The following is a 121,896-nucleotide window of genomic DNA, read 5'->3' on the forward strand; positions in this document are numbered from 1 at the left end:
TAGGCAATCCCACCTAAAACAAATGTACCCCTCTCTTTATTTTGGTGCCTGGACTTCGCATCACCCATCCCTTTCCATCCACAAAGCACAGCTTCCCAACTCTGATTGCACAGAGGAATCACCTGGGGAGTTTTTTAAGTGCCAGTGGCTGGGACACCTCCCTCACCCAAACACACATACACACACACATTCTGATTTGATTAGCCTGGGATAAGGCCCTGGCACTGGGATTTTTAAAAGCTCCCTAGGTGATTCTGATGTGTACTCAAATTGGAGTCACCGCAGTAAATTATAAGGTGTTTGCGACGAAAGGCTTTCCCAGGGAGAAAACCAATATAATGGCACAGTAGGGTCCTGGAGTCAGCCAAACCTGGGTTCAAATCCCTGCTCCTCCCCTCGACTAGTTAAGTGACAAATTGCTTAACTTCTTGCAGTCTCAATTTCTTCATCTGCAAATTGGGAATAAATCCAACCTCACAGGGTTGTTTTGGGGATTCATAAAATGTCAACAAATAAGCTACGAATATACATTTAATAAGTAAGTTATTAGTGCCATTTTGTGGCCTTTTGGGCACCTATCTAGTGACTTGCCACTGGAGGTACTTAATAAATAATTGTTGATTTGAATTGGAATGCTAGAGAAAGACTCTTTCATGAGAGAGAAGGACATAAGAAGAGGTCATCAAAGGATCGCAGGTAAAGGCCAATCCCAATTCAGTCCAGACTTGTCTGTGCGTCACTTGGTAGGAACACATCCTTCATCAACAGGGCAGCATTCAGTTCCATGGACCTCCACCCTCATGGCATCCTCTCCACGTTCAGGGTCCTGGGTAGGTAAACTGACAGTCGACCAGCATTTGATAATTCAGTCAGAGGCACAATCTGAGGGATTTTTACAAACAAGGGATGTTGAAACAAGAAAATATATAAATATTCGACTAAATGCAGGGCTCGAAGTTCCTTTCCTTGGGAATAAACCCCAACTTTAAAAGCTGGGTGGACAGAAAGGCACCATTCCCATAGGCTTTTCCATCCTGCATGCCTGGGCCAGGAGACCACCAGCCAGGACTTGCCAGGCTCCTGTGGTAAGCTGTACTAACAAGAATTCGCAGAGAAATAACACCAGGTCCCATTCCTCAAATCAGCATCAAATTTTTATTTCTTGACTAAATAGAAGCTCTGTGGCAGAGAAGCAAAATGACTTTTAAAAAGAAGCAAACGGCCGGGCGCGGTGGCTCAAGCCTGTAATCCCAGCACTTTGGGAGGCCGAGACGGGCGGATCACGAGGTCAGGAGATCGAGACCATCCTGGCGAACACTGTGAAACCCCGTCTCTACTAAAAAATACAAAAAACTAGCCGGGCGAGGTGGCGGGCGTCTGTAGTCCCAGCTACTCGGGAGGCTGAGGCAGGAGAATGGCGTGAACCCGGGAGGCGGAGCTTGCAGTGAGCTGAGATCCGGCCACTCACTGCACTCCAGCCCCAGCGACAGAGCAAGACTCCGTCTCAAAAAAAAAAAAAAAAAAAAGCAAAACTAGAATGGAAATCATTTGCTGCCCTCTTGTGGATGCCTTGGTATCCCATCTTGCTGCTTGCCAAGGGAAGTCTGGGTTATCTCCTTAGCCTTGGAAGAAATTGTGAAGGAGGAGAAGCAACAAAAGGCATAACTTGTCATAGTGCTTATAGTTTTCTTGTGGTACAAATCTGAATTTGGGCTCTTGGCTTAACCCTAGGCCATCCAGGGGTGGTGGGAGGTAGGAGAAAGCTAGTAAGATGAGGTATTCCAAGACCGATCCTCAGGGTTACATCTCCTCTAGAGAAGAGGAGGTCAGGGGCTCAGGCCAATTACGAAATCTTGGACTAGATCAACCATGAAACCAAACCAGACTTCAGGGAGCAGGAGGTGAGGCCAATTCACAGTAAAGGTGGCCTGAGCTGGGAGCAGGTGCTGCGCCCCAAATTGCAGCTCAAGTCCTGTCCACAGTGGGCCAAATTAGACTTTAGTCCATCAGGAGCTAAGTGAACTGCTTTCATTTTTAGGAACGTTGAAAGATGTTCTCCCTAGCTTGGAATAGATCCAAAATGTGTGTTGAAGTCACAGTCCCTCTAGAGATCACCCTGTGCTAATGACAGATTTAAGATTTCCCTGTGAGCTGCCACACCATTTGCAACTTAACTAGTGACAGAAAAATGAACCTAAATGGATTTTTAAAATTATTACATTCTTAATATATACATGAAATTTCAGCAATCTTACAGAAATGTAACCACATATTCTAATAATCTAAGAAAATAGGGGAGCCTTAATAAAACAATATTTTATTTACCATTATCTTTGTATTGATATATCATAATCCAAAGTCTACTAATACTATTGCTGGAGTAGTGCTTTTAAAGTAGCATTCAGCATTCACAATAGAAAAGCCTGTTTTATGAGCATCCTCTATCCTAAGATAGTAGTTTTCATTCCAAAGTTGGTCCATGTAGAAATCAAGCAATGAATTTATTTTTTCCTTACTTGATTGACTTAGCATTGCATAGATACAGCTTCATATTAATGATTCCTCAAATGAAGACTCATTAAACACATACCTGACTGCATCACTCACCTACCTGGAAACTCCCATGGCCCCCATATTCCAGAGTGACACTGTCTGATATTGTAGCCACTAGCCATGTTTGTCTAAGTTTATATTTTAATGCACTAAAATTAAAGTTTCCTCATTGCACCAGTCACTAGGCCCTTTATTGTTCAGTAGCTACATGTGGCTACTGTATTAGTGCAACTGTTGAACATTTCCAAGACTACAGAAATTGTTCTTAAAATAGGATACTGATGAAAATCCTCAGCAAAACAAACAAAGCCCTTTACAGCCTGGTCCCAAATGCCTTACTCTCATCTCTAGCCTCTTCCTCCAAATATCCCCACTACATCACTCCCTAACCCATCACTGCCACTGATCTCCCTGGGATATCTCCCCTCTACTTCCTACCCCACTACCTGGGATCTGCTTACTCATCCTGTAAGACCCAGGTTGCTTAAATATCACCTCCTCCCTGCAGCATTCCATAACTCACTTTCTCTCACCAAACAACTGTAAGGTTAATTGGTCTCTTGTGAGTAATTTCACAACTGTTTATTTTTTAATAAAATATATATTACTTGTTAATGGGTCTTAACAATATATTTTACTAATATATTTTGTTATATAATATTTTATCTTTTATTGATATTTAGAAATTTGGGGAACTATTACTTTTAAAAATAAATGTGAGCTTTGATTTCACCCATGTTTTAAATAGAGCTCTCAGAAAACACCTCCTGTATCTTCAGGGTCATAGTGAACTGGGAGAAAGAAAATTGAACTGGGAAGTGGGAAGCCTGGGGTCAAATCCTGGCTCTGACCTAACTAGCTGTGTAATCTGAGACAAGTCACTAAACCTCTCAGTTTTCTTATTTATCATGTGAAGATTTGGGTCTGGCAATTTGAGTTCTTCTAGGACTTATGTCTAAGCAGGGAGCCAATGGAAGAACAATGGACAACACAGGTGAAATTGGAGAATCAGAACACCCCTCTCTTTGTAATGAAGCTTCAGGAAACTAAACCTAAATGTCTGCTTATTCTCCCCCAACTCATACCAAACTAGATTAACTCCAAGAGTTGTTGCCTCAGTCAAGCCACCAGAGCCAACAGATTCTTAGAGGCAAATCAAGATTCACCACTCAGTAGCAATCTACCTAGGGCTTCACTCTCAGACTTGCTGTCTTTACGATTAACTTGCAAATACTAGAATTATTGGGGGCATTTAAAGGTACTAAAAAACTTGAATGCTACGCAAGTCAAATATCCTTAGCCTTCCGCATCTATTGATCTGAATGTTTCCTGACATGTTGAGGGCTCAGCTCAAATGTCATCTTTCCCTGGCTGTGCACCAGCCCCAGTTAGTCTTCTTCACACTACCTTGTTTTGTATTCTTTGTAACACTGATCATTATCTGAAATTATCTTTCCTGTTTGTTTTCTTGTCTATCATGCCATAGACACACTACAAAAAGCTCCAGCAGGGCAGAAATATGCCTATCTTATTCACCAAGTTTTCCCTAGCACCTAGAATGATGACTGGTACATAGTAAATACATAAAAAATATTTGATGAAGGAATGAACAAATGAGGTCAGCAACATGATGGCAGAACCACTCCTACAGTATAACCAACTTTTGCGGTGTAATTAAACCTCTCGCTATTCCCTTGGTTGCTCTTCAGCACTGGGTAGCTATTGAAGAAAATCTTACTGCCCTGACCTTGCTCTTGTCTGTACTAATAAGACTATATTCTCATATATTCCAGTAAACACACTTTGTTCCTTTGGCATTCTCTTTATACTATGCCATGTCTTTATTAGGAATCATTGAGGGTGAGTAGCTTATAATATACATCCTTCACTGGGAAGTCCAGAATGCAGAAGCTGGGTCCCAGGGGGTCTGTGTATGCATAACAAAACCTTGAACTTCTGACTACATGAGCCACAGCAAAGTGGGACTGCCAAAAGTGGGGAGCTCCAGGGACCTCCAAGGCAGCTCCAGAGACCTCAATGATACCCAAGTTGGATCAATCAGATTCTTTCACCAAGAATTTTGAAAAGTAGAATGGAAAGACCTAGGAGCTGGGAGTCACTCAACTCTAGAAAATGTCACAAACACTTAGCACCAAATTGCCCATTTCAAGGTTTGATTATCCCATTCTTCTTTAGCTTTGTGAGATGACAGAGTTCTCCCAATTGACTACTATGGTTTATAATCAAATGAATCTTAATTGACGCAAGACAGGGCATACTCCATTCCACCCTGCAGTACATGACTCTGTCACTGAACATTTTATCTGGAAGATATCAGTAACAGCATGGATACTTAATTATAGCAAACATAAATTTACACATTGATCAAATGTGGCTGTTCACCAGTAGGACGATGTCAATACACTGTAAAGTACAGGAACCCGAGTGAAACCAGCAGCCTAGAAAGAGCCCAGGTTGCTGGAGGAAATGGCACAAAACCAAAATGACCAAATTTTATAGGAATAACTATTAAGACCCAAATTAATGCTATAATCATCTACATAATCAAATAAGAAGAGCTGGAAAGAGGCCAGGCGCAGTGGCTCATGCCGGTAATCCCAGCACTTTGGGAGCCCGAGGCGGATCAATCACCTGAGGTCAGGAGTTTGAGACCAGCCTGGCCAACATGGTGAAACCCCATTTCTACTAAAAATACAAAAATTAGCCAGGCATGGTAGCGGGCACCTGTAATCCCAGCTACCTCAGGAAGCTAAGGCAGGAGAATCACTTGAACCCAGGAGGCAGAGTGAGCTGAGATAGTGCCGTTGCACTCCAGCCTAGGCAACAAGAGTGAAACGCTGTCTCAAAAAAAAAAAAAAAGAAGAAGAAGAGCTGGAAAGATCTGGTTTCTTTGCAGTTCAAATGCATGAGACCTGAAGATTTTAGCTGGGCCCAATCCCAGGATAAGCCAACACTATACAAGCACAACATGATGAGCATTATTAAAATGACAGAACTCCCAGAATATGATAGGTAATGATTCTACAGTCTGTATAGATTAAATATTATTTGAAGTATTATGCCCGATTTGTTGTCATCCTACAAAGATGACACTGGCTAGGGATCATCCAGCGAGGGCTCTAAAGTGAAGAGAAATGTGTAAACCATGTGACACAAGGAACCATTAACAGAACTTGGAGGTGTTTGGCCTAGAGAAGGAAAGGCTTCGAAGTCTAATTACTTCTTCACATACTGAAAGAACAAGCACATAAAAGAACGTGTTCACTGTAACTCTGGAGGACAGAAGCAGGATCCTGGAAGAAAATTACAGGGAAGCAGAATTGTTTTTAATAATTTCAACTTTTATTTTAGATTCATGGGGGAGTGTGCACGTTTGTTACCCGGGTATATTGCATGATGCTGAGGTTTGGGTTACAATTAATCCCGTCACCCAGGTACCAAGCATAGTACCCAATCGTTTTTCAGTCCTTGCTCACTCCCTTTTTCCTTCACTCTAGTAGTCCCCAGTGTCTATTGTTACCATCTTCATGTCCATGAGTATCCACTACTTAGCTCCCACTTAAAAGTGTTAACACACAGTATTTGGTTTTCTGCTCCTGTATTAATTCTCTTAGGATTATGGCCTCCAGCTGCATCCATGTTGCTACAAAAGATATTATTTTTTTCCTTTTTATGGGTGTGTAGTATTCCATAGTGTGTATGCACCACATTTTCTTTATCCACTCCACCACTGATGGGCACCTAGTTTGATTCCATGTCTTTGCTATTGTGAATAGTGCTGCAATGAACATACACATGCATATGTCTTTTTGGTAGAACAATTTATTTCTTTTGCATATATACCCAGTAATGAATGGTATTGCTGGGGGAAATGGTACTTCTGTCTTAAGTTCATTGAGAAATTGCCGAACTGCTTTCCATAGTGACTGAACTAATCTACATTCCCATCAACAGTGTATAAGTATGTCTTTTTCTCCATAGGGTGGCAGAACATAACTTAAAGAACAGCTTGCTTTCACAGTTCTCCAATAATGTAAATAATGTAACAATGCACCTAACCAAGAAGTGGGTTGCCCTCCCTGGAAGTATCCTCCAACAGTCTAACGATTCAAGGATGCTTGGAAAGTGTTTCCGTGTTAGATAACATACAGTCTCTTTCAATACTAAGACATACCGCTTTTTTGCTCATGGGCTAGGTGACTTGAACAAGTAAGTTAATTTCTTTTGGGCTTTTCAGCCTCACCTATGAGAGAAGGCTAATTACACGATTTGAGGTCTCTCGCATTGCAGAAATCTGTAACTTACAACAGAGAGGGAACAGAACATCTGAGGTGGAGAAAGGGTAGACTCAGAGAGCAAGAAAGAGGAGGGAATGGGGAAGGGAATCTGCAATTTGACAAAAAAAAAAGGAGAGGCTGATCAAAGACCAGGGTAAATAGCAGTTTTCAAGAGGGAAGAAAAAGCATAAACAGAGTCATGTAGCAAGAGAGAAAAAAAAGGAATCAAAAAGAAGAAACAGAAAGGTCAAAAGGGAATGGTGTTCTGCCTTTCCCCAGCCCTTGCTCGATCTATCTAATAGCTCCATCCCCACCTTCTTTTTTGTTCAGCTATTCTGATAAATTTCAACTGGCATTAGTGTAAAGCATATGGATAATACCATAGTTTTAACTCCCAATTCAATTTTATTACTAAAGGTGTCTTTTTTCCAAACAAGAATTTCTCTGAGACTCATTGCATTTTCCCTTTATATTCATCACATATTAAAGGTTTCCAGAAGCCCCTAAATTTCCCGTTTATGCTGATGTTCCCATTTGGTATGCTGAAGGTACTTCATTGCCATTCGTTATGAATGAGCTGCAACAGTATTGCAACAGTGCTCAGCAAACAGCTCCTGACTTTCAGATGTCATTACATACAAGTTAAACTAAATGGATGAATTTTTAGCAGGAATAATGTAGTTCATGTTGACATTATTCACAGCTTTCCCAAGAAGACAGGTATTAATCAGAAAACACTCACGTAGGTCTCAGTATATAAATATTTGGGCGTCTGGCTAAACAGTGCCCTAACCTTTAAAAGGCATATAGACCTTATGCTTTAAATAGGATCATCAGTATAAAGGGCAATTTAGGACAAATAAAAGGAAGAACTTCCTTGCACAGGAGTATGGATGTATATGGAACCTATCATCTCAGGAGTTTGTACAGCATAAAAATAAAAATAAGCCCAAGAAGGATTTAGGTAGGTCAGTAATTACAAAGTTCTGTGAATTCTTCCTTCAAAATCACTCATCTATTTGCCTTTCCCTTCTATTTTCACTATCCTCACTTTGAACACTGTATATTTATTGAATCCTCCAAGAAAATTTTTTAAATGCAAGAAAACTGTATTTTCTGAAAATGTATAATCTCAAAAGTAGATGTGATATAAAACAAGAGATGAATAGAAAATGACATAGGCACATGCTAGTTGCTAAGGGAACAGATAAACAATAATTGCTTCAAACCTTAAGAAGAAGGGACTATTTCTCAGGGCAGGAAGACTTCCTGAAGAAGGATAAACTTGATATGCCACACTGCATGGGATGAGCACAGATAAGTAGACAGGATGGAAACCCCGCAAGCCAAGACACGAAGGCAACCAAGAGTATAACCCAATTTGAGTAAATCAGTTGTCTGGATGGATAACGGAGTTCATTCAGGTGAGGAAACTTCACATAGGAGAGCAGGAGAATGAGATCTTTAGGAACAGGATATTAGAAGTTTTTGATAAGCAAGCTAAAGAGTTGAAACTATTCTGTCATGGTGAGGAGCCACCAAAGGTGTCTGAGCAGGAGGTTCTGCCAAGGAGAAATAAGGACCCAAGTTGAAAGCAACAATGTAGAAAGAAGGGAAGAAATTTATAGGACAGTCTGCTCTTCCCTTCTAATGCACACTGCTGCTGGATTAATCCTCCTTTATCAATTTGCTAATCTTCCACTCAAAAGACCTCATTGTATACCATACAAAGTCGAAACTCCTCTTCTTAGTATCCACTATGCTTTGCCATCTTGCACAAATCTATTTATAAACTCAGTTGGCACTTACAACATGACCCTTCCACTGCATTCAACCAATCAGTTGACTATATCCAGCATACATATAGTTTATTATTAACAAGGTCACCCACTGTGCCCTGCTCTGTGCTACATATGAAAATGAAAGAATGATAAAATAGAGACTATTTTTGAAGACCCAAATCTAATGGAATCCCTCTTCCTCCGCTTTTTGCCTGAACACTATTCATCATCTAAACGCATGTCCATATCTTCTCCAGGGCCACTGATGATCACACTTACCTACACCGCCCTCACTTACTCTGAAATCATCTGTACCTATAATCTTTTCCATTTATTTTATAATTTTATTATAATTTATAATTTTATATTTATAATAATTTATAATTGCATTTTAGTAATCATTTCTGATTTTAACATATCAAAAAATTATCACTTTCTAAAAACAGATTCAACACCTAAGATTGGTTTTTGTTCACATTCCCTGCAATTTGCACATGCTGTCACCAGGAGGCAATAATGTGCCAGGGGTACAACAGCAACCAGACTTTAAAAGCATAAATTTCTATTTTTATAGGTTTTAGGTTAGCCCTAATGTTATAAACAAGCATAATTAAAACACAATTTTCTTTTTGAGATGGAGTCTCACTCTGTCACCCAGGTTGTAGTGCAGTGGCACAATCTCTGCTCACTGCAACCTCCACCTCCCAGGTTCAAGTGATCCTCCCACCTAAACCTCCCATGTAGCTGGGATTACAAGTTTGTGCCACCATACCTGGCTAATTTTTGTATTTTTAGTAGAGACAAGTTTTCACCATGTTGGCCAGGCTGGTCTCACACTCCTGACCTCAAGTGATCCGCCCACCGTGGCCTCTCAAAGTGCTGGCATAACAGGCATGAGCGACTGCACCTGGCAAAACACAAATTATTATAACTTCCCTGAATCACAACTTGGGAATAAACTTCTATGAACAATTTACCCTTCACTTTTGGCTTTAGAAGTGAAACTTTAATAACAATTTTTCTCAACAAATTCCACTTACTTTTCTTTTTTTTGTTTTTTTTGTTTTTTTTTTTTTTTTTTCTGAGACGGAGTCTTGCTCTGCCGCCCAGGCTGGAGTGCAGTGGCCGGATCTCAGCTCACTGCAAGCTCCGCCTCCCGGGTTTTACGCCATTCTCCTGCCTCAGCCTCCCGAGTAGCTGGGACTACAGGTGCCCCCCTCGACGCCGGCTAGTTTTTTGTATTTTTTTAGTAGAGACGGGGTTTCACCGTATTAGCCACGATGGTCTCGATCTCCTGACCTCATGATCCGCCCGTCTCGGCCTCCCAAAGTGCTGGGATTACAGGCTTGAGCCACCGCGCCCGGCCAAATTCCACTTACTTTTCATAAAGCCAAGTCTCCTGCTAGTCAAGCTAGGCTCCTTGACAACCCCTTGCCCATTTTCTAGGTATCTTTTCACATACACATATTTTAGTATTCTCATATTAAAGAACAATCTTTAGTCCCTTCAACTCCCTAACAAAGAATAGAACATGAGGTGAGCAATAAATATCTTTTGATTATATGATTGATTTTTATATATGTGTATTAGTTTCATTTCAGGTTATTAAAAGAACATATGGAAATATTCCTACATACTAAGGGGATATCACCAGAGTACCTCAGAATCTCACTTCAGAGACAAGATACAGAGCTAGCTTAACCAGTTATTTGGGCCAATGAAGAATTTTTACTATCTTATTTTGCAATGATGAAGAAACAGATAGGAGCTTACAAGAAAGAACTGAACAGGTGGGAATACTTGGAGCAGAGCCCTTGTGATGAGTGCCTCCCACACCAAGCCTGAAGAGAACACACACCAGAGTCCTGCTCATCAGTGGCTCTTAACAGACTCATGAATATCAAGCCTATAAAATTACTTGGTTCTCTTTCACATGTATATGTTACACTTTACAGGTTAGTAAAGTGGTACTATGCCCTCACCTTCAACTGAGAGCTCAAGACAATAGACACCAACTAATCTCACTTTCCTCAGTGGAGTCTTAGACCACATAAGCAGAAGTGGATGAGGGATGGGGGAGTCACCTCAAGCTCAGTGATTGAGGCCTGGTAGAGAATTCACCATTTGAGTGGAAAAGTATACATTTTAACATAAAGAAAGGCAGAGAATGGTACCATCTTGGAGACTGCCTAAGAGGGCTTTTAGAAGAGTGGCAGAATTCTAACCAAAGAATAACAGCAGAGTCATAAAGGTTCAGCCAGAGAAGATGCACTTGCCTGTGTCATTGCAGCTGCCAGGTCATAGATCCCCAGTACTAGCAAGTCTCTAAAGGGCCCGTGAATGTACCCACAAAAGAGCCATCTTTAAGCATCTGCAAATATCTACAACCATTTTGGTGGCAGGAGAGTTAAACATGCCCTCCCTTCCTCTACTCTAACTCTAGAAGGGTCAGAAGTTGAGGCTAACTAATGCATGGATGGGGTGGGATGGAGGTAGGAGGTAGAAGACTTGATGGAGGAAAGAAAATAAATGTACCGTGCCCTTCTTCTGATGGAAATCCAAGCAAAGCAAGGGAGTAACTTCAGTGTTGAATGCAATTCAGAGTTTTGATGATTACACTTGACTGGAGGTATTAACAATAGAACTGCAACTGTTTTAAGGGATTAAATAGATCCCCTACTTTTCATTGTGTAAGAGCGAGCAGATAAACAATGAGGCTTGCCTGAAATTTCATCTAATATCAGGAGAAAAAATGATCCCCATTGAGTGACTTTACAGGGGCAGTTATTTAAAAATATAAGTTGCGTTATAATTGTTCCTGACATGTGTCTGTTTTAAGCATATAACAGCACAGGAAAGACGGCTAAAAACAATAGCATATTACTAGGAGTTCAAATTCTTTTTTTTTTTTTTTTTTTTTGAGGCAGAGTCTCTGTCGCCCAGGCTGAAGTGCAGTGGCCGGATCTCGGCTCACTGCAAGCTCCGCCTCCTGGGTTCACGCCATTGTCCTGCCTTAGCCTCCAGAGTAGCTGGGACTACAGGCGCCGCCACCACGCCCGGCTAATTTTTTTTGTATTTTTAGTAGAGATGGGGTTTCACCGTGTTAGCCAGGATGGTCTCGATCTCCTAACCTTGTGATCCACCCGCCTCGGCCTCCCAAAGTGCTGGGATTACAGGCGTGAGTCACCACGCCAGGCTGAGTTCAAATTCTTAATAACGGGGAAGAGCTACAGCAGAAGGAGGAAAAAGTAAGAGAAGACAACTTATCTCCTACCTACTAAAACGGGAAAGGTTCCCTTGTCCCCTTGCAGGGCGTGCGAGAGTGGATGAGGGAATCTTTCCTGTTTCAACTGGGGCCTTGCCCTGGGATCCTGGAAGGTGAGTGTGAATGAATGTGAAACTGTCATGTCTGCCTCTCTTCCGAAACCCTGTCACTTCTCTCTCTTTCCTGTGGGTAACAGGCTCTGTTTCCCTTCAAAATTCTGCCCTAACTGGCAAGTCAAAACCCCCAGACTTTGTCTCTTTTCTTTCACCTGGTTTGAAATGGCTCTTATCTCTGTCTTTATAACGTTAAGAGTTTTGCCACAGGGAACGGCAATGTCACTAAGTAAAGTGAGCATTTCGCTCAGCTGCCAAAGGTGCAATCGGACCAGCCGTCCCTAGAGGTGCCATGCATGCCACCACTTTGACAGCCGCAGGCACGCATGGCCCAGGACACCTCTCCTTATCCTTTCCCACAGGTGCCTAGCCGTGCCCACAGCAGACAAAGGCCGAGCCCTACAGCTACGAGTGAGGGGAGAAAACGGCGGTGGTAGCCACGACCCTACAAGGTGCTTCTAGCCTGCCAGGCAGATGGAACCTTTTCTCTCCTGGCCAAGGAATTCAACCTGGTTCAGGGAAAAGATATAGAGATTAGGGGTGCCCACTTGCACTAAGCAAGGTTTTCTTCCCCCAGAATCTTCCCCTCTTTCCCCTTAAACTGTTTTTCTCTTTTTCCTTTTCTAACTGAAAGGGCTCCCCACCCCGCAACACCCAACTCTGTTTCTAGTAGGGAAGTTAACAGAGGAATGACACCTGCTGGCTGAAAACTTGGACAGGACACGTTTCAGACACTCCAAACAGATACAAACAGCCTCTAAAATGCCTTTTCAGTCCCAAACTCGATTCCAAGCTTCAGGCAGAGGCCCTAGAAAGAAAAACTAGGTCTGCATGGGTCCAAAGCCAGGCAACAGGACAATGTAAATGGGCACGACGAATTCCTGCCAATTGAACCCTCCACCCCAAAGAAGGAGGCCACGCTTCATGGCATAAACAGGCCTGGAGAACTCAAAGTTTGCCAACAGCAGGAAGAAATGGAGGCATAGGTGAGGGTGGTTAATTCCTATTCTCCAGAGTTTCACTGCTTCATGAGTATATTCCGCAGTGGTACCTATGGCCGGCTCAGGGATAAGGGTGGATCGTGAAGGGAGGTGACTCGCTTTCTCCCTCCATCACCTTCTGAGTTTTTGCTGAAAGAAGGAAGGGAATGAGAGACACCTCTATGCCCTGTCTTTCAGAATGGGCAACCAGTTCTCTTCACCACCCCCAGCTATACTACTCTGGAGTGTATCCTGAACCATTGGGACTGCTTTGACCTTCCGAATCTGGAGGAAAAATGCCTCATAGCCCCCTCTGCACAAAGCTTCAGCCAAATTATGATTTACAAGGATTGGCTTGACCTCAGGAAGGAACTATTCATTTCAATACCATCTGGCAATTGAAACTTTTCTGTAGACGTGAGGACAGATGGTCTGAGGCCCCATATGTGGAGGCTTTCTATAACTTGCAAGGCAATCCAGACCTTTGCCAACAGTGTAGGATTGATCCAGCCCTCCTGTTTGCCATCTCAGGGTAGGCTGCAAGGGGCAAGCCCAGGGAAGTAAAGATAGGAGTCCCAGAGGCACCCCCAGCAGAGGAGCCAGCTCTCTCCAACCTTGCCTGTCCAGGTTCACCCCTACCTCCCTATCCTGTTTCAGCCTCTCACTTACCCCTTCCTAAAAATCCTTGCCCTAAACAAGCCCCAGTCTCTCTCTTGCCCCCACCTCAACAGATGCCCAGTGAATTTGGGCCCAGTAGGGTTCAGCTTCCCTTCTCCCTACAGAACTTAGGGCAAATTAAGGGAGATCTTGGCAAGTTTTCAGATGACCCTGATAGATATATAGAGGCTTTCCAGGATTTCATTCAAATATTTGAACTCTCCTGGAGAGATGTTATGTCACTTTTGAATCAGACCCTGGCGGACAATTAGAAGCAGGCTGCTCTGCAAGCAGCAGAGAGATTGGGGGATGAGCTTTGTATCACATATAGTGTCAGGGAAGTGGACAAACATTATTCAGCTGGAAGAGAAGCAGTACCAATGAATTACCCTAAATGGAACCCCAGTGATGAGATGGAAGTCTCAGGTGTGCATAATGGAAGGCTTATGGGACCAAAGCTCTCAATTATACTAAGTTGTCCATGATCGACCAGGGATTTGATAAAAACCCCACTGCCTTCCTGGAAAAGCTAAGGGAGGACTTAGTAAAGCACACTTCTCTATCTCCTGATTCAGTCGAGGGACAGCTAATCCTAAAGGACAAATGTATTACTCAGGCAGCTCCTGACATCAGGAGGAAGTTGCAGAAACAAGCCCTGGGACCAGAAAGTACATTAGAGGCCCTCCTGAAAGTGGCCACCTCGGTCTTTCATAATAGAGACAGGGAGGCCCGGGAAAGAGAGAGAAGATATAGTTATTCCCAGGGTGCACCTGTTAACTGCTAAAGATATGGCAAGAACAGTTATCTGTCTTCTAAAACTTTATCTGTTCCCATACAAGGTTTAATTTCTTTCACCAGGGTAAACCAGCTCAGGGTACAATGTTGTTATTAGTATACTTTACTTCTTGTCTCTGTAATCTTTGGCACTAAATCCTTTCTTTATATAATACACATGTTTAACCCATGCATACTTAACCTTATAAAACTTGTTTTTTTCTCTCACTCCTAGAATCCATTAAACTCCAAATGGTCAAGCAACCAGAGCCTCAGATGGTACCTTACCTTTGCTAGGAACCCTTAGATAGACCTCTGGGAGGAATCTGACTGCTGCTTTCCTCCAAAACAATGACTGCTGTCAGGAAGATGCAGCTAAGACCTGTCACCGTCCATATTCTAAAGGCAGTTAGATGTACCTCTTCAGAGGGGGAAATGATACGGAAGTGCTGGGAAGGGAGGAGCGTTCCCTTTAAATGATACGGAAGTGGGGAAGGGAAGTGCTGGGGAGAGGAAATGTGTGGTTCCTGGCTAGGGCTCCACCCTCAGGGACCTAGGTGAGGTCAGGCACTTCTGCCTTCATGCCCAAATGTTGCGTTTCCCAATACCACACTGGCCTGCCATGTCACCATCCTGTGCCTCTAAAAACCCGAGCAGGGCAGAGACAGAGGCAGCTGGATGGGAGAGGCGCACATCAGTGGAGGAACACACAGGTGGCTGGACGTGGAGAGGAATGCACCAGCACTGGCATGCCCACAGGCCACTGACCAGCAGAACCACGTGGAGTTTGGCTGGGGCAGTTGGAGGACAGCCTGGCCGCCAGGTGGCCGACTCCACTGGAAAACCGTCTCCCTTCTGGCTCCCCCATTTGCTGAGAGCTACTTCCATTTAATAAAACTTTGCATTCATTCTCCAAGCCCACATGTGATCTGATTCTTCCGGTACACCAAAGCAAGAAACCCCAGGATGCAGAAAACTCTCTGTCCTTCTGACACAGCAGAGGGTCTAATCGAGCTAACACAAGCCGCCTATAGAAAGAGAAAGGCAAACTGAAAGAGCACCCGATAACACATGCCCATGGGGGTTTCAGCTGTAAACATTCACCCCTAGACACTGTTGTGGGGTGGGAGTCCCACAGCCCGCCCATCTGTATGCTCGGCTAGAGGTTTGAGCAGCAGGGCACTGAAGAAGCAAGCCACACCCCCATCACATGCCCTGGGAGAGGAACACGGGAACTTTCCCGTTTCACTACCTCTCTATTGTGGTGTACATAGATCAGACTAAATGTATACTTGCTAGCACTTAAGCAAAGAATGCACCCTGCACTAGCCTCACTCTGCTTCATACAGGATGCAAAAACTGACCGCTAAAAGAAATAAATTTCCAAAACCCCAAAAGAAAGTCATTCACAAAATGTTCATCTATGTAGTCTCATTAATAAGTTAAACACCCAGTAATACATGGAAACAACATAACACAAAGAAATACAGAAATGTACCTAACACTAGAGGCTTCAACAGAAAAATTTATTGGGCAGCGAAAGAGTGCAGGAGTGGTGAAAAACAGAGTGTCAACCATGGGCGAGATTTGGGATTCAAATCCATGGTATGCATCTGTCAAGGAAACAGGAGCTATTTGAATTATGGGGCTATAATTCCATCGAGGGATGCTGAGGACTGCATAAACCACTTGAGCCTTCGGAAATTACTACCCCATAATTCAGTCACCTGTGATTTGTTCTATGAATAATTTATTGGCTGTCTTTGCACAGTATGTTGTGTCAAACCTGAAACAGGATATTTCTTTGGAATTTGATTTGTCTTTTACCTGAGAATCTGTCCATTTCTGTAACAAATCTTTATTGAGCATTTACTACATGTACCGAACTGTGAGGGGAAGTGGATTGTGCAGTTACCTTCGGACCTCCAGCTACTTCAGGCTTTAGGCCCATAAAGCTATTGACACCAGAAAACAGATATTCTATAGCCAGCTAGCGAGTCCTGCCTGCAGAGTAAATACCCATCAACAACAACAAAAAAAATTAAACATATGTTCAATGAGGACACAACCACAAACGTTCTGGAGTGGGGGTTCTCAGAGTGTTCTATCCTTAAACCTCTATCTAAGCAGTTTCCCAGGACTCCACCCATAGGGAAAAGCTGCTGCACAGTGACTTTGGGAAGCTGCTGTTAAGGAAAAAAGGAGTGACTTAGTTGATACTAAGACATAAACCACATACACCCAATCAGCCCACACCACCTGCCTCCAAACAGCTAGCATGATACTGCTGAGCAAAACCCTGTCCCTCCCTTTTACAGATGCACTCCATGTCCTTTCTGACCTTTTTGCCTCCTTTATCGCTTCCATGTTAATGCTATTTACCTATATAAGATGCTGATAGTGGATAGAGAGCCCTTGACAGTGTAAGTCGTCTCAGGAGGATGCAGATGAACAGAATCTTACACTTAGAATTCAGGTCCTGTGGTCTGTGGACAACTATTTCTTAGACTTCCAGCTTTCTGAAAGTCTTTTTAACCAATAAAAGACATGTTTCTTCCTTTATATGCTAATGAGAGGGCACATCTGAAGGTGATATGATTTAGAAAACTAAGTTAAACTTCAGGCCGGGCACGGTGGCTCACACCTGTAATCCCAACACTTTGGGAGGCCGAGGTGGGTGGATCACAAGGTCAAGAGATCAAGACCATCCTGGCCAACATGGCGACACCCCGTGTCTACTAAAAATACAAAAATTAGCTGGGTATGATGGCGCATGCCTGTAATCCCAGCTACTTGGGAGGTTGAGGCAGGAGAATCATCTGAAGCAAGGAGTCAGAGATTGCAGTGAGCTGAGATCGCGCCACTTTACTCCAGACTGGTGACAGAGTGAGACTCCGTCTCGAAAAAATTAATTAATTAATTAATTAATTAAGTTAAACTTCAGTACTACAAGGGCAAGGAGAATAATAGAGAGAGGCACAGAGCCTGGAAGGTCACTTCCAAGAGGCCTCCCTGTGTTTCTGGAAGGCCTGTGGTAGAAAGACTCTCTTTACTATAGAGTCCAAATTATCTTATTATGAGCATCTATTTTGGGAGGTTTTCTTGGAGACAGAGTCTTGCTCTGTTGCTAGGCTGAAATGCAGTGGTGCGATCACAGCTCACTGCAGCCTCCATCTCCCAGACTGAAGTGATCCTCCCACCTCAGTCTCCTGAGTAGCTGGGACTATAGGCATGAGCCACCACAACCAGCTAAATTTTTGTAGACAAGAGGTCCCCGTGTGTTGCCCAGGCTGGTGTCAAACTCTTGGACTCAAGCGATTCTCCTGCCTCAGCCTCCCAAAGTGCTGGGATTATAGGCTTGAGCCACGGGGCGCAGGCAGCATCTACTTTTTTTTCAGAGTTTTGTGTGTTCATGCCTTACCTTCCATTGAAGGCAGGATCAGTGCCTGGTTTATCTTTATATCCACCACTGTATTAGTCAGAGTTCTCTAGAGAAACAGAATAAGAAAGAGAGATATTTATTCTGAAGAATTGGCTTATACAATTTTGGGGGCTGAGAAGTCCCTCGCTGTCTGCAGGTTGGAGACACAGGAGAACCAGGAACACTAATGATGTAAATCCTACCCCAAGGTCAGGAGAAGATTAGATGATATGTCCCAGCTCAAGCAGTGAGGCAGGACAAAACAGAATGAATTCCTCCTTTCTCCACTTTTCGTTCTATGCAGTGCTCAAAAGATCCAATGATGCCCAACCACATTAGGGAGGGCAATCTACTTTACTGAGTTTACCAATTCAAAAGTAAGTCTCATGTAGAAATATCCTCACAGGGGCACCAGAAACAATGTTTAATTGCAGCACCCTATGGCCCACTCAAGTTCACACACAAAATTAACCACCATAACTATAATTAGCAATAGTATATAGTTTCAAATAGCTAGAAGGAAAAAAATAATAAATGTTTGAGATGATGAATATGCTAATTACCATAAGCTGATCACTGTGTGTACATATCACAATATCACTATCTATTCTGTAAATATGTGCAATTATTATGTGTTCATCAAAACTGTTTTGAAATTTCAAAACATTTAAAAAATTTAAATAACAATAAATAAAATAAAATAAAATTAACCATTATAAAATTAAAGTGATAGTTAATAAAATTAACTGTCATTAATCCACTATATCAAAGAAATGAAAGAGAACCTTCTAGTGATCCTCTCTCCTTGGTGAAACTATAGTGAAATAAAGGTGCTCAGCAGAGAACACAGAAAAATTAACCGTAACCAACTATTTGCTATGTATGTAAAAGAAACAGACAAAGATGTCTGTCGCAGTCTGTTCAGGCTGCTGTTACAAAATACCATGGACTGGATAATTTATAATATAGTATAAATTGTTGATACTTTGGGCTTGGACTTCCCAGCCTCCAGAACTGTAACAAACAGTGTCTGGTGAAGACTCACTCTCTACTGTCAAAATGGCATCCTCACATGGCAAATGGGCACAAAAGGGATTCTGGATCTCACTAGACCTTCTTTCATAAGGACACAAGTGCCATTCATGAGCACCCTGCCCCCCCAAAGGCCCCACCTCAATACTATCACATTGGAGATTAGTTTTCAACATATGAATTTTGGAGGGACACATACAGTCAAACCATAGCAATGTACAGTTTTTTTTTAAACAGCATTCATCCCTTGGTGGTGGACTGCCATGTGAAGCAACATGACCAAAAACAATACATAGTTTGGTACCTCTGGAATTTGGTGTATGAGTATGGAAAGGGCAGTAGTGGGAACTGTGATCAGTAAGGGAGGCAGGTTCCAGGGCACGAAGATTATTGTATGCCTGAACTTTATCTTGAAATCTACAGAAGCAGCATGAACAGGTTTTTGCTTTTTGAATAGCTTCGCAGCAAGGTAGAGAATGGGAGAGGACCCAGATAGAAACAGCCACTCCTGGCTGGGTACAGTGGCTCACGCCTGTAATCCCAGCACTTTGGGAGGCCAAGGCAGGTGGATCACTTGAGGTTAGGAGTTGAAGACCAGCCTGGTTAACATGGTGAAACCCCATCTCTACTAAAAATACAAAAATTTAGCAGAGCGTGGTGGCACAGGCCTGTAATCCCAGCTATTCAGGAGGCTGAGGCATGAGAATTGCTTGAACCCAGGAGGCAGAGGTTGCAATAAGCTCATGCCACTGCACTCCAGTCTGAGTGGCAGATCAAGGTTCTGTCTCAAAAAAAAAAAAAAGAAGAAGGAGGAGGAGGAGGAGGAGAAGGAGAAGGAGAAGAAAGAAAGAAGAAAGAAGAAGAAAAAGAAGAAATAGCAGCTTCAGAAATTCAGGTTGAGCTGAGGAGGAGAGAAATTAAAACTATCTTCAAAAAAGAACAAGATCATGTCCTTTACAGCAACATGAATGGAAGACAGTCATTATCCTAAGTGAACTAACACAGAAACAGAAAAGAAAAGACCACATGTTCTCACTTATAAGTGGATGCGAAGTATTGAGTACACATGGACACAAAGAAGGGAACAACAGACACCAGGGCCTACTTGAGGGTGGAGGTTTAGAGGATGAGGATAGAAAAACAACCTATCAGCTACCATACTTACTATCTGGGTGATGATACAATCTGTACACAAAACCCCTGTGACATGCAATTTACCTATATAACAAACCTGCACATGTACCCCGATTCTGAAATAAAATTTTTTTTAAAAACTATTTTCAAAAAGCAGAATCTATAGGGTTAGCTAACTCAAAAATTTCAAGGGAAAGGTAGGAGCCTTTTAGATGACTCCAAGCATTTTGCTTAGACATTGGGTGGATTAGAAACATCAGGAAACAACAGACTACGGGAAAATGATTACAAGTTCACTTCTGAATATGTTGGGACATCAGAGGCAGTGTCCATAGATGTGTTTATATATGGGTCTGGAGATGGAGAGTAATGTTTGGGGTTAGAGATGTAGAAGTGTGCATTACCTGCTTGTAGATGGTGGAAAGCAATATGTAAGGCAAGTTTCTCAAGGCAGTGGCAGTTGAAGCCCTAAGAATCATGCCATTTAAGGGTGTCTTCTCCTTTTTCAGTAATATTCCCAGGACCCAAGAAGTCAGGGTGAGCAAATTGTGTGGAACCAATGGTTATAACAATCACAATTAAGGTGAACTGGCTGGATGTGGTGGCTCACACATGTAATAGCAGCAATTTGGGAGGCCGAGGCAGGCAGATCACCTGGGGTCTTGGGTTTGAAATTAGCCTGGCCAACATGGTGAAACCCTGTCTCTAATAAAAATACAAAAATTAGCTGGGCATGGTGGCACACGGCTGTAAATTCCACCTACTTGGGAGGCTGAGGCAGGAGAATCTCTTGAACCAGGGAGGTGAAGTCTGCAGTGAGCCAAGATAGGGCCACTGCATTCCAGCCTGGGTGACAGAGTGAGACTCCATCTCAAAAAAAATAATAATAAAAATTAAAGTGAACTGACCATATATAATTCACAAATCAGACAGGCCCTCTAACAGAGAATCAAGGAGTGTCTGAACATAGACGAAGGGCATGATGATGTGTCCGGAGTTGGTTCCTTCCAGTGGGTTCTTGGTCTTGCTGACTTCAAGAATGAAGCCGCGGACTCTCACGGTGAGTGTTACAGTTCTTAAAGGTGGTGCGGACCCAAAGAGTGAGCAGCAGCAAGATTTATGGCAAAGAGCGAAAGAACAAGCCTTCCACAGCATGGAAAGGGACCTGAGCGGGTTGCCGCTGCTGGCGCGGGTGGCCAGCTTTTATTCCCTTATTTGGCCCAGCCCACATCCTGCTGATTGGCCCGTTTTACAGAGCGCTGATTGGTCCATTTTACAGAGTGCTGATTGGTGCGTTTACAAACCTTTAGCTAGACACAGAGTGCTTATTGGTGCGTTTACAATCCTTTAGCTAGACAGAAAAATTCCCCAAGTCCCCACCCAACCCAGAAGCCCAGCCAGCTTCACCTCTCAATCCCCCCTCTAAACAGGACACCCCAACTGCTCTTGGGAATTGGCTGATGACCGCTCTAGCTACTTCCTGCTGGATAGGGGCAAAGAAGGGGCCCTGCAGTTGTAGTGTCCTCCAGAGGGGAACTCTGTAGGCCAGTGAAAGGACCAGCGGGTTGGTCCAGAGGTCCTCAATAGAAGTTGTTAGTGGAGCTCATTTTGGGTTCCATTTGTAAGACCATCTGTAGCTTGATGGCCTTAATCCTAGAGGAAACAAATTTGACAAGGAGGTTAAAAATATAGGGCCTGAAGGCAAGTAATAGCAAGATGGCTGCCACGGGACCTAGAAAGGGGAGAAGCCGTGTTGCCCAACTCCAGAGATTGGTATAAGAGTTTGAAAGGCGGAGGGCGGAGCAAGATGGCCGAATAGGAGCAGCTCCAGTCTCCAACTCCCAGCGCGAGCGACACAGAAGACCGGTGATTTCTGCGTTTTCAACTGAGGTACTGGGGTCATCTCGCTAGGGAGTGCCGGACAATCGGTGCTGGTCAGCTGCTGCAGCCTGACCAGCGTGAGCTGAAGCAGGGCGAGGCATCGCCTCACCTGGAAGCGCAAGGGGGAAAGGAATCCCTTTTCCTAGCCAGGGGAAATGAGACACACAACACCTGGAAAATCGGGTAACTCCCACCCCAATACTGCGCTTTAAGGAAACAGGCACACCAGGAGAATATATCCCACACCTGGCCGGGAGGGTCCCACGCCCACGGAGCCTCCCTCACTGCTAACACAGCCGTCTGCGGCGATCTATCCGCAAGGCAGCAGCGAGGCTGGGGGAGGGGCGCCCGCCATTGCTGAGGCTTAAGTAGGTAAACAAAGCCGCTGGGAAGCTCGAACTGGGTGGAGCTCACAGCAGCTCAAGGAAGCCTGCCTGTCTCTGTAGACTCTACCTCTGCGGACAGCGCACAGCTGCAGCCCATTAGGGGAAAGAGCGGGGGCGGTGCAGACGCGAACGACTCTGTCTGACAGCTTTGGGGAGAGCCGTGGATCTCCTAACGCGGAGGTTGAGATCCGAGAACGGACAGACTGCCTGCTCAGGTGGGTCCCTGACCCCTGAGTAGCCTAGCTGGGAGACATCCCCCACTAGGGGCAGTCTGACACCCCACACCTCACAGGGTGGCGTCACCCCTGAGAGGAAACTTCCAAAGAAAGAATCAGACAGGTACACTCGCTGTTCAGCAATATTCTATCTTCGGCAACCTCTGCTGCTGATACCCAGGCAAACAGGGTCTGGAGTGGACCTCAAGCAATCTCCAACAGACCAACAGACAGTCCTTCTGACTGTCAGACGGAAAACTATCAAACAGGAAGGACACCTATACCAAAACCCCATCCGTACGTCACCATCATCAAAGTCCAGAGACAGATAAAACCACAAAGATGGGGAAGAAGCAGGGCAGAAAAGCTGGAAATTCAAAAAATAAGAGCGCATCTCCCCCTGCAAAGGAGCGCAGCCCATCGCCAGCAACGGATCAAAGCTGGTCAGAGAATGACTTTGACGAGATGAGAGAAGAAGGCTTCACTCCATCAAACCTCTCAGAGCTAAAGGAGGAATTACGTACCCAGCGCAAAGAAACTAAAAATCTTGAAAAAAAAGTGGAAGAATTGACAGCTAGATTAATTAATGCAGAGAAGATCATAAACGAAATGACAGAGATGAAAACCATGACACGAGAAATACGTGACAAATCCACAAGCTTCAGTAACCGACTCGATCAACTGGAAGAAAGAGTATCAGCGATTGAGGATCAAATGAATGAAATGAAGCGAGAAGAGAAACCAAAAGAAAAAAGAAGAAAAAGAAATGAACAAAGCCTGCAAGAAGTATGGGATTATGTAAAAAGACCAAATCTACGTCTGATTGGGGTGCCTGAAAGTGAGGGGGAAAATGGAACCAAGTTGGAAAACACTCTTCAGGATATCATCCAGGAGAACTTCCCCAACCTAGTAGGGCAGGCCAACATTCAAATTCAGGAAATACAGAGAACGCCACAAAGATACTCCTCCAGAAGAGCAACTCCAAGACACATAATTGCCAGATTCACCAAAGTTGAAATGAAGGAAAAAATCTTGAGGGCAGCCAGAGAGAAAGGTCGGGTTACCCACAAAGGGAAGCCCATCAGAATAACAGCAGACCTCTCGGCAGAAACTCTACAAGCCAGAAGAGAGTGGGGGCCAATATTCAACGTTCTTAAAGAAAAGAATTTTCAACCCAGAATTTCATATCCAGCCAAACTAAGCTTCATCAGTGAAGGAGAAATAAAATCGTTTACAGATAAGCAAATGCTTAGAGATTTTGTCACCACCAGGCCTGCCTTACAAGAGACCCTGAAGGAAGCCCTAAACATGGAAAGGAACAACCGGTACCAGCCATTGCAAAAACATGCCAAAATGTAAAGACCGTCGAGGCTAGGAAGAAACTGCATCAACTAACGAGCAAAATAACCAGTTAATATCATAATGACAGGAACAAGTTCACACATAACAATATTAACCTTAAATGTAAATGGACTAAATGCTCCAATTAAAAGACACAGACTGGCAAACTGGATAAAGAGTCAAGACCCATCAGTCTGCTGTATTCAGGAGACCCATCTCACATGCAGAGACATACATAGGCTCAAAATAAAGGGATGGAGGAAGATCTACCAAGCAAATGGAGAACAAAAAAAAGCAGGGGTTGCAATCCTAGTCTCTGATAAAACAGACTTTAAACCATCAAAGATCAAAAGAGACAAAGAAGGCCATTACATCATGGTAAAGGGATCAATTCAACAGGAAGAGCTAACTCTCCTAAATATATATGCACCCAATACAGGAGCACCCAGATTCATAAAGCAAGTCCTTAGAGACCTACAAAGAGACTTAGACTCCCATACAATAATAATGGGAGACTTCAACACTCCACTGTCAACATTAGACAGATCAACGAGACAGAAAGTTAACAAGGATATCCAGGAATTGAACTCATCTCTGCACCAAGTGGACCTAATAGACATCTATAGAACTCTCCACCCCAAATCAACAGAATATACATTCTTCTCAGCACCACATCACACTTATTCCAAAATTGACCACATAATTGGAAGTAAAGCACTCCTCAGCAAATGTACAAGAACAGAAATTATAACAAACTGTCTCTCAGACCACAGTGCAATCAAACTAGAACTCAGGACTAAGAAACTCAATCAAAACCGCTCAACTACATGGAAACTGAACAACCTGCTCCTGAATGACTACTGGGTACATAACGAAATGAAAGCAGAAATAAAGATGTTCTTTGAAACCAATGAGAACAAAGATACAACATACCAGAATCTCTGGGACACATTTAAAGCAGTGTGTAGAGGGAAATTTATAGCACTAAATGCCCACAAGAGAAAGCAGGAGAGATCTAAAATTGACACTCTAACATCACAATTAAAAGAACTAGAGAGGCAAGAGCAAACACATTCAAAAGCTAGCAGAAGGCAAGAAATAACTAAGATCAGAGCAGAACTGAAGGAGATAGAGACACAAAAAACCCTCCAAAAAATCAATGAATCCAGGAGTTGGTTTTTTGAAAAGATCAACAAAATTGACAGACCGCTAGCTAGACTAATAAAGAAGAAAAGAGAGAGGAATCAATAGACGCAATAAAAAATGATAAAGGGGATATCACCACCGACCCCACAGAAATACAAACTACCATCAGAAAATACTATAAACACCTCTACGCAAATCAACTAGAAAATCTAGAAGAAATGGATAATTTCCTGGACACTTACACTCTCCCAAGACTAAACCAGGAAGAAGCTGAATCCCTGAATAGACCAATAGCAGGCTCTGAAATTGAGGCAACAATTAATAGCCTACCCACCAAAAAAAGTCCAGGACCAGATGGATTCACAGCTGAATTCTACCAGAGGTACAAGGTGGAGCTGGTACCATTCCTTCTGAAACTATTTCAATCAATAGAAAAAGAGGGAATCCTCCCTAACTCTTTTTATGAGGCCAACATCATCCTGATACCAAAGCCTGGCAGAGACACAACAAAAAGAGAGAATTTTAGACCAATATCCCTGATGAACATCGATGCAAAAATTCTCAATAAAATACTGGCAAACCGGATTCAGCAGCACATCAAAAAGCTTATCCACCATGATCAAGTGGGCTTCACCCCTGGGATGCAAGGCTGGTTCAACATTCGCAAATCAATAAACGTAATCCAGCGTATAAACAGAACCAAAGACAAGAACCACATGATTATCTCAATAGATGCAGAAAAGGCTTTTGACAAAATTCAACAGCCCTTCATGCTAAAAACGCTCAATAAATTCGGTATTGATGGAACGTACCTCAAAATAATAAGAGCTATTTATGACAAACCCACAGCTAATATCATACTGAATGGGCAAAAACTGGAAAAATTCCCTTTGAAAACTGGCACAAGACAGGGATGCCCTCTCTCACCACTCCTATTCAACATAGTGTTGGAAGTTCTGGCTAGGGCAATCAGGCAAGAGAAAGAAATCAAGGGTATCCAGTTAGGAAAAGAAGAAGTCAAATTGTCCCTGTTTGCAGATGACATGATTGTATATTTAGAAAACCCCATTGTCTCAGCCCAAAATCTGCTTAAGCTGATAAGCAACTTCAGCAAAGTCTCAGGATACAAAATTAATGTGCAAAAATCACAAGCATTCTTATACACCAGTAACAGACAAGCAGAGAGCCAAATCAGGAATCAACTTCCATTCACAATTGCTTCAAAGAGAATAAAATACCTAGGAATCCAGCTTACAAGGGATGTCAAGGACCTCTTCAAGGAGAACTACAAACCACTGCTCAGTGAAATCAAAGAGGACACAAACAAATGGAAGAACATACCATGCTCATGGATAGGAAGAATCAATATCGTGAAAATGGCCGTACTGCCCAAGGTGATTTATAGATTCAATGCCATCCCCATCAAGCTACCAATGACTTTCTTCACAGAATTGGAAAAAACGGCTTTAAAGTTCATATGGAACCAAAAAAGAGCCCGCATTGCCAAGACAATCCTAAGTCAAAAGGACAAAGCTGGAGGCGTCACGCTACCTGACTTCAAACTATACTACAAGGCTACAGTAACCAAAACAGCATGGTACTGGTACCACAACAGAGATATAGACCAATGGAACAGAACAGAGTCCTCAGAAATAATACCACACATCTACAGCCATCTGATCTTTGACAAACCTGAGAAAAACAAGAAATGGGGAAAGGATTCCTATTTAATAAATGGTGCTGGGAAAATTGGCTAGCCATAAGTAGAAAGCTGAAACTGGATCCTTTCCTTACCCCTTATACGAAAATTAATTCAAGATGGATTAGAGACTTAAATGTTAGACCTAATACCATAAAAACCCTAGAAGAAAATCTAGGTAGTACCATTCAGGACATAGGCATGGGCAAGGACTTCATGTCTAAAACACCAAAAGCAACGGCACCAAAAGCAAAAATTGACACATGGGATCTAATTAAACTAAAGAGCTTTTGCACAGCCAAAGAAACTACCATCAGAGTGAACAGGCAACCTACAGAATGGGAAAAAATTTTTGCAACCTACTCATCTGACAAAGGGCTAATATCCAGAATCTACCAAGAACTCAAACAAATATACAAGAAAAAAGCAAACAACCCCATCAAAAAGTGGGGAAAGGATATGAACAGACATTTCTCAAAAGAAGACATCCATACAGCCAACAGACACATGAAAAAATGCTCATCATCACTGGCCATCAGAGAAATGCAAATCAAAACCACAATGAGATACCATCTCACACCAGTTAGAATGGCAATCATTAAGAAGTCAGGAAACAACAGGTGTTGGAGAGGATGTGGAGAAATAGGAACACTTTTACACTGTTGGTGGGATTGTAAACTAGTTCAACCATTATGGAAAACAGTATGGCGATTCCTCAAGGATCTAGAACTAGATGTACCATATGACCCAGCCATCCCACTACTGGGTATATACCCAAAGGATTATAAATTACTCTACTACAAAGACACATGCACACGTTTGTTTATTGCGGCACTATTCACAATAGCAAAGACTTGGAATCAACCCAAATGTCCATCTGTGACAGACTGGATTAAGAAAATGTGGCACATATACACCATGGAATACTATGCAGCCATCAAAAAGGATGAGTTTGCGTCCTTTGTAGGGACATGGATGCAGCTGGAAACCATCATTCTTAGCAAACTATCACAAGAAGAGAAACCAAACACCGCATGTTCTCACTCATAGGTGGGAACTGAACAATGAGATCACTTGGACTCGGGAAGGGGAACATCACACACTGGGGCCTATCATGGGGAGGGGGGAGGAGGGAGGGATTGCATGGGGAGTTATACATGATATAAACGTCATACACATGTACCCTAGAACTTAAAGTATAATAAAAAAAAAAAAAAAAAAAAAAAAGAGTTTGAAAGGCATTGTCTGATTTCAGAAGCCTTTTCCTGTAAATGCCAGGTGGCATCTCATATTATCCCTGACTGGTTAGTGTAAAAACAACACTCCTGCCCTAAGAAGGTGCAGAGTCCTCCTTTCTCAGCAGTGAGGAGATCTAGGCCTCAGCAGTTTTGGAGTCACTGCTGCCAAAGAGTTTATTTGGGATTGTAGTTACTATCCTTTCTGGATAGATTTTATTTCTTGCAAATTGTCTGAGAAATCCTTTGAGAGTGTGTGGTAGTAGGATAATGCATGTTACACTGTTAACTTTTAGCAAACTTTACTTTAGTTGAAAACCTTGTGAGTTTGGGATTTTAATTTTTCTTTGCTATTAATAAAACCTTGTTCAGTCCATATTAACTTAGAAATGGTATAGATGGCTCCTTCCTGATTCTGTATGTACTTTAAGATTTGGCTGAGTGCAAACAACTCGCATGTTTGAGCAGATCAATTATTAGGCAATTTTACTAACTGCTTCTACAAGAGTTTCCTTATCACTTACTGAATACCCATTGTGTCTTTTTTTTTTTTTTTCCTTAATTGCCTGGGAGGAACCATCTATCATCCTGTCCTGAAGGGAGTTCCTCCTAGATCTGGTCAGACCTTTGTATGGTGATTAATTAAGATTTAGATCCTCTGTTAGGAAACCTGCTGGGTTAAGGATTTTTTGATAGGAACGCTATGGGTTGTCAGTGGCCTCAGTGCTTTCGGGCTATGCCCTCATTTGCACTGACAACAGGTGGTATTGGAGTGTTATAGGGTCACGGAGAAGACCTTCAATTATCAATTATAGGTTTTAAATTTACCCTGGCTTTTAAAGGAATAGGGTACACTGTTTTTTCTTTACTACTTCCATCTCTCTTTCTTTCTCTTTGACTTCTTTGTCTCTCTGTTTCTGACTCCCTCTTTGTCTGTCTCTTTCTCTCTCTTTCTGTCTCTCTCTCTCTCTCTCTGTCTGACTCCCTCTTTGTCTCTGTCTCTTCCTCTCTCTCTCTCTCTCTGATTTTCTGTCTCTCTCTTTCCTTTCTGCTGATCTTTCCCTGCCTCTGCTAGCTGCTTATGCTTCTGTTCTCCCCTCTCCTTCCCCTTTTTGATGGCTTCCGCAGTATAAGACTGCCACCTCCTTGGGTTTTTGTACTGCATGCAATAACTTCATAATTTTCTTGTGGTATTTAATGGGGGTTCACCCAGAGGTTAGGAACTCCCTTTCTTTCCATATTGCAGCATGGGCACATAGGATTAGACAAGCATAGTTGCTATCTGTATACACATTTATTCTTTTTCCCTTTCTCAGTTCTCCAGTTCTAAGACTCAGGTAAGTGCCACTAGTTCTGCTAACTGGACACTGGTCCCTGGGGGAACAGGCTTACTTTCAGGTGTGGTTACATCACTAACAATGGCATAACCTGCCCTTCGTATCCCATTTTCCACAAATGAACTTTCATTGGTGTATAGAGTAAGGTCAGGATTAGTTAAGGGGTCTTCTAAGAGATGATCTTGGGCGGCATAAGTCTGGACTACAACCTGTTGTCAGTCATGCTCAACCAGCTCCCCAGCCTCTGGGAGAAAAGCAGTAGGGCTGAAGGCTGCACACGTACATACTTGAAGCACTGGTCCCTCAAGGAGTACCACCTGATATCTAAGCAGGCGGTTGCCTGATAGCCATAAACTTCCTTTGGCACCTAGTATGCCATTTACATCATGAGTAGTCCAGACAGTGAGATCCTTTCCTTGTATTATTTTGATAGCCTTTGACACTAAGATGGCCACCGCCACAACTACCCATAAACAGTGAGGCCAGCCTTTTGCTACTACATCAATTTCCTTACTTAGGTATGCCACTGGTTGTGGGGTTGTCCCATGGGTCTGAGTAAGGACTCCAAGAGCTATCCCTGCTCTCTCTGTGACATATAAAGAGAAGTTGTGTCCTGTGGGAAGGCTTAAAGCTGGAGCTTGTACTAGGGCCTGCTTTAAGGTTTTGAAGGCTGTTTCTGCCCCTTGTTCCCATTCTACTAGATGAATATTTGCCTTCTGGGTCTCCTTGATTAGAGTATAGAGGGGCCTGGCTATCTCTCTGTATCCGGGGATCCATAGTCAGCAAAAGCCGGTGATTCCAAGGAACCCCTGCAACTGTTTTAATGTCTTAGGGTGAGGATAAGCCAGTATAGGCTGTATTCATTCCTTGCTGACGGCCCTGGTTCCTCTGGCTAAGATTAGACCTAGATATTTGACCTGCTGTAGGCAAAGCTGGGCCTTTGACCTAGATGCCTTGTACCCTTGATTAGCTAGAAAGTTCAAGAGATCTAGAGTAGCCTGCTGGCATGAGGCTTCCAAACTGGTAGCCAAAAGTAAATAATCCACATACTGAAGGACCAGAGTGCCTGAACTTAAGAAGTGGCCTAGATCTTGGGCCAGTACCTGACCAAACAGATGAGGGCTATCCCTAAACCCTTGGGGCAAGACAGTCCACCTAAGTTGGGACGTGTGGTCTGTGGGATCCTCAAAGGCAAAGAGAAACTGGGAGTCAGAGTGCAGGGGAATACAGAAGAAGGCATCCTTGAGGTCCAGAACAGTGAACCATTCTGCTTCCTCTGGTTTTTGAGAGAGCAGGGTATAGGGGTTGGGTACAAGTGGATATAGAGGAATTACTGCCTCAATGATGAGTCTAAGATCTTGCACTAGTCTCCACTGACCGTTCAGTTTTGTACTCCTAGAATTGGGGTGTTGCAGGGACTGCTGCATTTCCTTACTAAGCCTTGAGCTTTTAAATGTTTAAAAATATCCTGTAATCCTTTATGAGCTTCAGGCCTTAAGGGATATTGCCTTTGATAAGGAAAAGTGGTGGGCTCTTTTAGCCTGATTTGGACTGGGTGGGCATTTTTTGCCCTTACAAGTTGTCCTTCCAATGCCCAGACTTCAGGGTTGATTCCCTCCTCAAGTAGGGGACAATAAATGGGTAACTTGTTCCCCATATTCATGTAGATAATAGCTCCAGCTTTGCCTAATATATCCCTCCCTAATAAGGGTGTCAGACTTTCAGGCATAACAAGAAAGGTATGTGAAAAGAGCAGTCTTCCAATTACAACTGAGGAGGTGGGAGAAATACTTGGTTACAGGCTGTCCCAGGATTCCTCAGATGGTAACGAATCTTGAGGACAGTTCTCCAGGAGAGGAGATTAACACTGAGAAGGCTGCACCAGTGTCCAGGAGGAAGTCAATTTCCTGGCCTTGAATGGTTAAACGTACCCGGGGCTCAGTGAGGGTGATGACATGAGCTGGCGCTTGCCCCGGGCACCCTCAGTCATGTTGCTGGATCATCTGGTTGGGGACTTCTGGCCCAGAGAACCGTTGCACTCTAGGGCAATGCGCCTTCTAGTGATTGCGTCAGCCATAGTGGACATGGACAAGAGGGCGGCTTGTATCTCATTGGACAATCTCTTTTAAAGTGTCCTTATAAACCACACTAATAAGCCCTATCAGTTATCAATCACTGATAACCAGGGTGATTGGCCTGATCCATTTTCTGTCCTCTCTGAATCATCAAGGTTTGTTTGTCTGAGGGCCATGACTAAGGCTGCAGCCTTTCTGTGCTCTCACTTTTCCTTTTGGGCCTGTTCCTCTTGGTCCCTATTATAGAACACTGAGGTTGCCAGGTTTAATAATGCCTGCAGATTTCGTTCAGGGCCCAGGGAGCTTTTGGAGCTTTCTCTGGATACCTGCGGCTGACTGGGTAATAAACATATCTTTTAGAATCAATTGACCCTCTAGTGAGTCAGATGTTAGGGGAGTATATTTTCTTAAGGCTTCCTGTAGCCACTCAAGGAAGGCAGAAGGATTTTCTTCCTTTCCCTGAGTTGTGGTAGACATCATTGAACAATTCATGGGCTTTTCCCTAATTCTCCTTAGTCCTTCTAGAACACAGGTCAACAGATGTTTACAACTCCAGTTCCCATGATCTGAATCGAGGTCCCAGTGAGGATCCATACTGGGGACAGCTTGCTGACTGGTAGGGAATTTGTCCCTTTCTTTGGCTGTCATTCTATCATTTACTTGATTAAGATACCAGGTATCTCCAAACTCTCAGGCTGCAGCTAAAGTCGCATTCTTTTCATTAAAGGCCAGGGTTTGATCTAACAATAGCATGACATCTCTCCAAGTGAGATCAAAGGTTTGCCCTAGACCCTGTATGATATCTATGTACCTATCAGGATCATCTGAAAACTTCCCAAGATCTGCCTTGATCTGCTTTAAATCAGAGAGGGAGAAGGGGACACGCACCCGGGTTGGGTCAAATTCCCCTCCCCCTACAGCTTGAAGGGGACATAACTAATAGCCGAGGGGAGTTTATCATCCTTTGGGGATTTCTTTACCTATTTCCTTCTGGCTGGGAGAGATTACAGGAGGCTTATCTTTTATAGGGAGGGGAACTATAGGGAGGCTAGGATATGGGGGTAAGCTAAGAGGTCCTTCTGTGGATGTAAATTGCAAGCTTTGCATAGTTGTGTATTCTTCTTCAATGAAAAGAAAGCTTGGACATAAGGTATTTCACTCCATTGGCCTTCCCTCTTACAGAAAAGGTGAAGCTTCAGGATAGTATTGTAATTTATACTTCCCTCAGGTGGCCATTTTTCCCCATCAGAGAGAGAATATTGGGGCCAAGCTGTAGTGCAGAAAAAAATGAGCCACTTCTTTTTCAGGGTGTGTGGGTCAAATTGGTCCCAATAGCTTAGGATGCATTTCAAGGGTGAGTCTGTTGATGCCTGAGTGTTTCCCATCTGAAAGACAAAAAACTCCTGCAATTTTGGTTTGTTTGTTTCTCCCCCCATCCAAGAACCCACAATGGTACCTGGACCATGCTGATCAGAATAGTTGCACTCACCAATGCAGCAGCAGAAACACTAGTTGTCTTCCTAGACCACAAGAAGGACCGAGGAAGGTCGGATTTAGTGGCCCTTACTAACGTATTCTCGAAAACCTGTTAGAGTCCTAAGCATTCTCCTGTTAGTGTTGGGATCTTACCCATGTCCTATAAAGATGTTATGCCCCAAAAATGAAGTGGAGGGCCACACCCTGAGGGAGGGAAGGAATCTCCAGAGTAGGAAGAGTGATGCCTTTTGTCCTCATTTATATGAATAGGAAGGATACAATTTCTGAGGTTCCCCATGTCCTAGCTTCAGGAATAGCTTTTGTTAGGCCTGCTTGTCTGAGGAGGGATCCTAAAATTCCAGATAATCCCCCCTACAACACGGCATAGGGCAAAAATAATGTCTTTCTGGATGGTGAGCCCGGGTGCCTAAAGAAGATAACAGAGTCCTGAAGTTTATACCAGAAATCATTCTTACCACAGACAGGGAGTAGTTTTTAGAAGTGGGATTAGCCTCAGAGAAGAGAGGCAAGAGGAAGTTTGTCTGACCGGCATTAGGACCCAGGAGGCAAGGGTCAGGATAGATAGGATAGATGGGTGAGTCTTGCTTGGGTGACATGACTTTGACAGTTCTGCTCATGGCCGCAGAGTCAACCAACTTGTTGTTGGGACCCCGGAGCTGAATGGCTTTCCTCTCTGTTGACCCTTGGCTCAACTCAGAAGTACAGGAAAAGCGCAAGCTGGTTCCAGGCAACCCAACGCTCCAAACGCCGAAGAGTCGGGGGTTAGAGAGCCCTTTCCCAGAAAGCCTGACACCCGTGTCTTTAGTCTGGCGGCCGCGTTAGTTGCTTTTAACTGGCCAACAGGTGCCTGGTATTTAGCCCCTGAATTCTAAGGAAAAATAGGACAGAATAGCAAGCGAAAGGGGTTCGATGGTATTCACTGCTTGGTGATAGGTGATAGTCCCATCTGGGTCACCAAAATGTGTTTGGATTTCGTTCCTTCCAGTGGGTTCTTGGTCTCACTGACTTCAAGAATGAAGCCATGGACCCTCACGGTGAGTGTTACAGTTCTTAAAGATAGTGTGTCCAGAGTTTGTTCCTTCAGATGTTCAGATGTGTCTGGAGTTTCTTCCTTCTGGTGGGTTCGTGTCTCACTGACTTCAGGAGTGAAGCTGCAGACCTTCGCAGTGAGTGTTACAGCTCTTAAAGGTGGTGCAGACCCAAGGAGTGAGCAGCAGCAAGATTTACAGTGAAGAATGAAAGAACAAAGCTTCCACAGCTTGCCGCTGCTGGCTCAGGTGGCCAGCTTTTATTCCCTTATTTGGCCCCACCCACATCCTGCTGATTGGTCCATTTTACAGAGCACTGATTGGTCCATTTTACAGAGTGCTGATTGGTCCATTTTTACAGAGTACTGAGTGGTGCATGTGCAAACCTTTAGTTAGACACAGAGTGCTGATTGGTGCATTTACAATCCTTTAGCTAGACAGAAAAGTTCCCCAAGTCCCCACCCAACCCAGAAGCCCAGCCGGCTTCACCTCTCAATGGTACAGATCTGCATGTGTTCTGCAAGAAGGCAAACCCTGCATTATGAGGTGAGGGTGATTTAACAAAAGTTGATGAAGTAAAATCACTTCTGGTTCAACACAAGCACCTCCCGATCTTCACAGCCTTCTACCCAGGAGGCTGTGTGGTCTGACAGCAGAAGAGATAGAGTAGGGTAGAGCTAGTATTGTGTAGGGTGTAAAAACTACATTCCTAAACCTAGACTCTGCTTTCAAACCCCAGGCCTGTTGTTCACTTGGCATGAGATCTCCAACGAGTTATGTAACCTCACTTTGCCTCAGTTTGTAATCTGTTGAGATGATGATGGTGATGGTGATGGTGCAGATGGTGGTGGTGTTGGTGATGGTGACAATGGTGATGATGGTGGTGATGATGATGATGGAGTCACGTGATGGTGATAATAGTGATGATGGTGACAATGACAATGGTGACAATGATAGCACCTATTTTATTGTGAGAATTCAATGAGTTAATATATGCAGCTTGCAAAGAACACAGTGTTTAGTACATGGTAAGTGATATGTAAATGTTAGCTATTATTAGTTGATTTGGTCAATAAACTCTTCATTGATATGAGAATCAGGAAAGCAGGAGGTAGAATTAGTGTTTATAGAGAAGTGGTACTCAACTTCAGGATAGAATGGAAGGAGGTTTGAGCGAGACAGTATCTTAAAGATCAACCTACAGGCCCCCTCATTTTATATAAGAAGATGATAGTGACACGCTCCAGGAGTTACTGACAATATCTTAATGATAATTAAACACAATACAAATATAAGGTGCTAGTAATTTTTATTCTGTCTCTAGCTCTCCAGTTTATTTGCTTTATATCCCTTCAGAGGCTGTGGCTTCACTTTACCCCATCACAAGTTCCAGGCCTGTATTTGTTACTGGATCCTCAAATTCAGTGTGGCTAAAACCAAACTCCATTTTCCCTGCAAACCCACTGCCCTTCCTCCACATTTCCCAAGTCCTGACAGCAGCATCACTACATCCCCAGTCTCCTGGGGTAGGAGCCTAAGCACTACCTTCACTTTCACCATCTCTCTCCCCTTGTTGTTCCTCACATCTTAGGAACCTCAGCGTTTCCTTGTGCACGTGGCCGCTCTCTCCCTCTCCCCCTCTCCACCACCCCCTTCCCCTTGCACACCTTTAGCTTCACTCTGAGCCCCAGGAATCAGCAGGTCTCATTGTTCTACCACAGCCTCTTATCTGACTATATCCAGGCTGTCCTCAGATGAATCTTATTTAAAATAATACTCTTCCGTTGTGTTAGTCCCCTGCTCAAACACCCTCCTCACTCCCAAAGGGATGACTTCCGTAGAATCTGGCCCTGCATACTTCCTCCTCACTTACCCCCGTTCCCAAGCTGTGCCACCAGTGAATCAGGACTATTTGACTTTTGACAGTCACACAGGATTTCCGCCATCTTCCTTTGAATTCCCCAGCTAAAGTTGGGAGGAGACCTGTGACAGTGGAGAAGGAGGCAGCCAGGCCCCACATAATCAATGCCTGTAAATAGGTAGAGTAGGGAAGGGAGCTGGGCCTGCCCCCTCCCACACACAGCCCCTCCCTCAACCCTCCGCCCTTCCGGGGCTGCCTTTCGTGTTTGTTTTCATCCATATTTACTTGGATACAATGTTGAGCATAGGTTACCCAATGTGTTTGCTCAGGCCCAATATACCCTGCGATAGGTGAACGTAACCCTCCAATCCTAACAGTCCCTACACTGGAGAGGATCCCCTGTCTTCATAACACTGGCACTAAAATAGACCTCTTAGGTACACCGGACAGCAACACACTAATTCCATAAGGAAGGAAGCTGGTTCTTTTTCCTCTTTTTTTTTTTTTTCCTCCAAAATCCACTTTTATCCAAAGGATAAGGTGCTCTGACCTTGACAGTTTTTAAAAGAAAAATCTGTTGCTAATGGGAACCAGCCCAGCTGTGAAAGATCTAATGAGTGCCTGCCAGTGGCATCATCTAGAAACAAATCAAGCAGCTTCTGAGAGAGCAGGGAGACCAGCTGTTCCGCCTCTCCTCTAAAAGGAAAGAAGAACAGAAATATGAAAAAGTGAGTCAAGAAACAATACAAATGGCAGTAAAACATGTATTTTAACGCTTCTGAGAGCACAGCACACTGGAAAGGTAAATGACGCCCTTCCCTCTGAACAGAGTACTGAAAGCTAGGACAGCAAAGCTTCCCTAACGGGACAGACGGGAGTCCAGGGCCCCAAACAAGTTCTAGAAGGGTCTGGAACCAACTGACGTTGAAGTAGATGTAGATCTATTTCAAAGCATTTCTGACTAGGGTCTATATTAATAAACAGGGCTGATAGGATTTATAGATCAAGAGAAATGGAGTCTAAAAAGATAAAAACCAAACTACAGGTTGAGCATCCCAAATTCAAAAATCCAAGATCCGAAATGTTCCAAAATCCAAAACTTTTTGAGCACCAACATGACACTCAAAGGAAACAGACATTGGATTATTTCAGATTTCCAGTTATGATTTTGGGATACTCAACTGGTATAATGCAAATATTTCAAAATCTGAGAAAAACCCAAATCCAAAACACTTCTGGTCCCAAGCACTTCAGATAAGAGATATTCAGGAGCAAGATGGCCGAATAGGAACAGCTCCAGTCTCCAACTCCCAGCGCAAGCGACACAGAAGACCGGTGATTTCTGCATTTTCAACTGAGGTACTGGGGTCATCTCACTAGGGAGTGCCGGACAATCGGTGCTGGTCAGCTGCTGCAGCCTGACCAGCGAGAGCTGAAGCAGGGCGAGGCATCGCCTCACCTGGAAGCGCAAGGGGGAAGGAAATACGTTTTCCTAGCCAGGGGAACTGAGACACGCAACACCTGGAAAATCGGGTAACTCCCACCCCAATACTGCGCTTTAAGGAAACAGGCACACCAAGAGAATATATCCCACAACTGGCCAGGAGGGTCCCACGCCCATGGAGCCTCCCTCACTGCTAACTCAGCAGTCTGCGGCCATCTATCCGCAAGGCAGCAGCGAGGCTGGGTGAGGGGCGCCCGCCATTGCTGAGGCTTAAGTAGGTAAACAAAGCCACTGGGAAGCTCGAACTGGGTGGAGCTCACAGCAGCTCAAGGAAGCCTGCCTGTCTCTGTAGACTCTACCTCTGGGGACAGCCCACAGCTGAAGTCCAATAGGGGAAGCAGCGGGGGCCGGTGCAGACGCGAACGACTCTGTCTGACAGCTTTGGGGAGAGCCGTGGATCTCCCAACGCGGAGGTTGAGATCCGAGAACAGACAGACTGCCTGCTCAGGTGGGTCCCTGACCCCTGAGTAGCCTAGCTGGGAGACATCCCCCACTAGGGGCAGTCTGACACCCCACACCTCACAGGGTGGAGTCACCCCTGAGAGGAAACTTCCAAAGGAAGAATCAGACAGGTACACTCGCTGTTCAGCAATATTCTATCTTCAGCAACCTCTGCTGCTGATACCCAGGCAAACAGGGTCTGGAGTGGACCTCAAGCAATCTCCAACAGACCAACAGACAGTCCTTCTGACTGTCAGATGGAAAACTATCAAACAGGAAGGACACCTATACCAAAACCCCATCAGTACGTCACCATCATCAAAGACCAGAGACAGATAAAACCACAAAGATGGGAAGAAGCAGGGCAGAAAAGCTGGAAATTCAAAAAATAAGAGCGCATCTCCCCCTGCAAAGGAGCGCAGCCCATCGCCAGCAACGGATCAAAGCTGGTCAGAGAATGACTTTGATGAGATGAGAGAAGAAGGCTTCAGTCCATCAAACTTCTCAGAGCTAAAGGAGGAATTACGTACCCAGCACAAAGAAACTAAAAATCTTGAAAAAAGAGTGGAAGAAGGCCAGGTGCGGTGGCTCAAGCCTGTAATCCCAGCACTTTGGGAGGCTGAGACGGGCGGATCACAAGGTCAGGAGATCGAGACCATCCTGGCTACTACAGTGAAACCCTGTCTCTACTAAAAAATACAAAAAACTAGCCGGGCGACGAGGTGGGCGCCTGTAGTCCCAGCTCTCGGGAGGCTGAGACAGGAGAATGGCGTGAACCCGGGAGGCGGAGCTTGCAGTGAGCTGAGATCCGGCCACTGCACTCCAGCCTGGGCGGCAGAGCAAGACTAGGTCTCAAAAAAAAAAAAAAAAGAAAGAAAAAAGAGTGGAAGAATTGACAGCTAGACTAATTAATGCAGAGAAGATCATAAACGAAATGACAGAGATGAAAACCATGACACGAGAAATACGTGACAAATCCACAAGCTTCAGTAACCGACTCGATCAACTGGAAGAAAGAGTATCAGCGATTGAGGATCAAATGAATGAAATGAAGCGAGAAGAGAAACCAAAAGAAAAAAGAAGAAAAAGAAATGAACAAAGCCTGCAAGAAGTATGGGATTATGTAAAAAGACCAAATCTACGTCTGATTGGGGTGCCTGAAAGTGAGGGGGAAAATGGAACCAAGTTGGAAAACACTCTTCAGGATATCATCCAGGAGAACTTCCCCAACCTAGTAGGGCAGGCCAACATTCAAATTCAGGAAATACAGAGAACGCCACAAAGATACTCCTCCAGAAGAGCAACTCCAAGACACATAATTGCCAGATTCACCAAAGTTGAAATGAAGGAAAAAATCTTGAGGGCAGCCAGAGAGAAAGGTCGGGTTACCCACAAAGGGAAGCCCATCAGACTAACAGCAGATCTCTCGGCAGAAACTCTACAAGCCAGAAGAGAGTGGGGGCCAATATTCAACGTTCTTAAAGAAAAGAATTTTCAACCCAGAATTTCATATCCAGCCAAACTAAGTTTCATCAGTGAAGGAAAAATAAAATCCTTTACAGATAAGCAAATGCTTAGAGATTTTGTCACCACCAGGCCTGCCTTACAAGACACCCTGAAGGAAGCCCTAAACATGGAAAGGAACAACCGGTACCAGCCATTGCAAAAACATGCCAAAATGTAAAGACCATTGAGGCTAGGAAGAAACTGCATCAACTAACTAGCAAAATAACCAGTTAATATCATAATGACAGGATCAAGTTCACACATAACAATATTAACCTTAAATGTAAATGGACTAAATGCTCCAATTAAAAGACACAGACTGGCAAACTGGATAAAGAGTCAAGACCCATCAGTCTGCTGTATTCAGGAGACCCATCTCACATGCAGAGACATACATAGGCTCAAAATAAAGGGATGGAGAAGATCTACCAAGCAAATGGAGAACAAAAAAAAGCAGGGGTTGCAATCCTAGTCTCTGATAAAACAGACTTTAAACCATCAAAGATCAAAAGAGACAAAGAAGGCCATTACATCATGGTAAGGGATCAATTCAACAGGAAGAGCTAACTCTCCTAAATATATATGCACCCAATACAGGAGCACCCAGATTCATAAAGCAAGTCCTTAGAGACCTACAAAGAGACTTAGACTCCCATACAATAATAATGGGAGACTTCAACACTCCACTGTCAACATTAGACAGATCAACGAGACAGAAAGTTAACAAGGATATCCAGGAATTGAACTCATCTCTGCACCAAGTGGACCTAATAGACATCTATAGAACTCTCCACCCCAAATCAACACAATATACATTCTTCTCAGCACCACATCGCACTTATTCCAAAATTGACCACATAATTGAAAGTAAAGCACTCCTCAGCAAATGTACAAGAACAGAAATTATAACAAACTGTCTCTCAGACCACAGTGCAATCAAACTAGAACTCAGGACTAAGAAACTCAATCAAAACCGCTCAACTACATGGAAACTGAACAACCTGCTCCTGAATGACTACTGGGTACATAACGAAATGAAAGCAGAAATAAAGATGTTCTTTGAAACCAATGAGAACAAAGATACAACATACCAGAATCTCTGGGACACATTTAAAGCAGTGTGTAGAGGGAATTTATAGCACTAAATGCCCACAAGAGAAAGCAGGAGAGATCTAAAATTGACACTCTAACATCACAATTCAAAGAACTAGAGTGGCAAGAGCAAACACATTCAAAAGCTAGCAGAAGGCAAGAAATAACTAAGATCAGAGCAGAACTGAAGGAGATAGAGACACAAAAAACCCTCCAAAAAATCAATGAATCCAGGAGTTGGTTTTTGGAAAAGATCAACAAAATTGACAGACCACTAGCAAGACTAATAAAGAAGAAAAGAGAGAGGAATCAAATAGACGCAATAAAAAATGATAAAGGGGATATCACCACTGACCCCACAGAAATACAAACAACCATCAGAGAATACTATAAATGCCTCTATGCAAATCAACTAGAAAATCTAGAAGAAATGGATAATTTCCTGGACACTTACACTCTCCCAAGACTAAACCAGGAAGAAGTTGAATCCCTGAATAGACCAATAGCAGGCTCTGAAATTGAGGCAACAATTAATAGCCTACCCACGAAAAAAAGTCCAGGACCAGATGGATTCACAGCTGAATTCTACAGAGGTACAAGGAGGAGCTGGTACCATTCCTTCTGAAACTATTCCAATCAATAGAAAAAGAGGAAATCCTCCCTAACTCTTTTTATGAGGCCAACATCATCCTGATACCAAAGCCTGGCAGAGACACAACAAAAAAAGAGAATTTTAGACCAATATCCCTGATGAACATCGATGCAAAAATTCTCAATAAAATACTGGCAAACCGGATTCAGCAGCACATCAAAAAGCTTATCCACCGTGATCAAGTGGGCTTCACCCCTGGGATGCAAGGCTGGTTCAACATTCGCAAATCAATAAACGTAATCCAGCATATAAACAGAACCAAAGACAAGAACCACATGATTATCTCAATAGATGCAGAAAAGGCTTTTGACAAAATTCAACAGCCCTTCATGCTAAAAACGCTCAATAAATTCGGTATTGATGGAACGTACCTCAAAATAATAAGAGCTATTTATGACAAACCCACAGCTAATATCATACTGAATGGGCAAAAACTGGAAAAATTCCCTTTGAAAACTGGCACAAGACAGGGATGCCCTCTCTCACCACTCCTATTCAACATAGTGTTGGAAGTTCTGGCTAGGGCAATCAGGCAAGAGAAAGAAATCAAGGGTATCCAGTTAGGAAAAGAAGAAGTCAAATTGTCCTTGTTTGCAGATGACATGATTGTATATTTAGAAAACCCCATTGTCTCAGCCCAAAATCTCCTTAAGCTGATAAGCAACTTCAGCAAAGTCTCAGGATACAAAATTAATGTGCAAAAATCACAAGCATTCTTATACACCAGTAACAGACAAGCAGAGAGCCAAAACAGGAATGAACTTCCATTCACAATTGCTTCAAAGAGAATAAAATACCTAGGAATCCAGCTTACAACAAGAGATGTAAAGGACCTCTTCAAGGAGAACTACAAACCACTGCTCAGTGAAATCAAAGAGGACACAAACAAATGGAAGAACATACCATGCTCATGGATAGGAAGAATCAATATCGTGAAAATGGCCATACTGCCCAAGGTGATTTATAGATTCAATGCCATCCCCATCAAGCTACCAATGACTTTCTTCACAGAATTGGAAAAAACTGCTTTCAAGTTCATATGGAACCAAAAAAGAGCCCGCATTGCCAAGACAATCCTAAGTCAAAAGGACAAAGCTGGAGGCGTCACGCTACCTGACTTCAAACTATACTACAAGGCTACAGTAACCAAAACAGCATGGTACTGGTACCAAAACAGAGATATAGACCAATGGAACAGAACAGAGTCCTCAGAAATAATACCACACATCTACAGCCATCTGATCTTTGACAAACCTGAGAGAAACAAGAAATGGGGAAAGGATTTCCTATTTAATAAATGGTGCTGGGAAAATTGGCTAGCCATAAGTAGAAAGCTGAAACTGGATCCTTTCCTTACCCCTTATACGAAGATTAATTCAAGATGTATTAGAGACTTAAATGTTAGACCTAATACCATAAAAACCCTAGAAGAAAATCTAGGTAGTACCATTCAGGACATAGGCATGGGCAAGGACTTCATGTCTAAAACACCAAAAGCAACGGCAGCAAAAGCAAAAATTGACAAATGGGATCTCATTAAACTAAAGAGCTTTTGCACAGCAAAAGAAACTACCATCAGATTGAACAGGCAACCTACAGAATAGGAGAAAATTTTTGCAACCTACTCATCTGACAAAGGGCTAATATCCAGAATCTACAAAGAACTCAAACAAATATACAAGAAAAAAACAAACAACCCCATCAAAAAGTGGGCAAAGGATATGAACAGACATTTCTCAAAAGAAGACATCCATACAGCCAACAGACACATGAAAAAATGCTCATCATCACTCGCCATCAGAGAAATGCAAATCAAAACCACAATGAGATACCATCTCACACCAGTTAGAATGGCAATCATTAAGAAGTCAGGAAACAACAGGTGTTGGAGAGGATGTGGAGAAATAGGAACACTTTTACACTGTTGGTGGGATTGTAAACTAGTTCAACCATTATGGAAAACAGTATGGCGATTCCTCAAGGATCTAGAACTAGATGTACCATATGACCCAGCCATCCCACTACTGGGTATATACCCAAAGGATTATAAATTACTCTACTACAAAGACACATGCACACGTATGTTTATTGCGGCACTATTCACAATAGCAAAGACTTGGAATCAACCCAAATGTCCATCTGTGACAGATTGGATTAAGAAAATGTGGCATATATACACCATGGAATACTATGCAGCCATCAAAAAGGATGAGTTTGCATCCTTTGTAGGGACATGGATGCAGCTGGAAACCATCATTCTTAGCAAACTATCACAAGAAGAGAAAACCAAACACCGCATGTTCTCACTCATAGGTGGGAACTGAACAATGAGATCACTTGGACTGGGGAAGGGGAACATCACACACTGGGGCCTATCATGGGGAGGGGGGAGGAGGGAGGGATTGCATTGGGGAGTTATACATGATATAAATGATGAATTGATGGGTGCTGACGAGTTGATGGGTGCAGCACACCAACATGGCATAAGTATACATATGTAACAAACCTGCACGTTATGCACATGTACCCTAGAACTTAAAGTATAATTAAAAAAAAAGAGAGAGATATTCAACCAGTATTATCTCTGAAATGTGGGATTAGGGGTTTCTCTCATTTGCTACTTAATAGATATTCCCATGTTGGGAAGGGAGGGTTAGAATTTTGAATGTTACCTGATTGTAATTTGCTCTAAGTGGTAAAAAGCTGACATTTGAATAACAGTATTATTATTTTACCAAAGATTTGGTCAAATTTTAAGATAAAACTTGAAACATCCTGCATATCTCTATAGATCTTGACATGCCTATACGCCCAGCTTTCCTTTAGGGTTCATTATGATACACGTGTGAATCACTTCGTAATAAGATTTGACTTTCCAAAATCTTCCTGTGAATCTCTGACCCCAATGACTTGAGCATATCATGGCCATATTACTATATGCCAGTTTATCACCCCAAACCTCTTTCTTCATCTATAAATTGGGAATAGAATAATTATTTATTGGAGAGGTATAATGAGACTAGATAGATAGATAGATAGATAGACAGATAGATAGATTTTTTTTTTTTTTTTTTTTTTTTTTTGAGAAGGCGTTTTGCTCTTGTTGCCAGGCTGGAGTGCAATGGCGCAATCTCGGCTCACTCCAGCCTCTGCCTCCCGGGTTCAAGTGATTCTACTGCCTCAGCATCCCGACTAGCTGGCATTACAGGCATGTGCCACCATGCCCAGCTAATTTTGTATTTTTAGTAGAGATGGGGTTTCTCCATGTTTGTCAGGCTGGTCTCAAACTCCCGATCTCTGGTTATCCCCCAGCCTCGGCCTCCCAAAATGCTGGGATTTACAGGCATGAGCCACCATGCCCTTCCTAATTGAGACAATATTTATATAAGGGAAAATTGGTCTATTATAAGGCATAGCCATAGCAAAGGTCTTAACATGTGCTCCCAGCTCTCCCTCTCCTCCTTTTCTTCTCTGTACCAGTGGTTCTCACACTTTGCAACACTCAGAGGTACACTGGGCATGAAATAAAAGCAGGAGAGGATGGGACAGCATATTCCGGAGATCTGTTTTTCTTCTTAAAAGCCACTCATTTGAAATTCTATCAGAAATTTATATGCCTAAAATATTCATTACCTCTGTTTTAATTATACAAGAAGCTTACAACTAAAATACTCTCCCAATCATCTAAGAGACCACCACTTAACAGTATATTAGATGCAAACATTTCAGATTTTCCCCATGAGCCTGAAATTTAAACATTCAAACTTGCAAAACAGAAGTAAACTGGAATAAAGACATTCACAGAAAACTATTTCATATCCATTAGTTATCATTTACACATCAAATACATACAGCATTAAGACCAAATATACAGAATTTCCACATTTATATACAGTAATCAACATAGTGCACAATTCAAATCTATCTTACAATCAAGTGTACAAGTTTAAATATGGCTTTATAAACTACTAATAACTCTGCTAAAGTAACTCATAGATCCAGAAACAAACACTGAAATGCCGCCTTCACACTGGGGTCATCATTCAGCAAGACGCTAATCACTGTGTTCGCAAAACAGATGGTGCAGGTAAGTGTTTCCAGGTGGTGTCCGCCCGTTAGCCCCCGAGTAGCTGAAATGTGGGTTCGAATTATGCCAACACTGGCCCTTCCTATCTCAGATACCTGAAAATAAGTCTGCACATCTTCCACACATTTGAAGACACAAGATTATAAACAAATAGAAAAAAAGACATGTAATCAGTGAGATGATTAATTACCAGGCATTATCAAAACATGTTTTTCAGATTGTTGCTGAAATTCACAGACAATACATCCTGCATTTGCATTATCTGGGTACCACCCATCCCTACTTTCTTTTCTTGTTTTGCTTAACTCAGTGGGTTGTTAAATCTCTCCAGAATTTTCAAGGCATTCTAGATCAAGTGGTCCCAAAAGCAGAATTAAAAAGTGCAATCTTAAAGGTGACATCAAATTGTTCATCCTTCTCTTCCCCAACCAAAAAAGCTTATTTTAAGTAAAAATAATTAAATACGTTGACCTAAAATCATGCGTCCATGCTTATTTTATATCTGCTTTGCCACAAATGGTATATACACATTCTCTAATCAATTACAGGCATCTGGGTGCTACGCCTAAAGACCCCTTGTCCCATTCTCTAAACTCCATTGAGGACCAGAAAATATACTTTTAAAATGTCTATGTTTGCTATGGTTTTTAATGTTTACATCAGGAAAACAGTATATACATATACAGCAGTGTATACATATATACATATATATCATAAATAAATACATGGAGGGGCATGCTCAGAAAGTTTTATTAATGGGGTGAATAAGCACAAAGGTTTGGAGACCACTGCCTAAAAAGGGATGATCTGGGCTGTCTCCAAACATTTAAAAGACTTCTCTAAAACAAAATATACATTACTTTGTACATTTTATATTTAGAAAATGGAAAATATATGCCGCACTCTTGAGAGACTAGAAGGAAATTCCAAAAATAAAGGAGTAAACATCAGGGCCAGACCCTCTAAGTTGCTCAAGTCCCAGGCCTGGCTTCAGAAGGGGAATGGGGGACATGAGCATAGAAATTAACATAAAGATAAATGTGACTTCAACACTTCCTGCACTGGCCACTTGTATATGCATAGACAATCCTTCCCTACATAGATTGCACTTGTTTTGATTTACAAACCTGTACTTTTTATTATTTTAGCAAGATGGCACCATCTAGAAAACTTTCAATTGCCTGATACATCTCTACCACAGCCATACCACATGGTTGCTTGAAACTTTGACATTTGTTACTGTTTTCTTCTCTCCTCCTATTCAGCTAAATTCTAATACCACCAAATGAAGGCCTCAGACCCTAATTTTTCCAACATCACCATGGAAAAAACCATCGCTGTCATCAACATTTGAGTTGTCAGATATTTGGCATGACGTAGATCTCTGGGAAAAAACATGTGTTTAAAATAAGCATGTTCTGACCCCACGAGGCTTATTACTTGCAATAAAATCATTTTGACAGGAGTAACACAAACATGTCACCCCTACTGAAGCAGAAGTCTTTAGCCTTATTTCTGCAAAAAACAAATCCCAGGCATAATTTTTTACAGATAAAAATACAATCATTTGGACATGGTTTATATTTTAATAAGCCAAATATAATCTCTTGTAGAACAGAAGCAAATACGAAAGAACATTTCCGATTCTAAACAATGAAAGAGGAAAAAGGAAAAATATTTTTTAAAGAGGAAGAAGATAGTAAATATTCACAGCATTCCTCTTTTTTAGCCCTCAGTGAACAATTATATTATATTCCCTCTGCTATCTGTTTAGCCACCATTAACTAACATAGCAATTCAGAAGTTGGATCTTATTTTTTTAGAAGCCATGGGGTAACTAAAAACAAAAAAGGTATTAAATAAGGAAAAAAGCTTAAGCATTACTAACAAATGAAAGGTACTCTATTCCAGAGCCACAAATAAAAATAAATGCATGCCAGTGGGGGGTGGGAGGTGAATTAGTCACATTTAGTAACACAACTTTTTATAAAGTTAATTGATTATGATATATATTGCTTTATGGTTAGTGGATTGTTTCAAAAATGCATGATGGCCATTAAGTTCATTGCTAAAATTATGTGTGTGCAGAACACCAAAGTACCGTATCCATCTTTTACTCCAGATGACTTGTTTTCCCACTGAAATGGTCAGTTTGGTGCTGCTAGACCATAACTATAGGTTATTTGTTTTATTATTGCAATGGTCCCCTTTATTTATCTACCAATTTGACAACTTAAGGCAATCATCCCCATGAAATTTGAGCATCCTAGTTTGTCATGGTCCAGCCAGCAGCAGGAGTTTTAGAGGGCCTAGGTCTGGGGACAAGTTCCTTGCTTTGGCGAAAGCAGAATGGTTGAGGAGGTCACCCTGTCAGCTCCAAAACAGCTGAGTCCCTTTTTTAAAATCTATGTTTCAATGCCCCCTGTAATCATCGCTAACAGGCAAGGCTAATGTTGCTGGTTCCAGCAGTCTAATCTCAAAGATTAAGGAAACTTAAATATCCTTAAGATATTCTTGAAAGTCAGGGACCAAAAATCTGAATTTCTACTAAGGAATTCAGATGAGGAAAACATGCCACAGATGTTCACATCCACCCTTGACATGAGCAAGAGTCTTACAGGTAAGAGGCCCCTCCCTCCTCATCCACCAAGGGGATCCTTTTGAACTTCCCAAGTTATATCCAGACCACTGGAAGCAACTGAATAAAGGTCAAGCACTTCACAATCACATGTAATTGATCCCTGGACCTGTTAAAGATGGGTTGCCAGAGCCCAACATTTAGCCTGGGAAGGATTTGTCATTGAATGTACTTTTATCAGTTCTAGTTTGACTTAAATAGCATTACATATAAAGGAGAACAAAGGATCTTGGGTCATAGTCAGGAACAATAAAATAACTGTACCCTGTTAAGTAAATAAATAAATAAATAAATAAAAGAATAACCTGAGTTGTTCCCTATCGACAAAACACACCCACTTTTATTGAAAATACACTCAACAATTGTTCTATGAATGAATGAATGAATGAATGAATGAATACAGGAAAACCTGATTGTGCAGATCTTTCTTCTGTAAGGAGAAATCCAGCCTCTTCTCTCCCACCTTCAGCCGAGGCTGATTGCCCTATCCATGCAGAAGCGGTGGGTTTCAGGGCTGAAATGAAGTGCACTTGGCCCTGAACTCATTTTGACAAATCAATTTTGGGGGTGGTTAAAAGATAAATGACAAGGACAACAACAAAATCCTATCACTTTCAAAATTTCAAACCTCCAAAACAAAATTTTCTCAAATAACCTAAGAGCACTTCTTTCTTCTTTTCTGTCACTCAAGACATACTGAACATGGATAATAGAGATTACTTTTGCTTGCATAGCCTGTACCAATTTTTCTTCTCTCTGGCTGTGTTAAAAACAAGAACAAACACAATGATAACATTTAAAGACTCCTGGGAACAAGACTTTTTAACTGGGTTCCATTAACCCCCTGAGGAAACCATGGATAATTTCAGAAGGTCTCTAAATTTCCTGAATTTATTTGTAACATTTTATATATTTGCACATACGTGTTTTTCTGGGAATAGGGTATAGAACTTTCATTAGATTATCAGTGGAGTTCCTGACACAGAAAGTGAAAAATCACTATTTAATGGTATGTGACCCACTCTCTGAGCATCTTTCCCATGCAACCTTTAGGGAAGAAAATTATGAGTGCTTCATTTTCAAAGGAAGAGATTATAATCAGCTGGGAAGCCTTCATGTGAAGCTGATGAAGTCAGACCTTGAGAGATGGGCATGACTTGGGCTGGTGGAGCAGAGAATAGAACATTTTAGAAGGACTGGCATGAGCAGAGGCACAGAGATGGGCCACATGAGGCTTTTTTAGGCAATGGCAAATGGATCAACCTGGCTGCACTGGATGGCTCTCATGGAGGAGCTATGCAGACAAGGTGAATAAAGGTGAAAACACCAGACCCTAAGGAGTACCCCTCACCGTGAGGCAATGCCACATCCCATCAGGGCCAGAGCTTTTTATAAAGATTAATCCATTTGTAGTGGGTGGAATGGAACAGGGAAGCAGCCAAGTAGGTAAAAGAGGCTAGAGAAGTGTAGGCAAAAAGGGATGCCCTGAAATCAGAGTTCTGTGCTGTTCTATTTGCCACTCTCCAACCAGTGTAGATTCAGGGCCAGGCACAGGGTAGGTGCTCTGTAAATATTCAGCAAGTGAGGGAATGGACATGGGTTCTTTAAAAGATACATAAGAGGCCGGGCGCGGTGGCTCAAGCCTGTAATCCCAGCACTTTGGGAGGCCGAGACGGACGGATCACGAGGTCAGGAGATCGAGACCATCCTGGCTAACACGGTGAAACCCCGTCTCTACTAAAAAAAATACAAAAAATTAGCCAGGCGAGATGGCGGGCGCCTGTAGTCCCAGCTACTCGGGAGGCTGAGGCGAGAGAATGGCGTAAACCCGGGAGGCGGAGCTTGCAGTGAGCTGAGATCTGGCCACTGCACTCCAGCCTGGGCGACAGAGCGAGACTCCGTCTCAACAAAAAAAAAAAAAAAAAAAAGATACATAAGAAAGTATGAGGAGTCTTGGTGATTGGGAATCCATCTTGCTATTCTTCAGAGTCTAGCAATGCCCTGCAGAGTCTAGCAATGCCCTGCACTGATGAAAGGTCTCTTGTATTGGTCTTGACCAGGCTGAACAAAAGTGAAGGATTCCAAGCAGGGAATGGCTGGAGATGTGCTGGTTCTCTGAACACAGGGTGACTTCTCAGGTAACGTGCATTTTATAAGACAACAAAGCCAAGGTGGTATAATGGAAAGAACCATCAAGGGCAAGGTGGTGTAATAGAAAGAAACCATCAAGGGCAATGTGGTGTAATGGAAAGAACCATATTGACCTCAGTTTTTGGTCCTGCCCTTCAAATAAGTATGTATGTGACACCGAGCCAGTAAGGTGCTTCCTACAGCTAATTTTGAGCACAGCTATACATTTCTACGACTCTACATTTTCTCTCAAACAAATCTAAGCAAGACCCACAAGGCCAAAATCCTTAGTATGTCTGTTCCTTGAACCTTAGTTGTTTCACAAAAATATACTCTAATACCTCAGTATACATGGGCAGGGCTCACTTGAGGAGTAGACTGCAGTTGTGATTCAAGTCCAAGTTGTTCCAAGTCTGTGATTAGTCTCCCAGGTAGCCCACAGCCTTGGTAGTGTCACTTTCTACAATTCATTATGTAACAACAAAAAACTGGTAAATGCTGACAATATAGTTCATCTTTGCGTAAATATAGATTGTCCTTATATCTGTTCTGATGGAGAGTAAAGCTCAATGATTCTGCTCATTAATCTTGTTGAGTGAGGGTGCAGGTGGGCAAAGAGAGGTGGATACAAGAGCTCGATTTACTTTTACAATGAGAGGTAAAAAAGAACGAATAGCCTATGGGTCTTTTGTCCAACCAAAAGCATCTGTTAACATTAAAGACCACATACTTCAAGTTATCTTCCAGCAGAAAGGAAACACAGAACTTGAACAAGAAGCCAGATGACCAAAATGTCCCTTAACTTCTTATTGTTTTTTCTTATAATTAGCACCTGTTCATGAAATGGGAGAACATTTCAAATCTGGGTGGCTTAAGAATGAAGCACATAAAATTAAATCCTTCCGGATAAAGACTCACACCATGGTGACTTTGTCTTGGTTATTCTGTTGGCATAACCCACCTTGGGAAACATAAAGCAGGAACATATTCTAGGGCTCTAAATCAAATTGACACCTAAAAAATGTTGATGCCCAGTCATACGCTGTCAGGCAAGTGCCCAAGACTCCAGGTAGCAAAGTCCATTCATGCCCCTGTAAGAGGCACCTGGATGGAATGACTTATTCTACAACTTCATTTTCAAAGTTGGTTCTCCACATACTTGTATTCCAAGTAATACAAAATTAAAAACATATATGAATCTACATTCTCATAACTTAATCATCCTTTGAGAGAACATACATCACACTTGGTACTATACAGTAAGAATAAATTGTTTATAGAAAAAAATTCCAATACATTTCTTTTCGGCTAAAATGTGGTGGGAAAAGAACAACCCATGCTTTGTGGAGACAGGTCTGCAGTCCACCTGTTCATTATATTCATATTTTCAGTCCAGGAGTCTCCCTAGTCACATAGAAATGCCACCAGTTGGCCTTAAAACACACTTGCTAGAGAGAGGGGAGGCAAACAGTCCTCCCAAATGACGCTGGAGCCTCAAACAGGCTTATCCATTCATATCTTCTCCACCACATTCTTATTAGGCATCAAACAGTCCCTTTAAATAAGACTGGTTTTAATAAGATATTAACAACTAAGTTTCCCGTGGAATAAGAATTTCTAACTTAGGGTATCTCAGCACGTATTCCCAGTCACATATGCCCTACACTTTTGCTTAAGTGGTAAGCAGCCTTAAAAACTCTCCTCTCTTTACCTCTTTGTGAATCTACAGCAGTCTTTTAAGATTGTTTTGCAAATGCTATATTCACAAAGAGGTGTTTTGTTTTTTTTTTTTTTTTTTTTTTAAGTAGAGTGCATGGATTTCTCAGAAGTTTCTGTATTTTAAGAAGTGCCTCTTTAACCCCATAATGAGCAATCCTTATGTTGGTCAGAAGCAAAGCAGTTTTGTTTGCAGTTGTAAAACTTGGCTCTCCTAGCCCAAATTCAACAGCCATCACCCAGGATCTCTGCCCCATGTGTCTCTGGAAAATGTCCTAAAAAAAAAAAACTTCATCTTTAGAAATAGGGAGTCTTCACAAATATGGGTAAGCCAACAGTTCACAGAATACTTTAGGGAAAGAGAGAGAGAACGGGGAGGAGACAGCAAAAACATTAAGACTTGTTCTCAGCATTGTTCTCCTCTCACTGGGCAGTGGCCTAAAACACCAGAAAAGTTGCATTAATAAAACTGCATATAATCTAACACTGCACAGAGTGCTTTGATACAAGTATCCTCTTGCTACTTGATCTTTTCAATACATCTTTGCAAGTTTTGTTTTCAAAAAGATGTTACAAGTTGGCAGGCTTCTGCTTACAAAAATCAATGAAATATTTTCCCTTCAACTCTATGAAACCTGCCATATTCCTGAGATTTATTCTCCTCAAATAAACCAAACATAGGCAACGTAACACTCTGGAGTCAACACAGAACATGCCAGGGTGAGTTCAGGCAATGAAAGAACCACTTTTCTGCAAATACATGGTAGAATTGAAGACTGTGTGTAGCTGTCGATAATCTGTAAAAACATTTCCAATGTTCTTTCAACAAAAGATTTTGATTCAGCTAAGATCACAGAAAGGTATGATGACAAAGTCCTAAGTGTACCTTTGTGTGTATTTCATCTGCTCAGCTTTTGCAAGTGACTGTAGTGGTGGTTGCCTGGATGTGGAATTCCTTTGCCCTCAAATCTTCACATGCATGAAGTGCAATAAAGAATAAAATGCTGTGTTTATGTTGCACCACTTCCAAGAGGCTTAAAGCGCCGTACGAATGTTACCACATGAATCCCCACAACACCCCTGTGAGGTAGGTAGGTGGAGAGTATTGTCATCCCCACTTTACAGGTGGGAAAAATGAGGCACACAATAGTTAATAAGAGATTTGCTCAAAATCACACAGCTAGTCACTGGCAGGGCTTAGAATAAAACGTATACTGATTAGCACCTAGCACAGTGCTTTGCACATAGTAGGTGTTCGTTGAATATCTGTGGATTTTATTTGACTTATGTCTCAACATACAATATACACACATAAAGTACAAGCAGCCACCATAAAACATTTATCTCCCACATTTTCTCTGATGATATCTCTCATTACTTCAAATCCTGGTGGATGAAGGAGGTTCAAGAATCCATCTCACAACTAAGACCTCAAGGTTGAAGAGGATCATCATAAACACTATCAGCTGACAACCCGCTCTTACAACTGCTCTACCACACAATATTATTAATAGTTTTCTAATGAAAACAAAAATAGATTTCAGGAACCATGCTGACATTATTATTTTTTGCCTGTTTGTTTTCAATGGAGTCATCTGAATGGTTCTGTGTTTTGTTTGTACAAAAAGAAATAAGGCTGCTATAGTCCAGTTAGCATGTGAAAACTGTGCCAAGCACGAAGATCTCCTCCCAGCTCGGATGCATTGCTACCTGGGAAAATGGACCGACCCAGGGAGTGGCAGGTACCAAGGAAGAGGGTCAGCGAGGCTGGACGTCACTTGCATTGTTCGTGGTCTGTATAGTCATCCATGTCCACATCCGAATCAAAGAGTGAGTGTCCGGTAAAATCCGTGTCTGGGGTTCTTGAAAAACTGTTTTCTGCTCCCTCATCTTCAAAGGTCTCTGTCCTTGAGTAAAAGCTAAAATCCAGCAGCGGGGTATGGGTTTTGCTGCCTTCGCTGCTCTCCTCAGACTCATAGATGGTATTGTCATCATCGTGGTGCCACTCTGGCCAAAATTTCCTCCTTATCCTCTCACAGTACATGGCAAGGTTGATCAGCTCACCTGCAGTGTGGTAAGGAAAGCAAGGATTAGTTCTCAAAGGCAGCAGTCTACCACGTCTATGGTCTGTGTTCCCCCAAAACTCCAATGTTGAAATCCTAACTCCAATGTGATGGTCTTAGGAGGTGGGGCCTGTAAGAGGTGGTTAGTTCATGAGGGCCAAGCCCTCATTTGTGGGACTAGTGCCCTCATAGCAGAGGCCTGAGAGAGCTTCCTTCCCCCTTTTACCATGTGAGGACACAGCAAGACAGCACTATGTCCAGGAAGCAGGAAGCGGGCCCTCACTCAGGCAGGCCCTCGCCAGATCCTGAATGGGCCAGAGTCATGATCCTGCATTTCCCAGACTTTCCCAGACTCCACAACTGTGAGAAATGCATTCCTGTTGTTTACCAGAAACCAAGTTTATGGCATTTTGCAACAGTGGCCCAAACTATGACATCCAGCCACTAGGCTTTCTGGGAAACTGGAATAATGGGGAAGGTAAACATTAACAGTATTTTTCCATAGAGATACTGTGAAAATATTTAGGTTTTTATGCACATAATAAAAAATGGTGAGTGAGAAAAGTTAAATTCAGTGAGTGAGCAGAATGAAATGAAGAAGTGAGTCTGATGATGATCTCAGTGGTGGAGTAGTTTATCCAAAACGGCAGATAAACTACCATCACTTGGCTTTAGGAAGCATTTTATTATTTTCTGTTTACATATCAAGAGAACTAATGCTTTGATTGGTTCATATATAAATTAATTTATATATCATGAAAATACATCAACTGTTGGTTGCATTAAGTCAGCCAGAAGTAATCGTTTACTTGACAAAGTTTTGCAATGTTGCTATGGGGTGAGTACCATGCCAAGTAGCTGAAAAAAATTATGTTAGGACATACACTTTTCCCCCAAAAAAATCCATAAAATGGATAACTCAGAATTGTCTTTATGGATAAGTGTGCCTGCAAACACACTTAGTATAAGATATTTTTAAATTTTTACATGAAATTGAACAGCGGTACTCAGGATCCGGGTCCCACTCAGTCACTAGACTACTTATTTTTTACGTGAATCAAAGGAACTCTTGTGTTAAGTCACTATTACTGTCTAGGCATTTGTCTGAAACGTGACACTCTACCTGGCCTTCATTTCCTAATTCCAAATGAAAAACAAAGAAAGAGGGTGAGTTTCTCCCTTTGATCCAGCAGATGGCAACATTGCTTATAAATATATGATTTGCTACTGTCGCATATAGGACATTATTACTCTAAGAGTATCTTTGGATTTAAGTTATACATTCATTTATAGTGTAAATAATCCATGTTTTAGTGCAGAAAATTAGAAAAAACAGATAAGCAAAAAATAAAAGCATTACCAATAATCCCATTCCCCATAACATTTTCATTTATGTTCTTCCAGAAATGTACATACTTACATATACATTTACATATATTTACATGTGCTATATAGGATTTACTATCTATTCTTTTTCTTATCCTACTTTTTTCCACTTAACAATGTACAATAAAAATCTTTGAATTTCACACTCTGACCACAGTGGTAACTGCACATTGTTATATGGCTGTACTGTAGCTTCAGCTGATCTTTATGAATCCCCATCACAGGCTGTTTAGGTTGTTTCCATATTAATGGTTCTGTTAATGACAGTTTGTCACTACTCTATTTAACTTTTCTGTTAAGGAAAATAACATATTCTCATTTTGGAAAATTAGAATTAGTCTGTATACAGAAACTGTACAAATACATAAACAAGAAAACAAAAAGTACCCATGATTTCATCGATCCAAGATAATCACAATTAACATTTTGGTGTGGCCGGGCGCGGTGGCTCAAGCCTGTAATCCCAGCACTTTGGGAGGCCGAGGCGGGAGGATCCCGAGGTCAGGAGATCAAGACCATCCTGGCTAAAACGGTGAAACCCCGTATCTACTAAAAAATACAAAAAACTAGCCAGGCGAGGTGGCGGGCGCCTGTAGTCCCAGCTACTCAGGAGGCTGAGGCAGGAGAATGGCGTGAACCCGGGAGGCGGAGCTTGCAGTGAGCTGAGATCCGGCCACTGCACTTCAGCCTGGGCGACAGAGCGAGACTTCGTCTCAAAAAAAAAAAAAAAAAAAATCTTGGTGTAAGTTATTTCAGTATTTTTTCTATTTACCTGTTGCCATTATTATTACATATTATCTCCTGTAACATTATTGTAAACATTTTCCCATGTTGTTAAAATTTTTCAAAACTTGATTGCTGTTTTGCATACACCCCCTGCAAAACATAACAAAACAAATCCCCCTGCTTAATGGATCCCATGGACACGTACTGGTTCCAGGTCACCATTTCCAGTCTTCTCAAATCATAACAGCTCAACCCCCACTATGTAAAAATCTATTCTCTTCTAAAAGGTATTTGTGCACATGCTCAGGAGCCAGAAACTCAGAAGTCAACACCATTGCTCCTTTTGAGGAGATGTAGCCTGGAAAACCTTCACTTACTTTCTCCCTCATGGGGCAGTCATGAAACGCCTCACCAGGTATTGCTGCCAATGCCAGGGAACCAAGAATTGAATAAAGATGTGAAGGCAGCAGCAAGAGAAAATAAAATATCTAATTGGGGAGGTAAAGAGACATCAAAGATGAAATACAGTCACTTCACAGTAGGACCTGGGGCCAGCCCTGTTTGACTCAATCAAATCCATTCCTTACTAGCTTTTCCTACAGAAAATCAGAATCTATTCACAAGATCCACTATGAATACCACTTCATTCATGGCTTTTCTTTCTACAGGCTTGTTTCTTCACCTCTCTCCGGAAGAGTTGCCTGCTCTGTGACCATGTGACATCAATACCACTTCAGTATGCAATAATAACAATTAATAATCATAATAGCAAAGAGTTATATAGTCCTACTTGTGTGCCAGGCATGTGAAGTGCTTCACTCACCTTTTGAATTCATATTAACCTCCTTAGTCCTCATGCCCTTCACCTCCACTCAGCTCTCTACTGATGAGCTGACAGCATGGCCTGGGAATTAATAGTATTGCACTACCTGTCATGGAATATTTTTCTGTAATTATTGCCACCCCTTAATGGCAATGAGTTACCATAAAAGAAGTGATCATTCCCACATGTAGTTGAGAAAGGGTTTGCTTTGATGAGCCAAGAGCTGGGAGCCCACACACTCCTCAATTCCTGCCCCTGATAAAGAGTGAAACAGAGAGTGGACATCTATAGTTCGGTTGTATCTTTTTCTGGCTTTGCCTATCCCTTTCTGTGGCTAGATTCTCCATCAGCTGAGCCACTTAACATGTTACTGGACAAAAGAACAGAAAAAGCTGGGAGCAGAAATAGGTTGTGTGGAGTGGTCTGTGTGTGTATGTGTGACAGAGATAAGCCTGTGTTAATATAAATGCCTATACAGGCCAGGCGCAGTGGCTCATGCCTGTAATCTCCTCACTCCGGCAGGCCAAAGTAGGCGGATCACCTGAGGCCAGGAGTTCGAGACCAAACTGACCAACATGGCGAAACCCCATCTCTACTGAAAAATACAAAAATTAGCCAGTCGTGGTGACAGGTGCCTGTAGTCCCAGCTACTCAGGAGGCTGAGGCAGGAGAATCACTTGAACCAGGGAGGCGGAGACTGCAGTGAGCCAAGATCTTGCCACTGCACTCCAGCCTGGGAGATAGAGTGAGACTCTATCTCAAAAAAAAAAGCTTATACAGAAGACATAAACTTTGCAAAATAATAGAAAAACTGCATTTCTTCAAAATGTACTCAACAATCGGTAACAGTTTCATCCACTGGACTGGTAAAAAAAAGTCTGATAACATCCAGTGCTGATGAGAATGTGGAGGGTCAGGCATTGTACTACATGGCTGGCAGAGGCATACATTGCTATAACCTGTTTTGGAAAGTAATCTGATGTTATCTATCAAAAATTTAAATGTGCATATCTCTTGGCCCAGGATTTCACTTTTAGTACTCTATTCAACTATAATGAAAGCAGTGGTATGTAAAGATATATGTACATGGATATCAAATGAAGCTTTTTTAAGCAAAAAAAAGAAGAAAAGTAAAAGATGAAAACAGCCTGAATCTCCATCAATAGGTTTTGATTAAATAAATTAAGGTGCATCTATGCTATAGACTACTGTGAAGCTGTTAAAATGATGTGATATTCTGTTAAGTGAAAAAAACAAGTTATAGATGTGTATATATAATTCCATTTAGTTTAAAAACAGTGAAAATAAACAAACTGAAACACATATATGCATATGCAAATATGTACCTGAAAAAAGGCACAAAAGGATTTACATTAAATCCTTAATATTGGTTATTCTGTGGAAATAATATTGGACATGGATGAGGAGAAGGCCATAAATTTTTTAAACTATACCTTTGTAATTCAACTTACTGTAACCATCATGTATTACTTTTCATATTTAAAAATCCAATAAAATCAATTGGTAAGAAACAAAGTGATATTCTCAGACAACTTGAGAGGATATTTATCAGAAAGCCGAATGCCCCTCTACCCAGAAGATAATCCCAGGTAGAATAAAGACTTTCTCTTAAAGTTTCTCAAATGGAAACACCCTCCCTGCTCTTTGAATAAAGTGACACATTTTATATTCCTGTATTCCTCTAATTTCTCTAATAATCAAAACATTCTGTACAATTTGATGCTGCAAACATTGTCAACCAAATCCAGAATCCAGAACTAAGGTTCTCCCAGCTGCCAATCATGCAAGGCAGGAATGCGGGTGAGAGAGAAGCCTGCCAATGTCTCACAGCAGCGCCTGCCAGCCCTCGGTCACAAACCAGCAAATAACTTGGAAAACCCAGGCCAACATCCAAACACACTCATTTGCACTACAGGTATTTACTCAGCACTTCCACTTCCCTGTTCCAGATCCACGCTAGGCACTGACTACACCCTTGGTTGCTCCTTTTAGCATCTGTCATGCAGGCATAGAGGACACTGAGCATATATCCTCTTCAGAAAAATTCCTAAAATACTTGAATACTGTAATGAAAACACCCCCCTTCCCTTGTCTCCTTGAAGCTAAAAAATATTAATTCACAGATCTCCAAATACAAAAACAGGCCAAGGTAATTTGATCCAGCCCTTTCCTGAAACCCAAATCTCCTCACAGAAACCTCTTCCTGAACACTTCCCTCCAGATGGAGGATAGTAAGGGTGCAGGAGTGAGGAGATATTTACATGCTGGTCAAGGAGATGCAGCATTTTTTCCACTTTTTAATCTATCAAGTATTAAGTAAAAAAGACATTCAAGTACAATAAATAATTGCTGGTGAAAGTTGATGAATGAGGTTTTTCCTAGAGCACAAAAGGCTGGGCTCCTCCTAATTCAGAAAATCGCATTAAGGTCTGTGGTTTTGATAGGACTCTGGAGGACAGGCAGACACGCTGCAGAGTTTTTGACCCATTACGGCTTCAATTTCACTTTTCTCAGCTTTCTTAAGCTTTCCACATTGGTTCTAAGGAGCGCCCCAATCCACATGCAATTCTCTAATAAGAACCCTGATTAAAATATCAAATCTGACTCCACATTAAGAATGTTACTAATAATAAAGCTGAGATTATTTTAGTATAAAATGGCAAAAATTTCAAAATAAATTATATTCAACCCCAATCAAGGAACAAAAATTGGAAGTACTTTCAGACTTTGCTCATGAGAGTATAAATTGGTATAATCTTTCTAGAAAGCAATTTAGCCATGTAGACCAAGAAAGAGCTTATACCCTTTGAGAGAGTAATTACCGAACAAGAAATTTAGCCTAAGGAAATAACCAGAGATGAGCAAGAGTATATATTTATAACAATATTCACCATAGAATATTAGTAAAAGTTATTTAAAACAACCCACAAGTCCAGAAATAGATTAATCACATAAATTACCATGTAGCCATAGGATAGGATATTCTGCAACTATTAAAAATACCATTTTGAAGAATATTTCATGACAAGGGAAATGGCCAAAATATAGTTAATTTTAAAACTTTAGGTTATAATTGTATCAACATTATGGTCCCAGCTTAAAATATATATATACATACTTCTATTTGATAAAAGATTAGATACATACCACAATATCAGCAATCATTCTCTGTGAAAGATGGTGTCACAAGTTATTTTTTATTCTTTTAAAACTTTTCTATCTTTTCTAAATTTTCTTCAGTAAGCAAATTATTACTCATATTTATATGTCTATCTAGATAGATAAATGCATACATATGTATATTCAAAGCCTGTCCTCCTGATCATCTAAATGAAGGAAACTTTCATACTATTCTACATGGTTCCAGAAGTAGCTTGTGTGGCTTTGTAAATAATACATTGGACCAAAAAACTAATATTCATCCAAACACACTCACAATGAGGCAAGGCCAGTGGTGCTTCTGTCGTTCCAAAGCTAAAGCAAAAAACTGCCTGAATCCGAGCCATTCACATGCCTAGGTTTCACCCAGTTCTAAAATCCCCAGGCTACTTGTTGTTTCTACTTAATCCTTCTCATGTTACCTCTTGAGAAAGTCTCTACCAGAGACAGCAAAGGCAGGGAAAGAGGTTGAGAGCAAATTACGGCAGTAGTAGTTTGGCTGCACGTTATCAGCTCCCCTCCAAAGATTTAGAAAGGGTATGGAACTAATGCCTAAAATGGGATTTAGAGATCCCTGTGGACTTTAATAATTCATGCTACACCAGTACCTAGGGAAAGTTGGAAGCTACTTTAAGAATCAAAGTACATGCAACTATGTGCCAAAAGCCCCCTGCAGACAATGGTGTCAGACTCCCCAGATGTGCACGAGGCCCAAAATCAATCCTCCAAAAGGCTGATCATTTCTTTCAAAAGAACACTAAATGCCTCAAGTCCTTTCAGGAAGTAACAGAGAAAAGGGCCAAATCATAACAAAAAAATGCATCATTTCTGAAAGAAAAAATTCTATAGTCTGTGAGTTCTACTGATAATGGGGTCTCTAAATACTTCAGATGAAGTAACAGATGACCACAACAGTGTGTGTGTGCACATTTGTATGTGTATGTGCACACGTGTGTATGTAGGGATGTGTTCGGGTAGAAGTGTAGGTATAACTGTACAAGTGAGTGTGTGGGGGGGTGTGTATAGAGCATGTGAGTAGATGTGGGCGGGTGTGTACATGTGGGTGTGTAAGGGTGGTATGGTAGGAGAATGGAAGGAACAGAGTAGGAAATAATAGGAACAGAGAATGGATATAAAACACAGCCCTAAATGAACTAAAAGGAATCAACATCTTTTAGACCACTACGGAAAAATATGATTAAATTAAAGGGAAACTGATATTTTAAATGCCACAAACCTCACCAATGGGATAACATATTTAGTTTAGAGAAGTTCCAGTGTATTGCAAAACAAGGAATATCCTCATAATGACCATTTAGGAAATTAAATGGCAGTCCATACTATCCCTAGTCCCACTCAGCTGAACTTCCAGAAGACCTTAGATCAATACCTAACCCATTCCAATGAAGTCTGATAATGTATCTGGGGCTCTGTCCCCATCAATAAGAGGATCTGCAGAGTGAGTGCTGCTGGCATCAGCCTGGTCTAACCTCCTGGGCATGCACATGAATCGACACACACACACACACACACACAAAAACACACACAAACACAAAAACACACACACACACACAAACACACACACACACACAAAAACACACACACACACAAACACACACACACAAAAACACACACACACAAACACACACACACACAAACACACACCACACACACAAACACACACACACAAAAACACACACACACACAAAAACACACACACACAAAAACACACACACACATGAATCGACACACACACACACACAAAACACACACACACAAAAAAACACACACACACAAACACACACACACACAAAAACACACACACACAAAAAAAACACACACACACACAAAAACACACACACACAGAGCTGCAGGCTCCACCTCCCCACCCATCTACATGACACCCACACATGACTGCTTGCCTGCCTCAGTTTCTTGTATGATTCTGCCTTGCTTGGTTCCATCCATCCATCTATCCATCCATCCATTCACCCATCCATCTGTCCATCTATTTATCCATCTATCCATTCACCCATCCAGCTATCCATCCAACATTTATTAAGAGCATTCTATGTGCTATTCTACTGGTCTCTCATCTACATACCCAGCCTGCTCAGTTGGACATAAGCATTTTGATTAACTCTTGTCAATCCTCTTCCCCAAACCTAATTATTGAACTTTGATCCCCACATCCCTGGCCCCCAGGTACTTGCTTAGGTACTGCCTCAAACAGTTCCCACGCAACTATGCAGGGGAAGCCTCTCCCAGAAGCCCTGGCTGCCACATACAGATGCTCCTCGACTTACATGGGGATACATCCCTATAAACCCATTGAAAGCTAAAAATAACATAAGTCAGCTGGGCACGGTGGTTCATACCTGTAATCTCAGCTACTTGGGAGGCTGAGATAGTAGGATCACTTGAGGCCAGGATGTCAAGACCAGCCTGGGCAACACAGGAAGACCTCATTTATTTTTAAAAAAAGTTTTCTTAATTAGCTGGACATGGTGTCTCACTCATGAAGTCCCAACTACTCAGTAGGCTGAGACAGGAGGATTACTTGAACCCAGGAGTTTGAGATTACAGTAAGCTATAATCATGCCACTTCACTCTAGCCTAGGCAACAGAGCAAGACCCCATTAAAAAATATATATGTATATGTATATATACATATGTATATATGTGGGTGTGTGTGTATATATACACATATATATATAAAGTCCAAAATGCATTTAACACTCCTAACCTACCAAACATCATACATTAGTTTAGCTTGCCTTAAACGTGCTCAGAACATTTACATTAACCTACAGTAAGGCAAAATCATCTGGCAACACAGCACACTGTACAGTATCAGTTGTTTACCCTCATGATTATATGGCTGATTGGGAAGTGTGGCTCAATGCCACCACTCGGCATCAGAAGACAGTATTTCACCACACATATGGACAGCCCAGGAAGAGATCAAAATTCAAAGTATGGTTTCTACCGAACAAGTATTGTTTTTCACAACCTTAAAGTTGAACAATCATAAGTCAAACAATGGTAAGTCAGGAACCATCTGTATATCCCACCACCCTACCCCACCACACACACACACACACACACACCAAGATCTGGTCCCTTGCACATCAATCCAAGGTGAACTGTCTTTTTGTATGCTATTTCCACCATGAATTTTACTTTTGGCTACAACCCCACACCCACCCACACATATGTTCATCTTCTAGCACGGGTTCTACCTATCCTTGCTCCTTAGCTTCCCCTGTCATGTCTCTTGTAATTCTGATAGGCCTCACATCCAAGGTACACATCACACAAAAAAAGTACTAAGATTGTATTTCTTTGGTCAAAATTAATAATACTTTGGGCGACCAGGCGTGGTGGCTCATGCCTGTAATCCTAGCTCTTTGGGAAGCCAAGGTGGGCAGATCACTTGAGGTCAGGCATTCAAGACCAGCCTGACTGACATGGCAAAACCTCATCTCTATTAAAAATACAAAAATTAGCTGGGCATGGTGGTGCATGCCTATAATCGCAGCTACTCAGGAGGCTGAGGCAGGAGGATCTCTTGAACTCGGGAGGCGGAGGTTGCAGTGAGCCAAGATTGCACCACTGCACTCCAGCCTGGGTGACACAGCATGACTCTGTCTCAAAAATAATAATAATAATAATAATAATACTTTGAAAAGCACTAGACTTACAAAGTATTTGTTGACATTTTCATTTTCCCACAGTCTTGAACTTTTTAGCTCTACTAGTTTTATTTTTTAATGTAAGACAGAGTCTTACTCTGTCACCCAGGCTGGAGTGCAGTGTCATGATCTTGGCTCACTGTAACCTCTGCCTCCTGTGTTCAAGCGATTCTCCTGCCTCAGCCTCCCGAGTAGCCGGGATTACCGGTGCATGCCACCATGACCAGCTAAATTTTTGTATTTTTAGTAGAGATGGGGTTTTGTCATGTTGGCCAGGCTGGTCTCGAACTCCTGACCTTGTGATCTGCCCGCTTTGGCCTCCCAAAGTGCTGGGACTACAGGCATGAGCCACTGCGTCCGGCCGCTCTGCTACTCTTAGTGTATGATCTACAGCCACTCTGTTAGAACAGGAGGAGAGAGTGGCTTCAATGCAAATGGCACAGAATCCTATGTACTTATAGTTACATGTGCAACATCTAAGAACAGTTTAGACTCAGAAGATCTGAAACAGCCAGTGAGTTCATCAGCATCACCCCACCGTGGTTGCTGTAGCACTGGATATACCAGAAAGTGGGGAGCCCCCATTGCCCAAAGGAAATTAAGGAAGACCAGCAAACCAAGGGCACTAGGTGGAATTCAAGCCCTATTTCAGGAACAAATCTTAAGTCCCACTATGTAAGCAGACGGAAGAAAAGTGCTAGCATAAAAACACGGCAGGATTTGTGTCAGCACTACTAAGAACATAGTCTGGGCAAGACAACAGGTGAGAAGCCCAGACTCTCTTCCACCCCAAAGTATCCTGAGTACAGAGAACCAACCCTAGCCCTGTACACCACAGCCTGGTGTCTCCATAAAGCACACCCAAGACCAAAGCATTGGTCTAGAATTCTCCACTGTGCTACCCCACTGCCCACCCAGCCCCAGTAAGCCCCAAAACCTGAAGAGGTGTGTAGGGCTTGCCTTTGATCAGCCGTTCAGGTCTTGTCCCTGGTAAGGTCCACATTGCCTGTGCCAAGTGTCCAAAGACAGTGGCATCAAGAGTGGAAAGCTTGGGCCCCATGATGTACTTCTTATCACCTGCAGTAAATAAAGCAGAGAAGTCACTGGGCTGGCCCGCACTACCTCACATCATCACAATGGCATGCAGCACACTCTATTACACATTCTTATACTGAATACCAAAAAACTTTGCAGAGTCGAAATGCATGCACACCCATTTGCTTAAAAAAAAAAATAGAACAAAGGTAAAATGAATTAAGCAATCATGTGATACATCAACCCATAGGATAGAAACACAAGGAACATATCAAAATAAGCAGATGAGGGAGGGCATTCATGGAAAAAAGGGAGAACTGATCACCACTAGACCTCTGGGGAACCCATCTCAAACTCTAGTTAAGTAAAGTCTGTGATGCTTAAGAACACCTGGAAGTTTGCTTAAATCGTCTCAAAAGTAACCCAAAGCAAGCACAGCCAACATCAGCACTTATATTATTAATTTAAATACATTTCCCCAGGAAAAACAAGAAGCCTAAGCTCCTTAAGAGGTTTGGAGGTGAGATTTCCTATGACACTACATGGTCCTGGCAAGGTTCTCACCTCTGAGGATCAGCTTCCATGGAAAACATTAAGAGAAGCTATGAGGTCACAGGCTCAGCCCTGGCATCAGGCTCTCATGAAAGGATGTTTCACACTACTGCTCCCATCTCTCCGTTTCACACTACTGACTTCATCCAGGCCTTGTCACCGGACTATCACACTCAACCTATTAAAACTGACCCAAGTCATCTCCCAGGCTACTGTTAGACACTGCTGCATATGGATGGAGCACTGGGGGAGATGGATCTGCCTAGTTCACATCCTGGCATCACTGTTACTCAATGTGGGAATCTGGTCATCACATAACCTCTACAGCCTCAGTTTTCCCATCTGGAAATGGGGATGAAACTAAGAGTGTCTATTTCTTTGGGCTATTGTGAGGATGAAATGACATAGTGTACATTAGCATTCATGACAGCCCCTCCCTTTCTCCAGTCCTTTCCACATCCCACCTGACACTATCAACTTCCTAAGACCTTTTTTTTTTTTTTTGAGACAGAGTCTCGCTCTGTTGCCCAGGTTGGAGTGCAGTGGCATGATCTTGGCTCACTGCAAGCTCCGCCTCCCAGGTTCAAGTGAGTCTCCTGCCTCAGTCTCCCAAGTAGCTGAGATCACAGGCAGCTGCCACCACGCCCGGCTAATTTTTGTATTTTTAGTAGAGACAGAGTTTCACCATGTTGGCCAGGCTGATCTTGAATTCCTGACCTCAAGTGATCTGCCCACCTCAGCCTCCCAAAGTGCTGGGATTACAGGCGTGAGCCACTGCAGCCGGCCCTAAGACACTCTTTTAATCATGTCACACCCTTCAAACACCTTCCATGGCTTTTGAAATGAGTTATGAAATGAAGTCCAAACTCAACTTAGAACTTAAAGTGCATTATACATTGCCTCCAATGCAGGTTCCAGCTTTATCCTTCATTCCTCCCTTATCCTAGCAAACCCAGAGGCCACGCCCATTCCCCAGCACACTTTATGCCTCCAACTGCTACACCTTTGCTCTTGCTGTGCCCACCCTTTCTCTGCCCCCACAACTTGTATGTGCTCACCACTTCTCTCGAATCAATTCTATCCATCCTTCAAGGTCCAGCTCCAGCCTGCTTTCAAAGCTTTCTGGTGGCAACAGGAGCTTTCAGTTCATACAGTCCTGTATTTACATCTCCCTTTTGCACATATAGCCTTATAGGATTTTAAGGCATTTAATGCCTATTAACCTTCTCAACTATAAAATGAGAAGAATAACTGAGGTGACTTGAGCAGAGCACACAGCAGATATATCCTACCTCTTCTCTCTCAGGCTTCTTGAGTGACATTTTTCCCACAATGCTCTATACACAGTGTGTGTGTGTGTGTGTGTGCGCGCATGTGTGTGTCTGCGTGTCTGTGTGTGTCTATGTGTGTTTGTGTGTGTGTGTGTGCATTTTATCTTTCCAGCAAAATTGTTAGCTCTTTGAAAGTAAGGGTCAATTCTTGCTTTTATTTAGCAAACCCTTATACCACATTTACTACATGCCTGGCCTGGTTCTACAGGCTGTACTCTAGGAATATCTACCCCTTTCACCACTCTTGAGTGACAAGCTGAGGAAACTGAGTATCTGATGACAATGCACAGGAAAGACAGGAAGAGGAAATGGTTGGAGGTGGGAACACAAGTTAACAACTGTTACAAATGAAGCAGGAAGTGATTTTTAAAAATCATTTCTCCTATATATGCCATAAGGACCAAGGATTACCCTATAGTAGGGCAATATGCTGAACCTAACCAAATTGCCTTTCCTGGTGAGGACAATCAAGTCATTCACGTTAGAGCCCTTAGTTATTTCCCATTGTCAACCAAATTCTCCATCATTTGAGTCTTATACCATTAGCCAAATACTGGGGGGAAATCCAGAGAAAGTACTACCTGGACAGAAATAATAACGAAAAATCAGATACCATAAGAAGTAATTCCTAAGGTGTTACTACTGGGGTTGCATCCCGCTGACGCCATGCCTCCGCGGCACCCCTGCTGGCATTAAGTGAATGCAGGGAGGCAGAGGGAAACTGTACGGAAGCTCTCCTGCCATCCTGCTAGGGCAGGAGGGCATGTCGGCCAGGTGGCCCAACAGTCCTCCCTATGGGATTGTACCAGGCTCAACCCATTCAAAGTCCAAACACAGGACTACCCACATACTGGAAGCCATGAGAGGGCTTCAGGACCATTGTGAGAAGGGCTACACACAGCCTCAGAGAGAAGAAAACAGGATTTTTGTTGTGTGTGTGTGTGTGTGTGTGTGTGTGTGTTTTAAGAGCAACAATGACTTTGTGATCAAAAAAAAAAAAAAAGGAAGAAAGAAAATGTTGCTGTCCTTGAATTACTCAAAAGGACTCTAAGGGAAACACCAGAGTAAAGTCCATCAATTTTGAAGTCTGTTGTATAATCCAAAGACTTTAAAGGCAAAATGTAAAACACAAATATGAATAAAAATTTGGAAAACCTAAAAATAGAACACACAGGACTTTGATAAAAAGAAAAAATCATTTAAAAAAATCATTTGAACTCACACATCAAATAGTGCATATAATGTTTGGCCAAAATTCACCATCTGGCTTCAAAATGTTAAAATAGAAGAACACTGAATTAGTGAGTAAAGAACAAGGCTGAGAATGCTACCACATCTCCCGACTTCTGGCCGAAGCTCTCGGTCTCCACAATGTGCCACAATGATCTTCATCTCAGAGATAAAGACTGCATGAAACAGCAGGAGGGTTGAGCTGTGGAAGTTTACAAAAGGATGCTTTCATCAGGAAGGAATACAGAACGCAACAGGGAAAAGAGAACAGAAATCAGGTGTTTTCAAAGGTGCCTGCAAAAATACAGGTGGAATTTACTATCTGTTTTTTTTTTTTTTTTTTTTTGCTGAGTGGCAGATATAAAATTATATATGTGTACACACACACAGGACAGTTACAAACGTCAAGAATACAAAAATATCCCATCATTCAAAAGTCCTCAGTACCTGATGGCAGAAAGCCTTTTTAAATTTTTGTTTTAAAATAATTTTAGATTTACAGAAATGTTGTAAAAATAGCACAGTGTGCCTGTGGGGGTATTTCTGGATGAGATTAGCATGTGAATTAGTGGACTGAGTAAAGCAGACTGTCCTCCCTAAGGTGGGTGGGCCTCATCCAATCAGTTGAAGGCCTGAATAGAACAAAAAGCCTGACCCCTCACCTGAGTAAGGAAGACAGATTTCCTTCTGCCTAACTGCCTTCAAACTGGGACACTGGTCCCTCCGAGGTCTCCAGCTTGCCAGTTCATCCTGCAGATCTTGGCACTTGTCAGCTTCCATCATTGTGTGAGCCAACTTCGTATAATAAATCCTAATGGATCGGTTTCTCTGAAGAATCCTGACTAATACACCTTCGCAGGGCATCATATCAGGGAGCATGTAATGTCCTATATCTTATGACTATGATATTAATCTTAACCATGTGGTAAAGATGCCATCTGCTAGATTTTTCACTATAAAGTTAGGATTTATTCCTTTGTAACTAATAATCTTGACAGAGACACTTTGAGACTTTATAAATATCCTGTTTCTCCTCAAACTTTGGCCTGCTAATTTTAGTGTCCATTGGTGAATGTTATCTGAAGCAAATATTACTGTGGTGTTTGCTTCATTGTGAGTTTCGATTTCTCTCATTCTTTGTATTGATTAGAATTCTACTGTCCTTTCCCATTTCCTAATGTATTCAATTATTTATTTATGTAAGTATGCACTAATGGATATCTATTTTATTCTATAGGCTATAATCCAATACTCTCATTATTTTGTTGCTCAAATTGTTCTAGCTTTGGCCTTTGGGAGCTTGGCAAAAGAAATTTTTTTTAAGGAAATCGAATTAGATTTGACTCTGCTTAGAGACAAAGAGGCCAAGTTAAAGGCTTCAGACTGCAGCACTCTTGGGGTTCGCAAAGTAGCCCCGGATCTCACAACCAGGGGGTTTTGACAAAAGCAGAACACTCAGGACACTTGTGAAGGGCACTGAGGGAGGAGACTTGGGTGACGAGACACTGTGAGCTTCATTTTTGGGAGGTGAACCATCCGGTGACTTCCACAGGATGGACAGAAGCAGCTGAGGGATATGTGGGCACCTGTAACTCCCCCGCCAGCCTCCAAGCTCGGAATGTGAACTGTGAACCACTGGTGAAGGAAAATGAAGATTGAAAACATCAAAGCCATGGGTGTGAAGGGACGAGGGTACATCAGACCTTTTGAAGTATGCTCCACCTGAGGCCAGCTGCTAAGCACCCAGAACACCTCCCCAAGGGTGCAGAGCCCTCCTGATGATGAGGGTGAGTCTACATGCTGATAGTAGCAAAGTGACTTCAGGTGCCCAGAGTGACCCAACAGACCTCATGGCTTGGTCTTCAAGTGGCAATCAGAGAGCAGAGAACACGAATGAAATACGAGGACAGTGACTATGCAGCCAGAGGGAGGGGCCATGTGGATCTGGAGAAGGAGAGCCCCCAGGGGGAGTGGCAAGGGGAGTGGCTGGTTCTACTGTGCGGCTGGTGAATGACAGTTGGCCCTGGGTATCTGTAGAATTTCATATGATCTCTCCTGGTGGTTTAGGCAGCTCCTCTCTGTGAGAAAGGCCATATTGTAGATGAAGGAATCATTGGGACACCCAAGGATGACCAAAAACTGAGTGGAAGTACTAAACCATGAATAACAAGAATGTTAAGGGGTCCTGATGGACATTAGCTCTCTTACACAGACTTGAGTTCACTGTGATTGGATCATTGGTTATAAGCCTGTAGCGACCTTGATTAACCCAAGGCTGCTTATCCTGACCACCAAGCCTGACCAGCTCTTCCCACACTGTCTTCCACTTCTGTGGCTATCATGGGCAGCCACAGAGGGTTGACCAGGAGATAAGGGACACAGCAAAGACAAGAGTATGTGGAAGAGGACTGAGCGCGTAGACGAGGTCCTTCACCCCCACTGAGTAGTAACTGAGCGGATGGCTGGATGAGCAGGGCAGGGAGAATAATAGAGGACAAAGGCGCACAGCTGTCCAGGGAGAATGGAAGCAATATGGAGTCTGAGAAGAATGTCTAGAATCCAGGCCTGAAGACTTAGGCCAAATTGAGGGAACTAGCAAGTTGCAAAGCTGAAGCCAGCTGAACTTGATGAGCAAAGGAACCAAGAGAATAGGAGGGGACAAGCAGAGAGTCGCATGCACCTGAAAGTTCCATTGGGGAACGGGGGGGCATACGCAGCATAACTGAGGAGTGCTCACAATCCTGGGCTGTTTGCTTGCTGCCTGGCTCTGAGCTGCCTCCCTGGGGAGGATGCATGAGAGCTGACAGTGTGCGACACTCTCCAGACCTGGGCAGGACAAGCTGAGCTCTACCTCCTATGAATGGTCTACTTCAGTCAAACATGTAGGTGCTCATCCTATCCTCCCTGCTCCAAATAACTCCGGCTATCTAAGCCTGACTTTTCCCTTAGGACTCAGACCAAGTCCTACCTCCTTCACTGCACGAAGGCTTCCCGCACTGTCCCAGTTTACTGGAACCTCTCATTGTCCACGCCTCTGCTAAATCCCAGAGGGACGTATTGCTTAGCGTGAGGCTACTCAGAGAGTAGTCTAGCAGCACCAGCAGCACCTGAGTGTTAGTTAGAAATTCTCAGATCCCATCAACTGAATCAGAATACTTGGGAATGGGACAACAGAACCTGTGTTTAACAAGCTTTCGGGTCAGGGTTTCTCAAACTTTAGAGGCATTAAAATCATCAGGAGAGTCTGCAGTTCTTGGACCAGACTTTGAATAGCACTGTTCCAGGTGATTCTTGTGCACAGTGAAGCTTAAGGAGTACCGCGCTAAACTAGAGTATATCATTGGTCTTAAACTTGAGCATGTAGTATAATCACCTGGAAGGCTCCCCCCCGCCTCCCTTTTTTAGTAGAGATGAGATCTCATTATGTTCCCTAGGTTGGTTTTGAACTCCTGGGCTCAAGTGATCCTCCCGACCTGGCCTCCAAAGTGCTGGGATTACAGGCATACACCACCACACCAGGTCTTGAAGGCTTTTTAAAAACACTAACTCAAGTCCCTGATCCCAGGAGTTTCTGATTCAGTAGGTACAGAGTGAGATCCAAGAACCAAATTTCTAACAAGAGCCCAAGTAATGCCGATACTGCTGCTCCAGGAACCACACTTTGAGAACCACTGGTCTAGCTCACACATTAGGTAAATCACACAGCCATCTTGCAGTCCTACCTATGTGTAGGTCCTATCTCCTAATAATTTTTAAACACTTTGAGGGCAAGTAAACCTCTATTTTACTTCTCCGTCCCTCTGGCACCTATCACATAGGAAACATCAATTAAGGTTATGATAGCCTTAATTATGTTTGATCTCTGTCCTTTCTCAGAATGTAGACCTATAATGGTGATTAAAAAGTATAATAACGTGAAAGCATTTTGCAAACTAGGAGGTGCTATTCTAACATAAGAAATTCTTTTATACTCATCTCCAACAGTCAAAACAAGTAATGTGGACAGAACCAGTCCAACCTCTCTCCAAGTATAGGAATCCCTTCTCACACTTTCCTACCAGATACTCACCATCCCAACTCCAACCCTGCTGAAACTTCTCTCTCATAATTTATTGGGCAGGGCAGACTATTCTATGGTTAGATGGTTCCTTATACTGAAACAAAATAGCCTTAGAACTTCCACCATGCATCTCAGTTCTTTCCTCTGGAATTCACAAAAAAAATTATGGCCATATTTATTCTACCACAACACCCATTCCTAGTCTACACTAACATACTTCTAAGGAAATACTGATCACCTGTTTCCATATATATTATTATGAGATAGTAGACAGAAAGTTTATTTCAGACCACTGGAAACACTACAGAAATGAACTTTTGAATCTCATCTCCTTCCTCCCTAATTCTTTTCCCACTTCCCACTGGTCACTGTCAGCTCCACTTCCACAATTTAGCTAAATTTCCAAATTCTATAAGTGACAAAGGAGACAAGGCTGGCTGTGCTATAAAATATAAGTTCAAGGGAGAAACTAAAGAGAATAATCAAAAGATTTTCCAAGACTCATTTCTCTATGAGTCTAAGAGATAAAGTATAATTGCGTGTTTTACGTAGGGTTCCCTGTACCTGAGGACTCATGTGATTTATAAGCAGGCAATTATAGTAAAATCAATGTGGACATTATTCATACTTCTAATTCTCCCTCTCTCACCTTTCATTAACTGGAAATTGAAGAAAAATTAAGAAACAAAGATTTTGAGTGCTTTTCCCAAGGAAATAGGAGGTCACGGTAATCTTACCATCCAAGCATCAAAGAGCACACACTTAAAACTTTTTTTCTGCAAGTGAGTGTCCCAGAGGGCAAAGCCACAGGAAAAATAAAACCTACTTCCTGTTCTCTTATACAACTAATCAGACCCCACTTTGTCAGAAACAATATATAAAACAAGCCACTTCCTTCAAAAAGCCCTTGTTTTCATACAAGCATACTCTAAAATCACTGTATAGATTGTGATTAGCTCACGATCGCCAATTAGCTCACACTCTGGGAAAAAATAAAGGTGGGTAGAGAAAATACCAGAAGAAGCTCCTTAATTTAATCTCTCTTCAGATTTCATTCTAGAAAGCAACTAGATACTCCTGTAATTTTTAATAAGATTTCCTGAAAGAACACACAAAAATGTATCTCTTTTCAGCTCATATGAACTATCTCGACACCGTTCTCACTGGCCACCAATACCACCATCACCCTGTCTCTGCTGATGTCCCAGCTCTTACAATTCCTTATGGATGAAAGCAGAAAGTGCATAAATCCCTGACTCTAAGCAATGGGTTAGGTATACTCCTCTGTACTTCTCCTCTATTAATGTGTCTGAATACCTTCTGAACTCTGGACACTCAGAGAATCCATGGGCATACTTTATAATTTTAGGAAACTTGATGAAGGATTTGCACCAGTATGGAAAGACTTTACACATCTAAATTAGGAAAGTATTCCTCAGGATGAGGCAAATGCCTACTCAGGCTCACTTATAATTTAGCATCACTAAGCAGGTTCCGGAAGCCTTAAAGATCTGCAGCTAACATCTCCAACAAAGATATCAGTTTTACCAACTCACTGATGATCAGCCTTCCTGGTTCTCTCCCTTCTTGAAGCTGCTGCAATATTGTTGCTTCTGAGTGACTGCACAATTCAGCTGAAATGGTGAGATCTCAGAGCTATAAAAATTATATGAGTTTCTCTCCCCAGTATCACTTTCCCAAATACATCTTCTGAGGATAAAGAAAATATATCACTCAATTCAAACTGCATTCCAGGACAGGCTTTCCTCTCAATTTCATTTCTGTTTCATCTGCCCTGTGCTGGGCAATCAAGGGAACAAGCTGTTCTATCTCTCTATTCAATAACGACTATCTGGTAGCCCCCAAATTCTGGTTAACGAAACACCACATCAGAAAGAACACAATGTCATGTTCAAATTTAAGTTCAAATCCTTTTATAAGGAACTCACCCATCTTTTGAGAAAGCTGAATAGTAGTAGATTCTAGTGGGAGGTTTTGTGTTTGGCCATCGGGGCCAGAAAAGCTCAACTCTGCAGGCAGACTCCACATTCCTGAAGGACCTTTCCTCATTTTATGGATTTTAGGCTTCACCTTAGCTGGAATCCAGGATCCTTGACCACTTTCAAACAAGTACATAGTCACCAAAAACTGGTAAAAATCTTTAACCACCAGCGCTGTTTAGGACCTGCCCAGAGAGGTGAGCCTTGCTCACATTAACTCGCTAGACACAGATCCCTTAGGAGGAAACCAAATTGCATTCGATCTTATATTTAAACATGGAAATCCTAAACCTTCTCAAACCATACATTCATCAGCATGCTGGACATCATGTCAAAACTCTGTGTGATGCTTCTCTTCAAGTGCAGGACTGAATCTCTATCTTCTACTCTGTGGGAGACCATGTTACTCCTCTAACTGAATGTGCTTGTCTCTGTGTCCTGACAATTCAATGGTTAAGAATGGCTACAGGCATTGCATGCTTGTACCAAAACACCTCATGTACCTCATAAATATATATGTCTACTATGTACCCACAAAAATTAAAAATCAAAAAATTTTAAGAAGAAAAGAAAGTGAATAAAAACCAGGATGGCCACAGAACTTTCTCCAGTGCACACTTCTTTCTCAAAGATCACTGAAGCCAGAAACAGAAACCTCTTGTGTGCCAAGATCTGTAATCTTGGAACAGATCCTGGTTTCTTCACAGCCAAGATGAGAATACTCCTGCTAAAATCAGAATGGCTAATAATAATAGTCCCTGGAGAGACTGAAAGATAAGATTCTACTTCTACAAGATGTAAAACTTTTTATCTAAATAAATAACTTGAGGCAACTGAGATCGGGTACTTGCCACCTACCATAGCAGGATAAGCTATGACAACCTCTTCTAACAGCTTGGCTTTACTCTGCACAGCCCAGCAGCAGCTGAAAGAAGTGCCTACTGGGATTAATAGGATTGGGGCTATGTAGGTGTATTGGTTATTGCTGTCTGCATAATAAATTACCCCCAAATTTTGCAGCTTAGAACAACAGACATGGGTTATCTTGCAGTTTCTGTGGGTCAAGAAACCAGATAGCCTTGGCTGGGTGCCTCTGGCTCAAGGTGTCTCACAGGCTGCAATGAAGACGCCAGCCCTTTGCAGTTATCTCAAGGGTTGACTTGTGGAGGATCTCCTTCCAAACTCACTCACATGGCTGTTAGTACATCTCAGGTCTTCACTGGTTCGTGGCCAAAGATGGACCTCTCCATAGATCAGTTCACCTCAGAGCTGACTTCTGTCAGAGCAAACAAGTGAGAGGGCAAGAGGAAAAAAGAAAGGACGCCTAAGATAGAAGCCACATTCATTTTGTTATTGAATGTTGGTTCATCCCGATGCTTCTGCCATATTCTACTTCTTAAAAGCAAATCACGGCCAGGTGCAGTGGCTCACACCTGTAATCCCAGCATTTGGGAGGCTGAGAAGGGGCGGATCACTTGAGGTCAGGAGTTCCAGACCAGCCTGGCCAACAAGATGAAACCCTGTCTCTACTAAAAATACAAAAATTAGCCGGGCGTGGTGGCTGGCGCATGCCTGTGGTCCCAGCTAGTCAGGAGGCTGAGGCAGGAGAATCACTTGAACCCAGGAGGCGGAAGTTTCACTGAGCCAAGATCACACCACTGCACTCCAGCCTGGGCGACAGAGCGATACTCTGTCTCAAAAAAATAAAAATGTAAAAATAAAAGCAAATCACTAGGTCCAGCCTACACTCACAGGGAGAGGAATACACAAGAGGCCGCACAGCAGGAGGCAGGGGTCACCGTGATCCATTTTGGGGGCTGCCTACTACAAGAAGAAAACATCCTTATTTCCCAGAGCGACATTCAAAAGTGATTAGGAGTTAAATGTCATGATATCTGTAATTTACTTTAAAATACTTCTGTACAGAAAAAATAGGTGAAGCAAATATAACAACATGTTAACTATTAAATCTAGGTGGTGATTATAAAATTGTTCATTGTACTGCTCTTTGACTTTTCTGTTTGAAAAATTTGATCATAAAAAATCAAAACTGCCTGATCTTGTTCACTTATAGTGGGGTCACTATAAGAAGTATATTAACTACGCTAAATTTTAAATTATGATATTTGGGAGACATCCTCCAATGTATAAACAGGCAATGCTAAATAACCTCTCTGACAAGTGAACTAAGTCCTCTGGGACCTATTTGGTACCTATATGCCCTGACGGTCTCATCAAAATGTTTTCCTCTTGTGATTTTGTCTAGACTGTATATTCAGTGAGGACAGAAGTCACACCAGACATGAACTCTACTTGAACACTAGGACTACATCCTAGTACTCAGCCCAGTGCCCGGTATACTGTAGGTATTCAGTAAATATACTTACTTTTAGTAAATGGCAACTATTTATAATACCTTTCTCTTAAATATTTTAGACCAAAATTATCTCTTTCAATACTTGATGGCATGGAACTCCAGGGTCTAGAAATCTGGGAACCAAGGACGTGTGTAGGTGCTTGAGCTAAAAGTTCATGAAGACGTATTCCGGCCTGCCCCATACTGCTCTAACACACTGCCCCAGGAGGGCAAGATGACCTTCTAACCAGGCAGCATGGCAAGTCAGGCCCTTACGTTCTCTTAAGAGAATGTCCAAGGTTAGACCACCTAGTGTCTAATGCAACAAGACTTCTCTTTTACCAACAATATGGGAGAGCTATACCTCTGGAGGTCACCAAAATATTAAATGTAAAACAGTTTCATTCAAGACTTGTCATGGCTTGCCCTCTCTCCCATAAAAAATAACTTGTATTAGAAAGTGGGTCTAAGAGGTGCCTGTGCTATAGTTGTAAGGCAAGTTAACAAAACCTCTAGGCTCTTTAAGCTCTACCTCTATAATACATTTGATCAGAAAAAAACATATAGGAGCTATATTAAAGTAGATCTTCAAAGAAATGCTTTTGGAACTTCAACATTCAATCCTGAGCTTTTATTAAGAAAGGTTTTTACAAATGTTTATATTCAAAAAACACGGTCGGCCAGGTGCGGTGGCTCAAGCCTGTAATCCCAACACTTTAGGAGCTGAGGCAGGTGGATCACCTGAAGTCAGGAGTTTGAGACCCGCCTGGCCACATGATGAAACCCCATCTCTACTAAAAATACAAAAAAATTAGCCGGGCGTGGGGGCACACATGTAATCCCAGCTAGTCGGGAGGCTGAGGCAGGAGAATCGCTTGAACCCAGGACGTGGAGGTTGCAGTGAGCCAAGATCACACCATTGCGCTCCAGCCTGAGCAAAAAGAGAGAAACCCACTCTCCCTTATGTAACATCCATGGAAGAATCTTCTCCTAGAATTCAGGACCAAGAAAAAATATTGCCCCCATTGAAGAACTTGAGTGTTTCCTTTTCTTAGAAAATAAACACAAACCCCACGTTTCCCTTTTTACCTTGGTTGCCAAAAGCTCAAAGTTAAATTGCACCTAATCTCAGGAACTAGCTCATTCCAAGAGTGTATTTTTTCTAACAGGCTTCTGAAACTTTTCTATTAATGTTTTGTAATACATTGTCCTGTCTTATATGTATTATAACACTGTGGATTGCCTCAACTGACCTTGGGAAGTTAGTATTCATTCAGCAAATAGTTGATTGATTACTGTTTACTAGGCCTTCTGTTAGAGACCAGGACTAGAGGGAAGCCAGTCAATTCCTTCAGGACGACAATGTCCACAGGCAAGGTTATCGGAAAGTGGGGGAGGGCAGGAGGACAGGAAGAACCCAGACAAGTATAACACAGCACTCCCTCAATGGAAGTACAAGCTCAGTGAAACGGCACAGAAGAGAAGCACCTCCAACACAGCCCACGGATGTTGGGGGAGGTTAGGGAGAAACTTAAGAAAGTTTCTGAGTAAGTGGAAATAAGTCTTGAGAAACTGGGAAGTGAAGCAAAGCAGGGGAAATAGCTTGTGCAAAGGCGTGAAGTTGCAGAACACGGACTTCAGGGAACAAGGGTAATTTGGTGTGGCAGGAATCAAGGCGCAGACGGGAAGAAGTAGAAGATGAGGTTGGAGATGTGAGAATTAGGCTTGTGGAAAAAAAGAGTTTGAATGTTAGCCTAAGAGGAACTGAGAGCCTACAGCTCTAGTCTACATTTCAAAGTAACCACTCTTAGTGTTAAAAACCAAAACTGGAGATTGGGACATCAGTTAAGAAACTGTGGTTAAAATCCAGGCGAGAGACATCAGGTGTTTTACTACGGTTGTGGGGTAGAAAGGAGGTAGGAGATTCAGGCACCTGGTGAGCACCCCGGTGATGAATTATAGCCATCTGTTCGGTAAGCAAGCACTTACTGAGCATCTGGCTCTACAGCCAGACTCCCAGGGCCAGGCCTGACCCCTACCCCTTATTAGTCATGATCTCAGGTAAGCTAATTCACTACAATGTACCTCAATTTCCTCATTTACAAACCAGGCATAATAATACTAATGATAATAATAGTACCTACCCTCATACGCCTTTAGTGAAAATTAATGAGGACAATTTCTACCTCATTTAACTCTCACCAAACCCATGAGAATATAGGTATTGTTATATCACCATATGAAAAAAATATATAGTAGGTATTTTATATTATACATATATGTATAATACATATTATAACATATATATACACATTATATATAGTTTTGAGGGTAGGTATATTATACATAAGGGTATATATTATATATTGTATTACTGTTTGCCTAAGCACACTGTAAATGCTCCATAAATGTCAGGTCTTATCAATATTAATCAATATTATTTTCACTATTTGCAAGACACGGCTCTGGGTGAGTGGGATACAGTGACAAATGGAACAAGGTCACTGCTTTCACGGAGTTTACATCACATGAAGAGACAATAAGCAAATCAATCAATCAATTTTTAAAAAGCAGCCAATGATCAGTGCTATGCAGAGAATTAAAGCAAGGTGATGTGACAGAGAGTGGCTGGCAGCTACATTAGAGTGGGTGGTCAGGGAAGGCCTCTCTGTGGAAGTGCTATTTACACAGAGACATGAATGTCAAGCAGGATCGAGCAGATCTGGAAGAAGAGAATTCCAGGCAGGGAAAGAGTTAAGGCACAGGCCTGAAAGTCAGAATAAGCTTGGAATGTCTGTGAGACAGAGAGAACAGTGTGGTTAAGATACAGCAGGCAAGGGCCGGGGGCTACAAAATGAGACTGGAGAGGTCAGGCAGTACAGGGCTTTGAAAGCCCAGTGGAAACGACGCAGGAGGAGCCCTCGGGAATGACTTCTGGCATCCAGCTGGAGCAACTGGATGGACGGTGCTACCATTCATGGAGAGAGATCACAGGGAATGCTGGGTTGGTGGGAAGATGAAGAGTTCTGTTGTAGGATGTGCTGAATTTCTGCAGGCTCTGGGACATCTAAGTGAAGATCTAGAAAACAGCTGGGATTCAGGAGAGTTATTATATGTGGGAGTGTGCGGAGATAAATATGTGGGAGTATGCAATGTGAGATGAACAGGGTGGGGGGCTGGAATCCTGGGAATCACTGATACATTTAAGGAAAAGCAGGGATGAAGGATCAGAGAAATCTAATACATAAGGTAAGGGCTAAAAGGTGTTCAGCAATGACTTCTGGCTTCTCCTAGACTAGGTTGAAATTTAAGCTCTACCATTTACAAGCTGGGTGTCCCTGGGCAAGTTACCTGTTTGTGCCTAAATTTCCTCATGGATAGGATCGTTGTGAGCATGAAATAAGTTAATACCTGAAAAGCTCTCAGAATAGTGCTTGCATGGAGTTAAGTGTCTGCATGTGTTAGTAGTTGCCACATCCAATAACTGGGGATCACCTGAAACCACAAGAGACTAATGTCTCATCAAGAGGGAGCTGGGAATCTCCGGAGCTGAAAAGGTGGGATAAAGCCTCCAGAGAAGAAAGCCTGTCTTTGTAGTTTAATACACCCAAGAAGTCTCATTTCCATTAGCATTACAGCAGAGAAGAAAGGCTCCTACGTTCCTCTCTCTCCAGTAGAAGCTTCCTACTTTCAAAAGGCCAAAACAGAATAGGAAGGCTTTTGAATGGTAGGGTATTATTTACCCTTTCAAGAGCAACTAGTAGCAGATCTGGGAGTCAGGATGCAGTGGCTCTGAGAGTAAATGGGAGGTAAGGGAAGAGCATTGGCTACAATTTAAATACGCTTTTGTGTGAAGGGAAAGGAGACAGGACAGAGCTGGGTGGTGTCTTTAAAGATAGGAGACTTAAAGAGATAAGAGTTAAAGACAGGGAAGATACTTTGTACTCAAAGGCCTCAATGGAGAGAACAAGGAGGCGATGGGGCTGACTCCCAGATGGGTGAGGTGAGTGAGAGGCTGGGGCACTGACCGGGAATACTACGGAGAGAGTGGCTTCCATGATGGAGCTCAGGCTTGACTGAGTGGAAGGGAAGTCAATATAGGAAGGGGCTAATCCACTGTGGTGGCAGTGGGGTGGTCTAGAGGCAGGCAGAGATCAAGCGTGGGGTGTTGCGGGCTAAGCAGGAGTGCATTTGCAGGCTGTGAGGGCAAGGTCAGGGGTCAGAGAGCCCCATGAAACAGTTAAGTCTGGAGCTGGTCTATGGGAGACGGCGGCTTAATGGAAAGAGTGAGGTAACTGCAGGGCTGAGGCTCACTGCTGTGAGGTGCTGGACAAAAGGTTCACACAAGCACCGCGATGCCTACAGTGGATGGGGATGGCCGCAAAGAGGATGAGCCTAAGTCAGTGTCCCTCCACATAAACCTTTAAGATTCCATGTGACTCTCAGGAAATATTTCCCTCAAACATCAGAGACAACACTGTGAAATATAAATAGATCAAATGACATTAAAAAAAAAAAAAACTCAACATTCACTGGAAAAATGGATAAAGGATTGGGACAAATCACAGACAATACACAATTAGAAAAATCCAGGCCAGTCGCAGTGGCTCACACCTGTAACCCTAGCACTTTGGGAGGATGAGGCAGGTGGATCACCTGAGATCAGGAGTTCGGAACCAGCCTGGCCAACATGGTGAAACCTCATCTCTACTAAAAATACAAAAATTATCCGGGCATGGTGGCGGGCACCTGTAATCCCAGCTACCTGGGAGGCTGAAGCAGAAGAATTGCTTGAACCCGGGAGGCGAAGGTTGCAGTGAGCCGAGATCAGGCCATGCACTCCAGCCTGGGCAACAGAGAAAAAAAAAAAAAAAAAAACACACACTCCATCTCAAAAAAAAAAGAGAGAAAAATCCAAAAAAGAAAAATATTTATTCTTACAAGCAATTAAAGAATCAGAAAAATCAGAAAATAGAGCAACCTTAAGATATCAGTTTACAATGAATAAAGTGGTAACCATTTCTGAGTAGTAAGATCTGATACTGGTAAGACTTCAGTGACATTGAAGCCTCAATCTTTTACTGGTCACTTTGTAAATTTGTGCATCTTTTGGAAAGCACCATGGTGATGCCTAGGAACAGACCTAACAATGTGCATAATCCTTCACCCAGTAATTTCACTCCTATGAACTTATCTCAGGGAAATTATTCCTCAGAAGTAATGCATCCAGACCTGGAAGAGTCATCTATAATACAAAAAAAAAAAAAAAACTGGACTAATGTTAAAGGAATCAATACAGGTACTTTCCAACACAATTATGCAGCTATTAAAAGAGATAAACTTTTAAAATATGTCAATACAGAGAAAAATGTTTAGTGTTTGCTTTTAAAAAATAAACAGGATACAAAGAGATGTGTACATCAAAAATTAAATTTCATAAAAATATGTATGTGGAAAGTATAAAGAAATAGGAAACAATTACTGAGTTAGGTGACAGAATAATGAATTATATCTACTTTTTTTACAATTTTTAAAATTTTGGTTTATTATACAAGTTGAATCATTTAAATAAATAGAAATAATTTGTTAGGTTGACCAAGCACCAAACAACTGACAATGTATTACAACATACCAGGTCATCACTTATCTATAATTCCTCCTGAATTGTATCCAGGCAAATCAGCCCAGCAGAATACACACTGGGACAGCTTCCACAGCTGGCAACTTAGGGGTGGGGATGAAAGGGAGATGCTGAGACTTCTCATTCTATATTCATCTCTAACACATAAACACACCTAAGGGATGTGTACTCATAAAGATTTTTTAAAGACTATTGTCTACATGATGCTATCTTGTGAGGGTTTTTTTTTTTTTTTCTCTTATTGTAATCATTCAGTAATTGGAACCCTGAAATTTAAGCACAAAGTCAAAGTCGCTTTTCTCAGGGGAAGAAAAAGCTAAAATATACCCAGATAAAGACCCAGGATAGAGACCAGATAGAGACTGTCAGAATTGTACCAACCCACTTGTATTGCTAAATAAGCCACAAGGATTTCTAAGAACTCGGTATTTATTAGTATTTAATTTTATTCTGCTAAAACTAATTCTTTCGTTTTCATGCATAATCAACATAGTTCTACCAATTCAGATAGCAACAAGGAAAATGGAAAACAAATAAACCACAATTCAGGACCTCCACTGCCTGGTCCCCATAAGAATTGCCAACATGGATGGGGCCTGGTCCCACAGTCCCTGGCTATTGAAAGGTACCAGGCCCTCGGCCCTCTGGAAGTCTGGAATGGAGAGGCTGAGTGAAAAGAAGAGTTAATGCTTTCTGAGTGTATGATCTAATGGTCCCTTCCATTAGAGAGCAGTGAGCACCTTAGGGTTATTGAATAATAAGTAAAGACCTGTCAGAGTAAATCACTTCGACTTCAATAGATGAGCACAGGACTCTAGTATGAACTTGTAAGAGGGTGAGGCACTCACCAGAATGCAATCAATACAGGTAAAGTTAGAATTTATGGTTTTCAGGTCAAATTATTATTCTTCTGGCATGTGACCTTAACAAACCACCAAGGTAAACACACAGAAGTTCTACTGGAACAGACGAAAAGCACTGTCATTTGCTGAGTGGCCTCAGACCCATTCCCTAGCCCTTCTGAACCCCATCTGGCCCTCTCATCTGTACATTAACTCACTCGCAGGGCTGTTGTAAGACCAGAGTTATCTTCAAGGTGCTACTAAAAATAGCATCTAAAATTTACCCACACCAAAAAAGTCTACTGTCTGGGCAACTGGTTTTTGACATGGAAAGAAGGGCTGGGCTATGTACCACGCAGACAGACCGAGCAAAGGTAACCTTTCTGGCAAAACTGTGAAGTAGGCCTGATTTGTTCTAGATTTTATCACCTCCTCTATAAAATACTACAATGTTCTCCCATTTGGTGCCTGCCGAAACCAAGGCACATTGACCTCACATGGCCCTTCCCCCCTCTATCCCTGTCCTATATTGGGTTACAGGACATTTGAATTACCTAGTGAGTTTTAAACTACCTTTCCCCAGACCTCTTTGCCAGAGGCTGAATTATCTGTTCTGGCATGGTACCCACATAGCTGTGTTTTAAAAGCACCACCCTCCCGCTCCACACCTCCCTGGGTGATTCTAAATGAGCAGTCAGGGCTGAAAGCCACTGTTCAAGACAGTCCCCCGTAGTTTAGAGAATGCTTAGAATCTGCAATAGGAAACACTGTTTTGAGGTTCGAGATCATTTCTTTTAATGTCTATGGTTTTTTTTCTTTTATCTGTGTAGTTTATCTTTCTAGCTAGATTGACAGGCATAATTACTTCCATGTCTTCATTTTTCTTCTCTGATCTCTGTTCCCAGTTACTCAGCGTATGCTAAATGTGCTAACGTGTGTGTAGATACTCATCCTTTTCCACTGCCTGGTTCTGAAGGCTTTTTCCCTTCACTTCCATAGGAGGTAAGAGTGTGTGACCGCTGTGTTGTAAGCAAGCAGCTTCTAGCCAAGACTTGAAGGCCTAATGTGGAGATGACGTGGGCATCTCTATGAGGTGCTGTTGCATGATCTAATTAGAGTAAGAAGAGTAGATATTAAAACAGCCTATCCCCAAGCTTTCTTAAAAACAATTTTGCTACTGTCCAAGTAAAAAGAGAAAAAACTTTAAATGAAGTGGAAGATTCATAGTTCAAAGCATAGATTTAATAACAAGGGATGTAGAGTAGTGCCATAAACACGGATCCTTTAAAGCACTGAGACTTCAGCAGGTGTGAGTAGCAGCCTAAACATAAATCACCACCCAACAGAGCAAACAGAATTCGAGATAACCAGTCTCTGCTTTGGCCTCTGCCTTGTTTTATGACTTACAAAATGACTCTACTCTTCTCCCCAGAGAGTGAACATAAAATAATGAAATCAATCACGGTGGCTCACGTCTATGATCCCAACACTTTGGGAGGCGGAGGCAGGTGGATCACGAGGTCAGGAGTTCAAGACGAGCCTCGCCAAGATGGTAAAACCCCGTCTCTACTAAAAATACAAAAATTAGCCAGGCACAGTGGTGGGCACCTGTAATCCCGGCTACTCGGGAGGCTGAGGCAGGAGAATTTCTTGAACCTGGGAGGTGGAGGTTGCAGTAAGCCGAGATTGTGCCCCTGCACTCTAGCCTGGGTGACAGAGCAAGACTCTGTCTCAAAAATAAATAAATAAACAAAATCATGAAACCCTTAGAACTGGAAAGACCTCCCATTTCTAAACATCACACCATCTGTAAAAAAAGACCCCTCCTCAGTTATCATGACAGTGGTCATCCAACCTCATCTAGAGAACAGCAGCTCAGGCCACATCAGAAGATAAGTCCTCCCAGTTGTGGACAGCTCTGTCTTAAAGTTCTGCCTTACCCTGAGTTGTAAGCTATTATTTCCCCAAATATACATCTCACCATCCCCTCTGTCTCTTCTCCCCTCCCCCTTATGCCTGTTATCTACAGTGGCACTTAAGTAATTAGCCACTTTTAAATATTCGAAAAAAGCTAGTATATTACCTGATAGCTTTACTTCTCCATACTATCCATGCCCAGTATCCTCAAATTCCTCACATGAAATTTTTTCCCCACTAGCTACTCCCGACCAGCCTCCTCCGGAAACACACTAGTTTGGCCATTTTTCTTTTAAAAGCACGATCCCAAAACTGCTCCTTACACTCTTGTTCAATAAACATAGGCTGGATGCCTCATGTGTGCCAGGCACTCAGTCGGGCTCTCAAGACAAAGGAGGAATCTGCCAGGCCTAGCACAGAGCCCAGCTGAGGAAACACTCAAACCAAACCATTAGGAGAGGGTGCAAGGAGAGCTCTGAAAAAGAAAGCACCAGGTGCCTGGGAGCATGGAACAGGCTTGCTGGGAACACTCAGGGAGAAAAGTCCACTGAACTCCAACCTGGTGAGGCCCTTCCCTCCTCTATCCCTGTCTTATATTGGGTTACAGGACATTTGTTTGTTTGTTTGTTTGTTTTTGAGGCGGAGTCTCGCTCTGTCGCCCAGGCTGGAGTGCAGTGGCCGGATCTCAGCTCACTGCAAGCTCCGCCTCCCGGGTTTACGCCATTCTCCCGCCTCAGCCTCCCGAGTAGCTGGGACTACAGGCGCCCTCCACCTCGCCCGGCTAGTTTTTGTATATTTAGTAGAGACGGGGTTTCACCGTGTTAGCCAGGATGGTCTCGATCTCCTGACCTCGTGATCCGCCCGTCTCGGCCTCCCAAAGTGCTGGGATTACAGGCTTGAGCCACCGCGCCCGGCTGGACATTTGAATTACCTAGTGAGTTTTAAACATTTAAATGCTTGATTCATTTGGAATTTATTCAGGTATATGACATGAAGTCAGAATTCAACTTCTTTTGTTCCAAATGGTTAGCCACCTGTCCTAGCACCATTTATTGAATCAATTTGTCTTTCCTCCACTGATTACGGCTGCCCTTATCATATACTGCATCTCTACTCATGTGTCTGTCTCACAGGGACCTCAAACTCAGCATACCCACACCTCAAATTCATGATCTTCCCCTCTTCTCCAGTGTCCTCCAACGCTGTGAATGGCTACCAAATCAAATGTTTATTTGTCCTTTGTTTTTTGGTTCTTTTCAGAAATGAGGTTTTGCTATGTTGCTCAGGCTGGGGTGCAGTGGCTATTCACAGTTGTAATCACAGTTCTCTGCAGCCTTCAATTCCTGGCCTCAAGCGATCCCCATTGCCTCAGCCTCCTGAGTACCTAGAACTATAGACACGTGCCACCACACCCAGCCATCCACTAAGTTTTAATGTCCAGAACTTCATTATGCCTGACCCCACCCCTCTCCATCACCATGACCCTCCCCCTCTACACATACACATCAAATCACTCAATTTTCTCAGTTCTGTCTCTAACACATAGTTCTCATTCATAACTTTCTGCCCAACTCTACCACCATGCCTATAGTCGAAACAACACCTTATCTTTCCTGGACCCCGTCTCTACAGAAAATACAAAATACAAAACCCCGTCTCTACAAAAAAAAATAAAAATTAGCTGGGCGTAGTGGCACATGCCTGTGGTCCCAGCTACTCGGGACAATGAGGTAGCAGGATCACTTGAGCCCAGGAGATCAAGGCTTCAGTGAGCTATGACTCTGCCACTGCACTACAGCCTGGGCAACAGCTTCTTCCCTGGGCCACCCAATCTACTCTTGGCCCCTCCAGCACATGAAACGGATATAGGATCACACCATGTCCCAACTTTCAACCTCTGCTGGTTTCCACTGCTCTTGGGAAAAAGCCCAGATTTATTTATGTTACACATAAGACTGTATGAGCTCAGCCCCTGCCACCACTGCCTCATGCCACTCCTGCTCTCACACAATTTCCAGACACACTGGCCACCTTTTCACTCCTTGAAAGCTCCCAGCTGCTGTTCATCTCAGGCTGTTTACATACGATGTTCCTTCTCTAGTCCACGCTATTCTACTCACTGTCCCACCCTTGTTGCCCACACCTACACACACGCCTGCCTTACTCGGGCTTATCTTTCAGAATGCAACTTAAATGTGACCTCCTTGGCCAGGCGCAGTGGCTCACACCTGTAATCCTAGCACCCTGGGAGGCCGAGGCAGGCGGATCACCTGAGGTCAGGAGTTTGAGACCAGCCTGGCCAACGTGGTGAAACCCCATCTCTAATAAAAATACAAAAATTAGCCAGGCGAGCACCTGTAATTTCAGCTACTCTGGAGGCTGAGGTAAGAGAATCACTTGAACTTGGGAGGCAGAGGCTGCAGTGAGCTGAGATTATACTATTGCACGCCAGCCTGGGCAACTAAGCAACACTCCATCTTAAAACAACAACAACAACAACAACAAAAAAAAGCAGTAAACGTCACCTCTTGAAGAAGGCTTCTAGAACCACTTCTTCATCACTACCACCACCATGTTCATTTCCCCTGCAAAAAAATTCCTCATTGCACTTTGCACTTTACAGTAGCACTCCTCACAAGTGCTCAGACTTTATAAATGTTTACCTGCAATATCTCCCTCAGGTGGCAGCTCTGGTAGCTCAGGGCTGTGCTCAATGTGTTCACCACCAACCCTTAAGTCCCTCAAAAAAGCTCGGCACACTGTTCAAGGCATGTGTGTTTAACCACCCAGTCCTAAGTCAATAGAATTACCCTTCTGCCTGAAATCTAATTATTACAAGTATATGCTCTTCCTAAGGTGTCTAATAACAGAAAAGTGGCTGAAAATAACATTGCAGTTTCCACTTGCACAACCCATTGCTATTTCTGATCCTACCTACTATTAAATACATTTACAAATTTAAATTTTGTGCTCAGAAAGTACTCCTAACATCCACAGATCCTGGAGTCTATGCTTGGCTATCTGCTAACAGCATTCTGACATTCACTCATTCTTTTCTTCATTCATCCAGCAGATATTTATTGACCACCAGCAGTCCACAGCTGAGCCTCACAACTGAAACTGTATTTTTCTTATTCTCCCTCTATATGACTATATCTCCCAAACCAACTCTATTTACCAATTATTCATCCACTCTTCCCATGAGATAACTGCTGTGTCACCACCCAGGATCTATAAAAATCCAATTAAAAGCAAAGAAACATTAGGCTTTAGTAGTCTGTGCTGCCTCACTATGATCAGTATCACCAAACCCAGCCGCCTAGCACCCTGTACCCCACCCTGAGCTTCAGGGGTCAGTAGAGAGATCAAGAGAAGAAACTCAGGCCCAGTTTTAACCCACTCACCCCCAACACGCAAGGCGCTGCCCCGTCAACATTCCTGAATAGCTCTGAGTTCTGGGAAACTTTATGAAAGCTGCTTTCCAGAAGCATCAAAATCTAATCTTGTGTTGGTGCTCAGAGAAACTTGAGAACCACAAGATAAGGTGTATAAAACCACAGAAAGCGTTTGACAACAACCCAAGGCACGCTCCCCAGAGGGTAGCTCTTCTACATTTGTTAACCTACTCATCCCCCTCCCTCTGTGTATTTCCTACAAGAGCCCAGCCTTGTCTTTAGATTCTGAGCTCACTGAGGCCAGTTCTCTCTTTCTCAGCATGCCAGAGCCATAAGAGGGCTGCAGTGTGGCACCCGCCTTTCCAAGGTTTTTGACCTATACTGCAAGGCATAATTGCACCCATATTTTCTCTACCTTTCCCTCAACACATGCCCGTCTCTGAATTTCCCTGACTTTGCTATAGTCCATCTGCTCCCTGAACAGCATCAACACCGCTTGATAGTATAGGCTTCCCAGTCTGGAGGGTTGGAACCCCAAAGGCATTTCTGGGTAAGAGCAACCTACAGATTTTCTATGAGTAATCACAAAAGCTTAACCCTGCTGTTCTTTGAGAATATTTTCACCTTCCATGTATTATTTAACTCTGAACTAAGTGATCACCCAAATATCTATATACTTGGAAAACAAAGTTGCTTGTTTTATTCTACAGCAAAACACAGTCATTCTGAAAAGCAAAACCACAGTGTCATTATACACGCTTAGGAAGCTGACATGAAGCACCAAATGATTCATTTTTACTGCCTTTAAAGGGAAGCACTACTTTGCAACTCCCTACTCTTTATTACAGTCAAGATCACATTGACGTTTACTAAAATAACTAAAAAGTTTGGTTCTTAAAAATGTGTTGATCCAGTGTCAACAAAGACTAAAAAATAATGACTCCTCAAGCCATTTTCGGACTCAATAAAATGCTGTAGACTAGCCAAAAAAAAAAGTGGAAGAAAGGCACATTACATTTTTTATTAATCAAATGAAGTTTGCTGGAAATCAGGTTGTTTTTTCACTTCCACTTACAAATTCCATTTACCACTTCGCTCTTTCAGAAGCAGCCCCCAAAAAAGAGATCATTTCTCCTTAAGCATTTCAGCCTAGAGACTAGGCAGCAAGCCTCCTGACGAAGGGCACAGCTTCAACTCACAAGGCTCAGGATCTCTAAATCAGTGATAATGCTCCACATTTAAATCTGTACTCTGCTTTCAGGGGCAACCTAATCAAATGTACTTAAAAATCACTTTGAAGAGCACATTTTAACTTGCCAGTGGAAGTTGTGGCAATTTTAGAAAATGTTCTAAAGAAGTCATCCTGACACAATTTAACTTGTGTACTTTACAGCACAATTCTTAAGAAACCAAGGTAGTAGTCAGGTCAGAAAACAGCAGGGGCCTTAGGTCTGACAGCCTGGATTGTAGTCCTGGCCTCACTTGTTAGTGGTTGTGTGACTGTTGGCAAGTCATTCAACCATTCTGTGCCTCGTTTTTCTTATCTGTCAAATGGGTGGTGTTCCTTTGACTTTGTACTAGAGTCCATCTTCCATTCATATTTTGTATCTCATGGCCACAGCTGGGGATCTCTGTGTTAACATGGGACACAACTGTACAGTTCTTATTTTCATTGTCTTATTTCCCATCCACTTCAAGGTCACACCTATAATCTATGTAGGACTGATAACAGAAATATTAAAAAGGCAAAAGACAGAGCAGGGTTTTGTCTGATAAATCTTCTATCAGTTTTCCTGGCATCAAGTGTGATACCCTGCACACAGAATTACATGGTATAGAATATTTAAAAATAGAAGAAATGGAAAATATATATGTATAAATATGTATATATAGATGATTCAAAATTATGCATAAAAATATTGGAAAGATATGCACCAAAATGGTAACAGTTGTTAGCAATGAGTTAGAAGATTACAGCAACAAGGAGTGAGGGAGGGATGGGAAAAATATATTTTTTAAAAATTGTGGTGACTTATTTTCCTTCCTTATACTTTTCTGAGCCTTCCCAAATTTCTACAATAAATTCTAAAATCAGAAAAAAGATCTTTGTTACATAGACATTTTTCCCAGATAACAATGTTTGCAATGAAGTTGTGTTACATACAAAATCAGTGACAGTGATTATGAGAATAACTAATATTTACTTAGCACTTCCTATGTGCCAGGCCCTGTAGTAAGTACTTTACAGAAAGCATTTCGTTTAGTCCCCATCCTCTGTGATGTAAGTATTGTTCTGATCCTCATTTTGCAAATGAAACAACTCAAGTTATTTGTGTGACATCAAAGAGCTGGCAAGCACTTACGCCCCAGATGTGAACCCGGGATCCAACTCCAGAATTCTCACACCCATATGCCAGCCACTAGGCTTCCTGCCTCTAGCCACACTGGTTCCCAAAAAGCTCACCTTTCTGTTTTTGATTTTCATGTCTTCTTTGCTCTTTATTGACTCTCATCCCTTTTTGGTAGTGTTCAGAAATAAACAGTGTATGCATTTCTGGCATGTGGGGGCAGTCAGGCAACCACTACACATAGTTCTCTGCTATGAACACACACACCTTCCCCATGAGAACATGAGAACATGAGAATTAAAAAGCAAACCCTCCAACTGTCAGCTCTCACAGCATCACGAACCTCTCCTTCCAGACACTGGTCACGCCTGCTCTCCACATTTGCTTGCTGTTTGATTACTTCTACATGCCGACCACTTTTCAGAGCACTTTGCATGCATTACTTTTCTTCTCACCATTACTGTTCCTACTTTACACAAGGAAACTCAGGCCCAGAGAAGTCAAGAGACTTGCCCAAGGTCTTAGAGCTGGGGTTTGAGTTCTGGAGTCATCATTCTCCAGTCAGTGAAGAATGAAGGCACACCTCTCCATTTTCTAAAAAAATGTTCTCTTATTAGGATTGCTTCATTTTATTTCTGTAGGTCCTGAATATTTCATATAAATCATACTTTTAATATTTTTAAATTATATTTTCCAACTAGTTATTTGAGATACTCAAGAAAACTTGTTTACATGTTAGCTTTGTATCCTTCATAAACTTACTGAATTCTCATTAACTGTAGTAATTTTAGTTGATTCTCCATTATATCAGCGACATGATCTCCTAATTTCTATAAATCCTAATTTTGTCTCCTCCTTTCCAATATAAAGATATCTTTTTTCATGTTGTACAACTACATTGTCAGAACCCTCCCAAAACTACATTAAATAATAGCGAGAGCAGGCATCTTTGTTTCGTATTTTATTTAACTGGGGATGCTCCGAGTGACTCAACATTAAGTCTGACACCAGTTGTTGGCTTAATATAATACCCTTCCATCGTGTTCAGGAACTAGTCTTTGAATCCTATTTCACTAAGAGATTTTATCAGGAATGAATACTGAACTTCATCATCAAATGTGTTCCCAGTACTGAGATAATTACGACTATCCTCCTAACTATTCATCATATTAATGTATTTTATATCATAAAACCATATTTTCTATTCTAACTCTACCTGATTTGACTGTAGAGTTTTTTTCATATATGAAGATAAAAATTAGCTAATTTTATTTAATGTTTTATATAGTCTGAATTTCATTTATTTTAGTTTGAATTAAGTTATAATTTTTAAAACTACATCCATAGCTATTCACTGTCTGTCTCCTGTCTCTCTTTACCACCTTCCACCAGGCCTAATTCATCCCCTACAACGCCAACAGAGCTGCTTTTCTAGATCACACATGTGGCTCCTTCTCTTTTATTCTCAGCAATCTGCAACATCACCATGTTTCTGTATTATAAAGTACACATCTTTTAGCACGGTAATTACTGTCCTTTATAAGACTGCCCCCAAACTATCTTTTAATCTTCATTTCAACCATGATTCCCAAATGCCACTCACTTGGGATTCCTTTCCTCATGATTTCCCCAAAAAGTCCTTCCGTATTTTCTTCACTGAGACAACGCTTTTCTTTCTTGGGCCAACACACTGCCACCTCATCTATGGCCCTCCCCAGTCCTCCCTGCTGTTTCATCCCAGAGTACCAAGTACAGGTCTCTGTCGTGGGACTTGCCCCAGCCTGACTTGTGCAGTTTCTCATTTGGAGCAGAGGTCCGCAAACTTCTGTGAAGAGTCAGATGGTGAATATTTCAGGCTCTCCAGGCCTCATGTGCACATTTCTTCCCTACGCGTTAACAAAGTAAAAGTTACATTTTTTCCCTACGCGTTAACAAAGTAAAAACCATTATTAGCTCACAGGCCATACGAAAACAGGCCACCAGGGATCAGCAGTACTTTGCCTCTCCTGGTTTACAGGCTCATCACCCACTGGACTATAGGCTGATTGAGACAGGGGGAAATCTCTAACCCATCTTCATATTCCTCAGCTCCTGGCACTTAGGAAATGTTCAAATCACTGAAGTTGATTGACCAGGAACACTGATAACTAATGTATCCTGATGAGTCAGATATACATCCATGGACAATTATTTCCCCAAATCTTGAGCTATTTCAACAAAAAGTAATTTTGAATTTTGAGTCTCTTAGGCATCTGGGCATTAAAAATGAGCCATGTCCGTCGGGATGGCAGGGAGGTAGTTTGAATTTCACTTATTCAATAAATGAAATGAGGTTTTTGCCTCATTTAGTAAGACAAATTATGATATTCAGCCCAAGAACCTCTCCCTCCCCAAATATAGCAAAAGTGCTTCTCTTATCACAGAGTTCACAACTACACTGCCCCCTGGTCTTCACAGAATATAATACCAGCTAACTCCAACTTTTCAACTAGCCCTCTCAGCTTCTCATCCCAGAAAATCGTTCAGACTTTTGATGCTGTTTTGAATACTTATCATGTATCCAACCTAGCTATCAGTGATTCCTTTTCCTCCCATCTCCTGAAAACTGGGGAGAAAGCATTGTCTAAATCGTTAATCGTGAGAGAAACAACTGTCAGTCACCATTATTATTGGTATCACCCTGCTTCCTGATTCTCCCAACCAGAAATGTCCAGAAAGGTGAAGGTCGCCCCTCTCTGGTTAAAAAAAGCCACACCGTTAAAAATTGTTAAAGATGTGTGGTGCTTATAGCATAATTTCTGTCATAATTCCAGGGACTCAATTCCTTGCTTACTGGGGCTCACAAGAGCATGGGCTGGTGAGGAAGGGGAGGAAGCCAGTAACAGACATAGCCATTCTTAAGGAGAAATGGCCTAGTTGTGAGCTGGTTTCTGAGGCCAAGAGTCCAGCATTAAGTTTCCAAAGGAATGAGGCAAATTTGAGGTTAATTCCATTCACATCTACATCAAGCAGGTCTACCTGGTCCCAGTGGAGCAAAACAACAGAAGGCCTAGACAATGTCAATTCTGCAAGCCAGACAGAGCTTTTTGAAGGAGTCCAGCCAGCATCAAGCCCCCACCCCCAGAACATAGCTCCTGTAACGAAGCTAGCCAAGAGCTGGATGTGGTGCTGGGATCTGCCCTCTGCAGGCTGGGGTTCAAGGAAGGACCCCAGGTCTAGCAAATGTCTGAAATGTAGAGCAGAAAGATGCAGTCAGAGTGGGTCACTCTGCAAGGGGCAGGTTATACCCAGCATGGCCTCTACCCAGCATGGCTTCCAGTTCCTAAGGCATGAGGTGGTCTTCAACAAATTCTAAACTCGATTTCCTAGCAGAGGTGAGGTACTTAACGTGCTCTAGAGTGAGGATGAGGGTGAATCTGGAAATTACTGCAGATGAGGGAGAGCCAGTGAAAACTCACCTTCTGCAGAAAAAACTAGTAGCCCTCAAAGGACCTGGTCAGATGGCCTAGTTACATGGAGGACTTGGCTCCTTGTACATTAGCTATCTATCCCCCAGGAGAAGCCATTATTTCACACATAGAAGGTCCTGAATTCAATATCTGTTTATGAATTGTTATCACTATGAATCAAGCTCTGCCCAGTGAAGAACCACATCAGCCCAGGCCCCCTCAGCCAGCCAGGTGACCAAGAGTGCATCATTCTATTCCCAGCCATCCTCACCAGCCCACGGGTACACACTGCTCTCTGTGCTTCTCTTTTAGTGGTTTCCCAAATAAAATGATATCATTGTGTGTGATAAATACAAAATCAGGGTTAAAATGTGCTCGTAATAAGAGGACTAGGAATACAAAGAGGAATAAGAGGGGTGAAAAATGACAAATGTTCCACATATAGAGGGAATGGATCAGAATCAGCGCTGTCAGCAGGTCTCTCAAACTCTTGACGTCAATGGGTACACTGTTGAACCTCTGAGCAGTGTGTTCCTAAAGCAGCCTGTGACCCTGACCTGTTTATAAACAGAAGTGCTTCCTTGCTCAAAATCCCCGTTTTCTTACAGCACATTCAGAAATGCCAGCATCACTTGCAGCCAGGTGGTGAGGCTGAAGTATGTTCCATACTCTCTTCACACGGGCTCACCATGCTAAAAACAGTCAAGTACCAGTGATTAAGTAGAAAGACACATGCTTTTGAAAATTAGAGGATTTGGTTAAATGTGGGGACTGCAATCTACACATGGAAGCAAAGAAATCAACCAAAATTAAAACATAAATTAGTGAACCAACAGTGCTTTACTAATCATGCAAAAGGTAAGAATAGCAAATATAGAATAGAAGGTGTGGTACATTACCCAAAAGCCCTGCTAAAGACCGCATGTCCTTCTCCATCAGCATGTAAATCTCTTCCTCGGAGAAGCGGCCAATGCCGTGGCCGTGCATCTCGCGTTTCACAATTCCTTTCGTTATGTGGCAAACAATCCACCTCAGCAGGTTGCTGAAGGGACCACCACCACTAAGAGAGAGCATCTTCCGGGTCTCATTGAGATTGTCCACCCACTGGCAATAAGCTAATGTCCTGGAATTGTGTGGAAACAAGTTACTACTGTGCATCAGGTACATATCAGCTCCACAGGGTCACTTTAGAATGAGTCGTTCAGAATTTAGTACACTCTGGAGGAACTGAATAACTGCAGCTTTAATCAAGAGCAATCTGCATGGCAGATATCACAACAGTCTGTAGTCAATGCCTAGACTTAAGGGGTTGTGGAAGAAATGGGAAAAGGTCCAGATAAAGATGCCATGAGATCTTTCCTGGTACCCACCCTCAGACCTCTCCCCTCCCCTCCCCTCCCAGTGCCACGTTTCTGCCTTCTCTCATGCAACCCCACAGTAGAAACCCACTTGAAACAAGTAGAAACCCACTTGAAAAGTCTTTGAGTCAGGAGAGTGAGCACTCATGGGGGTACAGAGCAGGAGGCAGTAGTGACAGGGGTGTTGGCATCATTCTCTTTCCTGAGCAAAAGGATGGTTCCACAGGTTTATGCTTGGTGTTCATTAAGTAAGCTGCATATTTCTGTTTTGTATACTCTGCATGTGCATTTTACATTTCATGATATAAAAGAGTTAAAAAAAAAAAAAGGAAAAAAAGAAATTTCTGAAAGAAACCTTTTTGCCTTTTTAAAAAAAGATACAGGGCCTTGCTATGTTGCCCAAGCTGGACTCTTAACTCCTGAGCTTAAGTGATCCCCCCATGTTAGCCCCCAGAGTAGCTATGACTATAGGCATGCACCACCACACCCAGCCTTTTTGCTTTTTTGCTAGCACATTAGGGAGTAAGTGCACCTGTCCATCTTTATTATAAATTAAAATATTATGCAAATGATTTGCTCTCCAAGAAAATCAACTCTACCTCAGTTTGTTCTCAAAACTCTAAAGGGAACACAACTGCCAATGGAACTTGGCTGAATCCTTTTTCCTGTCTAGGTGATCCTAGTGGTAAACTTGCTCATTCGGGTGCTCCTGAAAACAGTGTGATCCGTATGGAGAGGCCAGCAGCTGTTCACTGTTCAAATATTTTGCTGGCCACCACACCCAGGTCTTTGCTGTTTTTATTCTCCAAACGGCAAGAATTTTTTTTATGGCTAATAGTGTTGGTAGATAGAAAGTCAAAGGGTTTTCTACCAAAGGCTGAAGAGAATGTAGCTGTGTGGGAGTACAGGCATAAGACATTTTCAATTTTCCTCCCTGATCAGTAATACAAGATGTATTGGCAATCACCTCTACTCTTAGTACTGGCTGATACAGCAGTAAAGGCCGCTTCAAAAACTTCAGAAGCCAGGTGTGGTGGTACATGCCTGTAGTCCCAGCTACCCGAGAGGGCCAGGCAGGAGGATCGCTTGGGCCCAGGAGCTTGAGGCCGACCTGAGCAACACATAGTGGGACCACTGTATCAATAAGCACAGGGTGAAGGTGTGCACATGAAGAGCGTTGGCTGCCGGACAAACTGCAATCAATAAATAAAAAATTAGAAATAAAAAGAAATTCATGCAATTGGAAAGTGGCAGAGCCAGAATGCTGCGTTTTTTAAGGTTTTTTTTTTTTTTTTTTTTTAAATCAAAGAGCTGAAAAATATTTTGAGAGAGAACTCAAGGAATGATAGTAAATCACAGCTACAATGAAATGCTGTTTTCCACCTCAAGGGGAAAAAAAAGGCATTTTGAACATTTTATATAGTTCTGTTCTATAAGGGTTCTCTGTTCTAAAAACAAATAAAAATAAGGAATAGATTTCTCTAAAATTGTTGGATTCCTGATTTTTACCAAAAAGTCTTACAGCCAATTTCAACATACTCCCTGTGCTGTTCTTGACTACCTTGTTAAAAGAATGCCCACAAATCTGATTAGAAAGCTTTGTGTGCCTCTTTCAGTAAGTCTCTCAAAATAAAGTACTGAAGAATCAAGAAATAGTTTTTCCCCAAAACAGGAAGAAGTACATCACAATAGTGACTAATTAATGTGTATAGTCAGAGCATTCCATTCATCTTTCAATACAGAGTATCTTGCATTTTTTCTAGTAAATTCTATATAGACATGGAAACGAAATGCTTTCCTACTTACTTCTTTTTTCACACCTGCAGTAATTAGGGTGGCAATTTTCACATTCCATTAGAATAATTCAGCACTTTGATTCTAATTGTACTAGGTCTAAATTCACAACAAAAGAGTTACACAACCTTTTACCATTTTGGAAGTCAATGGTCTTAGGATAAAACTAAATCACTCTAAATTGAACATGATCAAGTAATAATAGCATACGAAAAGCATCTAAAGTGTAAAAATGCGGAACGTGTGGCTCTAAGCTGACAGGTTAGAAGCGGAAAAAAAATTCTTTGTAGACAAATTACACAGGTTTGATCATAAGCGTAACTGATCAAGCTCAGCGGGCAGAGCAGAGGGTGAAGGTGTGCACGTGAAGAGCATCGGCTGCCTGACAAACTGCAAGAACTTCTGTAAGGGGCACGTGGGTACTACAGGCTGCATTTGGGGAAGCCTGGAAGAGGTGAGGCTGGAGGCGCAAGAAAGGGCAAGTCAGGACAGGCCTGAGGAAAGGGAGCTGAACTTTATTCCAAAAGCAAAGGTTAACTGCTGGAAGGCTTTAAACAGACAAGAAACATAGTCAGATTTGTGGCAATGTAAAGGAAGAACTGGAAGGTGGAGAAAATGCTGGCACGAAGGCCAGGTACCAGACCGGGCAAGAGATGATGCACTGCGTGAGGCAAAGGTAGAAGGAATCCAGAGGAGAAACACTGCAATAGAAGGAAAAGAGTCTATTGGACTACAATGGATGTAAAGATTTATGGGTAAGGAGAAATTAGGCATTTTCTCCTAAAATGATAGTTTGAGTGAATGGTAGTACCATTAACCAATACAAAATTGTACAAGGTAGAATATATTTGGTAGAATATATGATGAAAGATTAGTTAACCTGTAGCATTTGAAGCTCCCATGGAACCCCTAAGTGAAGATGTCTAGAAGGCTGAGAACTCAGGAGATAGGTTGAGACTCTAGAGAGAGAAATGGTGAGCAAGGGTGTGTTGGTGGTGGTTTAAAAGCTATGAGAGGAGATGAGGTCTCCTTAGGAAGTTTCTAGAGTGTTGAGGAAACCACAGTTCAAGGGCAAGTTAGAAGATGTGAAGGCCAGGCTGAAAGAGGCAGCTTGGAGAGAAGTAGGGGCATCTTTCTCTGTGCTTCAGAAAGACAAAGTGTTGTAACGGGTGAGGGGCTACAGAGTTTAGAGTTCCTGTCTGATGACTTCAGCTTCCCCCTTAGCATGGGAAATGAGGGCGCGCACACAAGGTGAAAACATTGCAGTGTAGAGAGTTTTAGGAGTAGCAGGCACGAAGGGAGAGGCAGCTGTTCTGTTCTTGGCAGGGAGGAGTCTCCGCCAGTGCAACGGTGTGGGGTTCTCTATCTGCAGCAGGCTGAATGCAGGACACAGAAGAAGAAACACTGGCTTGATTCAGAATTTCACAGCTAGAAGTAACTTCAGAAACTGTCTGGTCTTCCTCTCTTCTCCTTCTATCTTACTCTTGATTTTTCTTCCTCTCTTTCACTCTCTGTGCCCAATATGATCGACCAGTGTCAGGGAAGAGAAGTAAATGAGGGTCAGGCAGGTCTTTAAGGGTTGAGGCCAGTGAAATGTGTATAAACTTTAAATACCAAAGAAAATAGATGCTTCACAGATTCCTAAATCAACTACTACACATAGAAGACATCACATGGTATACGTTTCCATGTTATTGCAAACAAGAATCCACCTCCTCTCATAGCCAAGATTCTTGAAAACTCTGTTCACATGGTTGGAGCCTCTATCCCAACTACTCCACCAAAATCACTCTTGTCCAAGTCAACAGTGCAACATCTAAATAAACCATCTTTCTGTATTCTTGCACTCTCTAAAGTATCTGACACTATTGGCCTCTTTCTTGGAACACCCCCTTAGCTTAGACCTCTACTGCTTTTCCTTCCACCCCTTACATATTCCCAGGATCTTTATCTTCATTCCTCCTATCTTCCTACTCCACACTCGTGGAGCCATCTAACTCACACCTATTACTTTACACTCATGTCTCCCATATCCAGCCCTCTCTCCTGAGATCCATGGATCCTATGTGAAAGACCCTCAAGAACTGCAAACCAACATTTCCAAAATTGCACTCATCATCTTTGTTCCATTCAAACCTGATTCTCCTTGCCCAAGCCAGAATCCCAGGAGTTATTCTTCACTGCCCCCTCTCCCTCACTCCTGACAGCCAGTCACCCTGTGAATTTGCCCTTTCTCCAACTCCATAAACACTGCAGTTCAGCCCTTCACTATTTCTTAACTACAAGGAACATGGCCTCCTACCAGGCCCTTCAGAAATCCATTTGCTCCGGTGTATACAAAGAGCTTCCTAAACACGAACCTAATTATAACACTAATGCTTCTTAGAGTCATTCATTAACTCCCCACAGCTCCTTTGCATGGCATGCCAGCCCCTCCCCCAGTCTAACCCCTCTATGACCTGGCCCTTCTCGGGCCCCATCTCCCAGCACTGACTCCCATGCACCCTATGCACAAGCCATAGAGAATTACATGAACCTCCCTGCTATAGACTGAACGTTCATGTCCCTCTAAAATTCATGTGTTGAAATCTAACTCCTAGTATGTTGGTATGTGGAGGGACCTTTGGGATATGATTAGGTCATAAGGGTGGAGCCCTCATAAATGGGACTAGTGCCCTTATAAAAGAGACCCCAGAGAGCTGCCTTGTCCCTTCCACCATATGATGTTACAGTGAGAAAGATGACTATCTATGAACCAGGAAGCTGGCCCTTACCAGACACCAAATCTATTGATGCTTTAATCATGGACTCACCAGACTCTGGAGCCATGAGAAATAAACTTCTGTTCTTTATGAGCCACCCAGTCGAAGGTATTCTGTTATGGCAGCCCAAACGGCCTAATATACTCCCCAAATGCTTCCTTCTTTCCTCTAAATTTCTGCAGATGTTGCTCCCTCTGCCTAGACATCCTAATCTTTCCCTACGACCAGCCCCTTCATCTGCCACTCCAACTGTCCTTGGATTCCATTTTGACAATACCTCCTCCGCAAAGCCTTCCCCACTTCTCTCCAGTAGTAGCTGGCTGCCTTTCCTTGGTTCTTCAAACCCTCCTCCAGCACTAACCATTGCAAAGGCTTGATGTCTCCCTCCAGCCTTTGAGTCACTTGATAACAAGCGTACATACCATCCTGGCCACTAACAGTCATTCATTAAGTTTGCAGAAATAATGAATTATTGATTAAACAAAAAAAGGCTTTGCTTTTGAGCCAGCTATTGCTAAGTAGTGTTTCTAAGGGATGACACATACATAGAAAAATGGGAAAAGAGACAAAGAGATGTGCCTATGGAAAATGAAGAAGGGGCTGCCAATTTTCTCTTGAAATCCACAGCTCTTCACTCTCCACTGGGAGGAGGCCCATTGCAAAAGGAATCATGAATCATTAACAGGAGAGGACAGGGAGGGTCAATTTGGAAAGCAGACAAGGCTTAACAATTAATCTATCATTCTGAGAATCTATTTCAAGAAGTTGAAATACTCGTTTTCCTTATCACAACGAATGTATCTAATCTCTTCTGCAAAAATGGGGTCAAAGAGATTTTTTTAAAAGACTATCTTAGAACAGAGGAACAAAACCTGCTCAAAAATGTTTAAAGGTGAACAAGAAAATAGTCAAAGAGAAGCTGACCCCTGATATTTTAATGAAGATATCACGTATTATAACTTAATACCTGGCCCATGATAGAAATGAATATTTATTAAGTGGGAACCCATAACAAACTCCAATTTGATGACTGAGTATCAACACCTGGACTTCCAAATCATGAGCATGCCTTTCTCTGCATAGGGCTACATCCTTGCTGTCTTTTGCTTATACTCTGAATATCTACTCAAGAATATAGGAGCACATGATATGTTTCTGTAGTTTCACCAAGTTTCACAAGCATTAGATCAACCCCTCCAAACAGGGGCCCTCACTACATCTAAAACTGGGGTGGGGAGAAAAGAAAGAAAAGGAGAACATATGAACCAAGCTATAATCAGAAAGAGTAGTCTCTTGGCTTTTAGAAAAGATCTTCTTGGTTAAGTCAATGCATGAAAGTATCCCATCTCCTGAACTACACTCAAAATTTTAAAATTATGGCCAACCTAGAAGCGAGCTTGAATTCACTGTTCTAATGCCTGTGTGTGTGCATGCGTGCACACGCATGTGCACACACACACAGGCATTAGAACAATTAATTTTTGTTTTTTTTTTAGAGACATGGTCTCACTCTGTCTCCCAGGATGTAGTGCAGTGGCGTGATCACGGCTCACTGCAGCCTTGAACTCCTGGGCTCAAAAGGTCCTCCCGCCTCAGTCTCCCAAGTAGCTGGGACTACTGATGTGTGCCACCACACCTGGCTGTTTTGTAGAGAGAGGGTTTTGCCATGTTGCCCAGGGTGATCTCGAACTCCTGGGCTCAAGCAGTCCTCCCACCACAGCTTTACAAAGCGCTGAGATTACAAGCATGAGCCACCATGACTGGCCCTACTGCCTATATTTTTATGGGGGAAAATATTATAAATAACTAGATAGTCTGAAAATGATACTCATATGGGATTGAAAGACTCTGAAGACGCTCACTGACATCCACAAAGGGGCAGTATGTCACACTGAAGAAGCTGTAGTGTGTGTTACCCAAAATCAGTTTCACTCCAGTAATATGACCCTGTGTCAAGCTGACTTCTCTTTAAACCAGGTTCTCTGTACTTAAGCATTCAGTAGAACAAAGGGGATTTTTAAATCTGTGTTCATGATCTTCAATAATAGTTTTTATAATGCAAGGGGGACATCAGTGTATAGATTTCAAGCGGAAGAAAAGCCACTTTAGAGTTGAGTGTGTTTATTTGAATAGACCTAAAACAGTTTCGGAATTATGTGATGTAACACAACAATGCTGGCTTTCCATTGCCTTTGCTTTTCATAAAATCATGCCTGGGGTGTTTTTAAAGTTTCAGGCCAAAATAAACATATGAAAACTCCACATAATTGAATCTATTGAGGCAAACAAGGTGGGTTTATTAAATTTCCTCTCCTGGCTCTGTGAGTATAGACACAACCTAGGAGCTCACTGACTGTTAGAATTTAACAAGATATAATGGAAAGCTCATACCTGTAATATTTTCCTACATATTTTGGTCAGATCACGATATGCTGGGCCTCAGCTTCCACAGGTAGACATTTTGTGTGTGGCCTTGGAACCAGAAGAGGGGAGGAGGGGAGGCGCCTCAGGGAAGAATATCTGAAGATTCTCTGCCCGGGGCATGGGGAAAGGAGGGTCTTTTCTCCATTAGGATTTAGAGCTCTCTTAAATGTCTCTTCAGGGTTTCCCCAAAGCAAGAAGTTGGCTAAAGGCTTGAGAACCTTAAGAAACAGATTTGTTTTTCCTTCTGCTACTAGGGACTAAATGGAACTGTGGGAATTAGCAGTGTTGCTTTGAAAGTTTATTAGATATGTGCATCTCAATCAAGACCTTTCCTCCCACCTTCACTATTTTTTCCTCAAATTAACCATTGAGAAGACATAAGACATAATAGCTAACTCCTCCAACATTTTTCAAATTAAACAGTGAATTAGAGAAATAAAACTGTCCTTAGAAGAGTCTACATATGACCCAAACAGATCCCCAAGCCTTTGGGAATTTGCAGTCCACAAAATTAAGATCCTTTCCCATGGGGTACCACTTCCCAACTCTCGCCCCTACCCCTCACCCCGCCCACACTCCACCCCACATGGAGTATCAGCTCGGGGCTGGTGAAAGGAGAGATGGAAAGGTCAGGGAAGGGATGAACTTTTAGCAGGGAATAGAGTTATATAAAATGACATGCACACACACACAGAACAAAAAGTAGTAATGTGTGGTAGCTGGAAATGTTGCTGGGTCAAAAACTTTCTAATGGAAATACATATTTTCTAAACCATTGTGGAAATCAAAGAGTTGTAGCCAAAGTGACAACTAAAATGTATGGCTTTCAGCTTTTCAGACAGCTAACAAAGCGACAGCTCTGGCAATCAATGGGCCCATCAATCAAATAAGGTAGTGCCTTGGAGGGCTGATGTCAAGGGAAGGCACAACGGTCAAGTGGCCTTGTGCGGGTCCTTCCTTTCCCTTCATAGCGGCAGAACTGACTGGAGCCTAGTAAGCAAGTGTGATGGGCTCTTCGTGAGGCTTTTCTCAGAAGCTAAGTTTTTCCTGGAAGCTATGCATGTCAGACGCAGTCATGCATTCTGGTTCCACTGTGACTGCTGCACACTTTGGAAGGGGAGCCCCAGCAGTTCCCCACCACTATTACAAGGAAAAGACCAGGTTCATTCCATGAACACTGAGTCTGATTACTTCCATACTGATCTGTACCCCTGTCTCCAGCCTCTCCCCAGCCCCCTCCTTGCTCCCCACTCTATCACCACTTTAGTGAGGAGGGGGTAGAAGTGGAGCTTAGGTCAGCCCTGGAATAAACTGGGCAAGAATCAAAAGTCAAAGGAGAAAAAGAAGAGGGTCACTTAAAATCCGAGAGATAGGAACAGCAAGTTCTCCATTTACAAAGAGAGGGAATAAATGAAATAGGGAGAGGAGGAAGGGGAAGAACCTTCTCCAATCAACCCCACACTGAGGATACCACTCAGTGGGAGAGGTTTAATAAAAGCTACTGGGTCAGCATCTGCCTGCAGATACCAAATAATGCCAAAAACGGTGGGCTTAACAATTCTTAATTCAATCTTTGGAAAAAGATAACGTTTGCAGAAATCAAGAGAAACTTTCTCTAGCTATTGGGGTGTAGAGAAAGGTGCAGAAACTCCAGAAAACGGATGAAAGAAAAATTTTAAAAACCAGATGACTAATGAGTTTGTAAAGCAAGAACCATAACTGCTTAACTCACATGGTACCACTGCCAGCTCAAGGCTACAAAAAACAGAACAGGGAAAACTCATCAACTCGTGTGATGCTTCAAACTTGCGGAATACAACCTAGGACTCTGCAATCAAGCCAAAGAAAATCCAGAAAGGAGTAGTATGCTTTACTCCTGGAATACAGAGAAGCTCTTGTTATCTATGGACAACTGATCCTAGGAATTTTATCTTGACTCAGTCTTCCATTCCCTCCTCTGAGTCTCTGACATAATATTACTTTAATTCAACAGTTTATACAGTATTGGTAAAAAGCCCTGAGTCCAATCAATTGAACTATCTTCCTCAACTCAGTGAGTTCTAGTCTAGATCAAGGCCCATCAAATTATAGTCCACAGGCTAAGAAGTTTTTACATTGTTAAATGGTTGAAAAAAATCAAAAGAAGGATATGGTACATTAAATGAAATTCAAGTTTCAGTACCCATAATAAAGTTTGAGTGGAACACGGTCATGCTCATTTGTTGGCATACTCTCTATAGCTGCTTCTGTGATAAAACAGCAGAGCTGACTAGTTGCAGAAGAGACGTACAGCCAGCAAAGCCTAAAATATTTACTGGCTGGTCCTATACAGAAATGGTTTGCTGACCCCTGGTCTAGGTAACCAGAAACTTAACGGTCATAACAACTTTGATGACTGAGCCACTTATTTCATCCGAAACTGTTAAGGTAGAAAACTGTTGAAAAGGTATAAAGAGGATCTGAAAAGTGAAACAGAACTTGGGGCTTACTTCGAAAGGACGGGGACACTCCAGAGAGGACTCACCAGTAGAAGTGCTCCTCCACCATCTTGGTCACCGCTCTGGAGATGGCTCTTTCATGAGGGCCAAGGTTTTTGTTTAAATTCACTCCAAGTTTCTCTTCCAGAAAGTCAATTATGAATTCTGTGCCAGAAACTTTTTCATGATTATATTCAATCCAAGGCATTTTCCCTTGAGCAGAGAGTTTTCCACCAAAATAGTTCTAAGCAGAGTACATTTTTAAAAAGAGAAAAGCAATATTGTATTTAAATTCCACTGCATGATTAATAGAAACAAACATTCCAACCTTATGTTTGATAGTGACAGTACTATTCAAGTGAATGAACTCAGGGCATAAACTCCTAAGACAATACATGGTTACTCTAGGAAAAAATTTGTTTAACCGCACATAAAGATATCACTTTATTCTCCCATCAATTCGATCATGGACTTTGGCTTACTATGGAAAAGAAAAAAAAAAAGACCCCAGGGACAAGGGATGATGGGGGTAGGGGGTAGCAGATTGAAAGGGCTGAAATGACCCTGGTAATAGTCAGTCTAGTTTTAATGTACAAACAATTCAAAAACTCAAAAAGTGAAAATAAACCACAAGGAGGCCTGTATTGACTGGACAACTAACCAAAGACCTCACGTGAAAACCAGTATCTCACACCTGAATAATAATACCACTACACTGTAAATGAACGGTCCCCCAAAATTATACTGCTTAGGTGTAACAAAGTATGTACAACAGACTCAGCTACTGTGTCTCTTAAAAAATGCAGGTTCCTGCCTGGACTTCTGGATCAGAATCCTGGGGATAGTGCCCAGAAATCTGTGTTTTTGACAAACTGTCGTTGGTAGAGAGAATAATGGGGATTTGGGCTGATCTCTGCCTCGTGGTGTCTTGATATTTTATCTCATTGCTTATTCTAAAGAATCAAAGTAGGCCTAACCTCAAAAAGGGTAATTACTATTGGGGATGTTACAGGGGCTGCTGTTAGTCATACTGCCTTTGTGCAATTTAGAAAATAGAACTTCCTCTGGGTGGAAATGGTCCATTAGGTTTGCGGCTTGGCAAACAGAACTGGGTCAAGATTTCACCCCCACCCTTTGGCCAGGCACTGTTGTGCAGTGAGCAACCTGCACAACCATACATGCCTCTCTAGACATTATCCCGGATGTTAAACAAGAAAAATGTCACCTACTTCTAGAAGTTGCTAATACACCTAACATTCTTGTAATCTGTATACTAAAGGTGTAAACTTACCACATACCATAGCCCCTATTTCAGATTTCTCTTGATGCCATCCACATCCTCTTAACACATCCCTTTCTGGACTCTTGTCATTCTCAGATGCAATCTATCCTCCACACTGCCACCAGAGGGAACTGTTTACAATGCAAATGAGACCCAAGAAGGCTGCTGCTCAAAATTATCCAATGGCTTTAATAGCTCTAGTCTACAAATTACCCCTTTTCACACAGCAATCTAGACCCACACCCACCATCTAGCCACTGCCCACCTGCCCGGTCTCATTGGCTATCTAAGTCCCTCTGGTCTCCTGAATTCCAACTGCCCCCACCCAGCCAGATTAAGGTGTTTGCCCACATCCCTGACTTTGTGCACTCTTCACCTTTTACAGGAATCCTTTTCTCCATCCTCTGTAAAGTCATATCGATGCTTTTAAAAAAAAAAATCAGTTCAAATCTCACCTTGTTATGTAACTATTTCCCCAAGATACAACCATTATTTGCCCTTCCTCTGTGCTTCCACTGTACATTGTGTAGTCCCCTACCCTTACAGAGTAACTATTTACACATCGGGCCTTCCCTCTAGACCACCCTTTCCCCTGAGAACTTGTTACATGTTTATCTTGACTACTTTTTAAAATAGAATAAAAATTGGAGAAAGTAAAAAGTTTCCTCTTCAAAGTTCCCCTTCTTGTTAAAGAATAAATCATAAGTGTTAGAAATAATAGTTTATTTTAAAGACTAACTTTCTTCAAGCCTCCTTGCTTTGTGCTAGTAACTCTTTGTTAAGTCCTATCCTATGTAACTGTTGGACATGCTCATAGGCACGTTCCAGCTCACAGCCTATGCCCCTTCCTTATTTGGAAATGTTATTGCTTCCTCAAACCTTTCATAAGCAACTTCTTTGTTCTTCCTTGCACTTAACTATTTAGGAAAGTTTTAGGCTATTAGCAAATCGGGTATCAGTTTAAGACTGTGAGGCCCCACTCCAGCCAATGGATGCAGGACACAGCAGTAAAGACAACCCAAATGCATAAGGGATAAATATGTCTGCTTTTCCTTTGTTAGGTGTGCTCCCACCATTGTTCCATATGCAACTGAGCACCCTTTCTGCAGAAAGTAAAGACGGCCTTGCTGAGAGATCTTTTGTCTCCGTTCTGACTTTCCTTCGCAGCACCGATTATCTATTTCTAACAATTTTGGTATTTCTAACAAAATTAATAATCAATTCTTATGGAAATGGAAGTTCTAGTATGTTTTCACAATCAACAATTATATTTTGATTGCTAGGTAAAAAGCAAGAGACAACATTTTAGAGATACTCTGATTACATCTAAGTAAACATACATGAATGAAAAAGCATTAAAAAAAAAAAGAGAGACTCACAAACATGTCACAAGTAATTGGGAAGACTATTGGTAAGATGCCGAGGATCTTTTTTTCCCATACATTTCAATTTTTCTAAATGTGGTTGTATAATTTTTAAAATAAAAAAAAAATTTACAGAGACGGGTGTCTCACTATGTTGCCCACGCTGGTCTCAAACTCCAGGGCTCAAGCAATCTGCCTGCCTCAGGCTTCCAAACTGCTGGGATTACAGGCATAAGCCACGATGCCTGGCCCAAAAAATGTATGTTAAAAATGTTGATTTTTCTTTTTTTTCCTTTTAATTTTTCCTAAATATTTTTATTTCTAAAAAATTGAGACAGGGTCTTGCTGTGTTGCCCCGGTGGATCTTGAACTCCTTGTGATCCTCCTTCCTCAGCCTCCCAAGGTGCTGGGATTACGGGCATGAGCCACCACACCTGGCCAAAAATAATTTTTCTTAACTTCTTTACATCTATTGAAGAATTCCTAGACTATTTTTATTTAAGCAATTAGACTCTGACTAATCCACTGAGGGTAGTTTCTGAAAGTAATTTTGAGAAGATAAATAGGTAAATCCTCCGTATTTTTTCCAAGCTGATGTTTCCTTCTGCAAGTCTGCCCCAGGTGAGACTGATGCAGTCACACATACACTACATTATTAGCATGGCAGTGAAGGCCATAGGCTTTGGGTTTCAAAATCGCATTCCATCATTTATTCACTGAGTGACCCTGGACCTCCCTGGGTCTCCCTTAACCCTCCCTGGACCTCAATTTCCTCATCTGTAGAGTGGGGATAATAACCGTTGCTAGGATGAAATGAGAAGATGCACAGTGCCTTCATCAGAAGTATTTTGAGATGAAGAACTTGAGACTCTTAAGAGAGATGCCAGAGTCTTGGGACTCTGATTTGATATATTGTACCCATAGGTTTTAGGTAAATATCTATCTATTACATTCACTCCGCCCTGGAGCTATCTTGAGTCATCTTCCACTGGCTAAATTTGAAATAATTTGAGCAGTCTGTGTGGATTATGACACATTGAAGAAATCCACACACCCATTATCTATTTAGTTTTGAAGAAGAATGTCCTTATTTTTCAGAGCTGCATGTTGAAGTATTGCAGGGTGATGTGTCAGGATTTCTGCAACTTACTTTAAAATGGTTTATCAAAAACATTGTTCACAATTGTAGATGTAAAGGGGGGGAAGCAAAGGAGAAGACGTATTAACTATTCACAATCTAGGTAAAGGGCATGGGGGTGTGCACTGTACTATCCTTTTGTCTGCAACTTAGGATAAAAAAAGATGCAGGAGGGGAGACAAGATCAGCAAATAAATACAACATCAAAAGTTCGGGCTGACAGTCGAGGCAGAGAGCTCCAAAGGAAACATTTTCTTTTTTCTTTCTCTTACTTAAAAAGAATTCTTTTGTGAAACGTATGCTTCTTATACAACTACTTATATCAAATGGTGTAGGTGTCTTTATATATGTCTGAAGAAATGTAAAGAAGAAAAGTCAAAAATATCAGTTATGATAATAATCTCCAGCTTGTAGGATATCAAGTAACTTTCACGTTCCACATACATTGTTTTGTACTGTTTGGAATTTTTCTAAGGACCATATATCATCTACACAAAATCAGAAAATACAGTAAAGCTATTTTTGTGTTTTTCAAAAATTAACCACATCCCTAGGACCTCCCTGTACATTGTTTGCAATTTCCTATAAGTCTACCATTATTACAAGATAAAAAGATTTTAAAATTGAACTCCCAATATTCATATCTTGATAGAGAAAAATAATAGTAACTGTGTTCAATACATTGAGCTTTTTTAAAAAATAAGCCTTTTGATTTCCTAACTAATGGTCATCAAATATTCATTCCCATTCCATTTAGGTTAAAAAATTCAAGAGCTTCTAATATAAAGTCATGATCTGAGGAACATGGCATTTTAATCTTTTTTTAAAATGGCACAGGCAAAAGAAGGGGCAGAGGGTACAGCTCCCTGGGTCCATGACAAAATATTTCTCTACTGATCAATCCAAGAAATGAACTCTCCAGCACTCCCCAGACACCCACTGCATCAATACAAATCCCACTAAGGGAACAGGAATAAGGTACCACCAACCCCTGCAACAGAGCATCCCTTTCTGAACCACAGCACCATTTTTTTTTTTTTTTGCCTAAAATCTGTCACCCCCCGAGCATCGCCCACTCCATTTATCTTCCATAGAGACCTCAGAGAAGAAAAACAGCCCTATACAATTCTTTCTTTAAAAATATACTTAATAAGAAATATAATTTTGGAAGGGGTAAACACGCCCCTTCTTGAAGACCTCTGTAATGGCTGCAGGCTTCACAGCAAGGCATAGTCCCGCTGCTCCAGTTACACTAACTACAGGTAGCTGCTCTAAAATGTGAAGAAAGGTAGATACGCTGCAGGTAAAGACAGGTCTGCAGCAGTCAGGGCTTGATGGCTTGAAGGGCAGAAAGGAAAGTGCAGAAAAGCCTGGCAGCTGCTGCAGCCACCACAAACGACAGGATTATTTTATCAAAGGTGGGGGAGCACAAAAGATCTTGAAAGTAGTCAGAGACAGCAGTGCACAAAATTCAGGTTTTGGACTCCCACTGCCCCAAAGCTGTCCTGGCTAAGTGAGGCAATCTGGTCAAGAGTGATGATGGAATAGAGACAGGTAGCTGTTGGGTAGCAATCTCTTCCTTCAATTTGGGTCTCCAAGTGACACACATCTTCAAGTGCTGACTGCCAACACCAAGCTGAACAATGATCTCTCAAATATGAGCCAATGCATTTAGATGCTGCAGGCCTTGTTTCCTCCACTGCTGTCTTCGCAAGTCCTAAGTATCTTCTCCCTGCTGCTCTCTCTGGACTCCCCTCGTGCATTCCACTTACCAGTTACGAAGATCCCCTTTCTAATCTATTTCTGTTCCCAAACATCCCATGTCCTCCCTGATGCCCCAATCCGAAGTCTGGACTCGGTGCCACTTCACCATGTCCCCAAAGGACCTGCGTTATAGCACTTACTAAACTAAAGCATGTCAACCATGTTGTCCCAGCATTGCCTGAGGAGGATCACTGCCACCCCCTTCCCCTCTTCTCTACAGAAACTGGCTCAAAAAGCACAGGCTATGGGGAATCAGGAGCTGGAGGGGTAATATCATTATCGGGGCAGGCAAAAGCTTGGCTGAGTGGGGAGCCCACCCCCTCCAACCTCCCAGTTGGTCTCTTACAACCTGAGGAGAATACCTCCTCCCAGTGTTGCTGCTTTGTAAGAGTCTAAAGATGAACCCCAGAGCTGCAGGAGCCATTTGGGGGAGTGGCAGCAAATCAAAAGGACCAGAGTAGTTTGGGGATGCCTGAGGCTCACCTCCCTTCTTTTTTTAAACTCCCCCAGAGGTACAGGACCTGTGGCCTGGGCTTTAGCCCTTGTCCGGTACAAATTCCCAGGCAGAGAAGTTGGCATCCCTGGCAAAAGGAACTCTCAAACCAAAATAACTAGATAAGTACCACTACTATGAGAAGGGCAATGCACTGAATTATATGACATGAAGCAGAATTATTGGGACAGACCAAAAAATTTAAGTAACATAACAAATATCCCCCAATGGATAAAGGAAGAGATTACTAATACAAACTAAAAGAAAACATTAAGAAGAAAAATACAAAGGTTGAAATAAAGAACACAATAGATGGGGTAAATAGCATGATGGATACAAAAACAAACAAACAACAACAACAAACACACACAGGGCAATGCAAAGGAAGCTCAGCAAGAGGAACGCTTCCAGAAAGCAGCAGAAAATAATTCAAGTAGAGAGTACAGAGATATAGAAAATAGAAGCAGAGGTTCCAAAATCCAGATAATAGGGAACAGGGAAGAGGAAGGGGAAGAAAAACAAACATAAAAGAAAAGGAAATATTTTAAGAAAATTGATCATTAATTCTCCAGAATTCAAAAGAGATTAAAGACCTCAGATAATAAGAGTTTATAAAGGACCAAACAGGATATATAAAGACCCACACCAACACATGCCATATTGAAACTTGAGAATATTAAGATTAAATACAAACTCTAAGATAATTTAGAAAGAAAGAGAAAGAACAATGAGATTAACATGAATTCTTTTTTTCTTTTTTTTTTTTTGAGACAGGGTCTCACTCTGTCTCCCAGACTGGAGTGCAGTGGCGTGATTTTGGCTCACCATAACCTCCGCCTCCCCAGTTCAAGCGATTCTCCTGCCTCAGTCTCCCAAGTAGCTGGGATTACAAGCACATGCCACTACCGCCCAGCTAATTTTTGTTTTTGAGACAGAGTCTCGCTCTGTCACCCAGGCTGGAGTGCTGTGGCACGATCTCGGCTCACTGCAGGCTCTGCTTCCCAGGTTCATGCCATTCTCCTGCCTCAGCCTCCCGAGTAGCTGGGACTACAGGCGCACGCCACCTCACCCAGCTAATTTATTGTATTTTTAGTAGAGATAGGGTTTCACCGTGTTAGCCAGGATGGTCTTGATCTCCTGACCTTGTGATCCACCTGCCTCGGCCTCCCAAAGTGCTGGGATTACAGGCGTGAGCCACTGCGCCCAGCCTAATTTTTGTATTTTTAATAGAGATGGGGTTTCACCATGTTGGCCAGGCTGGTCTCGAACTCCTGACCTCAAATGATCCACCGGTCTCAGCCTCCCAAAGTGCTGGGATTACAGGCATGAGCCACCATGCCTAGACTAATATTTTAAAATATAGAAGGAAAAGAACTTTGAACACAAATTTATCAAATGTGAGAGTATAATAACAATATTCTCAGGCATGCAAAGCCACTGAAGGTTTGCCATGTAAAGACTCACTCTAAAAATATTCATCAGGAAAGTTCTCAAATAAAAAGATAAATCCTTTAGAATAAGATATATGGTAAATAAGGTTAGTCAAATAACATAGTAAAGTTTGTTGTCTAAAAAGGATAAAAAAGAAAGGAAAAGAACTGCTAAAATTCCATTTTCTCTTTTCTTTTTTTTTTTTTTTTTTTGACAGAGTCTGGTTCTGTTACCCAGGCTGGAGTTGCAATGGCGCGATCTTGGCTCACTGCAACCTCTGCCTCCTAGGTTCAAGCAATTCTCCTGCCTCAGCCTCCCAAGTAGCTGGGATTACAGGTGCACACCACCAGGCCTGGCTAATTTTTGTATTTTTAGTAGAGATGGAGTTTCACCACATTGGCCAGGCTGGTCTTGAACTCCTGGTCTCAAACGATCCACCCACCTCAGCCTCCCAAAGTGCTAGGATTACAAACGTGAGCCACCGTGCCTGGCCAAAAAACTCCAGAATTAAAATCTTAGACAACAGCAACATAACTGGGATGAGGGCTGGGAAGAAAGGGAGAGACACAAGGTATACGTAAACTGCTAATGTGTTTGTATTATAACAGAATAAATACAGACTTTAATACATTTAACAAATTAATGAGCATAAACACAAATTTGGGTCTTAAGAGTAACTACAATAACAACAAAAATATAATTTGTGTTAAATGAGAAAAAATTATTAGAAAGCAGGAAATGAGAAAAAATTTTTAAGTGAAGTATAGTAAGGAGAAAAATATTAAATAAGATTAGAAATAAGTTCTAATAAAACAATCATTTCAATAAGTGTAAATGGATTAAAGTTGCCAATTAAAAGACTCTCCAATTAGATATAAGCAAGAAACAAATACAAAAAGAGAGAGGGAGAGAAAGAGAGAGGATGAAGAAAGATATCCTAAGCAAATAAGAACCAAAAGAAGGCTGGAGAATCTATCTCGATATCTGATAACACAGAATTCAAGTTTTTTAAAAAATCGTAAGAGACATCAATGGATGATACATACTAGAAAAATAAACAAGAGTGAAAGATGTGAACTTTTATATGTACCTAACAATGTAACCTAAAATATATAAAACTCTAACATAAAGCGAGAACTGACAGAATGACAGGAAAGAGACAAATCAACAAATACACTTGAATATTTTAACATGCTCCTTTCAGAAGCTGCTAGAACCAGCAGACAAAAAATAAGCAGAAATATAGAAGGTCTAAATAATACACCAAACATGTTTAAGCAAGTAGATATAGAGAGAGCTCTATATCCAAACAGAGCATATGTAATTATTTTCAACATTTTTAAAAAGGAACTACAAACCAGGCTAAAGCTTCAGTAAATTCCAAGGAATCAGTAACACAGAGACTATCTTCTCTGACCATAAAATTAAAAATGATCACAAAAATCAAAGCTTAAAATAATTCCATATGGCTAGAACTTGGTTAAAAATAAAAACATAAGTAAACTTTTAAAAAAAATACATAGAATTGAATGACTGTGAAAACACAGCATGTTGACTTTGTGAGACACAGCTCAAGCATTACTCAGAGAGAAATATATACCTTTAAGTACATTCCTCTTCCTTACTTCCTACTAAAATGAACAAGTGTTTCCCTGAAAGTCACACAAACAGAACATGGAGTGCTGTGGAAAAGCTCTCACTACATATACAAATATCTACCTCATGGCGTACTGGGCCTTCTGCCCCCAAGATTCATGAGGGACAAAATACAATGCTGTCAATAAACTAAAACCTAAAGTAAAAAACCACATTAGGCAGTGGCACACCAATCTTTCTCAAGGCCCAGTAGGCCTGTCAAAATTATTAACCAAAGCATACTTTTTTTTTTTTTTTTTGAGATGGAGTCTTACTCTGTCACCCAGACTGGAGTGCAGTGGTGCAATCTCGGCTCACTGTAAACTCTGCTTCCCCAGTCCAAGTGATTCTCCTGCCTCAGCCTCCCAGGTAGCTGGGATTACAGGGGTCCACCACTATGCCTGGCTAATTTGTATATTTTCAGTAGAGACAGGGTTTCACCATGTTGGCCAGGCTGGTCTCGGACTCCTGACCTCAAGTGATCCGCCTGCCTCAGTCTCCCAAAGTGCTGGGATTACAGGTGTGAGCCACCACACCCAGCCCAAAGAATACTCTGTTAAAGAAAAATATCATGGCGCTGAGTCTCTCAAAAGTTTAGACCTTTTTGATCCATCATTAAATTGGATCTGTAAAAATCAGCAGACTCTGGAACCAAGTATTTTATTTCCCTCTTACTAAGGACTAGGCACTACTAGTTTCAGCTCCCACCCCCTCTGGCATCCACTGTGTGAGATGAAATATTCCCCCCTTTAGTTAAATACTCATCCCCTGATACTGATGTCATAAGAAGAAAACATATTTGCACACAAGTACCTGATACGGTAAGTCAGCCATCCTTAAATAAGTTTCCATTTTTAAACAGAAAGGAGATAAACTGGGAACACCATTGTTAGGTCTTGCAAACTGATGTAAAATAATAGCATCTTTAGAGTCAATCTCTTGCTGTTTCCTGTCAAAACCAAAACAGAAATAAAGAACAATCCACATGTTATCCACATTCAGTTCCCTCACTTCTTCAGAGGACCCTGCAGGGTTGTAGCTCCTCAGTGAACAAGCAGATCTGTTTGTCACAGGGGCTTACCTCACCTAGCACCCAGTTTGTCGAAGGGGCTTACCTCACCCAGCACTCATGGAAGCTTAGTCAAAACACAAGAGAACCTTACAAACTCCCATGATATTACCATGACCCCAGTGGCTCAGCAAAGTAACTACATACCAACCAACCTCCTTCTGTTACCTACGGCCTCTGGGCAACAAGAACATTTTCTGGTACCGGTCCACCTACTCTCCAGCCAGCTGTGTTTACCTGCCAGGGACAAGCTGGATGGATAAAAATGATACTCTGTGCTTGCTGTGTGTCACACATTGTTCTGAGGGTCTCACAGGTCTTATCTCCTTTAATCTTCATAATAACCTTATGAAGTAGGTACTACCGCTATCCACGTTTTATAGATGAGGAAATTCAGGCACAGAGGATTAACTTGCCCAAAGTCACATTGCTAGTAAATGGCAGAATGGGCACTGAATCAAGAAGTCAGAGTCTGTGTTTTTGGCCATTAGACTGTACCGTGAAACAGTCTATTTATCCAGAAGACCCAGGAATAACAGTGCAGATTTGCTCTGCTACGACCCAAGTCTGTAGGGAAACTGAGACAGAATATTCTGGTCCCTCTTCCCAACTGCCCATGCCCTCACCTAACCCTTCTTTCACCTGTAATGCTGTGGAACCCACCTTCTGGATGCTCTCTCTCTAGCTCTGTCTTCCTTATTTTCTGCCTTCGCAGCATCCCCACTTTTACCATACAGCATGTATTTTAGTACCCCTGCTTTTTCCCCTTTCTTCTGTCTCAGCCACACATCCATCTTTTCCTTTGGCTACTCTTTTGGGTGAGGAGGACTTCCCTGCATACAGTTTTTCAATAACCACTACATAATGGAATGAATCCTGGATTCCAAGTCTGGACACCTGGTGTCAAATCCAAGCCCTGCTTCCCTTACTGGCCACATTAGCCTAGATCTCTCCACCATCTTCACCTGGAGAGTGAGGACAGTACCAATTCTGTAGGGATTATCATGAGGATTACACAAGGTAATACTGTAACTATTTAGTGAACTATCAAGCATTAAGTAATAGCGGAATTTATTCTCATCCAAAGAGATATGGTCTCATCCCTGCAAGCTCATCATTCCACACAGCCCCACTCATACCCCACTCCTCGGGACCCTTTTGCAATTTCCATCTTCATTTGACCCAGCCGATTCCCAGTCAGATAAACTTCACTCTTCCTTCCCCTTGGCCTTCCCTGAGCCTCTGGTTCCCTCGCATTGTTCCCAGTACAACGCCACACCTGCTTCTTTCTACCCAAGCAAGAATAATTTCTTTGTATCTTCATCACATGGATGCCCACTTCCTGCAGATCCCCATTTAGTAAAACAAACTCTCTTGAAAAGTTTACTACCCAAGGGCCCATTCAACTTCACAATTCAGACTCATTTTGAAAATATCTGTCAAGTCAAAAAAAATAAAAATATTTGCTGCTTTCTGGCAATATTTACTATAAAAGAAATGTTTTCATTTAGATGGAATGTTTGGGAAGTCAGATTTTAAAATCAAGAACTCATTTAGATGATGTTCCAAGACAGCACAAACTATAGATTTGACAATTAACTGATTTTGTCCAGTCAAATAATTCCCATCACAAAGTGGTATTTTCATGTAAATTAACCAGGCAAAAATTTCAGAACTGACAAGAGAGAAGACAAACAAAAAATCCCTGCTCCATCAGCCAGAACGATCTAATTCTAATTGTTAATTTGGGCCATGTCATAGTAAAAATGGATACTAATTATCTACCAAGCATATGCCAATGACTTTATATATATTATATATATTAACTTATTTAATTCCGACAATGACACTTTAGAATGGGTATCATTATAGTTTAAATTCGGTATATCATATTATACTATTTTATAGTAGATAAGAAAATTGAAGCTCAAAGACGTTAAACAACTTGCCTAAGGAACATCAATTTAAGATTGACTCTGAAATAACTCCAGTTTCCAGCTCTTAAGCACTTCAAGGCCACCAAAATGGGCAATTCCTCAGTTAATCGTATTAAAGCTGCCAGTTTGACTCAGACCACTGAAGCCTGGAACTTTCTGATAAAAGTCACAGCTAATGATGGCCAAGTTTTATTGAATTTTGACCATGACAAACTCTGTTCTAAGTACGTCACGTGTTAACTCATTTAATCAACTCTATGAGAAAAGCTACTACTACTATTACCATTTTACAGATGAGAAAACTGAGTCATCAAGAGCTTACTGTCATATCCAAGGTTATGTGGTTGGTTACAGACAGAGTCTGAAATTGAACCCAGACAGTCTGGCTCCAGAGCCCACCCTCCAACAGGTTCCAGAGCCCTCCCTCCAATATGTCAGAAACTCCTCTCTAATTTAGGATCAGACGATTGAGTGAGTTGTTTCCCGCACAGCTATATTTTATAAAGTGACCTTATCATAAAGTTTGTATAGGAGAACACCCATAGAGCATTAACTAGCTAGTTTACTACCATTCCTGGGGCTAACAATATCACAGATGAACATGCCTCTGTATACAACTGATGATTTGTTAGTTTGCAGAGAACAGATGTTGATTCACCAACTAAATGTTCTAGAAGAGGCTGACCCTGTGTGTCAAAAGTGCAAATAAGCACTGGTAATGAAGTTATTACTTAGTCATTCAATTTACAAACAAAAATTTCCAAAGCCTGATTGAATTTAAGACAGCTGCCAAGCTATCGCTACTCAGGGAAAACAAAGTAGTGTGTTGGAACAATATTTATTTAAAAATATGGTGCTAAAAAAACATGGATAAAACCCCAAAAAACCTACTATGGTTATATTCATTAATTAAACATCCTAAATAATTCTCACCTGTCAGCTTTACTCTTCCACTCTAGAGACACAGTCATAGATTAAGGTTATGTCTATGCTGCAGAAAATCTAAGTAGGCTGGGGAAGAGTTTACAATAGCCAGTAAACTCAGGGAAGTCATTTTAAGGTGTATTTTCCATCTCACATATTTCAGATTTTGTTTTGTTCTCTGCCTAAATTATAAAGACTGTTGAAACCTCGATTTCACCTTAGTGGAGGTAGCTATCATGTAACCTCTAAAGCCTTGGTCTTTGCCCTTCCTGCCTGTTTTTTTCCCTTTGCCCCTCCACTCCTCTTTCCCTAGAGGCTGCAAGAAAGGCACCTGCTACAGGCCTGTCTTCCTGAGCAATGCTTCAGTTCTCCACATTGCTCTTCCTTCTTCTTCCTCCAACAAAACTGATTTCAAAGTAGGTACTTTCTTTTTTTTTTTTGAGACAGTCTCGCTCTGTCACCAGGCTGGAGTGCAGTGGCACGATCTCGGCTCACTGCAACCTCCGCCTCCCAGGTTCAACCGATTCTCCTGCCTCAGCTTCCCCAGTAGCTGTAGGACTACAGGCGCGTGCCACTATGCCAGGCTAATTTTTGTTTTTGTTTGTTTTTAGTAGAGACAGGGTTTCACAATGTTGACCAGGATGGTCTCAATCTTTTGACCTCATGATCCGCCCGCCTCAGCCTCCCAAAGTGCTGGGATTACAGGCGTGAGCCACCGCGCCCAGCCAAAGTAGATACTATCTTAAGAGGCAGTGGTTAAAAAAATGCAGGCTCTGATATGAATCTAGATCCTGCTACTCTTAACTGTGTGATCTTGGCCAAGTTGCTTAACCTCCCTGAGCTGCAATTTCCTTATCTATGAAACAGATGTCAAGCTTCAAACAACAGGTGCGAGGAATAAATGCAGTCACATATGCAAAGCCCATATATGCAGAGTCCCTACTCAGTGTTCAGAAATAGCCCTTTTTCATTGTTTGCATTACTTCAGAGGTGTCTAATTCAACTCAAACATTAGTCCAGAAACAAAACTGGCCAAGCATGGTGGCTCACACCTATAAACCCAACATTTTGGGAAGCCAAGGAGGGAGGACTGCTTGAGGCCAGGAGTTTGAGACCAGCCTGGGCAATACCGTGAGACCCCATCTCCACAAAAAAGTTAAAAAAAAAAATTAGCCATGCCTGTAATCCCGGCAACTCAGCAGACTGAGGCCAGAGGATCGCTTGAGCCCAGGAGTTCAAGAGCAGCCTGGCCAATATGGTGAAACCCCATCTCTACTAAAAATACAAAAATTATCCAGAAGCGGTGGTGCATGCCTGTAATCCCAGCTACTCAGGAGGTTGAGCCAGGAGAATCTCTTGAACCAGGGAGGCAGAGGTTGCAAAGAGCTGAGATCGAGCCACTGCACTCCAGCATGGGTGACGGAGCGAGACTATGTCTCAAAACAAAAAACAAAAAAAAATGAAAAAGTGCATCAACCTAGGATTAAACTCCTTAGTCCAAATAAGCATCCAGTGCTGAGGTTTATAGTCCCCTAAATGAGTTAGGAGCTATCTGTGGGTAGAGAGCTCTCCAGGCTCCAGTAATCACACCTGCCAGGGCATGGCCTACTCCAGAGTGGGAGCTGAGCTCCATACCGTTTCTGCAAGGTCATTTAAGCTCTGTTTTAAACTTGGTCCTGTGAAGCCTTCACTCCCTCCACTGCTGAGAAGTCTCATGGTTCGGGATCTCCTCAAAGGCTTTAGACTAGAATACAACTGAGAAACAACTGGGTTACCATTTAAATTGCTGCCCAAATGTTCTAGTTCTTTAGGTAGCTTGAAATCTAACTTGAAATACAGTTCTAAAACTAGCACAATTAACACATAATCTAGAGAGATAATTCTCTTCAAATTTTTTTTGTTTGGTTCAGCTAGATTGAAGGCAATGTGTTAAGTGAGAGAATTAAATGTGCAACAAGCTTAAAATAAACTTCCTCAAATATGGCTACATAATATGAAAACCAATACATTTCCCCAAACCTAAATGATTTCCCATCCTCTCAGAGATGGGAACTATTCAAAATATGTATGTTAGGCCAAATACCTGCATTAGGCTGTCACAATAATCTCCTCGGATCCCTGCAGGCTAGTAAAGGTCACCTATCACTGTCTTTGTTTATAACCTATTGTGTAGGATTCCTCCACTGGAATAAGGCAGTGTGGACACATTTCTTCCACTTTAGAAAATACTGGCACAGGGACAGTCTGAGCTATTGAAAACTGGGCTTCTGGTAATCTTCCAGTGACGGAGGGCTAAAATGCACGGAAATTTTAACCATTAACTGATGTATCAATTAGCCAAACGACTGTCTCAGTGCCCTGTGGTATTACTCTACCCAAACAAAAATCTCGTGCCGGTTGGATGTACCAACAACAGGGGCCTCCATTTTCTGGTATTTCCAACTCAATCTTGTAAACATTCTGCGGCAGCGGATGCAACTGTTTACGGCACTGGGCGACTCCGTGTTATGCCCAACACACCCATGTGCTAGCCTGTCCTACTGCTCACACAACAATGACATCTAAGCCTGAAGATGGTGCTTGGCGTTCAATACCAGAGAAGCAGAGAACCAGGTTAAGGCTGCATCAAAGCTGCACACCACTACACTTGGTCATGCATCTTTAACAGGGACCCGCAGGTTTCTGGAGCTTTTGCAATTTTTCAGCCTTTTGATGTTGACATTTAGGGAAGGATGGTGAAGAACTAACCTTTAAGTAAAAGATAAGGTTAGCAGTTAATATTCCAGCATTATTACTTACAAACAAGGCATTTCATAAAAGTGTAACCTATTTCTGCAGAGCCCAATTCTATTGTTGCAAACACACTGCACTTAGATCCTCCTCCTAAGGACATTTCTTAATAGATAACGACAAGTGACCCAGAGCATTTTGGGAGACAAATGTTTTTCCCTCCCAGCACCGGTTTAATTCTCCTTTCAACTCCAAACTGCCCCTCACGGCCAGGTGACCACCGAATGCCTTTAGGGAAAGGTAATTGCAGGACACTTGGGCATCTGGGCAGCGTGACCGAGGGGCTGGCAGGGGCCCCCCTCGCGCCAGCCCTGCCCTAGCCAGGTGCCCCACTCGGTGCCCCTGTGCGGGTCCCTCTCTCCGGCTCACCTAATGACCAGGAGTTCGTGGAGCAGATACGCAGCTGCGGCCAGCAAAGCTCCCCCGGTCAAGTAAAGGGTTTTCTTCCACCAGGGATCGGAGCCCAGCCCTGCCATGATCCCACCGTAATCCTGCAAAGGGAAAGCGATGATGTCCCCATAAAAGGAGAAGGGCTCCTCGGACCCGGCCCACCAGCCGAAGAAGGAGATGCTCTGGTTCCAGCTCAGATCCACCACGCACGGCCTGGACGAAGCAAAGCCAACCCCCCAGTGCATGCTGCGCGGCTGGCTCTGGGCGCCCCTCCCAGGGCCCGCGCCGCCCGCATGGGAAGGAGCCGGCGCGGCCCGGCGCGGGCTCAGAGGCGCGCGGAGGACGCGGGCGGCGGCGACTGAGGAGGCGGCGGCGGCGGCGGCGGAGGAGGAGGAGGAGGAAGGACGTTGGCCGCGGACTGCGGGCCTGGCCGGCGGGGCCCCAGAGCCCTGGGCGGCAGCAGCGGCCGCCGGCTCCCCCCGCAGCGGCCTCTCCGCCCCGCTCTTTGTGTCGGCGCCTGGAGAAGGCCGCGTGATGTCATTGCTCCCCGGGGCAGGCAAACAGAGGCGGGATAAAGTCACCTACCCCGCGCCCTGCCCCCGCCCCGCATCTCCGCGGTCCGGCCGCCTCCGCCGGGGCCGGATCTGCAGGGCTGGGGCACGCCGGGCGGGCTCCGCGCCTCCAGGCGGCACGCCCAAAAACCGCTCGCCGCGCGCGGGCAAGGGCGGCGGAGGTGCCTGGAAATGCGGCTCCACCGCGAGGAAGCTGCAGTCGGGGCCTGGATCTCGGTCCTCCCCTACCCCGGTCCGCCCTCCGCCTGCGCTCCAGCCCCTCCCGCGGGCCCCAGAGCGGGGAACGCGCAGGACTCACCTGGGGCGGCGCGGAGCTGCGGGCAGGAGACGCCACCAGGCGGGGGCTGGGAGCGGGGCCGGGATTAAAGTCGGGAATCAGATTGTTCCGGCCATCAGGAAACCGCTGTGTATTTGCATAATGTGTAAAAAACACTCTTATTACATTACACAGTTACCTCGAGATTGACCAGGTGTTCGCAGGGACGAGATGTCTGGTTTGACAAATAACAAAATACCTAGAGAGATTTCTCTGACAAACCCACTTCAAGTCTTTCCTCTTTGAAGTCACTATCAGGGAACTCGCTGATACAGGGTTTTGGTTGGGGGGGGCGGGGGTCCCTCTTTTGGTTAAGAAAATATGTCTAACAACTGTGTGTGTGTTCAGTGTATTTTTTTCCTTTAACTTCATTTATTAAAGTTCGTAAGTACAAAGAATAGAAGCTTATAATATATGCACAGATTTTAGCAAGAGCATGGATAGTTTTAAATTGGAAGAACTGAAAAAGGAA

At 42.4% G+C, this 121,896-nt stretch overlaps 1 protein-coding gene across 4 annotated transcripts; it reads right to left on the reverse strand.

The window, feature by feature from the left end:
* Positions 1-50,902: 50,902 nt before the first annotated feature.
* FAXC (failed axon connections homolog, metaxin like GST domain containing) lies at positions 50,903-121,402 on the reverse strand. 4 transcript variants are annotated; one of them, XM_033234673.1, is made up of 7 exons: positions 121,122-121,402; positions 120,516-120,637; positions 114,240-114,375; positions 104,367-104,563; positions 94,404-94,627; positions 64,309-64,425; positions 52,732-53,539 (listed from the first exon to the last, which is right to left on the reverse strand). In XM_033234673.1, exons 2-7 carry the CDS (start codon positions 120,620-120,622, stop codon positions 53,250-53,252), a joined length of 1,071 nt encoding a protein of 356 aa, XP_033090564.1. In that variant the 5' UTR covers positions 120,623-120,637; positions 121,122-121,402; the 3' UTR covers positions 52,732-53,249. The 4 variants fall into 4 exon arrangements, with proteins under 4 accessions (XP_033090562.1, XP_033090565.1, XP_033090563.1 ...); XM_033234671.1 differs by having other exon boundaries at positions 50,903-53,539; positions 120,516-121,358; XM_033234674.1 differs by lacking the exon at positions 120,516-120,637 and having other exon boundaries at positions 50,903-53,539; positions 121,122-121,357.
* Positions 121,403-121,896: the final 494 nt, after the last annotated feature.

The sequence above is a fragment of the Trachypithecus francoisi genome, unplaced genomic scaffold (assembly GCF_009764315.1).
Source record: "Trachypithecus francoisi isolate TF-2019V2 unplaced genomic scaffold, Tfra_2.0 Lachesis_group15, whole genome shotgun sequence".
In the NCBI taxonomy this organism is placed as follows: domain Eukaryota; kingdom Metazoa; phylum Chordata; class Mammalia; order Primates; family Cercopithecidae; genus Trachypithecus; species Trachypithecus francoisi.

Coding starts and splice junctions, on each gene's coding strand:
- FAXC (XM_033234671.1), bottom strand. CDS start 120,781: ATGCACTGGGGGGTTGGCTTTGCTTCGTCCAGGCCGTGCGTGGTGGAT. Junction 104,564..114,239: donor TGGCTGACTTACCGTATCAG/GTACTTGTGTGC, acceptor TACTCTGCTTAG/AACTATTTTGGTGGAAAACT. Junction 53,540..64,308: donor ACCTGAACGGCTGATCAAAG/GCAAGCCCTACA, acceptor ACCACACTGCAG/GTGAGCTGATCAACCTTGCC.